The 144,179-nt window shown below is 41.4% G+C and overlaps 2 protein-coding genes and 1 long non-coding RNA gene across 4 annotated transcripts; 2 read left to right on the top strand and 1 right to left on the bottom strand.

Moving 5' to 3' along the window:
- Nucleotides 1-23,200: 23,200 nt before the first annotated feature.
- On the bottom strand, nt 23,201-28,842 carry LOC128256344 (uncharacterized). Its single transcript, XR_008267748.1, has 4 exons — nt 28,754-28,842; nt 24,003-24,236; nt 23,714-23,930; nt 23,201-23,659 (listed from the first exon to the last, which is right to left on the bottom strand). It is a non-coding gene; the product is annotated as an uncharacterized LOC128256344 (long non-coding RNA).
- Nucleotides 28,843-31,348: 2,506 nt separating this feature from the next.
- On the top strand, nt 31,349-56,001 carry LOC128256360 (uncharacterized). Its single transcript, XM_052986659.1, has 3 exons — nt 31,349-31,524; nt 54,806-55,924; nt 55,985-56,001. Exons 1-3 carry the CDS (start codon nt 31,500-31,502, stop codon nt 55,999-56,001), a joined length of 1,161 nt encoding a protein of 386 aa, XP_052842619.1. The 5' UTR covers nt 31,349-31,499.
- Nucleotides 56,002-57,247: 1,246 nt separating this feature from the next.
- On the top strand, nt 57,248-97,267 carry LOC128256359 (uncharacterized). Of its 2 annotated transcripts, XM_052986657.1 has the most exons (3): nt 67,989-68,159; nt 68,215-68,265; nt 95,439-97,267. In XM_052986657.1, exons 1-3 carry the CDS (start codon nt 68,067-68,069, stop codon nt 96,762-96,764), a joined length of 1,470 nt encoding a protein of 489 aa, XP_052842617.1. In that variant the 5' UTR covers nt 67,989-68,066; the 3' UTR covers nt 96,765-97,267. The 2 variants fall into 2 exon arrangements, with proteins under 2 accessions (XP_052842618.1, XP_052842617.1); XM_052986658.1 differs by lacking the exons at nt 67,989-68,159; nt 68,215-68,265 and adding an exon at nt 57,248-57,474.
- The last annotated feature ends 46,912 nt before the right edge of the window (nt 97,268-144,179 follow it).

Genomic DNA, 144,179 nt, shown 5'->3' with positions numbered 1-144,179 from the left:
AACTCCTGGCAGTTTGTACACTGTACCGGGCCGTTTCGTTTACGCGGCTCCTCTACGGTTATTCTTTAATGGAGTAGGTATTGCAGTTTGTTTATGGGGTGCACTGAGTTTTTCTTCAGAGTAGTCGCGTCTGGTTTGAGTTCAATTTTGAAGATTGGCTGATTAATTTTTGCCCTGTTGGTTATGTTTATTACGTTTTTAACGTCAAAACCATTTTCTTTAAGTCCTTAAGCTATATCTGCTGCCGGGACGGTTGACTCGATACCCTTTATTACAACTTGAAGTCTTTTGCTACATTTGAGTTGGTAGGTGTAATAATTAACACGCTCACTGTCCAGGAAGTTTGTTACAGAGCGGTAATTGGCTCCATTGGTGATCTGGAGCTTGGTTTCAGATACAATATATTACCTCTTTTTAAAATAGTAATATAAAAGTGGTTTTGCCCAATTTTTTGCTTGAGTTTATTGATTAGATCTGAACAATTTTGATCTCTAATGTAGATAGGTTATGGCTTTACAATTTTATTGGCTTGGGGTGGTTGACCGTCATCTTTTTCGAGCTCGCCAAGTATGGTGTTGTTTGAAGTTTTCGTAAGTTTAGGCAAATTTGTGTAGTAGGCTCATACACACACTAAAACACATATATTATTATACCGATACTTTCACAATACAAATAATTATACAACACCAATATACGATACTTATGTTAAAATGTTATGTTAAACCTATATTAAGTAACATGAACGGTAAGAGGATCTCTCCGAGAGGTCATTCTAAAACTTGGAATGTGAGCGAGTGGTAGCATTAAGACGTGTGAGAATAAAGAGTTGATAAACGCCTACCACATTTGTTTCTCTAGTTTTTTGCGGATTTAGTTTTCTTTTTATACCCTTGCAGAGGGTTTTATAATTTCAGTCAGAAGTTTGCAACGCAGTGAAGGAGACATTTCCAACCCTATAAAGTATATATATTCTTGATCAGCATCACTAGGCGAGTCGATCTAGCCATGTCCGTCTGTCCGTCCGTCTGTCCGTCCGTCTGTCCGTCCGTCTGTCCGTCCGTCTGTCCGTCCGTCTGTCCGTCCGTCTGTCCGTCCGTCTGTTCGTCTGTCCGTCCGTCTGTCCGTCCGTCTGTCCGTCCGTCTGTCCGTCCGTCTGTCCGTCCGTTTCTACGCAAACTAGTCTCTCAGTTTTAAAGCTATCTGCACGAAACTTTCCCAAAAGTTGTCTTTCTATTGCCGGTAGTATATAAGTCGGAACGAGCCGGATCGGATGACTATAGCTCCCATAGGAACAAGCGAAAAAAAAAATAAAAGAAAATTATAATGTTGCTGTTTTTTAATTTTTTTTTTAGTTTTTCGACATGTAGTAATGGTTAAATACTTCAGTATAACGGTTTGAATTTTATCAAAATCGGACTACTATATCATATAGCTCCCATAAGAACAATCGGAAAAAAAATACAAAAAAAAATTAACTTTGCTGTTTTTAAATTCTTTTTTTAGTTCTTCGATATATAGTAACGGTTTAATATTTTAGAATTTCGGTTTACATTTCATTAAAATCGGACGATTATATCATATAGCTCCCATAGAAATAATAAAAATATATAAAATAACTATCTAATAATTGAGCTGCAAATCACCATATCACCATAGTGGTCAACGGATGTTGAGGGTGCTCCTGGGTCCGGGCCACCACGATTATCAGTGGGTTTGCCAAGGACTTCACTAAACCTGCGCGGTGAGTTGCGTCGAGAATACCACGCAGAAGCCGATCTTGGAGGAAATTGGTGCAGCAGCGAACCAATTGTTGCAGCTGGACGACAGGAATGCAAGGCTCGAGGATCCGTTTCTGAATTTCGCTGCGCGGTCTGCCGTTATCCGGGGTGGTTTCTTGAAAATGATGAAGCTGATGAACTAAAATTTAACCTCTCGACTTGACCGTTGGCGGGAAAGGAAATTCATAAGAAATGTGCGCGCTCATTTTCATTTCCTTTGTCAGAAATGATCTGACTAGGATTGCCAAAGATTTTGCTTTGCTCTAGAAGGCTTGATACTGCATCTTTTGTAGACGTAGTTTTTGTCGAATAGAGCCAACCAAATTTTGTGAAACTGTCGATTACTGCAAATATGTGCTTGTACTGTTTGTACGTAGACTCTAAAGGCCCTTGATAATCGGTGTGATTACATTTGTAGCGGTCTTTCGTCTTTGCTGAGTGGATTAAGTTCGCATTCCTGTTTTCCTCGCATTCTGTTGCTCACAAGACAAAATATGCAGCAGCTTATACATTTCTGAACTTCACCTCCAATTTCGGAACATAGAACCCCTTGCCAATGAGTTCTTAATACTTTTTTACCGAAAAGTGACCGTGCTCACGGGCTTGCTTAATAATTCTTTTGCATACCCACAGGCGCAACTATGAGTTCGCAGTCGTGGACTAATTTTTGCAAAACTACCGATTTCCAGAAGAAATTATTATGTGTCCATTTCCCTTCAAGAATGTCTATGATTGCTTTGAGCTGGTCGTCCTGAGCCTGGATGTACTTGAGTCTGCTTTGAATGCTATTCTCAGTGATCATCATCATGTGTGCACGGCTTAGAGCGTGACGAATACGGGTACCAGCTTGGTGTTCGACGATATATTCGAATTCTTTCAGCTATTCATGTGCATAAATCCCTTTTCTCCAAAGTTTTTGCAAGGGCATTTCAGTCTGTAATGAGTTTAAATCGCATACCCAGTAAGTAGACCCTAAATTTTTTTAAGGCTTCCACAACGGCTAAAATTTCAAGCTTGTAGCTCGTGAACTTTCTTTCTGCATCAGTCTTTTTCTTGCTCATGTAATAGACAGGATGCCATTGGTTGTCGTCTGGACTCTTTTGTAACAAAACTGAGCCGAAATCGTCTATGGAGGCGTCCGTAAGCAGATTTGTACCGTGTCGCTGATAAAAAATGTTGTTGAATGCCGCTAGCTGTTGGACTCCGAAATAAATTTTCGCATCTTGTCTGGTTATGTCAAACAAAGGTTTGGCTATTTGCGAGCAACTGGCGATAAACTTACGACAATATCCCACTAAGCAAAGGAAACTCTGTACCGTTTTCAGGTTGGTCGGAACTGGAAATGATATTACAGAATGGGTTTTATTTATTGATTTTCGACAATGTGTCACAAATACTCGATTTTAGTTTTCAGAAAATGGCATTTTTTAAATTTAATAGCAAGTCCATACTCTGCGAATCTTTTCAGAACTTCGATGATGTTGTCTAAGGCTTCTTGTTCGGTTTCTGCCGGTATTATTATGTCGTCAACGTATGGTATGACTACTTCTTTGCATGTCAGATCCCTGAAGATAGCATTCATGTGTCGTTGGAATACACTCGGCGAGTTAGAGAGCCCGAACGGAACTCGAAGGAACTGAAATTGCCGTTGTGTGTCACGAAAGAAGTGTACTTACGACTCTCTTCTTCAATGCGTACGTGAACGAATCCGTTTTTTAAAACAATCAAGCTGATCTTCTATTAGAGGGAGTGGAATTTGATCCCTAATAATGACTTTATTGATTCGCCTGTAATCGATGCATAGGCGATAAGATCCGTCACGCTTCTTAACTAGAACAACAAGCTACTATATTCTGACTGTGATGTTTCAATTCTGCCTCGGCATAGAGTGGCTTTGTTTTAAACAAGTTCTGCGAAGCACCGTTAGCGTTCCAAAGGCGTATTATTAAGGGATCCATTTAAGTTGACTTTTGTTTGATTAGAAGTTCCATAAGGTTGTTCTGGTTTAGCACTAGTTCATGGAGGGTACCTTGCATTGAAAGCATGCTGTTCGTGAGTGTAGCTAAAGTAGCTTCGATGCTGTATCGAAGTGCAGCCGTAAACGTAACTCCAGGAGTGGTTTGCGAAGGAATGTATTGTTGGCGCCTCTGGTTGAGCCGACTCTTGATCTCTTTATAGACGGGGCATCCCCTGTAATTAGCAGTGTGGTTTCCACCACAGTTGCTACATTTTCTCAGTGCTGGGTCTTCTTTGTTACCCGTGCAAGCTTCTATACAGTGCAGGTCGCCACAGGCGACACAGACTGGTCGCAAGGTGCAATAACTTTTTGTGTGCCCAAACTCCTGGCAGTTTGTACACTGTACCGGGCCGTTTCGTTTACGCGGCTCCTCTACGGTTATTCTTTAATGGAGAAGGTATTGCAGTTTGTTTATGGGGTGCACTGAGTTTTTCTTCAGAGTAGTCGCGTCTGGTTTGAGTTCAATTTTGAAGATTGGCTGATTAATTTTTGCCCTGTTGGTTATGTTTATTACGTTTTTAACGTCAAAACCATTTTCTTTAAGTCCTTAAGCTATATCTGCTGCCGGGACGGTTGACTCGATACCCTTTATTACAACTTGAAGTCTTTTGCTACATTTGAGTTGGTAGGTGTAATAATTAACACGCTCACTGTCCAGGAAGTTTGTTACAGAGCGGTAATTGGCTCCATTGGTGATCTGGAGCTTGGTTTCAGATACAATATATTACCTCTTTTTAAAATAGTAATATAAAAGTGGTTTTGCCCAATTTTTTGCTTGAGTTTATTGATTAGATCTGAACGATTTTGATCTCTAATGTAGATAGGTTATGGCTTTACAATTTTATTGGCTTGGGGTGGTTGACCGTCATCTTTTTCGAGCTCGCCAAGTATGGTGTTGTTTGAAGTTTTCGTAAGTTTAGGCAAATTTGTGTAGTAGGCTCATACACACACTAAAACACATATATTATTATACCGATACTTTCACAATACAAATAATTATACAACACCAATATACGATACTTATGTTAAAATGTTATGCTAAACCTATATTAAGTAACATGAACGGTAAGAGGATCTCTCCGAGAGGTCATTCTAAAACTTGGAATGTGAGCGAGTGGTAGCATTAAGACGTGTGAGAATAAAGAGTTGATAAACGCCTACCACATTTGTTTCTCTAGTTTTTTGCGGATTTAGTTTTCTTTTTATAGTTTTCGTTTTATAATTTCAGTCAGAAGTTTGCAACGCAGTGAAGGAGACATTTCCAACCCTATAAAGTATATATATTCTTGATCAGCATCACTAGGCGAGTCGATCTAGCCATGTCCGTCTGTCCGTCCGTCTGTCCGTCCGTCTGTCCGTCCGTCTGTCCGTCCGTCTGTCCGTCCGTCTGTCCGTCCGTCTGTCCGTCCGTCTGTCCGTCCGTCTGTTCGTCTGTCCGTCCGTCTGTCCGTCCGTCTGTCCGTCCGTCTGTCCGTCCGTCTGTCCGTCCGTTTCTACGCAAACTAGTCTCTCAGTTTTAAAGCTATCTGCACGAAACTTTCCCAAAAGTTGTCTTTCTATTGCCGGTAGTATATAAGTCGGAACGAGCCGGATCGGATGACTATAGCTCCCATAGGAACAATCGAAAAAAAAAATAAAAGAAAATTATAATGTTGCTGTTTTTTAATTTTTTTTTTAGTTTTTCGACATGTAGTAATGGTTAAATACTTCAGTATAACGGTTTGAATTTTATCAAAATCGGACTACTATATCATATAGCTCCCATAAGAACAATCGGAAAAAAAATACAAAAAAAAATTAACTTTGCTGTTTTTAAATTCTTTTTTTAGTTCTTCGATATATAGTAACGGTTTAATATTTTAGAATTTCGGTTTACATTTCATTAAAATCGGACGATTATATCATATAGCTCCCATAGAAATAATAAAAATATATAAAATAACTATCTAATAATTGAGCTGCAAATCACCATATCACCATAGTGGTCAACGGATGTTGAGGGTGCTCCTGGGTCCGGGCCACCACGAATATCAGTGGGTTTGCCAAGGACTTCACTAAACCTGCGCGGTGAGTTGCGTCGAGAATACCACGCAGAAGCCGATCTTGGAGGAAATTGGTGCAGCAGCGAACCAATTGTTGCAGCTGGACGACAGGAATGCAAGGCTCGAGGATCCGTTTCTGGATTTCGCTGCGCGGTCTGCCGTTATCCGGGGTGGTTTCTTGAAAATGATGAAGCTGATGAACTAAAATTTAACCTCTCGACTTGATTGTTGGCGGGAAAGGAAATTCATAAGAAATGTGCGCGCTCATTTTCATTTCCTTTGTCAGAAATGATCTGACTAGGATTGCCAAAGATTTTGCTTTGCTCTAGAAGGCTTGATACTGCATCTTTTGTAGACGTAGTTTTTGTCGAATAGAGCCAACCAAATTTTGTGAAACTGTCGATTACTGCAAATATGTGCTTGTACTGTTTGTACGTAGACTCTAAAGGCCCTTGATAATCGGTGTGATTACATTTGTAGCGGTCTTTCGTCTTTGCTGAGTGGATTAAGTTCGCATTCCTGTTTTCCTCGCATTCTGTTGCTCACAAGACAAAATATGCAGCAGCTTATACATTTCTGAACTTCACCTCCAATTTCGGAACATAGAACCCCTTGCCAATGAGTTCTTAATACTTTTTTACCGAAAAGTGACCGTGCTCACGGGCTTGCTTAATAATTCTTTTGCATACCCACAGGCGCAACTATGAGTTCGCAGTCGTCGACTAATTTTTGCAAAACTACCGATTTCCAGAAGAAATTATTATGTGTCCATTTCCCTTCAAGAATGTCTATGATTGCTTTGAGCTGGTCGTCCTGAGCCTGGATGTACTTGAGTCTGCTTTGAATGCTATTCTCAGTGATCATCATCATGTGTGCACGGCTTAGAGCGTGACGAATACGGGTACCAGCTTGGTGTTCGACGATATATTCGAATTCTTGCAGCTATTCATGTGCATAAATCCCTTTTCTCCAAAGTTTTTGCAAGGGCATTTCAGTCTGTAATGAGTTTAAATCGCATACCCAGTAAGTAGACCCTAAATTTTTTTAAGGCTTCCACAACGGCTAAAATTTCAAGCTTGTAGCTCGTGAACTTTCTTTCTGCATCAGTCTTTTTCTTGCTCATGTAATAGACAGGATGCCATTGGTTGTCGTCTGGACTCTTTTGTAACAAAACTGAGTCGAAATCGTCTATGGAGGCGTCCGTAAGCAGATTTGTACCGTGTCGCTGATAAAAAATGTTGTTGAATGCCGCTAGCTGTTGGACTCCGAAATAAATTTTCGCATCTTGTGTGGTTATGTCAAACAAAGGTTTGGCTATTTGCGAGCAACTGGCGATAAACTTACGACAATATCCCACTAAGCAAAGGAAACTCTGTACCGTTTTCAGGTTGGTCGGAACTGGAAATGATATTACAGAATGGGTTTTATTTATTGATTTTCGACAATGTGTCACAAATACTCGATTTTAGTTTTCAGAAAATGGCATTTTTTAAATTTAATAGCAAGTCCATACTCTGCGAATCTTTTCAGAACTTCGATGATGTTGTCTAAGGCTTCTTGTTCGGTTTCTGCCGGTATTATTATGTCGTCAACGTATGGTATGACTACTTCTTTGCATGTCAGATCCCTGAAGATAGCATTCATGTGTCGTTGGAATACACTCGGCGAGTTAGAGAGCCCGAACGGAACTCGAAGGAACTGAAATTGCCGTTGTGTGTCACGAAAGAAGTGTACTTACGACTCTCTTCTTCAATGCGTACGTGAACGAATCCGTTTTTTAAAACAATCAAGCTGATCTTCTATTAGAGGGAGTGGAATTTGATCCCTAATAATGACTTTATTGATTCGCCTGTAATCGATGCATAGGCGATAAGATCCGTCACGCTTCTTAACTAGAACAACAAGCTACTATATTCTGACTGTGATGTTTCAATTCTGCCTCGGCATAGAGTGGCTTTGTTACTTTAACACCTTCACTGCTAATTGTTACTTGAGCTTGTTTGCAAAACTCTTCACCAAGAACCATTTCTTTGTCCAGTCACTGCGACTCGGCCACAATAAATTTGGTTGCGACTTCTTCACCGTCAATTGTAATTTTATGTTCAAACGAACCTGATGGTTTAATTTTATTCTTGTCTGCATTACCGAATCCGACGAGATAAATGTTACACTCACTTAGCATAGGCTTGTTTAAACTTCTATACGTGGTTTCTGTAAATAAATTGTACTTGCTTCCGGTATCGATTAGCGCAGTGAATTTTGTGTTATTTGCTTCTACTGTAATGCACATTAAATCGTGAGCAGATGACATTTTACACATGTTAGTTGCTTTTTATTTTTTCGCACAAAACTTTTGCTGGGCATTCTTGGGTTTTACTCTCACTTTTGATTTTTTCGCGGATTACTTCATAGCACTTCAATTTGTCTTTAAAGTCGATCAAATTTTTAGCATTATAGAGCACAAGCTTATTTGTACACGAATCATCAATTCCGTTGATTATGTTTTGAATTAAGTCACTGTTTTCAATATTACCTCTTTCCAATATTAGCTCTTTCATTTGCAACAAGTATTCCTGTAAACTTTCACCTTTCACCAATTTTCCTCTTAGACTTTAGCGTGTGTAACTGAGCACTGTTTTTCGTGGGTTTAAACTTGGCTAATAGGGCGTTTTTCAATTTTACCCAACTCGACAACTCGTGCTCACTGTTGACAAACATATTCGCAAGGCCTTGTAGCGATCACTTCGCAAAAATTAATTTTTGCAGCTCGTTCCAATACATAATGGTTCCCATGTCTTCGAACTCTTTCACCCATACTTCGATGGACTAAATGTCTTCGCCACTGAATGGCCGAACTGAGTCCTCGATGTCACGAAATTATAAAGCAAACTTTGTAATATCAGATGCACTGCTTGCATTTTCGCACTCGGTCTTTGCACTGTTTCTGCTTTGAACACTTATGGCATCTTGTTGGTTCCCTTCTATTTCGCCTTCGGCTTCAGAATCATCATCTTCGCTTTCGTCTTCTTCGTTTCCCTCATTAAAACCTGTTTCGGCTAATAAGGAACCTCGTTTAAAGTTGTAAAAAATATATTTAGTCAGGTCGTCTCTAATGTGGAGAAGTCCTAGCGAAATCCAGATAAGAAACATTTTCAGCAATGTAATTGATTTATCGGAACTCTCGTAAGCAGTCTTTATTGTTTCTATCAACATCTCTTTGGAACACGAACTTATGTAGAAGTAAAATATTCCGCCGATTTCCTTCTCGAAGCATCGAACTTATCCATTCAAAGTCATTTATTTATTAGATTTATTTTGCTTTCACTTTCTCCGTGGATCACTTTTATTCTTAGATTTTTTTTTTTGGTTGCGCCCTTAAATTATGTGGGACTGGGTTGTGATTACGTCTAAGAGATTTACACAATCCCACTAGATGTATTTTATTATATTATAAGTATAGTTTTTAAATGAATTACAATGAATATTAATAGATTACAAATGGATGATATAAGTCGGGTTCGTTTAAGGGATATAGGTTGATTTTTGTTAAGATCTGGGGATCTTCTTCCAGCCGAGGAAGAGGAGAAGTTGTGGTCAACGGATGTTGAGGGTGCTCCTGGGTTCGGGCCACCACGAATATCAGTGGGTTTGCGAAGGACTCCACTAAACCAGAGCGATGAGTCGCGTCGAGAATACCACGCAGTAGCCGGAGCAGCAGCCGATCTTGGAGGAAATTGGTGCAGCAGCGAACCAATTGTTGCAGCTGGACGACAGGGATGCAAGGCTCGAGGATCCGTTTCTGGATTTCGCTGCGCGGTCTGCCGTTATCCGGGGTGGTTTCCTGAAAATGATGAAGCTGATGAACTAAAATTTAACCTCTCGACTTGACCGTTGGCGGGAAAGGAAATTCATAAGAAATGTGCGCGCTCATTTTCATTTCCTTTGTCAGAAATGATCTGACTAGGATTGCTACGTTTGTAGCGATCTTTCGTCTTTGCTGAGTGGATTAAGTTCGCATTCCTGTTTTCCTCGCATTCTGTTGCTCACAAGACAAAATATGCAGCAGCTTATACATTTCTGAACTTCTCCTCCAATTTCGAAACATAGAACCCCTTGCCAATGAGTTCTTAATACTTTTTTACCGAAAAGTGACCGTGCTCACGGGCTTGCTTAATAATTCCTTTTGCATACCCACAGGCGCAACTATGAGTTCGCAGTCGTCGACTAATTTTTGCAAAACTACCGATTTCCAGAAGAAATTATTATGTGTCCATTTCCCTGCAAGAATGTCTATGATTGCTTTGAGCTGGTCGTCCTGAGCCTGGATGTACTTGAGTCTGCTTTGAATGCTATTCTCAGTGATCATCATCATGTGTGCACGGCTTAGAGCGTGACGAATACGGGTACCAGCTTGGTGTTCGACGATATATTCGAATTCTTGCAGCTATTCATGTGCATAAATCCCTTTTCTCCAAAGTTTTTGCAAGGGCATTTCAGCCGCTAGCTGTTGGACTCCGAAATAAATTTTCGCATCTTGTGTGGTTATGTCAAACAAAGGTTTGGCTATTTGCGAGCAACTGGCGATAAACTTACGACAATATCCCACTAAGCAAAGGAAACTCTGTACCGTTTTCAGGTTGGTCGGAACTGGAAATGATGTTACAGAATGGGTTTTATTTATTGATTTTCGACAATGTGTCACAAATACTCGATTTTAGTTTTCAGAAAATGGCATTTTTTAAATTTAATAGCAAGTCCATACTCTGCGAATCTTTTCAGAACTTCGATGATGTTGTCTAAGGCTTCTTGTTCGGTTTCTGCCGGTATTATTATGTCGTCAACGTATGGTATGACTACTTCTTTGCATGTCAGATCCCTGAAGATAGCATTCATGTGTCGTTGGAATACACTCGGCAAGTTAGAGAGCCCGAACGGAACTCGTAGGAACTGAAATTGCCGTTGTGTGTCACGAAAGAAGTGTACTTACGACTCTCTTCTTCAATGCGTACGTGAACGAATCCGTTTTTTAAAACAATCGAGCTTAAGATACGCGCGTTCTGCAATCTGTCAAGCTGATCTTCTATTAGAGGGAGTGGAATTTGATCCCTAATAATGACTTTATTGATTCGCCTGTAATCGATGCATAGGCGATAAGATCCGTCACGCTTCTTAACTAGAACAACAAGCTACTATATTCTGACTGTGATGTTTCAATTCTGCCTCGGCATAGAGTGGCTTTGTTACTTTAACACCTTCACTGCTAATTGTTACTTGAGCTTGTTTGAAAAACTCTTCACCAAGAACCATTTCTTTGTCCAGTCACTGCGACTCGGCCACAATAAATTTGGTTGCGACTTCTTCACCGTCAATTGTAATTTTATGTTCAAACGAACCTGATGGTTTAATTTTGTTCTTGTCTGCTTTACCGAATCCGACGAGATAAATGTTACACTCACTTAGCATAGGCTTGTTTAAACTTCTATACGTGGTTTCTGTAAATAAATTGTACTTGCTTCCGGTATTGATTAGCGCAGTGAATTTTGAGTTATTTGCTTCTACTGTAATGCACATTAAATCGTGAGCAGATGACATTTTACACATGTTAGTTGCTTTTATTTTTTCGCACAAAACTTTTGCTGGGCATTCTTGGGTTTTACTCTCACTTTTGAATTTTCCGCGGATTACTTCATAGCACTTCAATTTGTCTTTAAAGTCGATCAAATTTTTAGCATTATAGAGCACAAGCTTATTTGTACACGAATCATCAATTCCGTTGATTATGTTTTGAATTAAGTCACTGTTTTCAATATTACCTCTTTCCAATATTAGCTCTTTCATTTGCAACAAGTATTCCTGTAAACTTTCACCTTTCACCAATTTTCCTCTTAGACTTTAGCGTGTGTAACTGAGCACTGTTTTTCGTGGGTTTAAACTCGGCTAATAGGGCGTTTTTCAATTTTACCCAACTCGACAACTCGTGCTCACTGTTGACAAACATATTCGCAAGGCCTTGTAGCGATCACTTCGCAAAAATTAATTTTTGCAGCTCGTTCCAATACATAATGGTTCCCATGTCTTCGAACTCTTTCACCCATACTTCGATGGACTAAATGTCTTCGCCACTGAATGGCCGAACTGAGTCCTCGATGTCACGAAATTATAAAGCAAACTTTGTAATATCAGATGCACTGCTTGCATTTTCGCACTCGGTCTTTGCACTGTTTCTGCTTTGAACACTTATGGCATCTTGTTGGTTCCCTTCTATTTCGCCTTCGGCTTCAGAATCATCATCTTCGCTTTCGTCTTCTTCGTTTCCCTCATTAAAACCTGTTTCGGCTAATAAGGAACCTCGTTTAAAGTTGTAAAAAATATATTTAGTCAGGTCGTCTCTAATGTGGAGAAGTCCTAGCGAAATCCAGATAAGAAACATTTTCAGCAATGTAATTGATTTATCGGAACTCTCGTAAGCAGTCTTTATTGTTTCTATCAACAGCTCTTTGGAACACGAACTTATGTTGAAGTAAAATATTCCGCCGATTTCCTTCTCGAAGCATCGAACTTATCCATTCAAAGTCATTTATTTATTAGATTTATTTTGCTTTCACTTTCTCCGTGGATCACTTTTATTCTTAGATTTTTTTTTTTGGTTGCGCCCTTAAATTATGTGGGACTGGGTTGTGATTACGTCTAAGAGATTTACACAATCCCACTAGATGTATTTTATTATATTATAAGTATAGTTTTTAAATGAATTACAATGAATATTAATGGATTACAAATGGATGATATAAGTCGGGTTCGTTTAAGGGATATAGGTTGATTTTTGTTAAGATCTGGGGATATTTGTGGTTATTTTGGAAGGTTTCTCCAGCCGAGGAAGAGGAGAAGTTGTGGTCAACGGATGTTGAGGGTGCTCCTGGGTTCGGGCCACCACGAATATCAGTGGGTTTGCGAAGGACTCCACTAAACCAGAGCGATGAGTCGCGTCGAGAATACCACGCAGTAGCCGGAGCAGCAGCCGATCTTGGAGGAAATTGGTGCAGCAGCGAACCAATTGTTGCAGCTGGACGACAGGGATGCAAGGCTCGAGGATCCGTTTCTGGATTTCGCTGCGCGGTCTGCCGTTATCCGGGGTGGTTTCCTGAAAATGATGAAGCTGATGAACTAAAATTTAACCTCTCGACTTGACCGTTGGCGGGAAAGGAAATTCATAAGAAATGTGCGCGCTCATTTTCATTTCCTTTGTCAGAAATGATCTGACTAGGATTGCCAAAGATTTTGCTTTGCTCTAGAAGGCTTGATACTGCATCTTTTGTAGACGTAGTTTTTGTCGAATAGAGCCAACAAAATTTTGTGAAACTGTCGATTACTGCAAATATGTGCTTGTACTGTTGGTACGTAGACTCTAAAGGCCCTTGATAATCGGTGTGATACGTTTGTAGCGATCTTTCGTCTTTGCTGAGTGGATTAAGTTCGCATTCCTGTTTTCCTCGCATTCTGTTGCTCACAAGACAAAATATGCAGCAGCTTATACATTTCTGAACTTCTCCTCCAATTTCGAAACATAGAACCCCTTGCCAATGAGTTCTTAATACTTTTTTACCGAAAAGTGACCGTGCTCACGGGCTTGCTTAATAATTCCTTTTGCATACCCACAGGCGCAACTATGAGTTCGCAGTCGTCGACTAATTTTTGCAAAACTACCGATTTCCAGAAGAAATTATTATGTGTCCATTTCCCTGCAAGAATGTCTATGATTGCTTTGAGCTGGTCGTCCTGAGCCTGGATGTACTTGAGTCTGCTTTGAATGCTATTCTCAGTGATCATCATCATGTGTGCACGGCTTAGAGCGTGACGAATACGGGTACCAGCTTGGTGTTCGACGATATATTCGAATTCTTGCAGCTATTCATGTGCATAAATCCCTTTTCTCCAAAGTTTTTGCAAGGGCATTTCAGTCTGTAATGAGTTTAAATCGCATACCCAGTAAGTAGACCCTACATTTTTTTAAGGCTTCCACAACGGGTAAGATTTCAAGCTTGTAGCTCGTGAACTTTCTTTCTGCATCAGTCTTTTTCTTGCTCATGTAATAACAAAACTGAGCCGAAATCGTCTATGGAGGCGTCCGTAAGCAGATTTGTACCGTGTCGCTGATAAAAAATATTGTTGAATGCCGCTAGCTGTTGCACTCCGAAATAAATTTTCGCATCTTGTGTGGTTATGTCAAACAAAGGTTTGGCTATTTGCGAGCAACTGGCGATAAACTTACGACAATATCCCACTAAGCAAAGGAAACTCTGTACCGTTTTCAGGTTGGTCGGAACTGGAAATGATGTTACAGAATGGGTTTTATTTATTGATTTTCGACAATGTGTCACAAATACTCGATTTTAGTTTTCAGAAAATGGCATTTTTTAAATTTAATAGCAAGTCCATACTCTGCGAATCTTTTCAGAACTTCGATGATGTTGTCTAAGGCTTCTTGTTCGGTTTCTGCCGGTATTATTATGTCGTCAACGTATGGTATGACTACTTCTTTGCATGTCAGATCCCTGAAGATAGCATTCATGTGTCGTTGGAATACACTCGGCAAGTTAGAGAGCCCGAACGGAACTCGTAGGAACTGAAATTGCCGTTGTGTGTCACGAAAGAAGTGTACTTACGACTCTCTTCTTCAATGCGTACGTGAACGAATCCGTTTTTTAAAACAATCGAGCTTAAGATACGCGCGTTCTGCAATCTGTCAAGCTGATCTTCTATTAGAGGGAGTGGAATTTGATCCCTAATAATGACTTTATTGATTCGCCTGTAATCGATGCATAGGCGATAAGATCCGTCACGCTTCTTAACTAGAACAACAAGCTACTATATTCTGACTGTGATGTTTCAATTCTGCCTCGGCATAGAGTGGCTTTGTTACTTTAACACCTTCACTGCTAATTGTTACTTGAGCTTGTTTGCAAAACTCTTCACCAAGAACCATTTCTTTGTCCAGTCACTGCGACTCGGCCACAATAAATTTGGTTGCGACTTCTTCACCGTCAATTGTAATTTTATGTTCAAACGAACCTGATGGTTTAATTTTGTTCTTGTCTGCTTTACCGAATCCGACGAGATAAATGTTACACTCACTTAGCATAGGCTTGTTTAAACTTCTATACGTGGTTTCTGTAAATAAATTGTACTTGCTTCCGGTATTGATTAGCGCAGTGAATTTTGAGTTATTTGCTTCTACTGTAATGCACATTAAATCGTGAGCAGATGACATTTTACACATGTTTGTTGCTTTTTATTTTTTCGCACAAAACTTTTGCTGGGCATTCTTGGGTTTTACTCTCACTTTTGAATTTTCCGCGGATTACTTCATAGCACTTCAATTTGTCTTTAAAGTCGATCAAATTTTTAGCATTATAGAGCACAAGCTTATTTGTACACGAATCATCAATTCCGTTGATTATGTTTTGAATTAAGTCACTGTTTTCAATATTACCTCTTTCCAATATTAGCTCTTTCATTTGCAACAAGTATTCCTGTAAACTTTCACCTTTCACCAATTTTCCTCTTAGACTTTAGCGTGTGTAACTGAGCACTGTTTTTCGTGGGTTTAAACTCGGCTAATAGGGCGTTTTTCAATTTTACCCAACTCGACAACTCGTGCTCACTGTTGACAAACATATTCGCAAGGCCTTGTAGCGATCACTTCGCAAAAATTAATTTTTGCAGCTCGTTCCAATACATAATGGTTCCCATGTCTTCGAACTCTTTCACCCATACTTCGATGGACTAAATGTCTTCGCCACTGAATGGCCGAACTGAGTCCTCGATGTCACGAAATTATAAAGCAAACTTTGTAATATCAGATGCACTGCTTGCATTTTCGCACTCGGTCTTTACACTGTTTCTGCTTTGAACACTTATGGCATCTTGTTGGTTCCCTTCTATTTCGCCTTCGGCTTCAGAATCATCATCTTCGCTTTCGTCTTCTTCGTTTCCCTCATTAAAACCTGTTTCGGCTAATAAGGAACCTCGTTTAAAGTTGTAAAAAATATATTTAGTCAGGTCGTCTCTAATGTGGAGAAGTCCTAGCGAAATCCAGATAAGAAACATTTTCAGCAATGTAATTGATTTATCGGAACTCTCGTAAGCAGTCTTTATTGTTTCTATCAACAGCTCTTTGGAACACGAACTTATGTTGAAGTAAAATATTCCGCCGATTTCCTTCTCGAAGCATCGAACTTATCCATTCAAAGTCATTTATTTATTAGATTTATTTTGCTTTCACTTTCTCCGTGGATCACTTTTATTCTTAGATTTTTTTTTTTGGTTGCGCCCTTAAATTATGTGGGACTGGGTTGTGATTACGTCTAAGAGATTTACACAATCCCACTAGATGTATTTTATTATATTATAAGTATAGTTTTTAAATGAATTACAATGAATATTAATGGATTACAAATGGATGATATAAGTCGGGTTCGTTTAAGGGATATAGGTTGATTTTTGTTAAGATCTGGGGATATTTGTGGTTATTTTGGAAGGTTTCTCCAGCCGAGGAAGAGGAGAAGTTGTGGTCAACGGATGTTGAGGGTGCTCCTGGGTTCGGGCCACCACGAATATCAGTGGGTTTGCGAAGGACTCCACTAAACCAGAGCGATGAGTCGCGTCGAGAATACCACGCAGTAGCCGGAGCAGCAGCCGATCTTGGAGGAAATTGGTGCAGCAGCGAACCAATTGTTGCAGCTGGACGACAGGGATGCAAGGCTCGAGGATCCGTTTCTGGATTTCGCTGCGCGGTCTGCCGTTATCCGGGGTGGTTTCCTGAAAATGATGAAGCTGATGAACTAAAATTTAACCTCTCGACTTGACCGTTGGCGGGAAAGGAAATTCATAAGAAATGTGCGCGCTCATTTTCATTTCCTTTGTCAGAAATGATCTGACTAGGATTGCCAAAGATTTTGCTTTGCTCTAGAAGGCTTGATACTGCATCTTTTGTAGACGTAGTTTTTGTCGAATAGAGCCAACAAAATTTTGTGAAACTGTCGATTACTGCAAATATGTGCTTGTACTGTTGGTACGTAGACTCTAAAGGCCCTTGATAATCGGTGTGATACGTTTGTAGCGATCTTTCGTCTTTGCTGAGTGGATTAAGTTCGCATTCCTGTTTTCCTCGCATTCTGTTGCTCACAAGACAAAATATGCAGCAGCTTATACATTTCTGAACTTCTCCTCCAATTTCGAAACATAGAACCCCTTGCCAATGAGTTCTTAATACTTTTTTACCGAAAAGTGACCGTGCTCACGGGCTTGCTTAATAATTCCTTTTGCATACCCACAGGCGCAACTATGAGTTCGCAGTCGTCGACTAATTTTTGCAAAACTACCGATATCCAGAAGAAATTTTTATGTGTCCATTTCCCTGCAAGAATGTCTATGATTGCTTTGAGCTGGTCGTCCTGAGCCTGGATATACTTGAGTCTGCTTTGAATGCTATTCTCAGTGATCATCATCATGTGTGCACGGCTTAGAGCGTGACGAATACGGGTACCAGCTTGGTGTTCGACGATATATTCGAATTCTTGCAGATATTCATGTGCATAAATCCCTTTTCTCCAAAGTTTTTGCAAGGGCATTTCAGTCTGTAATGAGTTTAAATCGCATACCCAGTAAGTAGACCCTAAATTTTTTTAAGGCTTCCACAACGGCTAAGATTTCAAGCTTGTAGCTCGTGAACTTTCTTTCTGCATCAGTCTTTTTCTTGCTCATGTAATAGACAGGATGCCATTGGTTGTCGTCTGGACTCTTTTGTAACAAAACTGAGCCGAAATCGTCTATGGAGGCGTCCGTAAGCAGATTTGTACCGTGTCGCTGATAAAAAATGTTTTTGAATGCCGCTAGCTGTTGGACTCCGAAATATATTTTCGCATCTTGTGTGGTTATGTCAAACAAAGGTTTGGCTATTTGCGAGCAACTGGCGATAAACTTACGACAATATCCCACTAAGCAAAGGAAACTCTGTACCGTTTTCAGGTTGGTCGGAACTGGAAATGATGTCACAGAATGGGTTTTATTTATTGATTTTCGACAATGTGTCACAAGTACTCGATTTTAGTTTTCAGAAAATGGCATTTTTTAAATTTAATAGCAAGTCCATACTCTGCGAATCTTTTCAGAACTTTGATGATGTTGTCTAAGGCTTCTTGTTCGGTTTCTGCCGGTATTATTATGTCGTCAACGTATGGTATGACTACTTTTTTGCATGTCAGAACCCTGAAGATAGCATTCATGTGTCGTTGGAATACACTCGGCAAGTTAGAGAGCCCGAACGGAACTCGTAGGAACTGAAATTGCCGTTGTGTGTCACGAAAGAAGTGTGACCCTCTTCTTCAATGCGTACGTAAACGAATCCGTTTTTTAAAACAATCGAGCTTAAGATACGCGCGTTCTGCAATCTGCCAAGCTGATCTTCTATTAGAGGGAGTGGAATTTGATCCCAATAATGACTTTATTGATTCGCCTATAATCGCAAGCTTCAAGCTACTATATTCTGACTGTGATGTTTCAATTCTGCCTCGGCACAGAGTGGCTTTGTTACTTTTACACTTTCACTGCTAATTGTTACTTGAGCTTGTTTGCAAAACTCTTCACCAAGAACCATTTCTTTGTCCAGTCACTGCGACTCGGCCACATTAAATTTGGTTGCGATTTCTTTACCGTCAATTGTAATTTTATGTTCAAACGAACCTGATGGTTTAATTTTGTTCTTGTCTGCTTTACCGAATCCGACGAGATAAATGTTACACTCACTTATCATAGGCTTGTTTAAACTTCTATACGTGGTTCCTGTAACTAAATTGTACTTGCTTCCGGTATTGATTAGCGCAGTGAATTTTGTGTTTTTTGCTTCTACTGTTATGCATTTTACACATGTTAGTTGCTTTTTATTTTTTCGCACAAAACTTTTGCTGGGCATTCTTGGGTTTTACCCTCACTTTTGAATTTTCCGCGGATTACTTCATAGCACTTCAATTTTTCTTTAAAGTCGATCAAATTTTTAGCATTATAGAGCAGAAGCTTATTTGTACACGAATCATCAATTCCGTTGATTATTTTTTGAATTAAGTCACTGTTTTCAATATTACCTCTTTCCAATATTAGCTCTTATATATGCAAAAAGTATTCCTGTAAACTTTCACCTTTTACCAATTTTCCTCTTAGACTTTAGCTTGTGAGCACTGAGCACTGTTTTTCGGCTAATAGGGCGTTTTTCAATTTTACCCAACTCGACTACTCGTGCTCACTGTTGACAAACATATTCGCAAGGCCTTGTAGCGATCACTTCGCAAAAATTAATTTTTGCAGCTCGTTCCAATACATAATGGTTCCCATGTCTTCGAACTCTTTCACCCATACTTCGATGGACAAAATGTCTTCGCCACTGAATGGCCGAACTGAGTCCTCGATGTCACGAAATTATAAAGCAAACTTTGTAATATCAGATGCACTGCTTGCATTTTCGCACTCGGACTTTGCACTGTTTCTGCTTTGAACACTTATGGCATCTTGTTGGTTCCCTTCTATTTCGCCTTCGGCTTCAGAATCATCATCTTCGCTTTCGTCTTCTTCGTTTTCCTCATTAAAACCTGTTTAATAAGGATCCTCGTTTAAAGTTGCAAAAAATATATTTAGTCAGGTCGTCTCTAATGTGGAGAAGTCCTAGCGAAATCCAGATAAGAAACATTTTCAGCAGTGTAATTGATTTATCGGAACTCTCGTAAGCAGTCTTTATTGTTTCTATCAACATCTCTTTGGAACACGAACTTATGTAGAAGTAAAATATTCCGCCGATTTCCTTCTCGAAGCATCGAACTTATCCATTCAAAGTCATTTATTTATTAGATTTATTTTGGGTTGTGATTACGTCTAAGAGATTTACACAATCCCACTAGATGTATTTTATTATATTAAAAGTATAGTTTTTAAATGAATTACAATAAATATTAATGGATTACAAATGGATGATATAAGTCGGGTTCGTTTAAAGGATATAGGTTGATTTTTGTTAAGATCTGGGGATATTTGTGGTTATTTTGGAAGCATGCCGAACGAATACGAGCTTCGTTCGAAGGTTTCTCCAGCCGAGGAAGAGGAGAAGTTGTGGTCAACGGATGTTGAGGGTGCTCCTGGGTTCGGGCTACCACGAATATCAGTGGGTTTGCCAAGGACTTCACTAAACCTGCGCGATGAGTCGCGACGAGAATACCACGCAGTAGCCGGAGCAGCAGCCGATCTTGGAGGAAATTGGTGCAGCAGCGAACCAATGGTTGCAGCTGGACGACAGGGATGCAAGGCTCGAGGATCCGTTTCTGGATTTCGCTGCACGGTCTGCCGTTATCCGGGGTAGTTTCCTGGAAATGATGAAGCTGATGAAATAGGGTTTAATGACTGCTGCTCAGCGGCCTCAGATTCCTCAGGGATACCACACGGAACAGTAGCAGCGCCCAGATCGGAGAACACTGCAGCAGCATCAATCCCCGGCCAAGCCCATCAAGGTGCGGTGCCAAAGGATACACAGTGGGCAGGCACAAACGCTTCCAGGCAACCTCGGCCAAGAATACCACCAAAACCGCCTAGAAGGCCGTTGGAGTTCCAGGATGTGGAGAGCAGCAGTCCCGGTTATCCGCCGGATTGTGGACGGTAGCGTCGGAATGATGGCAGTTCCCGGAGCTGGCACATCGAGGATCGCAGGGCGCCTGACTTTCGCGAAGAGCCGCGCCTTTATGCCAACGTTGGGCCGGCAGCTGGCAACCAGCGAATTCGCATTGAGCGGTGGAGCGTATCCTTCGACGGCGAGGATGTACGGAACTCGGTGGAGGACTTCCTGTTCCGGCAATACTAGTACTTCGCAACATTCACGTGTTGGGAGCGGTATTGGGTTCAAGTGCGTCACTGCAGGGTAGATAGGTGGTCCTAGCTACGAGCCTCACGAAAGGACTTGTTCCGAGGTTACCAAACGGAGCACGACCGCATGCACCTTTTGCAGAAGGAGCAGCAGCTGGGAGAAGACGTTGAGGATTACGTCCGTAACCCGAGCAACATACACACAGCCGATGCGTTTTCCTCCAGCAAGTAAGGCGAGCTGCGGACGAAATCCAGGAATCCGTTCCGAGCTGGCTGTTGGAACTGCGGAGCCGGAGACCACGGGTTCAGTTAGGCGGGCCAGTCGACGCGAAGTAGTGGTCTCCGTGAAACGTTTTTCAACGCGAGACTCCAGGCCATTCGCCGCAGTGCAAATCCTGACCAAAAAGCTCACTGGGCTGTTGGACACTGGAGCAAGTGTCACCCTGCTTGGTAAAGGCGCAGAGAGCTAGTAGAGGCATTGGATGTGCCCGTCCAGAAGTACCTGTCGGCACGGCATCTGGAGAGGATCGGTTGATCATAGGACTAGTCAAGCTACCTGTGGAATACCGGAGACGGACAGACCACATGCTCTTTTACTTAAGTCCTTATATGGAGCAGCCAGCTTTTTTTGGAGTGGACTTTTGGCAAGCATTTGGATTGGCTCCTGCGAGAATAGGCCACATCAATCCCGAAAGCGCGAAGAAGGCCAAAGAAATCCGCGCTAGGGTGGAGCACTACGCTGAGGTCGAGGAAAGCAAAAACACAGGTTCTGCTTAGACGCACGTAAACTTAACGATGTGACCATAAAATATGCTTTTCCTTTGTCCAGTATAGACGTCATCCTGTCCAAAATCGACCAAACGCATTGCATTTATAGATTTAAAGTTCGCATTCTGGCAGATTAAGTTGGACACGAATAGCCAGGAATACCAAGCATTTACGGTTTCTGGCCGGCCTCCTTATCAGTTCCGAGTGATGCCTTTCGGACTCTGCAACGCATCACAGAGGCTGAGAACGCGCCTGAAGTACCTTCGCCGAGTCGCCGAATGCCTTAAAACAACAGGGTTAACCATAGGTCTGTAGTAGAAGACATCGCAGATGCGATGTCTGCAAGAAGACGAAAGCACCGAATTTCCGGATTGGAGAAAAGGTTAAAACTGAGCAGCCATTTCAGAAGCTGTACTTTGATTTTTTAGGGAAATTTCCGAGATCGAAGAAGGGACAGGCCTATATCTTCATAGTTGTAGATAATTTTTCGAAATACACATTTTTGAAAGCCATAAAGGATGCGTCGGCCTCGAACGTAATATATATCTTCGTCCATGAGGTATTTTACAAGTCCGGAAGTAGTGCATTCGGCCGAAATTATACGTCTAAAATCTTCGTGGAGGCGATGGAAAGCTTTGGTATTACGCATAGTCTACTTATGTTTACTTTCCGCAAAACAACCCTACGGAAAAAATCATTTGGCAGCAAATCGAAGATACTTGGAGGAAGACCATCGGGAATGGGACGCATATCTTCCGGAGATTGAGGTGGCCATACGGAATGCAATTTACTCAGCTACAAGGTGCAGAAGAACCTCGAATGCGAGTACGATTTAAGAGCTCGTACGTTCCTTGCGAAGCCGGGTCAGGAAGTGAACTTCGCCTCCAGCGATTTCAAAAAAGCCTTCAATGCTAAGATTACGCCAAAATTCTTTAAAGCTCGAGTTGTCAAAGCAGTCGGCAACAATGCGTACGACCTTGCGGATCTCCAGGAATGTCCAATAGGAGTGTACCACACAAATAATTTCCGGATGTAATCTGAATGGAGCAACAGAGTAGCAGCTTCTAGTTAATAACAACATCAGTACTTCCCGGCAAGGTGTGGGCCCCGCGATTGGAACTGTGCATGATGGTTTCACGACACTCCTTGAAAAATACTTTCAATAATTTCGTCGAGGTTCGTGGTTCTACGGCGTCTCTCCAAATCGTTCGAGAATGTTGCATTTCAAGCTGAAGCCGTCTGGAAAATACCAGAATAAATCGTTATGTCAGCAGATTACATTTTCGATAAGATTCGGTGGCGTCCCCTTCTGTGGAAACACTGAGCGATCTAGCTACTTAAATTTAGCCCGATTCGCTCGGAATTTGGCTTAAATGTCCTTGGATGCGTCCGCAGTCCCAGTTGGGAGAGCGGGGTCGAAATATGGTGACCACTTTGGTGTAGGTCAGGGTTTTACTTCAGTATCTGCAAGAAGTCGTAGGCGAACGGTTGAAAAAACAAAGTCATTCTTTTTTTTGTAATTTTCGTGCTTGGATAAGTTAAAGTGAGTATTATTTATTAGTCTTAAACTTACATAAATTGACAGTGGGTTTCAAAAATTAAAGGCCACCGGGAACCTTGTCTGGAGGTCCCCGAAAGTTTGGAAGACTCGTGTCCAGAAGAAACTTACCCGGCGGACCTAACCTGGTGGAGAAGACCAAGTCGCTTGCAGAGGACCAATTCGTCCAAATCAGCAGCAAGCACCAGTCTCTGCAGCAGCAGCAGCATCGGCATCACCAGCTGTTGCATCAGCAGTCAGTGACGACCACGAACAGCGGCAGCCCAGAAATCAGCAGCCACGACGGTGATCCCCTTGGAGAGTCCGTTTCGAGTCGTTTCTGGGGCCACCGACGCACTGTACCTGGTCTGACTGGCCAAAAGCTGCTCTTTATCCGGACCCATTGGTTTCGTGCGGTCTCCTTTCTGTTGTTATCGCCGTAAGCAGTCGCTTCCATCTTGCTGCTACGCCGACTATAACAAAGCTTTTACACTACAACAAATATTTTGGAAAATTGTGTTCATAAAGCCATCCAGTACTCTTTTTGTGTGAACTGACTGTGAAACTAATCTGAAATTAGAATCCTAAGTCCGGACATTAGTCGCGCGTCCATCTATACCTAAATTGGAACGCGAAATTAAGCAAAGAATGAGATTTCTTTAGTCGTACATACCTTCTCAGCATGTCCTTCTTTTCCCCTGAAGCTCTTCAGGAATAGGAGACCCGGTTGGCCAAAGCCCCCAAATTTGGCTCCGTAGGTTACGATGGCCATTTTGCCAAACTTTTAATTCGTTTTTTATTATTTCCCTTATTTTAATATTTCCCTCGAGTTATTGTGATTTTGGCGACAGTCTTAAGTAGGCATTAAAAGTTTCTAACGATGAGAATAGCTAAAAGTAGGAGTTAAATTACCCAAATTAAATGTTAACAAACCGCTGAAAATGACATAATAAGTCCCTTACCTTGGGAGAGATGAACTGGTCATAAAATAGCCTGGAAGTGGCTCCGGCTATCGACCATGGGTGGTGCCCCCCGAAGTCCACTGGGGCACCATTGGATGGGTAGTTTGTTTACCATCTCGTTAGTGATGTTAAAAATGTTTGAGTGTGAGAGGTCGTCTTCTATCGATAACTGTGTTGGGACACTGCTGGTACATGGGGGTACTCCGCCCTGAGGATGAGCTAGCCGGCAATGTCCTCAAAAGAAGAAAGAAATTTTTAGCAGTTCCATAAGAGAATTGGTAAGCCGCTTAACTTTTAATGTGCCATTTAAACCAACCCGCATCTATCATCTTCTTAACTTGCCCAGATGTACATTAAATTTTGTTCTTCATGAAACCTTTCGAGTTATTTGTAAGAATTTTAATAACCTATATCTTGTCTTTAAAACTAAAATTGTAACATATTTGCACCATACTTAGTATTGGTTTATTTTTCATAAATGTTCCTCGCGTACTCGATAATTACCCACAATGCTAAAAGGGCCCGCGCGTAACAAGCTCGTGCTTGGTTTCGTTGGGCCTTTTTTTTATACTGTTTATAGTGCATATAAAAAGTTCACTTAGGTGCCAATGGAATCAGGCTATAGGGAATTCATAAAATTACCAGAGAAATTTCGGTATAAAAGTACCGTTCAATAATATACCAGCGAATAAGACATTTAAACGACCAAAATGGAATCTAACAGCCTGATTCCATTGCCGCATTAGTGAACTTTATAAATGTGTCTGATTCCATTGGCGCGTTTAGCATTTACCCTATGCTACTCCGACATGTGAATGGTCTAGGTTTGTTTACTTTAACTTTTACTTTTTCTGCTCTGCAGAAATCCATTATGCTAACGAGGCATTTGCCAACTTGGACGTCAAGGAAGGGGAGCTGATGGTGTTGTTTCATTCGTTTGCAAAGGAGACCACCACAGTTTCTAAAGAACACTGCAATACAAAACTATAACAGCGTTACAAAACAAACATATAAACAAATCACAAAACAAACATATAAACAAACACGTTACAAAACAAATGTCCATGAAGCGGAAAAACGCATCCTCTCCAGTATCGAGAAGCGAATGGACATGATCGCCGGAGATCATGGACATGATCGAACCGTAGGCCTAGAACCCGAGGTACTTGATCTAATAAATTTGGTGAGTGGTTGGAGCAGCTGAATCGGGAGATGGCTGACTTGCAAGCATTGGGTGAAAAAATTTGTGGACTTGAAACGAAGCTGTCTGCCCAAAACATTGCTATCAGCTCGCGCGATGTGTGTATGCATGGTGCGCCATATGTGGACGGGGAAAACTTACGAGCTCTGTTCAAGCTTTAATCTCCAGCTGTCTCCGCCGCCACGAGTATGACACATTTTTCGCGCCCGTAAAACACAAAACGCACGTAAGCCCGACGACTATTATCAAATTTGAAAACGTCCGAGAGAAGATATCTCTGTTTACAAAAATTGGTTTGTACCGGCGCGAGAGAAAAAGTCAACATCAATGAACAGCTCTCCAAAGAGAATTGCAAAATTTTTGAAAAGGCAATGCAAATGAAGAAGCGTTGACTGCTCTCTGCTTATATTTTTATTGAGTCTTCTCTAGAAGAGACTTACAATAAGTATTCAAATCTTAACCTATACTGTATTATAATTGTTAATTGGTTAATGGCCCTAAGTTGGGCAGGAGTGGGCGGTATTTGCGCTGTAACCGAGAGTGGTTACTGAGCCGTCTGAGCTGCCTGGCTAGTTGGTTTGGATGTATTGATAGTCTAGCTTCGTACTTCGAGACTTTACTATCAATTTCTTTTTTAACGGGTTTTATGTCCAGGTCCCTGTGGATATTTGCGTTGCGAATATACCAGGGGGCCCCAGTTATTGTTCGCAGTATACGACTTCGACTGTATACGTTGGATGTTTTCTATGTTGCTACTGCTTGCGTTTCCCCAGAGTTTTTGCATTTTTGTTCGTTGACTTGTATGCTCCTTGCTATCCATTTTTCCACGGCCCCAGGTGGTTTTTTAAATACGCTGATGCTGATTTTGGACATTTTGAACGACTGGTTGTAGCTGTGTCATCAGCAAAGGTGGATAGAGTTGTCTAACTGCTTGTGGGAATGTCAGCCGTGTAAAGGACATACAAGATCGGTCCGATCACACTTCCTTGGGGTACTTCAGCTTCGATTTTGTGGTTAGCGGAGAAGAAATGTTTGCATCTGACAGTAAATACCCTGTCTATAAGATAAGATTCAAGTAATTTGTGGGTGTTTTGTGGCAGGACAGTCTTGATTTTATGAACAAGACCGTCAATCCAAACGCGGTCGAAGGCTTGAGATATGTCTAGGAATAAGGCACTGCAGTATTCCCTGCATTCAAACGCTGTGCGTATTTCAGCTGTTATGCGATTTACCTGTTCGGTAGTTCCGTGCTTGTCCCTGAAGCCGAATTGATGTAGGGGGATCGCTCTGTTGTTTTGGAGGTGTGTTCTGAGGTGGCACAAAAGCAGTTTTTTAAATAGCTTTGATAGGCACGGAAGGAGGCTAATAGGCCTGTAGGACAAAAGTTGGGATTTGTCTTTGCCTGGTTTTGGCATCATTGTAATAACAGACTTTTTCCATTTAAGAATTGAGAATTGAGTTGAATATGGTGGTTATGATTTTGATTCAATTACCATTTTAGGCGAAATTAAATCATGGGAAGGCTCCGCTGGTGAGATGTTTGGTAAAGTGAATTGGTTTGTCGGCGGATGAGGTTGGAAGACACTTTTTAAGTAAGAGGCGAATATGTTTTGATCGTCACTACGGGCCCACCCACCTGTTGGTGATCGAATTGGTATATCGGGTTCTATTGGTGGTTGAATGTTTGGGTGCGCTCTCCAGAGTGGAAATTTGTTGCTGGTGGGCGAAAGTTGCGCTATATAAGCACGTTGAGTCTGATTCTTTCAGTTAGTAAAGCTTTAGACAACTTCCGACAAGCTTCTTTAAAACTTTGTTTAGTGGCTGGGGAGCGGTGTGCCTGCCAGTCTCGGCGAAGTCGCCGCTTTTCTTGAAGGAGCGACTGGATCTGTGTAGTTGTACGTGTAGTTTTTGAGGGGGATGAGGCTGAAAGTTCGGGTTTAGAGTGTTTGGCAGCAGAGGACATTACATTCGTTATATGTTTGAGTGAGTCTTCAATATCAGCTTCACAGGAGATTTTAGGTTCGATTTCAAAGTGTGAGCTTACATATTTTTTATAATTTAGCCAGTTTGTTGTATTGGATGTCAGACGTTGTGGTCGTTCTACAAACTGTGGATGTTCAGATAGACAGAGTAAAACAGTCGAGTGGTCAGATGACAGTTCCGCCAGGGTTTCAACATGTATCAGCCTGGACGGCACTCTCCTAGTTACAGCAAAATCGATAATGTCTGGCCAGTATGTGGGAGTACCTGGTGAAACAAAATCTAGCTTATTACCGGATTTGATAATAGCGTTGTATAATTGGCGTCCTATGGGGTTAATAAGACGAGAGCCCCAGTAGTGGTGTTTCGCTTTATAGTCACCGGCAGCTATACAACAGTTACCCAATGAGTTGTAAAAGCCTACAAATTCACTCTCTGAAATATTAAATCGTGGGGGACAATACACAGCCGATACTACACCTTTTGTATATTTTTGTTTTGCTACTTTTGAGTTGGTAGGTGTAATTAATTAACACTGTCCAGGAAGTTTGCTACAGAGCGGTAGTTGGCTTCATTGGTGATCTGGAGCTTGGTTTCAGATATATTACCTCTTTTTAAAATAGCAATATAAAAGTTGTTTTGCCCAATTTTTGCTTGAGTTTATTGATTAGATCTGAACAATTTTGATCTCTAATGTAGATAGGTGGTGGCTTTACAATTTTATTGGCTTGGCTTGACCGTCATCTTTTTCGAGCTCGCCAAGTATGGCAAATTTGTTTGCAGAAGTTGCCGTAGTGGTGTTTGAAGTTTTCGTAAGTTTAGGCAAATTTGTTTCTCTAGCTTTTTGTGGACTAGGTTTTCTTTTTATTTGTTCATACCGATCAATCCCAGTCTGTACAAGCGTAGATTGTGAGATCTCTGCAGCAGAAGCTAGTATTGCTCGCGATGCCAAAATCGGCTACACGTTGGTCGATGTTGAAGTTGTTGTTGTTGTAGTCGATACGACAGTTGTTATTGCACCGTATTAGTGAGCGCCCAAGCAGATGTAGTCGGTGCGTCTATAGGTGGAAGGGACTGCGTTGGAGCAGCGCAGCTTGAGTTGGTAAATAGTGCTGGCGAAAGAGACCGAGCTCTCTCAGTAGCGGACTGCGACATTACACTTGTTGTTTTGTTATTTACTGTCTCCGATGATACAATTGCTAGGTATGTATTATTTTTCGAAGACGAAGACAGTTGAAGCGAAGACAGTCGACGCGCGTCTTGCTGTTGTTGTACACGACTTTGACTCACTGGCTTGCTGTTGGCACTTTTCAATAACGTATCCGCAGGCATTGTTATTTAGTTTAATTTATTTAAATCTTTGTATTTGTTATTAGGTTTGTTAGGGAAGAAAGCCTTTGTTGTTTGGCATTGCTGCCAGATTCTTTTCGCTATTTAATGGTGTATTTTTAAATAACTTAGTTTTCCCGTTCACTCGGCGGAGCGATCGGAAACACGTCTACCTCGGGCAGTTGACTCTGTTGATTTATATCTAGTTAAGATATCTTTATTATTATTTAATATTAATTACCTTTTTCTGTTCTTTGAAAACATATTAAGCCTTAAATATCAAAATGTCTGGTGAAACAGGTGATTCCATAACTGGTATCTTGATAAAAGTAGTTTTAGAATTGCTCATATCAATGTTTATTAAGAAAAATTGATGACTTGAGGTCAATTTTTATTCAGTCAAATATGGATGTCGTAAACGTAACGATAACCACACATTTTAGCAACTCCTGTGATACCATTCTTGACCTTTACCTCATAAATGACCCAAACAAGATTTTACTTTATGACCAGGTCTCAGTACCAGCTTCCTTTCATATAGCATAATTGGAATGAATTGAATAGCTTAGGAATAGGTAAAGCTATACAAAAAACTGATTAAACTGTCTATGTTGAAGAACTAAACCACAAGTTTTAATCCATCGATGTATTTGAGGCCTCTTGTAACATGTACCTGAATTCCACTGCGCTAATAGTTTTAGCTTCATGTGCGTAAGTCAATGTGATGTCCTTGCTTGTATTCTTAAAGTAAAGTCCACTGCTAAAGGTCTAGCAAAATTAGCCCAAAGTTTTTAAAAATATTACTACCGTTTATTTTGACATATGTAACCTTCATCTTTAACTCTTCTTTAACTACTTCTTCTTTTCCGACGGAATGGAAAAGAATAAAGAAAGAAAAAAAAGGCCAACAATGACTATAGACCAATTTCCATCTTACCTTTTCTTTCCAAAGTTATTGAAAACCTTATGTCTGTAAAGATTCAATGTTTTCTAGAAAGCAACAACAGTCAGGGCTTCGTAAAAGAAGAAGTTGTATCACGGCCATAACTGACATTCTAGAAAATATTCGCCAGCAAATCGACCAAAATTACCGTTCTCTCCTGACTCGTCTTGATCATAGCAAGGCCTTCGATTCTGTGAATCACAACATTCTTAGTGCTAAACTAAGAAATCTTTTCAATTTTTCAAGCAATGCAGTCACGGTGATTAGTTCTTATTTGTCCAACAGACTTCTAACCGTATCCGCGGTACATAATATTTCCAATATTAAGCATGTGTCAAGAGGAATTCCACAGGGAGCCGTACTAGGCCCTCTGTTGTTCGCAACCTACATATGTAAACGATTTACCCAGTGCCCTGTCCGAATGTGAAGTGTATTTATACGCTGATGACGTACACATCTGTGTTAGTAGTCCAGTTAAAGAAATAAGTGTGTGTGTCAGTAGAAGCAAAAGAATGTTATCTGTAATTGATAAATAAGCAAAAGAAAATGGCTTGGGGATAAACGCAAAAAAATCTAAATGTGTTGTCATTGGTAAAAGACCTATTGTTATTTGAACTCTACAGAATTTATTTATAAGCAATACTTATTGAATAATTTAAATAGATTTGACCATGTATCACACCTGACTAATAAAATTTTTGACCTTAATTTGAACCCATGGATTATAGATAAAACAATAAAATACTTCTATAAAATTGTGACCAGCCACGAACCAATGTATCTAGGAAGAGGCAGTTTTACGTCAACGCAATTCGATTATGGTACAGTCTACCACTTGAACTTAAAACAATTAGAATTATTAGAAAAATAAACATGTACATTAAAATATTAAAAAATTCTTTAAAATAATATAGTTTATAGGTGTTAGACTTAAGTCAATAATGTTTATATTTAATTTTATATAGTATAGTGACCAGTGCCTTAACAATAAGCATATGCTTGAAGCGCTAGGCTAAAATAATTAATAAAATTAAATTAAATTAATTAAATCCTATAATATTAACTTTATCAACCTATAACCTATAAGCAAAACAAGATCTAATTGAAATACGCGTTGTATGTTTTGCCTGCAGATATATATCGTTTGTCGATGGCATTCATGAAACCGATTATTATATTCAATTATTCAATAGCATTAACGAAAATGATAATGTTTCGATGAACGTTAAGCAAGTTTGCTCATCCCAATCTAGGGGATGTGGCCGTATCGGAACAATTACTTTGGCCCTCGTTTAAAATGCCGGTAAAAAAAAAACTTATTTTGGGCGATATCTCGTTTAAAATGAGCTTTACGCAAAAATGTCACTTAACATAAAATGTTTGCTTCAAATAGATCATAAACTTTTGTCTTAATAAATTAAATAAATTTGTCTTAATAAGGACCCTAATGCACATGGATCCCGAAAATTTGAAAATTACTTATCGACACATTTTTCACACTAATGCCCTCGTTCCACACAGACCATCCGTTGGAAACGGTTGGAATTTTCAACATATGTGAAACTCCGATTTCCACAGAGCACATCAACCTTCCACTTTCCGATTTCAGCTGATCTGAACAGCTGTTGCTCGTCAAAACGTAAACAAAGTCAACAGGTCAACCATCTTTGGTAGGTGGATGTGCTCTGTGGAAAACGGAGTTTCACTTTGTTGAAAGTTCCAACCGTTTTCAACGGATGGACTGTGTGGAATGTGGGCAAAACTGGGAAGTTTTTGGAATGACAAAATCTTATGGACCATCCTTTCAACGGATGGTGGAATGATCTCTGTGGAAATAGGCTATTTAATATGAAAATGCTATCATAGAAATCATCTATCGATAGTTTAGTAGTAAAATGTTGCTCATACCTCTTCCATCGCTATTGTTTTTTGCTTTCGTCGACATCGATGATATAAAATTAATATAACTTGTCCATTGCAGAATTTTATCCTTCGAAGAGTCAACAATAAGTTTGGACTCTTATATTCGCAAAGCTGCAACAATATGGACGTAGATGATTATTTGTACAGTAAGATCCTTCTATTTATTAAATACATACATATATAAATATAATTTAAAATAACTTATTTGTGGCTGCCGGATATCTTCTGCAGCCTTTTTTGCTACAAAGAAAAAACCCAAAATAAAGTTAATAAGTTGACATTATAACTGTAAGTAATTTAGTGTAAAACGTTTGACTAAGCTACATTTTTTAAGAGCCTTCAGGTGCAAGAATAATATGACTAACAGCTGGTTTTTGAACATCCGATACAAAAATGGCGAAAGAGAAAAATCCTAAAAGTCCTTTTTGCTTTTTACTCACTTAGTAATTTAAATCAGTGTTGGAGAGAAGCTAATTACATGTACTTTGTACGTACCTAGTTACAATGGGTACAAAGAGTATATTAAACCCTGTGTAATGAAAAAGAGCAAGAAAATGCCTAAGATTGTTAGGTTATGAGCTAGAACGGCCCGAGTTCGATTTCTGCTTGAATGCTTTATTTAGTTTACTTTTTTATTTGGAGTAGGCATAAAATATAATAGTTGCTCTTGTTTTTTTCGAACTGACTGTATCGTAATTTTATAATATATTAGTAATTTTTACTAAGAAATTTGGTTGGCATACCCGTTTTATTATATTTTTTACATTTTGCTTTTTTAGCTGATCATCAAATACAAATATATAAATCTAACAAAATAATTTATAGTAACAAAAAATTACAAAGGCAAAAAAAAATTAAAAGAAAAAAACTTATAAAAAGTTAATACAACAAAATAGTTTTGAAAAACTTATGTGGAGCTAGATTTGAACCCGCGCCGTCCTGCCTAATAGACGTGTACTTTGACCACTTCACTACGATTCCACTTAGGAGGCAGCCGACAAGACATGATATTAAGACTGATTTGCAGGAGCCTTTTTTAAAAAAAAGACTTACACTTACACTATAAAAATCGTGGGTCCACATCGAAAATCCACTCTGAAAATTTTGGTTACCTTTCGGTTGTATGAGCGCTACGCATCTTAGTCAACCTAATCCGAGGTTCTTTTTTGGACCTCTTTTAACAATATTTATTACCGACTTTTAAGATTGAAAAAAAGATAGTAGAGAAGTAACGAAAAAATAGCTTTTTATGTTATAAGAAATTCCATTAAATATTCTTATGAATACTCATTAAATCGAAATTAAAACATACAGGAAACTAGATTCCAAAAGATATTAAAATTCCTTCAATTAAATATTTTTTATATTCATTAAATATTGGAGAAAAGGAGTAAAATCAACTTTGGCGGCATTTTCCAAAGACTGGTCAATCGTGCACGCAGGGAACTTTTTTTTAATGCGGAGATTTATTAAAAGTGCAAAAAAATGTTATAATTTCAATTACATGGGGTTACACAATAAAAAATGTCGCGAAACATTGGACAGCGTTCTAAAGGTAGACAGCTCGCAGGTATGTACCGCTGCACCTGAAACTTTACCCGCGTCGAACTCAAAACGACATTTTTAAAAACTGCTGACATCATAAGTCGACTAAAATTGACCGAACGGTTTCAATATTGTCCATTTGGAATACTTTTTGTGCAAAAAGTTTCAAAACATTCAATCTAGTACTTTCCTTAGAAAATATCTAAAAATTGTCTATTTTTTTCGGAGGTAAAACAGGTAAGGCCCCTTAATAGCTTGACTGTCATTTCTTAAATTTGCAATTAATTTTTTCATCATATTCCGTGTGTCACATCTATTTCCAAGAAATTTGACGTGGTGAAAAGGCTTTTAATAATACGAAGAAAAATGTTTTCATACAAATTTTTTACATGCGAGTAGAGGCGGTTGTTCGCTACCGTTTAGCTTTTGTAAGTTAAGGGATACTCTAAAAAGTATCAAGTTCGTTGGAGGAACATATTACACAATTAAACTTCAACTCAGTATAGGACAGAATTTTCTTACTTTGACAGTATTTACTGACTCAACGGGGGTATACTGCTCTAGAAGCCTGAATTTGAAGCATTTTTTCAAGTTAGATAAAAGAGAAATAGAAACATTTTTAATATACAGTTTTTTATATGGTTTTATTGACATTTTAGGAATAAAAAAAATAAAAATTTAAAAAAAAACGTTTATTCGCCGAGGTACAGGCCTATGGAGTAGGGTCTTCAAAAAATCGCTATGTCCTGGTTGATATGATTTCAGACCTTGTACAGATCAGAAAAAAGAAACAAACAAATTCTTAATTAGTAAAGATGTCACCATCGGGCTGACCACTTAAAAAAAAAAAATAAAAATAACAAAATGGCGTCGACTTGAAAACAAAAATTTGTTTTTAATACATTTTTTTCGATTTTTCGAATATTTAAAAAATACTTATAATCAACATTTTATGCCCGAGGCAGACTCAATAGAGTAGTATAAATAATATATTGTACGGATAAACCTGCACCTTTCACAAAGCTACTATTTCTTTTCCTGTGCTATTTAATTTCATTAACCCGTCAAGCAACTAACTTTCCCGTGCTTGCATATTCACATCTGTATTGAGGTTGCTTGCCTTTTTTTCTATATATATTTATGATATGCGCAAGCACAGTATAGTTGTTACTATTGTGGGTTAAAAGTAAGGTTGATTTCATTGTAAAATGAAATTTTTTTTATTTATTCTTACTCAATTTCATTCCCTTCAAAAAAAAATCACTCAGTTTTTGGAATAATAATGCATTTGAGCTTGTCAGAATAGTCCAAATAGTCTTTCAATGTGGTTTTTACAGATCCTTCTGATATTCTTATTATATTAGTAAGGTCTCAAAAAGTCAACGGACGATTTTTGTGTACTAATTCCTTTACTTCATTGACGTGTTGGTCATCTGTTGACGTCGATGGTCGTCCGGAGCACTCCAAGTCATCAACACGTTCTCTCTTTTAAGTCTTTGTACGACTTATAAACACTTTTCTGCGACATGGTAGAATCACCAAAATTCACCTTACTTTTTGCTCACAGTAGTATATACATTTTTTATATTCACATCCGTAGCCGGTTGGCTGTCGAATTAATTAATTAGCTCAGCAGGCGTATTTCAAAGTAATAAAAAAGCGATGGCCTGAGTAGTGCTCTTGAGCATAGCTCTTTATTCATATGAATTCGAAGCAAGACTGAAGTTAAGGAATAAACTTCTAGCTAACAAAGCTCACAGCGGCCACGCAAATATGCAGTGTCTGCCGTGTGCGCATGAGCATCCGGCCCATTGCTAGGTCAGCAATTTGGCCGGAGCGTTGTTGTCAATTTGACTATGGTCAACGACTCTGGTCTGGCTGACCATAGTTAACGTACATGTAAATTGATATTTAGGAATGGTTACAAGGTTGAGTAATGTTTAATAATGAGTTTTCAAAAACTTTTGTGCTGACGACGGAAAATTCTTATTTGCGACCATTCGGCCGCTCTCTGCAGCTGCTCAGCCACCGATCGGCCAATCTGCCGCTGCTAGCAGTTGTGAGAGAGAGGGAGAGAATTACAGAACTGCTAGCGTGAAATTTTTAAAATCAAGCTGTTATTTTAGGAATATTGAAGGTTATGAAGTCCTCCGCCGCCGCTCAGCCACGCCTCTGCTGCCCCACTGCCACTGTCGGTGTTCTGCCGGTAATCGCTGCAGTCGAGAGACAGAACGAAACAACTGTGGTGGGGTGGGTGTCTGCACGCTGGGATTTTGTTTTCAACAGCTATCTATACTTGTTAGTTGAAATTTTTCAGAAAATATCGAATATATTTAGTATACTCCGTACGGAGTTGGTTTGTTATTGTTATTGTTATTATTTGCTATTGAAATGGTCAATTAAATAACAATTGTTTTAGCCGGCAGGTATTTAATTTTATCGGAGTAGTTTTTTCAGTAATGGACAGTTTTGGAATACGTATGGAATTATATACATACGCACGCAGCGGGATTTAAGTAAACAACAATTTTGGAGGAAAAATTGAGTTCGTTATTTTTTATTGTGGCTGGGGTATATCTCCGAATGAACGAAAATATGGGACTTGGATTTTGACAAAATCATACAGAAAGCCAAACGAAAAGAACTTCCAAAAATCTGACTGTATTTCTGACTAATATATTGGATATAAATTATCTGAAGCGGTTCAATCCACCAAAACTGCTGCAGTAAATCTGACTCGTTTGGATCAAATATTAGGGTAAGGGTGGCGGGTTCTTTAGGTCTGAATAGAATGATGAAACCGATTCCCACGTAGTAATGCGAAAATAAAAGACTCGAGAACTTTGGGGTTTTTGCGCGACGTGCGGGTGTTTATTAGAACTTGTAAATAGGAACTAACGTAAGCTTAACTTATCTAGAGCGCTCCAGAGCGGACCAGAGACTATGATGGAGAGTTGAAGCGGAAGAGTGTAGGGACAGCGGATGGAGACCTGTAAATCTACCCTGCCAGACAATACAAACGCATACATGGCGTGAACACTCAATAAATTCAATTTCATTATAACTCAAGCATTCAGCCAATAAAATTGTAAAGCCACCACCTATGTACACCTATGTAGCCAAAAATTGGAAACCAAGCTCCAGATCACCAATGAAACCAACTACCGCTCTGCAACAAACTTCATGGACAGTGAGCGTGTTAATTATTACACCTACCAACTCAAAACTAGCAAAGGACTTCAAGTTGTAATAAAGGGTATCGAGTCAACCGTCCCGGCGGCAGATATAGCTGAAGGACTTAAAGAAAATGGTTTTGACGTTAAAAACGTAATGAACATAACCAGCAGGGCAAAAATTAATCAGCCAATCTTCAAGATTGAACTCAAACCAGACGCGACTACTCTGAAGAAAAACGCAGCGCACCCCATATACAAACTGCAATACCTACTCCATCGAAGAATAAACGTAGAGGCGCCGCATAAACGAAACGACCCAGCACTGAGAAAATGTAGCAACTGTGGTGGAAACCACACTGCTAATTAGAGGGGATGCCTCGTCTATAAAGAGATCAAGAGTCGGCTCAACCAGAGGCGCCAACAATACATTCCTTCGCAAACCACTCCTGGGGTTACGTTTGCGGCTGCACTTCGATACAGCATCGAAGCTACTTTAGCTACACTCACGAACAGCATGCTTTCAATGCAAGGTACCCTCCATGAACTAGTGCGAAACCAGAACAACCTTATAGAACTTCTAATCAAACAAAAGTCAACTTAAATGGATCCCTTAATAATACGCTTTTGGAACGCTAACGGTGCTTCGCAGCACAGACTTGAACTTCTACAGTTCTTAAACAGGCAGGACATCGATATCATGCTCCTCTCAGAAACGCACCTAACCAATAACACCATTTATATCTCACTGCCCATATCTTCTATGCGAGCAACCACCCTCACGGCAAAGCTCACGGAGACACCCGAATCCTTATCAAACAGCGCATTAGGTATCACCCTCTGGAGGCGTTTGCCTACAACCACATACAGGCCATTCCCTACGAATCAACATAACCAGCGGTCCAGTCACCCTATCGGCTGTGTATAATCCCCCACGATTTAATATTTCAGAGAATGAATTTTGAGGCTTTTATAGCTGCTGTTGTATAGCTGCCGGTGACTATAATACGAAACATCACTACTGGGGCTCTCGTCTAATTAACACCAAAGGACGCCAATTATACAACGCTATTATCAAACCCGGTAATAAGCTACATTTTGTTTCACCAGGTACTCCCACATACTGGCCAGACATTATCGATTTTGCTGTAACTAGGAGAGTGCCGTCCAGGCTGATACATGTTGAAACCCTGGCGGAACTGTCATCTGACCACTCGCCTGTTTTACTCTGTCTATCTGAACATCCACAGTTTGTAGAACGACCACAATGTCTGACATCCAATACAACAAACTGGCTAAATTATAAAAAATATATAAGCTCACAATTTGAAATCGAACCTAAAATCTTCTGTGAAGCTGATATTGAAGACTCACTCAAACATATAACGAATGTAATGTCCTCTGCTGTCAAACACTCTACACCCGAACTTTCAGCCTCATCCCCCCCAAAAACTACACGTACAACTACACAGATCCAGTCGCTCCTTCAAGAACAGCGGCGACTTCGCCGAGACTGGCAGGCACACCGCTCCCCAGCCACTAAACAAAGGTTTAAAAAAGTTTGTCGGAAGTTGTCTAAAGCTTTACTAACTGAAAAGAATCAGACTCAACGTGCCTATATAGCGCAACTTTCGCCCACCAGCAACAAATTTCCACTCTGGAGAGCGCACCCAAACATTCAACCACCAATAGAACCCGATTTACCAATTCGATCACCAACAGGTGGGTGGGCCCGTAGTGACGAGGATAAGGCCAACCTATTCGCATCTTACTTAAAAATTGTCTTCCAACCTCATCCGTAGACAAACCAATTTCTTCTTGGCCAACCACAAAATCGAAGCTGGAGTACCCCAAGGAAGTGTGCTCGGACCGATCTTGTATGTCATATACACGACTGACATTCCCACAAACAGTCAGACAACTCTATCCATCTTTGCTGATGACACAGCTATAACCAGTCGTTCTAAATGTCCAAAAACAGCAACAGCGTATTTAAAAAACCACATGGGGCCGTAGAAAAAGGGCTAGCAGATTGGCGCATCCGAGTCAACGAACAAAATGCAAACATATTACGTTTACACTCAATCGGGCAACCTGCCCTCCACTGGCCCTAAACAACAAACAAATCCCCCAAGTCGACGAAGTCATATACCTGGGCATCTACTTAGACAGGCGGCTTACCTGGAGAAAGCACATTGAAGCGAAGAAGATTTCCCTAAAACTCAAGGTCAACAGTTTCCACTGGCTCAACAATTCCCGCTCACCACTGAAACTCAAAGTACTTACTTACAACTCTTGTTTAAAGCCAACCTGGATGTACGGGTCTGAATTCTGGGGAAACGCAAGCAGTAGCAACATAGAGATCATCCAACGAAAACAGTCGAAGATACTGCGAACAATAACTGGGTCCCCCCGGTATATTCGCACGCAAATATCCATAGGGACCTGGATATAAAAGCCCACTCCTGCCCAACAGTAAAGGTTAAGATTTGAATACTTATTGTAAGTCTTTCATAGAGAAGATTCAATAAACAAATAAAACGTAAAAAAAAAAAGAAAAACATTATCAAACATACGCCGCATCGCAGCGTATTCATTCTATAAGCTTTAGCTTATTAACGATCAGTTATTAACGGGATAATTTTCTTAACAATATCATTACTCAATAGCGGATTAAAATACAAGGTAAATTATATAAAGGGTTTTGCAATAGGAGCGTTTCAATCTTTTTTTTTTGAATAAAACACAATCGGTTTGACTTTTCAACTAACTTTTTTTTTTATTATCGAATTTGAACATATACATTTAATTATGAAACTCGATTTCTTTCGCATGACCACCGCGTGCACGTTTTACGAAATCCAATCGTTAGACCCAATTTTCAATTACTTTTTCGCATAAATCGGTCGAAATTCCAGCAATTTCGCGTTCATTATGGGCTCTGAGCTCTTGCAACGACTCCGGCTTATTGGCATAGACCAATGACTTCACGTAACCCCAAAGAAAATAAACTAAAAATAAGCCAAGATCCTTACGCAAAATTCGCCACAATGACGTCACAGAAATTGTTGCGAACGTCGTGTGAGCGACACATTCGCGTCTTCTGAACTGAAGCGCTGGCGGCTGCGATGTTTTCATCACTTAGAGCACTTCTTGCTCTCACGGGCACCGGAACATTATGTAGCGAAAACGTACTCAAATTTTGCCACTAGACGGTCGATTGTCGAACGGGCTGGCTTGTTAAATGGATCGTAAAATGACCGTAATGCTCTTAAAGTAGCAGCAACAGAACGATTATTGTGATAAAAAATTTGCACAATTTGCAATCGCTGTTCAAGTGTGTAGCGGTCCATGATGAAATGTATATATATATATTGTTATATATATATATATAAGTTCAAACCTAGCTGATTAAACGACACAATCAAATTCCCAATATATTATAGGCAGAAAATGCAATATAATGTTCTTGTTGAAGATGCTGCAGCAACCTACTTTATGTAAAGTCATTAGAAAAATTGGTTTTCACAGTGGGCTGACATATGTGTGATTTGAACGGCTGGGGCTTATAACATGATTATATCGTATTAAACGAATTCTAAATAAACTTATAAACTAAACTTATAAAACTTAAACTATATTTACTAAAGCAAAAAAAAACTTGACTGCTCGTCACATTTGAAGACATTCGTTTTGAAGACGGCCACACATATGTGCTGATATGATGTTGATAATCACTTCGCCGCACGTGGCTCGCTGCGTTCAGAAGTCGTAACCGATCGACGGGCTAGTTGTAGAAGTTCTTAGGCCATATAGATTTGCTGGATCAGTCTCCTTTTGGCGTCTTTGTTGAACTACACCTACGCACGCTACTGGTATATGAGAAAGAGAGAAATTATGCGATCATGTCAGCGATAAACACTACGTGGGACTTGAGGAATATACGAATTTGTAAGGCAAATCATATTTCGCTAAATTCATTTAAATTTATTTTCCTATAAATTCTGGCCCCCACAACCACAGTTAACTTAGCCAGAGCAACATCTCGCCGAGGAGTAAACGTTAACTGAAAAAGGGCACTGTGAGTTATCTTTGGCTGGCGAGATTGGCCAGTGGCGTTGCTTAACTGGTTTCGCGTCAGCTAAATCGATACAATGCTCCATTAAATGAGTTCGACCAAGACCATCTTTTTCGTTAGATGGTAACTTAGTTATAACTGCATCTAGTTTTTCTTTCTGTCCTGCTGACAGTAAATGCACATTTGGCATTTCCACAATGTCGTCTTCTCGGCCTACGTCTAACTCCAAGACTGCTCGTTTGTCATCGACTATCTTGCTGAGTAAACCAAAGTCACGCCAAAAATCAATTCCAAGATAATCATCTTGTTTGAGGTCTGGGATTATAAAAAACTCTACCGGGTTGGTAAGCTCGCGATAACTGATTTCAACTTTGAGTTTTCCTGTAACATTCGGCGTTGTTTTCTGTTCGAATTCTGCCTGAAAACTTACTCACTTTTGGATGTTGACCTAATTCTTAAGCTGCTGCACCACCGATGCAACTTATGGACGCACCTGAGTCCAATAGAGCTAAATATTGATGACTAGCAATGCTTATATCAGTATAAAGTCGATTGTCAGAGTTCATAAAAATTGCGGAGATTAGCTTCTTTCGGCTTCCTCGAACCTTCCTAATAAAATTACAAGATCTAACGTCTCCAAAGATTCGTTTTCTTGCTGCTGCATATTTCGCTACTCTAACATGATATGGTTGTAGGTATTCGACGATAATTGGTAATGTTCTGTCCGGTTACCACTATCGGATTTTACTGCCTCGGATGCGACGCGTGGTTTTTGACCGGCGCATCCATCAGATGGTTTTCCGAAGGGTTGCACTTTTGCATTTGGGCTTGTATGTGTTCTTTGCCCCACATCCATAGCAGAAGATAGTGCGAACTTCAAGATAATCATCAAAACGATGTGCAAGTTGCTCACAATTCCAACATTTAAATTGCTTGCGTAGCGCTGCTATTTCAGCCGATTCGCTATCGCCAAAATCTTATTCTATCTGAGAGACAAACGAGCGTTGTTGAAGACTACTCTTCGCTGGTTGAGCTCTAACTTGCTTGCAAAACTGCTCGTGAGTCCCGATTTCTTCTCTAAGACTAGCTAAAGTATTTATGCGTAAATGCATAACTTCATACTGAAGAAAAGGCTTAGAATGCCGTATAAGAAGTCTAACCAAGGATTCTTCTGAGATTGGGTTACTTAAACTAGCAACAAGCTTTTCCACTTGAAATTGATATTCCTCAAATGGTTCTTGACATCTGCTATTTATTGATTCGCAAATATCCATATCGTTATAACTCTCTTTAAACTTATTACGGAACTCTCTTCATTCTATTCAATTGAGTTGATGATACGTCCGGTGAAATCTCCAGTACCATTCACTAGCCTTGCCGACGAAAAATAAATGCAAATTATCACACAGTTGACGATCTGCATATCAATTCTGTCTAATGCTTGTACTCGATAAAGAAATTCCTCAGCCTGTACACCTTCGTTGGATCCATTAAACTTAATATTTGGCACCTTATCTGGCTGAATCGAAGAAACTGACCTATCGACACGCTGAGTATTCAGACGAATATCCTGATACACAGTTCCCGCAGAATTAGGTTCCGCTGGTCGTCCTTGATTATCGGTCATCCTCCTATTCGGAGTTTGAACTGAACTATTAATCTGTAGACTCACAATCTGCGATCTAATTAGCTCGCCTTAATTTCGCCTAAAATGGTAATTGAATCAAAAGCATAACCACCATATTCAACTCAATTCTTAAATGGAAAAAGTCTCTTATTACAATGATACCAAAACCAGGCACAGACAAATCCCAACCTTTGTCCTACAGGCCTATTAGCCTCCTTCCGTGCCTATCAAAGCTATTTGAAAAACTGCTTTTGTGCCACCTCAGAACACACCTCCAAAACGACAGAGCGATTCTCCTACATCAGTTCGGCTTCAGGGAAAAGTACGAAACTACCGAACAGGTAAATCGCATAACAGCTGAAATACGCACAGCGTTTGAATGCAGGGAATACTGCAGTGCCTTATTCCTAGACGTATCTCAGGTTTTCGACCGCGTTTGGATTGACGGTCTGGTTCATAAAATCAAGACTGTCCTACCACAAAACATCCACAAATTACTTGAATCTTATCTTATAGACAGGGTATTTACTGTCAGATGCAAACATTTCTTCTCCGCTAACCACAAAATCGAAGCTGAAATACCCCAAGGAAGTGTGATCGGACCGATCTTGTATGTCCTTTACACGGCTGACATTCCCACAAGCAGTTAGACAACTCTATCCACCTTTGCTGATGACACAGCAATAACCAGTCGTTCAAAATGTCCAAAAACAGCATCAGCGTATTTAAAAAACCACCTGGGGCCGTGGAAAAATGGCTAGCAGATTGGAGCATACAAGTCAACGAACAAAAATGCATAAACTCTGGGGAAACGCAAGCAGTAGCAACATTAATCATCCAACGTATACAGTCGAAGATACTGCGAACAATAACTGGGGCCCCCTGGTATATTCGCAACGCAAATATCCACAGGGACCTGGACATAAAACCCGTTAAAAAGAAATTGATAGTAAAGTCTCAAAGTACGAAGCTAGACTATCAATACATCCAAACCAACTAGCCAAGCAGCTCAGGCGGCTCAGTAACCACTCTCGGTTACAGCGCAACGACCGTCCACTCCTGCCCAACTTAGGGCCATTAACCATTTAACAATTATACAACAGTATAGTTTAAGATTTGAATACTTATTGCAAGTCTCTGCTAAATAAAATTCAATAAACAAATGAAACGTAAAAATAAAAAAAAATTTTATTGTCTAAAGCAACTTTTTAATAACTTCCAAAATGTAATTACATTTAATCAATAAAAATGAAGAAAACATTCTTACAAATTCGCCAGCACTTTTAAAAAAGGGAATTCAGTCTATATAATAATTAATTTTATTCGCACTTATATTGTTCTCCCTCTTCCCACCAACAATCTTTAACTCATTTTGGGCCTTAATTTGAACAAAACATCGGCAGTGGCAGAGCGGCAGAATTTGGTTTGCCTTCTTTGTTTCGAACTTCGCTGGACGAAGCCCTTTAAATTTGTTTTGCTTTTGGTTTCGAACAGGCCGCAAGGGAAGGGAATTTCGATACTGAAGGGGGCTGTATGTAATCAGCGTTTTAAAAATAATTAATTACAGTCAAAAAAATTTTCAAAGCCCCATTTGTCTCCGGTATTGAAAACAAAGAGAAGAACAAAAGCTTTCATTTAGCTTTCAAAGAAACAATCGGAAAAATACAAAAATGTAAGTTCATTAAATGTACCATTTTAAAACAATTCATCATATAACCTCCATAGGAACAATCTGAAAATTAAATGAAAAAAAAATATATCAGCCCTGTTCTAGTTTTCACTACCGAAAGATTTGCACGGATTCGAATTTCCCAGAAGTGTTCTAGTTTCGACTTCCGAAAAATCCCCACGGAATCGAATTTTCCTCTGTTAGATTTTGTTAACTTCCGAAAAAACTCACGGAATCTTTCCGCAAAGCAATTGCCTGGCGGATTTAATCCCGCAAGCACATTTTAAGATCATTATTGCTTTACAAATGTGGTTAATAAAAACCAGTTTTCACGAAGTTGTACATTAATTATAATATTGTGTATACGCTCTGGCAATTAAGTCTGATTGTAGAAACAAGTAAAAAGAAACATCTTATATCTTGCATATTTTGAAGTTGCAGTAAAATGCTCCTATTTTTATTAGCGTATTGGCGAAAATAATGCAAAATTACATTATGTGGAATCAAGCTAATTTGAAAACAAAACAAAACAAATTATGTTTCAGTATATTAAAACTTTAAATAGCAAGTTTTTAAGACAAATATAAAATGTACCGAGGTAAGGTAAAAGGTATTCTCACATTCTTTTACCTAGGTAAGGTATCATAAATTTTTACCTAGACCGTACCTAGGCACAAGTAACTAGGTACACCCCAACTCTAATAATGACATATTTGTTTTTTTTTTTTTAATTATTTTGTGATTGCGCCTTGGAATAGTTTCGGTTCTAGCCTACATCAGTGCTAAAAATCCGCCGCCCCAGTTCTAGTTTCCGAACGAATTTGGTAGGTATAATGCAAGGGTCATGATACTTGGGGGTTATTTTACTTTTGTATTCGTTTAAATATGGAAGGAAACGTAACTCTTTGAAGTTAAATCATAAAGTGTTTCTGTTCATATTGCAGCTTAATTACACGTACTAATTGTGCGAAGTATGTTGTGTTTAGGCATTTTTAATCGCCTTTGGCAACTCTGATCCTCAACACTACTTTGAAAATTTCACAATACTGGTACGGTACCTAAACAACTGATCCGCGCAACAAATTTAAAATAAAAAAGTAAGTAAAACAAACGTATATTGCATAAATGCAAAAATAGCCTTTTCGATTCAAATATAACCGGATTTTTTATTTGAAAATGCGTGCCACATACGAACGCGAGTAGGGAAAGTAGGAAATGTTCTCGGAGCATAGGTTTTCCAATGATCCCACCATTTTGTGTAGTATTTTGGTAAATGTGATTCTTCCTATATTCACATCGTGATCCGTTGCCACCGCCAGTTGGTAGGGGTTGCTAGAAAACGAAAGAACTGTTGCAAGCTGGGTGACATGAGCAATCCAAAGATGTCCTGGGTCGGGTCTTACTTTCTCGATTAGAAAATAAATAGCTCTTTGTTAATCAGGTAAGGTTGAACAAATCTGCAAAGTTTTCAGTTATTAAAGTAATTTTAAATCGATTAATCTGGCGAATTACCAATTAAAAATGTTTGCATTGCTTCTTAAATGTTGTGTATTGCGTCTAATGTCTAACAATTGTATTCTCCTCTATTCGTTACTCGAGAAAAATTGGAAATAACATTTTACAAGACGAAACAACAACAAATATGATTTTTTTTTTTGCATAATTTTTGCAAATTGTAAAATAAAAAAAAATGCCTCGGAAGAATTTGTCGACGTAACTACGAGTCTAAATACCAATTTTTTGATTTCATATCAACCCGCTCGCCAAAACTTGACTGAAGCGGGACCACTGCCGATTTTACAAGTATTATGAAAAGGACAATCCAAGGTTCTGGACAAATTTTTTTTCAAGTTCAAAAACAAAATTTACAATTCAAAACATGTGTCTTTAAATAGTAAAAAAAAACTTTTCAAATTTATGAAGTATAACTTTTGTAATTAATTCCCTAAGTAACCACTCAATTTCTCGCCTCGAGAGTAGAAGACCCCCTTAAATAGTTTTACTCGATTTTTACCGATTTTGACCATCGAGGTCTCATTTTACTAAAAAAATAACACTAACAAATTCGAAAAACGACGTTACCTCGTCGCTTATGTAAAGAAAAAGTTTTAAAAATTTCAAAACGATCGGAACAGTAGTTTTTAGTTATGATAAACAGACTTTCAAAACGTGAGTTTTGGGCAAAACCCTTAAATTTTATTAGCACTAGACACTAGTACTAGTGAAAAGATATAAAAATAGCCATAACTTCGTAAATTTATCTCCGATCGACTTTCAAGTTTCTAACAAACACGACTTTTTATCTACGCACAAGAGTCCTCTCTGTCTTACTACAATAACTTGCCGACTAGGTTCAGGGCTAAGGTGGGTCTTCTGACTCACGGTCGAAGTCGGCACGTAACTAATATGTAGATAGAGTAAAAGAGCAAAAAAGGACTTTCTATAAGAAGATATGTAAGAAATGTATCTCAGCAGACTGTGGATAAATTAGATGGTGGTTTCTTCCCAAAAACGAGCAAAAATAACAAAAAAGTGATTAGTAGAACCGGACAACTTAGTCCGGCTTACAATAAGATTATTAGTTCTTTGAGATGCACTAAAGATTAACTCAGAAAACAGGTACTACGGTTTCCTAATTTTGTGGAGCGTTGTCAAAGTTATGCGATTACTTACAGATTTAAAATCCAAATTGTATATTTTTTTGTGTGTCCAGATATATGGTCACGGCGTCTGACCTAAATATATTATATTGTGCGATAAAATTGAATACTACATTCATCTTTTTAAAGCTGGCAGCATCACAACGTCCATAGGTATTGATCTTGCGTTCGATGATCTAGAATTATAGCGAAGGTTACTCCGGGTATTGAATATAGTGCGGAGAATTGCGCCAGAGGCGTTGGTTGCCCTAACGGATTTTAGCCCCAGAACTTCGGTTACGGTATTGTTACAAATTGTGCTAAAATGCCTTTTAAGATGACAGTTATGTATAAGATTTTTAAAAATTGACCTGGGTTTGGTCACTATTTTCAAAAAATTTTGAAGCTTCCTTTTTTTATTTTTTACTTATTTATACACAATATACTTGTTTGCGCACTTGGCGCTGTTATTTGAATTAAATTGAAGTTACTAGTTGTAGGGCGAGAGCTTTGGTTCGTTCGCTCTTGCGAATTCGCCCCGTCTCTCGCCAACTTAGCATAAGATAGGTTCTGAGACAAATTGTTGGAACATTAATTTTAGTGATCATTTAAACTTCATCGAAACCACTCCCTTTCGTCGTCGCAATTACCGCTAAGTTTTACACAAGTTACTTTCGCAATTAAATCCGCCGTTCCTACCGCAATCACACAAGTTTCGCGTTTTGTAAATTAATACAAAAAGTATATAAAGTATATATATTATAACTTTTCTGACGTTCCTTTTAGTGTTGCCCAAGCCATTTCCTCGTCGCCGTTTGCCTGCTCCCGCTGGAATATGGATTTAAAAACGGAAGTTGCAATTGTCGAATCGGCCGACCTGGTATAGAGTGCTAAAAGTGGAAAGTTAATCGTTGGCGTTTTGTTTATTTTGTTTTGGCCCATCTTTCAACTTTTTATTCGTGTAAAAATCGGTAGATAGTGGGAATTCTAATGCCCTCTTTCCACACAGTCCATCCGTTAAAAGCGGTTGGAATTTTCAACAAATGTGAAACTCCGATTTCCACAGAGCACATCCACCTTCCGATTTCAGCTGATCTGAACAGCTGTGGCTCGTCAAAACGTAAGCAAAGTCAACAGGTCAACCATCTTTGTTTACGTTTTTCTGGTTATCATCCGGATCAAACGGTGAACACCAGATCAATTCTTCTTCAAGCCCCAAAAAAGAGATATGCTTATCGGCGTAGATACGTTCTTTGAACTTTAATCGGTTGGCCAGATAAAGCAGGGCCCGGAACTTGCCACCTTACAAAAGACAGTGTCAGGGAAATGTGCCTCTGAACATAAAGTAAAGACTGAAAAAATGGTACATCTCAGCTGCCAGGAGGAAGCGTTGGAGTCAATTGACACAACCCTGCAGAAATTTTGGTCTGTGGAGGACTTGCCGCCCAAGGCTAAAGTCCATACTCCTGAGCAACAATTCTGTCAACAACATTTTTAGAAAAATACTCAAAGATTGTCGTCCGGTAGATTTTTGGTTCGTTTGGTTTGTGTCGCTAGAAAGAAAGTTGTACAAGGACCCTTCGCTGAAGAATATTTATCTTGAATTCATGGAGGCGTCTGTTTCAATGGATAACATATCCTCCACCAATGAAAAAATTCCAAATACTCCGCACTATTTCCTTCCGCACCAATGCGTTCTTCGGCATCGTGCACCGTGATGGAAGGCCCATCTATACAAGAGGAGCTTCGGTTTACAACGCATACGTTTGCCCTTGCGGCTGACGTCAAAAAGACGTATCGCCAAGTGATGGTGGACGAAGCTGACCGAAACTTGCAGCTCATAATATGGGGACGAGAAACACAGTTACATGTGGAACTTCGCGAGCACCCTTTTTGGCGATTCGGTGTTTAATGCGGCTAGGAGAGATTGCACAAGCAACTCATCCAAAAGCCCCAAAGGTTATTCAGAAGGATTTTCATGTTGACGATTTGTTGACTGGCGCCGGATGCGTTGAGGACCTGCAAAGTCTTCGAGACGAAGTTTCTCAGGTCTTGCGAGAAGCAGCTATTGAATTGGCAGAGTGGTTTTCTAATTGCCCAGAGTTATCAGCATCTAACGCTGTAATGCCACTTATGGCAGACTCAGACGTGACTAAAACCTTTGGCGTTGTTTGGTAAGCGGTTAAAGATTACTTACAATTTCGGTTGGATGGCTCTTTGCTGGATCATCGCGCGACAAACCGAAATATTTTGTCTGTGTCCTTTGGTCACAAAGGCAAAGATGTTGTTGCAGGAACTGTGGCTTCGAAAATAAGATTAGGAGGAGTCGCTACCGATGCAGTTGCTTACATCGTGGGAGACGTTTAAAGCAACGTTTATGCAGCTGCCGAAAATTAAGGTATCGCGATTTGTCCACACAGATCCACAAGTCCCGATTCAAATACATGGTTTCGCTGACGCTTTCTTGCGAGCGTCTGGAGCGTGTATCTACGTTCATACACAATCTGCTGAAGGTTTGAAAGTGTCTTTATTGACCGCCAAATCGAAAGTAGCTCCCCTCAAGACGAAAATTTTGCCTCGCCTTGAGCTGTTTGCAGCTCACCTTTTAGCAGATCTCTATAACCGTGTAAGACCATTTCTAAATTGTCCTATCGAGAATGTTTTCCTGGGAACAGACTCCGTTGTTGTCGGGGTTTGTTTCGAACCGGATTTTAAGAAATTCAGGAGTGGTCGGAGAAAGCAATTGGGAGACACGAAAGTCAAACCAGCAGACATAGTATACCCGAGGATATTACGCAGAGGAGCTAACAACGTCCATTTGGTTCGGTGGGCCTTCGTTCTTGCTAGACTCAGAAAATAATTGGGCTGTAATTAGACATTTCGAACTACCGGCTGATGTAATGTCGATGGAGCGCAATTCGGCACTAGTTCTCGTAGTCAGCCCAGAGCCAAATTATATGCTTTAGAAAATAGAGTCCTTTTCGGCGCACCTGAAGCTTCTGAGAGTGCTCGTGTGGGCTTTTCGTTTTATTCAAAGGTGCAGAAAGGTGTCGAAGCCCTTTGAAAAAAGTATTTCGCCAAGAGAACTGGATTTTGCTTCAGGGACGACATAAAATAAACCGGTAGCAACGAATATTCAAAAGCTAAACCCTTTTATTCAGGAAAAAAATTAGATTGGTGCTCCTCGACATTGCTACAATTTGGGGGTCGGTTATTGAATGCTCCTATCCCGTACAAAGCCGAATGCCCGTTGTTGCTGTCTAAAAACTCACAGTTCGTCAGATCCTATGTGTCATACCTGCACGCTACGAACTGTCACACTGGCCCACGAGCTCTCGTAAGTCGTCTGCGCGAGAAAATATGTGTAGTTAATACTCAAGAAGTCTGCCGACGAATAGTTCGGTCGTGCATGCGCTGCTTTCGCTGCAAGCCGCAACTGTTGACGCAAATTATGGGCAACTTGCCTGCAGATAGACTTCGAGCTCTCCGCCCGTTCAATATCAGTGGCGTTGATTTTTGTGGTCCCTTCAGCACAACGTATCATGGTACGTACCATGGTAAGCCACCGTACAAGTCGTACGTGGGCTTGTTCGTCTGTTTTGCGACCGAAGCGGCCCACTTAGAATTAGTGTCTGACCTAACCACTGATGCGTATTTGTTGGCATTTCAAAGGTTCGTGAGTCGTCGCGTGAAGGATGCGAGTTTGCGTTCATATGGACTATGGGAGGCAGGTGTGAAGTCAGCAAACCACCTGTTTCTCTTGACCGCGGAGGAGCTCGGAACTCTCCTCTCCATCGTGGAGACCGTGCTCAACTCCAGGCCCCTCGGAGCTCCAAGCAGCGACCCGAACGACGGCAAAGCCCGGACACCTGATCATCTGCTCATCGGCGGCCCTCATCTAGCCCCACCATCAGCGGCTCTCCCGGACCAAAACAAGCTAAATAATTTATAATTAACACCTTATGTTTTATAAAAATATAAGCGGTCTGGTTCGACTAATTCGGAAAAGTCCACCAATTCCGTGAATATAAAATCATAAACTTTATTTGAACAATTCATAAAGGGTTTTGGTGGGCATATAATTCTGGGAAGAAAAAGGTTTTTTTGGAGTTATCCGGAGATTCGGCTGTCATTTTTATTAATAAAAAAGATTTAAAAAAGTCCTTCAGGGTACAGATCCAATAAAGGCCCACGTTTTGCGGCAATTTATATGTTGCGAACACGACTGATTATCGATGCACGAGAGTCATTTCTTTCTAACTTAATTGCCGAATAGGTTCAGGGCCTGTGTGGAGAAAAGAAGGTACTATGTGAAGATAAGTAAGAAAAATAGCTCAGTAGACTTAACTGAGACTTAACTGAGACTTAACTGAGACTTAACTGAGACTTAACTGAGACTGGAAAACTATTCAAAAATATAGTCCCGAAGTTTCATAAGTTTACTCCAAATATTTTCAAAGAAAAAGGCCCCAGAACCACTGCACTTCATGCCGCGGCTGCGTATGTACCAAAACTTTAAGGGTCGTTTTCTTGAAACCACATTTTTTTATCCGGCCGTCAAAATTGCGAGCGAATTATTTAAGAGATTTTCTCAATTGCGTGAGTTGTCTAACTTTTTTTGATTTCGAAAAACACAGGTAAAAATTACACTTTTTCAAAATCCACTTCTACATCCCCAATTTTTCTAAATTCTCAAAACCCCTCTACTATGCCCATGATAAAAGTTTCCTGATTAATAAAAAATTTACATTTTCCGTTTCGGCTAAGAAGCCTAGCCAGAAAGTTGACAGCCGCAAAAAATGACAATCAACCAGATCGTTGATATGTTATTTTCTGACATAAAAAATTTGTATTTTGTAGTTCAATAATATATATATACAGGAAAGGAAGCAAACTTCGGCAAGCCGAAGTTCACATACCCTTGCAGCTATGGCAAAAATAATTTTTCTTGAAAACATTTAAATTATGATTTCCTTGCGTATATGTTTAAAAACATTGAAGCTATGATGATTTGCAGCTTAATTATTCGATAGTTTCTATGGCAGCTATATAATATCGTTTTCCGATTTTAATAAAATTAAAAGCGTAATTCTGAACTGTCATAATAAATAATAAGTCAAAAATAATAAAAAAAAAAAACAAATATAAAAATAAAAAAAAAGTAATATTTTTTGAAAATATTTTTATTGTTTCAATGGTATCTTTATGTTGTAGGCGTCCGATTTTGATGAAATTTAAACCGTAATTCTGAAATATTTAACCATTACTATATGTCGAAGACATTTTTTCATTTATTTTTCCGATTGTTCTTATGGGAGCTATATGATATAGTCGTCCGATTTTGATGAAATTTAAACCGTAATTCTGAAATAATTAAATAATACTATATGTCGAAGAACTAAGAAAAAAATTAAAAAACAGCTAAGTTATATATTTTTTTTTCATATTTTTTCCGATTGTTCCTATGGGAGCTATATGATATAGTCGTCCGATATTGATTAAATTTAAACCGTAGGAAAAACCGGGAAAAATAGTGAAAAAAATTATAACTTTGACGTTTTATAGTTTATTTTTAAGTTTTTCGATATTTAGTGATGGTTTGTTATTTTGGAATTACGGTTAAAATTTGATCAAAATCGGACATCCATATCATATAGCTCCCATAAAAACAATCGGAATAATAAAAAATAAATTTGTAACTTCACTAATTTTTAATTTTTTGTTTAATGCTTTTAGACATTGTAATGGTATAAAAGTTTGATTTAAGCATTTAATTATAATAAAATCGCAAAACTTTGTCATATAGCAGCCACACGAATGTTTGAATTATTAAGGTGAAAATCATCATAGCTTTAATGTTATGTACGCATATGTTTAAAATGTCTTAGATTTAGATATTTTAAAAATATTTAATTTATGCAATAGCTTTGTCTTGCCGAAGTTGCTTTCATTTTTATTATTATCTAAAAATGGTATGGGAGTTTTTCACCGTTTAAAAATTCAACCCTAAATATATCCAGTATGTTCTTGAAATTAAACAATAATAAATGAATTTCATACCCGTCAAAAATGGAACAGCATTTTACAAAACATATTAAACTACATAGTCTGCGAATCTGGAGGGAGTTTTTGCACATCCTTTTTTCAGTATACTTTGAGGGTGTTAGCATTCATCTTAGCAAGTTTTTATGGAAAATTGTTCAGAAGTTTTTTTAATGAATATATATTTAGGACGCAGCGTATTGCTCCTTAATAAAAAATACAATTTTTCTTTCCGAAATGATGCAGATATATATTTTGTTATACAGAAATTCCTCCTGTAAGGTTTGGCGTCATTTTTCAACAATTATCCACTTTATTTTAAGTTAACAGTCAGATTATATTTGACCTGTTCTACGGCAGCCATATGAGTTCGTGGTTGGATGTTGGTAAAAGTCGTTGAGTAAATGATTAATTGTATTTAAGTATAATGCCTATTATTTTGAACACCTCGCTTCAATAAATAAGTCATTTTTTGTACTCTGTTGCTCAATAAAAATAGTATTAAATTAATTTTTATTGAGAATGCTTTAAGAACTACGTTTATTTCAAATTTGTTGTTACAAGATGTCTAGTGAATTTTTTCGTGTTCCTGAAACCTAGACAATATTTTTCCATTTTTCCTGCAACGGTATTGAAAATATTTCTATTTCATTGTCTTTATATTTTTTGATCAGAGCAGTTAAGTTATTTTTAATTTTTAAAGATATAACACACTTTAAAATAAAAAATAAAAAAGGAAAACCAGTTATACATTTTCTTGTGAAAAAATGTTAAATACCCTTCAACTAAGGCATAAAAGCACAAATGTACTCGGTAACTATTGTGGCAGTAAAACGAAAAAAAAAAATTTTTTTAATTATGTCGGACGCGACGTTTAAAAATGACAAAAGTAAAGCTGAAAATGGGCTTTAAATACATTATTATTTAAGTTATTTACATTTGATCCTTTGGCTAAAAATTAGTTACGTGACATTATGTTTGATCCAAAAGCATCCACAGAAGCACCTTAAACGAAAATGTAACCAAATTATGCTCAGAAAATTGTTGGTGTTACTTCTGTTCCAATGTAGTATATTTTTTAGAGCAACAGTAAGGAATGCCCTCTTAAACGTTTAGTTTTTGGGGCTTGGTTGCCTTTTTCTGGAAATGACCATATTGAAGTCACATGAGTTATACTCCCGGTATTGTTGCATTTTAATAAACAAATTGATTTTAGTTCTCCTGCAAAAACTAATAATTCAAAAAAATTATTATAGGCCTTCAAAAAAACATCCCTTAAAAAGTGAAAAAAACTAACACTCCTTCAAACCGACGACTATACATAACCAATTTGGGAAATAAATTAATAGAGAAAATTATTAAATACAAGTTTATCACATTTTTTTTTAACATTTATGGTTTTTAAAGTATTCCGTACTCAGAAATTAGAAATATATACCTACTTTCAACAGTAAACTGCTTCGTAGATTAATACACCGTCTGTTAATACTGTGTAACATAAAGCAGGTAACACACACTTCAGTATAAACTCAGACACTTTTTGAAACCCCAGGCCATGTTTCTTTATTTGCAGTTAGTTTAGACGATCAATTCTATATGAAAACAAGAAACGCCGTAGTCGAGCTCCCCCACAAAACAATAGTGGTCTAAGTGGCACCTTCTGTCGAACTGCAATCCCAACACTAGAAGATAGGAGAGTGCAGCACCCCCAGTCCCTGCTAACAATTCATTCGTTCTGTCTCTCTACATCAGCGATCACCTCTGGCCTATCTAATGAGCATATGATTTTGTTTTGCCTGCAGAGCAGCGCCAGAGGACTTAATAAGTCAATAACTTGTTAAAAAATAATAGTTCGATTTTAAATGTTTTGTGTCTACCGATAGAGGTTTAACACGCTTTAAATAACATGACAGATTTTCGCGAATTGCAGACGTTAGAGTGGGCGTGGTCCCTTTTTGAGATAAACTTGCGCTGAAGAATTATTAGAATCTGCAAGTTAAATCATACGGACGGACAGAGTGACGGACATGGCTAGATCAACTCGGCTATTGATCCTGATCAAGAATATATATACTTTATAGGGGTAGGAGACCCTTCCTTTTACACGTTAGCTTTGTAATTGATACAATCAGCTAATTCCAAATCGGCGTGACGATTAGTTTCTAAATCGTTAAGAACAAAGTTAATTTTAATAATATATAAATTAGTCTGGAAACCTTTTATAAGCTTTGTAAGGTATGAGCAACATTTATTGTTAATAAATATAAATAAATATACATATTTTATAGTTGTGGATCTGTAAGAAACTTTTCCTATCCTTGAAGAGGGTATTATAATTTTAGTCAAAAGTTTGCAACGCAGTGAAGGAAACATAAATTTCATCAAAATCGGACGACTATATCATATAGCTCCCATAGAAATAATAAAAATATATAAAATAACTACCTAATAATTGAGCTGCAAATCATCATAGCTTTAATGTTTTTAAACATATACGCAAGTAAATCATAACTTTAATGTTTACAAAAATATTTAATTCTTGCAATAACTGCAAGGGTATATGAACTTCGGCTTGCCGAAGTTCTCTTTCTTTCTTGTTATTAATATATAATGTAATTTAAAATTATTCATAATAATTAAATTGTATTTTTCAGGCGAATTATCGTTGTTAAGGGTGACACCTCAAAATGAATACGATAATACTGTTTTGGATGACATTTGTAACGCATCAGTCGATATATCGTTAGACCTAAATGATTTGATACCTGACTTTCAAAAAGAACCAATATTCTCAGGACCGCATTTCTCGTCAAACTTAATAAGAGACGTATCAGATTGTAGCTTAAATATACTACCTTCGATTTCTTCGTTTCCTTGCTCAATACAAAATTATTCTATGTGTTTTGATGAATATCCGGAAAATGTAAACGAATCAAATAAATATTTGGGTTCCGAGGACAAGAAACTTCAATTAGAAAGTGGAAACAATGGACGTCACATGCATGATCGCGATACACCATCTCCTACAGGAAGCTGTAGCAGTTCAAGTGGCAGTTCAACAAGTGGAATACAAAGCGATGTATCGTATGTCTCACTTAAAAGGAAACTCGAGGAAATCTCTGTTAAAGCAGATAAATTTGGATCAATTTTTAAAACTATTGAATATGCGAGAAATAATAAAGACTTAAATGGTATTCATTCAAACATACCTGATATAGAAAAGTCATTTCATAAACCATCGCAAGAGCTGGATTTTAGTACATACAATATTTCAGGGAATTATCCATCTTCCAATTGCAAGCCAATAACTTATAATACATCTTCGGAGCCCCAACAATTTGAAATATCGCCAGCTGTATTGCCAGCAATTGAGCAACCTAAACCGAAAACTATATTTTTACCTCCAAATGACTATAAAGCCCTTATGCAAAAAATACAACACACCGAAATTAAGTCTTCCAAAATTAAAGGTAGTTTAGGAACTAAAACTCCTAATATTGTTATGAAGAAAAGTAATGTAAATGTAATGCAATTGTTGAAGGAAACCCATGCCCACATAGAGGAAAAAGAAAGCACGCATTCACATTTTGGTCCTAATTTTGAATTATTCAATACTCATACAATCAATGAAAAGATATTCAAAAAACAACAACGTATGATAAGAAACCGGGAATCTGCTACTTTATCTCGTAAAAAAAAAAAGGACTATGTTGTTTCGTTGGAAACTCGGATAAACAAACTTGAAGAAGAATATAAGGTTCTAAAAATAGTAAGTATCAACATTTATCTGTTAAAAAAAAATAGTAAAATGTTATGATATATTCCTTTTAAAGGTGGTACACAAAGGTAGACAAAAATATGTAAAAGGATTTTTCAATTTAGGGACACAAATTTAATACATTAATATAGTTAAATTAAACAATAAATTTTAAGAGCTCAATGTTGCGGATATAAGGTACATTAAAAGAGACTATGACTTAAAGAATCTATGCTAATGGGGCACGAATAATCCTTAGGTAGTCCTTAGGAACTGTTAAAAAAAACGAAAAAAAACTGTCGTTTATGCAAGAGTAACAGCTGTTTTTTTTAAGAAAAAAACAGTTTTAGTTAAGTTTAGGTACAACAGAATTTCTAAATCCCTTTTTTAACAAAAAATAAGACTAGTAACAGTTATTTAAAAACCGGCGTACTTCACTTTAAAGTTCAAATGTGTTTCTTAGCTTCGTACTCTTTTAAAAATATACTCTCGGGCCAGAATATGGTAATTAACTATCTTAAGGGATGGTGTTTTTCTAGCTTAAAAGAGATAAAATAGCTCAACCTCGAAAAAATTAACTTGAATTTTGTTCCTAATATAAGCAGTAATATCCAATGATAAAAGATGAGGGGCGACCCACGAAAAAATATATGTTTCAATATCTTCAATATCAACGCGAAAATATGTAACCGATTTTGATACCTCGCATGTGGTACAGTTAATAACAGTAACTTCGGTAAACTCAAACTACAAAGTAAGGGTTTAAGCATTTTAATTGTATAATCTGTTTTTTTGTGTGCGCATTTACAGTCCGTACCGATATGATCAGACAACTCTTCTTGGATTAAACCATTTCTCTTCTTTCTGCACGTAACTTATATAAAAACTAACATACAAGAAATAAAACAAACAAGAAATATAGCACATTTCGGCAAGTTTGTATATCCTAGAAGCTTTTGCAAAAATTAAATATATCTATTTTTATGCGTGTCTGCTTAAAAACATTCACTGCTATAAGGATTTTCGCTGAATTATGCGACAATTTCTATGGCAGTTAACGTCCTACTTAATAATAAATAAATAAATATACTACGACACGATCGCACTTTGTAACTTGTGTTGTGAAACTTGAGAATGTGTATGTGCCGGCAGCGGTTTTGTACTGTTCGTGTAATACTCTTGAGATGTTATCAATGTCGGTGTACTATATTCTATAGGGTATTCTAATTTCAGTCGAAAGTTTGTGTTTGGGCCAATCTAAGAAATTCCTGGCAAACACGTCATGGCCGTTTTTTGTTTTTATATTTGAATTGTTTAACCGAATTTATAACACCAAAATTGTATAACTTAATCTATATCGGTATGCGATGTACACATCGACAAGCATAAGCATGTTCATGCTCACCTCAAGAACGAGGAAAAGAAAGAAGAGAAGAACAAAATTGGAACCGAGTGAGCTAGAACCAGCAGCCAATTGGACTATTTATCTCGAGATATAGCGATTCGGTCTGGAGCAGGCATTGGCGGAACCATTTGCCGCCCGAACAGGGACATTTTTGGGAAATGGTGAGTTGGAAATACACTAAAGGACGGACACATGTGGAGTTCGAGACCGGTAACAGAGACAAGCTGCACCGCTACTTTTGACTTTGTATTTGATTAACTTTCTGTGGTGAATTCTCGTGTTCTTTTGCACTGATTGCGTATTAATAATCTGCGAAAAACGAAAAGAAATTCAAACACGTGTAATCAAGTGTTTCATTGCATTAAAAAAGGTAAGGTCAGTTATACGGCTATATGCATACACTTTCAGCTGATTGCCCACGTACAAGTGCATACAAAAAAGAATCACGGAATTAGAATCGCAGTAGTTCAATGGCTCTTAAACGCAGTAATGAAGATAAGCTTCACTCTTCTTGCAGCAGCTTCTTACACTCGCTCAATCGCTCAATGGAGCTTATGTAGAGGAAGACAGTTTAACAATGAGAGCCGCAGAGTTAGAGGCCGCCTGATCTTTGTTGAGCCAGTTTTTGCAAAGTTTATATACCCTAGGTGCGCCAAAGACATGAGTGAATTAGAAGAACGACACGGTTTCAAGGACGAATAAATCAAAAATTCTAGGTCATTTGGCAGAAATAGGCCGTAGATCTGTAGATTCAACTAACAATTTTAGTAAAAAAAAAAAGGGAATTACTCACTAAATGGTATAGGAAACTTTAAAGCAATAATTTTAGAAAAGGTAAAAGCTATATTTAAATCAAGGCTAACCAATTTTCTGGCTACTGATGATTTTAGAGTACTCTTACGGATCACTCACCACTCTCCGGCCACAACAGCAGCAGCAAAAGGAATGAGAGTGTCAACTCATATCAAATTGGCAGACCCAAGCTTTGACTCTTCAGATGAAATTGAGATGCTTCTAGAAGTAATCTTGTTCTTTAAGCTTATTGTTGCGGGTTAAATTAAGACGCGGATAAATAAGCCTTTTGGGTTGGTTAGTGTATGATAAATGCACATGTTTCGTTCATCCCGGGAAGCGATCAAGGCAATTCGGAAAAGCTGCAAGCCCTAGGGAGAAGATTTTTGGAATGAGCTGTTAAACGATTAACCGTAGCTGAGAAAATTTGTGAAGAACATTTTACAGCTTTTGTAAAAAGAAATAATAAAAATAGGTTTATAGTCTCGCTGCCATTTAGAGATCCCAGTCCATAATTGTGAGAGTTAAACAAAATAACGCTAACTACGTTCTTTAATCTGGAGAGAAAACTCGATAAAAACTTGGAGCTCAGAAAAAGTTATAGCCAATTTAATGAATAGTATTAAAAAGTAGAAAAGTAGATGTTGGTTGTCGCCTTCTGGTAAGTTTCATTTCATATACTCTATGGATCACGCCGCAGCTAGTATAGTTTTATGTGAGCTAGCTTAATCCGTTGAGGTTTTTGAGCCTAATTGTAATTCTAGGAAAGCTGTTTATGCAGGAGCTATGGCAACTTAAAACAGTTTTGGGATGAAGAGATGCACCCAGTCAGGCGCTTTAGTGGCAGATTAACAGAAATGAGTTAAGTCTTGTACATGAATGTCATAGCCACGCGTAGTAGTTCTGTTACAATTTGACTAGACCCAAAGAAAATATAATGATCGCTGGCAGGGAGTAAAGCAGCCGCAAGGCCCGTCAACTAGCTCATTCTGCTCACAATTGATCCTAGCAGCACTTTCGTAAAATGAGACCAAGGTACGGAGATTTCTGTCTGGGACATTAATTCTATAGGAGTGGACTATCAGTTAAACCATTAAATGTTTTTTTTTATGATCTGGGTGACAGAGCGTGCCAATCGGACGTCTATATCTTATAGATCCCTTAGGAACAATAGGGTAAAATCGCTTAAAATTTGTTTTTTTCAGCACATTTCGCGCAGTTTATAAGCTGTTGACCTGAATCTTTTCAAATCGTATTTTTAAATAGCTACCATAGGAACAATAGGGCAAAATCGTATTTCTTAATGAATATGATCAGGGTGAAAGAGCGTGCCAATCGGGCGTCTATATCTTATAGCTCCCATTGGAACAATAGGGAAAAATAGCTTAAAATTAATTTTTTCAGCAAATTTCGCGCAGTTTATAAGCTGTTGACCTGAATCTTTCCTAATCGTTTATTTTAATTGCATATCATGATCGGGGTGACAGAGCGTGCCAATCGGACGTCTATATCTTATAGATCCCATTGGAACAATAGGGAAAAAAAGCTTAAAATTTGATTTTTTCAGCACATTTTGCGCAGTTTTTTAGCTGTTGACCTGAATCTTTCCAAATCTTTTTTTTATGATCGGGGTGACAGAGCGTGCCAATCGGACGTCTATATCTTATAGATCCCATTAGAACAATAGGGTAAAATCGCTTAAAATTTGATTTTTGCAGAACATTTCGCGCAGTCTTTTAGCTGTTGACCTGAATCTTTCCAAACTTTTTTTGTATGATCGGGGTGACAGAGCGTGCCAATCGGACGTCTATTTCTTATAGATCCCATTGGAACAATAGGGCAAAATCGCTTAAAATTTAATTTTTTCTGAACATTTCGCGCAGTTTTTAAGCTGTTGACCTGAATCTTTCCAAATGTTTTTTTTTATGATCGGGGTGACAGAGCGTGCCAATCGGACGTCTATATCTTATAGATCCCATAGGAACAATAGGGTAAAATCGCTTAAAATTTGATTTTTTCAGCACATTTCGCGCAGTTTTTAAGCTGTTGACCTGAATCTTTCCAAATCTTTTTTTTTATGATCGGGGTGACAGAACGTGCCAATCGGACGTCTGTCTATATCTTATAGATCCCTTTGGAACAATAGGGTAAAATCGTTTAAAATTTAATTTTTTCAGCACATTTCGCGCAGTTTGTAAGCTGTTGATCTGAATCATTCCAAATCGTATTTTTTAATAGCTACCATAGGCACAATAGGGCAAAATCGTATTTTTTAATGCCCATATTCTTAGGGTACCAAGTTTGAAAAGTGGCAAAAGACACAATATTCTTAATGCGCCGAAATGAAATAAACGCACACATGCTCCCGTGTATGAGAATGCATGTTCACGCATACATACAAAGACCAATTCAAGCGCAGGGCAGCCTTCTTCAAAAACGACTGACAGTGCGCGAGCATAAAAATGAAAATGAATGAGAGAGAAAAAACCCGAATGCACACGAAGTGCCGGGTCCTGTGGCGGATAGCCCAGAGGGCCTCCCGCTTTCAATTTTTTTGTGTCCAAATTCGTTGTATGAAATAACCAGTCTATATGTTGTATGGTTAGTGGTAATACTTAGAATTAATCGCATGTAAGCGCCGAACTATGTAGTTATGCGCTTCTTATTGTTGCGGTTTTTCTTTTTGGAGGCAACCTGTGCACAGTGGTCGGTCTTGTATGGTAGCCGCGGCCACAAATACTTCTAGAAGGGCTATCCCTTTGAAACTTGTACCAATCTGGAAAATTGTTATAAATATATAGGACAAGAATTGGCCAGATCGTACCACTTTATCCTATAGCTTTCATAGGAACAATCGGGAAAAAAAATGAAAAAAAAATTATAACTTTTTTGATTTTTACATTTTTTATTTAGTTTTTTTTATGATTTAGTAATAGTTTAATATTTCCGAGTTTCGGTTTTAATATTATTGAAATCGGACAACTATATCATATAGCTTTCATTGATACGACACAGATCAGAACGCAATCGTGAAAATTGGCACTCCCAAGGAAATAATAAGGTATTGTTCTAAAGAAAAGAATATAAACACAAAACATAACACAAAAATAACAAAAAACGATAATACGAACCAACAAACGGCAACAAACTACAACGAACAGCAGAAGCACGTCTATTTTTCAAAATTGAGGTTAGGTTACTTTTTCGTATTCGGCAACTTTCGGCACTTGAATTAATCATTCTTATATTCTTAAAATGCTTAAGAATATTATACAAAAAGATTTGTTTGTGCCAAAGAATGACATCACAACTAAAACTCTAACCAAACACAGAAAAGACAAACCAAGAAAACTCACAATTATGTACTATCTACAATATTGATTGACACAAAACACAACACATACTAAAAATATTTTTTTTATGTAAAATGGAAGTTAATACCTTTACTTATAATATTAAGCAATTTCATTGTACTAAAACTTGTTTTTAATAAGCTTAAAACACTTTTTAAGGAGAGCTTCCCTAGCACGTTGCCTACGCTGAAATACCCAAAGAATATCATGCTTTCTGTTTCGATGCTATTCTTGAAGAGGACAGATAGAGCAAAACAGAAAGATAAATAAATTCAAATAGCTAGATTAATTATAAATAAGAATTGGTAAATTTAAAATTAAAATTTTGACTTTGATTTTTTTATTTATGGCCTATGGAAGGAAAGTTGACAAAGCGATCAACTCCGAACCGCCTCAAAACTGCGTGGCTGCACAGGCTCAACGGCGACACTGCACTTAGAGCACGTATATGGAGTCATAACGAAATAGAACACACTTTGGGTCCAATGGCCTTTTGTGGGAATAATTAAAAACTTGGGGATCTGTTTTTAAATTAAAAAAAAATGGTAATATTAAAAATAAATTTTTTTTTTTTTGTTCTAAAGATATTGGTCAAATATTATACTTTAAACAAGAAAGAAAGCAAACTTCGGCAAGCCGAAGTTGATATACCCTTGCAGCTATTGCAAGAATTAAAAATTTTTAAAAACATTAAAATTATGATTTACTTGCGTATATGTTTAAAAACATTGAAGCTATGATGATTTGCAGCTCAATTATTTGATAGTTATTTTATATATTTTTATTATTTCTATGGGAGCTATATGATATAGTCTTCCGATTTTGATAAAATTTTAAACATAATTCTAAAATAATTACCCAATACTCTATGTCGAAGAACTAAGAAAAAAATTAAAAAACAGCAAAGTTATAATTTTTTTTTCAAGTCAAGTCAACTTCGGTCGCGTGTAGACGTGTTTTTTTAACGCTCCGGAAAAACAATAAGCCACTAAGTCGAAAACGTTCGGAAAAAATTATAAACGCGAGGTTTTGCGATTCGCGATGCTAATTCGCATATCGTAAACTAAAGTTTTAGTTAATTAATTAATAAATATTACGCTCTATCAATAAATGAGTAAGAACGTGGATCAGCGCACTCAACGCCAAAAACAACAAGACGAAGCCCGTGAAAAAATTCAGAGAGAGCAAGACAAACGTCGTCTCACTTTGGCCCGAAACAATGCTTATTACTCGTTCACGAGTAATACTCTAGAACCGAAAGTGCAAGAAAGTGCAAGTTTACTGACCGCCGAAAACCAGATAGCTAGTTCTTGCTCTCCCGCCCTGCTTTTCACCGCACAAACACCACAACGGTCTCTGTCGCCAACAATGCAATAACGACTCCACTCTCTTCTTCTGCAGCGGGTAAAGCAACAACACAACCAAGTGCAAAAATCGGGTCAAACGGCAAAAACAAAGCTACGGTAGAAAAAATTACAATTCCGCAAGCGGGTTCGGCCATGCAGACAGGCATGGATCGCTATATTAATATTTCCAAGCGCAAGCTAACTCCCCCAAAAAAATCTGACGGCAATATGCCCAAAATAAACCTTACCAACAAAGGCCCTGAAAATCTCGGGCCATTAAATGAAAATAGATTTTCCATTCTGGCGGAGCCTGAAACAGAGTACGAAGAATTAGCCCCAAAGAAACTTAAGCCTCCACCTATCTTTATTCGGGAGAAGATCTCCAACGTCCTAGTCAATAAAATAGTTGAGCTTGTCGGGAAGGATAACTTTCATGTAATTCCGCTTACGAAAGGGAATATAAGCGAAACCAAACTTCAAACAAAAACCGAAGATGATTTCCGAGCAGTGTCGAAGTACCTAAACAATGCCAAAAAGAATTACTACACGTACCAGCTGAAAAGTTGCAAGGGCTTACAAGTTGTCCTCAAGGGAATAGAACCCGATGTGACCCCCTCTGAAATTATAGAGGCTTTAAAAGAAAACGGTTTTTGCGCCAAAAATGTTATAAACATTATGAACAAAAACAAGAAGCCGCAACCACTTTTCAAGGTCGAGCTGGAGCCAGACAGCAGAACTTTGAAAAAAAAAACGCAGTGCACCCGATCTACAAGTTGCAGTACCTTCTGCACCGTAGGATCACAGTAGAAGAGCCGCACAAACGGAACGGGCCAGTGCAATGTACAAACTGCCAGGAATACGGACACACCAGGGCTTACTGCACCCTCAGGTCAGTTTGTGTAGCTTGTGGAAACTGCCACGGCTCCGAACCCTGCCCTGCCAGCAAGGGAGACTCTCTCACTAAAAAGTGTGTAAATTGCCAAGGAAACCACACAGCAAACTACAGAGGCTGACCAGTCTACAAGGAGATGAAAAGTCGTATGCAAAGAGCGACAACGGCACGCCAGAACATTTACATGAAATCACAAACGACACCCGAAGTTTTCTTCGCAAAAGCAGCCAGGTCATCATTTGGCCCTTCAATTACCACCAACAGCATTTCCTAAGCCAGTGCTCTAAGATCAGGCACAGCTCACATAGAGCCGAAAACTGATAACATACAGCAGGCCATGGGACAGCCACAAAGTAACAATGAAACTATGATGATAACTTTGCAACAAAATATGATGGAATTTATGTCCTTCATGAAAACCACCATGCAAACTCTAATGCAAAACCAAAATATCTTGTTACAAATGCTTGCAGCTCAGCAGTCCAAATAAATTATGCCTAGCCTCCGAATAACTCTGTGGAACGCCAACGGTGTATCACGGCATATACCTGAAATAACTCAATTTCTGAACGAAAATCACATCGACGTTATGTTGCTGGCAGAAACGCATCTCACCAGCAAATATAACTTCAAATACGAGGATACACGTTCTACGGCACCGATCATCCAGATGGTAAAGCACATGGCGGAGCCGGCATCTTAATAAGAGACCGTATCAAACACCACTTTTACCACCGGTTTGCAAAAAATTATCTGCAAGCTACATCGATAAAATTACAGTTGGGCACCAGAAACCTTGCCATTGCCGCTGTCTACTGCCCACCCCGCTTTACAGTCTCAGAAGACTGTAACTTCTACAATTTACTTGGAGAGCGATTCATAGCAGCAGGTGATTACAACGCCAAGCACACACACTGGGGATCCCGCCTTGTTACCCCCAAAGGAAGGCAACTATATAATGCACTCTTCAAAACATGCAACAAACTGGACTACGTTTCACCAGGCAGTCCTACATACTGGCCTACAGATCCTAGAAACTACCTGATTTAATTGATTTTGCTGTGACAAAACATATTTCTCGCAATCTAATATCTGCAAAATCGCTTTTGGATCTATAATCGGACCACTTTCGAGAAAGCCATGGAACAATAGAGCAAGTCAATAGATTAACAACAGAAATACGAACTGCATTCGAGCTTCGGGAATACTGCAGTGCGGTACTCCTTGACGTTGCGCAGGCTTTCGACCGAGTCTGGCTCGATGGCCTTATGCATAAAATCAGAATGTTACTGCCGGAAAACACTCACAGGATACTTGAATCGTACCCTTACAACAGAGCCTTCGCCGTGAGATGCAACACTACAATATCTGACGATTACACGATAGAGGCTGGAGTTCCAAAAGGTAGCGCCCTTAGTCCAACTCTATTTCTCCTTTACACCGCAGATATTCCCACGAACGAGCGGCTAACTTCTTCAACATTCGCAGACGATACCGCGATCCTAAGTCGGTCCAAATGCCCAATTCAGGCAACAGCACTACTAGCTGATCATCTCGTGGTAGTGGAGAGGTGATTATCAGACTGGCGTATAAAAATAAATGCGCAAAAGTGTAAACACATAACGTTTACTCTTAACAGACAAACGTGTCCCCCGCTAACTCTGAATACACGCCACTTCCACAAGCTGACGATGTAACGTACCTTGGCGTCCACCTTGACAGAAGACTTACATGGCGGAGACATATCGAAGCTAAGAAAATTCATCTAAAACTAAAATCCAATAACCTCCATTGGCTCATAAACGCTCGCTCCCCCCTCTGCCTGGACTTCAAGGTTCTGCTCTACAATTCAACGCTTAAGCCAGTCTGGACTTACGGCTCCCAATTGTGGGGAAACGCGAGCAGCAGTAACATCGACATTATCCAGCGAGCCCAATCAAAAATCCTGAGAACTATCACTGGGGCACCTTGGTATGTTCGGAACGACAACCACAGAGATCTTGGCATTCTACCCGTAAAAGATGAAATTTCAAAACAAAAGGCGTCCTACCACACCAAGCTAACATCTCATCCAAACCAGCTCGCCAGGGGCCTAGCCAGGGTTTCCAACCGGACCCGATTGCAACGAAATGACCTTCCAGCTCAGCAATAGTTATTAGAGCCCTTACATCCCGCGTCAGTCAACTTGTCTGTCAGATATAGCTTTTTAATTTAAGATTTTATATACTTATTGTTAGTCTCAATTCAGAGAAGATTCAATAAATAAAATGCATATGTAAAAAAAAAAAAAAAAAAATTTTCCGATTGTTCCTATGGGAGCTATATGATATAGTCGTCCGATTTTGATGAAATTTAAACCGTAATTCTGAAATAGTTAACCATTATTATATGTCGAAGAACTAAAAAAAAAAATGAAAAACAGCAAAGTTATAATTTTTTTGTTATTTATTTTTCCGATTGTTCCTATGGGAGCTATATGCTATAGTCATCCGGTCCGGCTCGTTCCGACTTATATACTACCTGCAATAGAAAGACAACTTTTGGGAAAGTTTCATGCAGATAGCTTTAAAACTGAGAGACTAGTTTGCGTAGAAACGGACGGACAGACGGACAGACAGACGGACGGACAGACGGACATGGCTAGATCGACTCGTTTAGTGATGCTGTTCAAGAATATATATACTTTATAGGGTCGGAGATGTCTCCTTCACTGCGTTGCAAACTTCTGACTGAAATTATAATACCCTCTGCAAGGGTATAAAAAATGGGAGTGGTCGTACCTTTATTATTGAAGATATCACAGTTTGTTTCTTTTGCCTTAGTGATTTTTAATCAAATGCAGGAAGAGGGTTTAAAATATAGAAATTTAGAATATACCTTAAACTTCTGAGAGATTATATTTGACCTAATTTTCTTCCAAAAATCGCCTTTTATATTTAGTTCGCCAAATAGTATTTTTTTTGCGTTCAATACTTTTTTGATGTAAAGTATCGTCCAACCTCTCTCAAAAGCTTAGTTATATAGTAACATTTAAAAGCGACCTTAGCCAAGAACAATAGTTTTAATAGTTTCACGTTTCTTTTGGACTTAAGCTTAATTGTAATGCTAACATTTTTTCAATTAAAATTTCCTTATCTTGGTTAGAACAAGATCCACGAATTGACCCTTTAATATAATTGAAAATGACACTTTCATGTTTGCAATAATAATTAAAACATGTATGCCATGTATGCTGTAACTGTATTCAGCTCCTCAAAAGTCAGAGATGCTGTTGATGTGGTTGTCATAAGCTGCTTCCAACAGCCCTCCAAAGGACGAAGCTCATGGTGGTATGAATTTGAAATCGACTTGCCGTTTTGGTTTATAATGGTTTATAATCTGATCCCTAGCCTTCTCTGTAAAAATGGAAGTTTCTAATTCCTTAAACTGGTTGTTCGCACCAACAATATTTGTTGTGTTGTCGCAATGAATGGTCTGACATCTGCCGTTAGGTCGCTTACCAATTCTAGATGCACTGCCTTTGTGGAGAAGCAGCAAAAAACTTTGATGTATGCCTTATCTGGCTTTTTTTTCGATTTTGTGGCAGGTCTCTGGTGCATCCAACACTGCTGTGATTCCATGAGAGTCCAGTACTGTTGCCGGGCAGTAGCCCGCAAGGCCTGAACACCGCCATGCATGTTGCCTTCATGCATCTCCCGTAGCAACATCCTTACAATGGGATCATTAATATTTGATGCTTTGATTCGTAAGGAAGTACTGAATTTTCTACCCTTTCTCCGACTCTTATTAAACCATCCTCGTCCAGTACGGGAGATAATGATATAATGCGGTTCTTCTTGTCCACCGTCTCATAAAGTTGAAGTTGGTGTAATTATGCAGCAAACCCAATTTGATGGATGGTACGTAGAACTACGGTTTTAGCCCGATGCAGCTCTCCAGTGATTACCGTTGACGTTGTTGATCTGTTTGTTTTAGCAGAAACGCAACATATATGCAATTTATGGAATTAACTTACTGTGCTTGCAGTTATAGAGTTCTTGTCAAATTGTGTATTTCGAAATTGGTAAGCTTATACATTTTGGCCTTCTTTCCAGATCGCTGGGACTGAAGGGCTCAGAGGTGGACCATTGGCTTGTTAAACCGTGCAAAAATAGCGGTCCGCAAAACCACGGATAATGATCGACCAGTTTGCTGGCGAGGATACCTCGCCATTGTGCTGGACTTGTTACGTCTTGTCAAATTGTGTATTTCGAAATTGGTAAGCTTATACATTTTGGCCTTCTTTCCAGATCGCTGGGACTGAAGGGCTCAGAGGTGGACCATTGGCTTGTTAAACCGTGCAAAAATAGCGGTCCGCAAAACCACGGATAATGATCGACCAGTTTGCTGGCGAGGATACCTCGCCATTGTGCTTGACTTGTTACTGCCTGAATTTTGGCAATTCTATTAGCCAAAAACGTGTGGTACGTTGTTTCCACTGCATTAATCCATGATAATACCACCATGAAATCACTTCAGAAGAATCCCGTAACGCTACAACCCAAGGACAGATCCGTTCTGACCTTATCGGTGAGTTCGGCTCCTAACACTACAGCACATAGTTCAAATCGGGCTACTGGGGACTTTGAGCAACATAGTCGAACTGAAATCTGGTTGATTTTGTAAGTTGCACGAATGTAAATTGCCGCCCCATATTCTCGTTCCGATGCATCAACAAAGGTGTGGAGCTCTTTGGTGACTCGAATTTTTCCTTCAAAGACGTGTCGGGGTATCTATACCTTGTCTAGTTGTAGCAGATCCTCTCGATATTTTTTTAGTATTTATTTATTTAATTATTCATTTATTCGCCAATGGATTAAATCCTTATCTGGCTTATGGGCTTACTTAACTCTAAAACTAGATATTGATTTAAAAAAATATTCCCTAAGCAATTGCCTAAGTACATCCTTTTTTGATCCCCAATCCAATACTCGTTGGCAAGGAGTACAAAATTCTCAAAGCTCTCCAAATTGGCTCATTCCGCGCATATTTGGTCCTCGCAGCACTTTCGTTAAATGGGACGACGGTACGGAGGTTCCTGGCTGGGTCGTTGAATTTAATTGAGTTTAATAGGAAGGGACTATCAATATTACCAATTATTATATCATTGAGAAAGAGAAGGCTCGCTATTGAATGCCTATCTACAGGACTGCAGGTATGCAGTAGGCAAAATTGACAAGAGAAAGCTCGCAAAGGTTCCGAAAAGTTCGACTTGCAGATCTTCTTCTCTTCATCCCATTCCAGTTTCATCCCCACAGTTGTTGCAAAAATATGTTTGCATTTATCACAACCGGTGCAAACAGCACTAACGGATAAAAGAACTGTGCCAATTTAGAGCAGACAATTTCTTTTGTGAGCCTTTTAGAGTGGACTTTTGGGGCATCCAAATTAGACCCAGGCTTCGTCAATGCTTACGTCGTTTGCAATGTCTTCCTTCGAAATTCCTTCCAATATTTTTCTTTATTTGCGGAAATTGAAACCAAAACTCGGCAACAAGAACAAGACGAACGTCGGCTCTCGTCCATCAAAAACAACTCTTACTTCTCTATACGAGAGGAAGAGTTAGCAATACCAATAAAAACTGCAACACTAAAAGCCGATACGGAGAGAGCACGATTTCTCTCCCCTGCATTACTATGCCCACGCGGCAAAGAATAAACGATCCGTGGAGTGTCCCCCGACCCGTACAACCTTACCAACGATCTGCTAATTTCAACATAGACCAGCTCAATGTTATTGTTTAAAACTGTGACTTCAACCCTAACAACGACAACAAATACTACAACTACCACATCAACTGCACCTACTCAGCGCCCGATATAGTCAGTTTTTTCTGGCCGGCTACCATTACCGCTACCGAAAAATACGGAAAATGCTAACGGAGCGCTGCTACAAACTGGAAATGATCGCTATGTGCAACTTAGAAGAAAATTAAGCCCACAATCAATGAGGAAAACAAACGCAAAGATGATAATACCGCTCAAACACCTAAGTCCAAGTCACTTTGGCCGCCACCCATTTATATTCGTCAGGAAAAATAAATTACTACACCTACCAACTTAAAGAAAGCAAAGGATTACAAGTGGTTATTAAAGGAATCGAGTCAACAGTCCTTATCGACGAGATAGGACTTAATGACTTAATGGACTTATGAAAGGTCTTTGATGTTAAAATGGCTACGAACATAATAAATAGAAATAAAATTTCTCAACCAATGTTCAAGGTAGAGTTGTCACCTGAAAATAAGCCTTAAAAAAATTTAATTATTTACTGCATCGTAGAATTCCCGTTGTGGAATCCCACAAACGGAATGGACCCGTCTAATGCACAAATTGCCAGTAATATGGACATACGAAAACATATTGGATTCTGCGCGCAGTCTGCGTTGCCTGTGGGGAGCCACATCAAATGGAGGCCTGCCCTGCAAATATAGCAGACCATTCTGCCAAGAAATGAAGCAACTGTGGGGGAAACCACACTGGCAGCTATAGAGGCTGCCCTGTCTATAAAGAAATAAAAACTCGCCCAACCCAACAAATAACTGCAGCTCGTAACCCAGTTTCCCGATAAAACGTTCCGTATATACCATTAACCACGACCCCGGGAGTTTTTTTTGCTCAAGCGTTATGTTACAAAAACGGGTCAAACACCTCAATCTTTAAACCGACGCTTCATCAAATCACTGCAGAAATAATGCAGCAACAGACATCGAAGGAGTATCCAGAAATTACTCCCCATTTGCCTAGTGGCAAATCAATGCTGGTAACTATAACAAACCATTGTGGTTGCAATACAGCAAACGCTGCAGGAGCTTATGCGCACTCAAAATCTGATCCTGGAGTTCTTAATTAAACTAAAATCTTTTTAAATGGTTTCTCCCAGATTATCTTTTTGGAATGCAAATGGCACATAGCACAAAGATGAGCTTTTGAAGTTCCAAAATCAACACGGCAGTGACGCCATGCTTTTATCAGAGACTCGCCTAACGAACAAAAACAAAAAAACATACATTTTTTGCGACAAACCATCATGATGGAAAGGTCCATGGAGGTACTGGTATTCTGACCAAGAATCAAATAAGGCGTTACCAATTGCGGTCGTTTGCTACCGCCTATATTCAAGCAACATCAATAAATATCGACAGATCGTCGGATCTTACACCCACATGCTTAGAGGTTTTGCTCACTGCACAATTATTGACGTAATCTTTAATATTATTAACTAAATTTGGCCAAAAATAGTGTCGTCTAATCCTTTCTAGTGTCTTATTAATCCCACAATGAGAGGAAAACGGACTATAGTGAGCTTTTTGTAAGGCAACCGAAATTAGTTCTTATGGCAGCCATAGTTAATGAACTTCAGGGACACAAAACCAACTATTTTGAACGTTTATGGTCGGACCTTCTTTTTCCAATGCTTCTGCAATTTCGCGCAACACTTATATGTGCCGCTCAATAGTGTAAGAAATTATAAGGAGGTCGTCCAGATAAATGAATATCTCAATTCGAAGGTAGGCTGGACTTATGTGATCAATTAACTTCGACATTGTTGAAGGGCATTCGTAAGGCATGGCTTCAAATTGATATAAAGGTAAAGGCGGTTTTGTCTTTAGAATTAATGTCGAGTGGTATTTGCCAATAAGTCTCTTTAAGGTCCAGGCTAGTGATGAACCAGCCTTTGGTAGACGACTTATGATACCCTCTATTAGTGGCATAGCAACCTTTCGTATTAAATTCTTCAATGACTCCAAGGCCAATCATGCGATCTATTTCCTCATACATAATTTCGATAGCAGGGGCAAACTGGTCGTTACCTAATGGGCTTTGTACTACCTACATCTATTTTGTGATGCAACAAATTTGTTTTACCCAGACCCTTTTCACAAAATGCTGGAAATGATTGAATGACTTTTTCTACACCCGAACTTGCTAAGCTAGCAATACCGTATCGGACTAAATATAACGAATGAAAAAGTGACGGAACGATGTAAAAATTTAGGCGCTGTGTTGTCCCTCGATAAGAGCAAGCGAGATCTTTTGCTTATTTCTGGTGGTGAATGCAATTGTTTTGGTACTAGCAGGTTTGTGGTTTTGTCTGCTAGAATTGATTTTGAAGATTGAGGTGGCTCTACAAATACGTCTGAGTCGTATTTGCTGTTTGTTTTTTCCGTGCACTTTCCACTGGTGCACGATCTCCTACGTTTTTTGTGCCAGTACATTTCGTACAGGACGGATTATAAGTATTGGGCTGACCACAGCCGTAACAAAACACCTGTCGTTCGCAAAGACAATCTTGGTATCGATGGCCTTTCGCTCGACATTTCCAGCAAGGCAATTAGTTGCTGCTACCTCAAGACTCTCGTCTTCATCGCTGAAAACCTCTTCGCAATCTCCATGTGTCTCTACTGCGTGAATTGGACGTCGTACAGGAGGATGTGGCCTTTGCGATATAGGTTTATTCTTTGTTAAGCTCAGCATAAATACTTCACGAGTTCTAACTAAGTAACGTAGGTGTGCTGTGGTAGTCACTTTCTCATACAAAGTTCATGTTGAATTTGAGGCAGCAAATTAGCCGTAAAGTTTGCAGCAATGCTAGGTCCGACAATGGAACCGAAAGTTTATCGGCGAACAATACGATCGACTCATAGAATTCATCAAACGATTCGTTTTCCCTCTGCTTACGTCGATCTATTGCTGAGCGAATGTTGAGATCCGTAAGTTCCTCTTTAAATTGAGACCCACTGCAATGATCCAGTACCCTGACTTTTTTGCACGCTTTTGTGATAACGCTAAAACCAGTCATTAGCACTTCCGTCTTATATATTGCTTATATAGCGAGCTATTTGATCAAAGATACCATTTAGAGATTGAAAGGTAAAGGCTTCAAGTCGATAATAAATTCGACAATCGACATGTTTGACCGGCCTGAGAAACGGAGTTTCCAGTTTATCATTATCTGGCTAATACGATCTAGTTTTAAATTTGTATTCATTTGCGAAAACCTAGATTCGGGCTCATTTCCTGTTTAGAGCAATTTCCTACTGAAGATCAATTGCCTGCTTCAGGAGTACCATTCTGCCAAGAAATGAAGCAACTGTGGGGGAAACCACACTGGCAGCTATAGAGGCTGCCCTGTCTATAAAGAAATAAAAACTCGCCCAACCCAACAAATAACTGCAGCTCGTAACCCAGTTTCCCGATAAAACGTTCCGACAATCGACATGTTTGATCGGCCTGAGAAACGGAGTTTCCAGTTTATCATTATCTGGCTAATACGATCTAGTTTTAAATTTGTATTCATTTGCGAAAACCTAGATTCGGGCTCACTTCCTGTTTAGAGCAATTTCCTACTGAAGATCAATTGCCTGCTTCAGGAGTACTTTCTATTGGAGGAAGATTTCCTGTAGCCAAAGAATATCCTGATGCAGGAAAGTTCCCTCTTTCCTGAAGTTGATCATCACTCTCTGTTAACCTATTACCAACATCTGCGGCTTGCTTTTGGTTCTTCGAAAGAGTTAACATTCGTTGGAACCCAGCGCGAATAGTTTCTGCTAAAGATTCCGTTTTTAATTAGATTTCCTAACGACTTGCTGAAACTCTTCCATGTTATAGTCGTCTTTAATAGGATTTCCTGCTAGTTCCTTGCTCAAATCAATCTGAGACCTACCCAGTGCACTCGATGGCCTACTTGCACTTTCACTACAGGGTTTTAAATCTGATTTACACACAGGAAAATTTTTATGATTTTGAACCTTTGTGTTAAAACAGACTCGATGAAATGTATGACAGTTAGCTGATAACAACTGAGCAGCTCATTTAATTCCTCTTAGACAAATAAAGCAGTCACCGTTAGCCGTGACGGAAATATATTCAGCTGGTTCGTCTTTACCTAAAATCTCTTAATAATTGTTAGAAGCGTATATCGCGTGTCTTGGGGGCAGCTAAAACAGCTCCGTTCAACTAGTCAAATGTCAATTTTTGGGTTATCCCATCCTATTTATGTGAGAAGGGGAACATACTTCTTAGGTCACAAGTAAAATCTGAAGTGGTATTGCACCAGCAACCTAATTATCCATGTTCAAACATTAACATTCTGCGGGGGGCCTTAACGCCTTTATTTATTTGAATTTAATGTATTCATTGGTAGCCCGGATTCTATATTATTTTTTTCCTTATCATTCTTACAAGTACGTCTAACATAAATTAAACTTATTACGATTATTGTTATAATTATAACTATTAGAGCCAAATGCCCACCAGCAGTATGGATATTAATTCCTCTTAACTTAATATTTTCTGCTTTTTGTTCTTCTAGTTGTTTTTAATGTTAATTATAATATTTGTATTATTTTTAAGCCTTGATGCCATTGGTTTTATTTTTTCTGTCTTAATATTAAAAGCTACTGTAACCAGTGGTGCTACCGGCTCCGTTATATTGTCTTCTGTGATTATTTCGTGCGCAGCTGTTAAAAGGTGTTGTCCATTGCGGGCTGAGCATCCGTTGCGCAGTCTCAGTACTCCTTGGGTTTGAATATGCGTGTCTTGACTTCGATGGTTTCCACATGTCCATTCCAACACCGGGTAGTTGAAAACCTTATACAGCCAAGAATTTGAAGTAGACAATTCTACCCATATGCATTCGGCACGACTTTTCTGGAATTCACATATTGGGTTCCGACTTTGCTTTAGGGCCGATAACTCTCAAGAATTGTCAGTGGCTGATTTCCAGACCCAGTTTCCTCGACAAAGAAAATGCTGATTACTTTGACGAGAGCAGGCGTTTAATTGTGAATTTGTTTTCAACGCGTAAGAGTCTTTGTTAAAGTTCTATATTAACAAGTCAGCCTTTTACTGAGGAACGATTGTTTTGCCATAACTTTCGAATGGTATTGGTATCATTCTATACACCGTTGATGCTTTCTTCTGTTCCAGTTGCTGATCCAGGTAGCTGTAGGTTCGGTGCTAGTTTTTCCTTAATTACAGCAATTTCCTTTTATATTTGCGGAGGTTTTAACAATTGAAGGTTAACCCGACCGTGATTGATCCTAGCGTTTTCTCACAACTTTCCAGCAGTAATTTGAAACAGCATCGTTTGATATGATAGTGCCATCCGATTGACATATTGATTTTCGTGTACTTCCTTGTTCAACCTCATTATTTCGTCTTCCATCGCCTTGAACTGTTCATTTCCTCTGATGTTTTTGTTATGATATTTTACTTCGAATCTATTAAGGATGTTTGTTTCATATACATATGTTGCAGATCTTGTTAATTATCGAAAATGTTTTGTATATTTGCTTCAATTATATTTCTGTCTGTAGCATCCATGGTTCCAGCACCATATATTTATGGTGTATAGTTCCAATAAACTCAAAGGGTGCTCTTTTCTGCCTTTTTGCTTTAAATATCAACTCGTTATTTGCTTTTAGTTGATTAATTCTATTATTAAAATTGCGTATCATTATTTTACAAGCTCCATCATATAAAATTAAAGCCTTGCAATTAACTGCTAGCACCCAGATATATTTATCTATCTGTCTTAACTCGGTATTGTATGGCTCCAAGTTATAATATATAATTAAATTCCATTTCGACACTGCGATGTCCATAAGTACAAGATTGTCCAGGTATATCATCGTATTATTTTCCAAAGATTGCATACTTGTTATTCCGCTATCCGATTGTGCTAATGCTTTTATCCCGGTAATAAGAGACAACGCTAAAAGACAATTTATTAAAGCTGATGATTTGTTGTCAGGCCTACTACTATCTACCATTTGATCCGTTTCCAATGGACATAGTTTTACAATGGGTCTTTTAATAACTCCACTTTGAGTTTTAAAAGAAACGACTTTGACCTTTCCATCGGCGCAGGATGAGTTTCTACTATCCTTTCAAGCGGAGATTAGTTGGACTTGTACTTTTATTTTTTATAAGTACCGATTGCCCTTCTTCCAAATTAATTTTTTCTCCTTCCCATTTTGGTCGTTTCTGAAGCGTAACGAGATATTCGTCCTTCCATTTCTGCCAGAAATGAGTCTTCATTTTTGTTAACAGCTTCCATCTATCAAGAGGTGATACATACTTTTCCGTTGTGTCTTCCGGTATATCAAGTATTGGTCTGCCAATTAAAAAATGCGCAGGTGTCAATATCTCTTCAAGATTGTTTCCATCGTCAATCGGATACAATGGTCTGGAATTCAATATAGCTTCAATTTCTGCTAATAATGTGCTCATTTCTTCATAAGTAAGTGTGCTATCTCCTATGACTCGTTTTAAATGATACTTTACTGATTTCACTCCAGCTTCCCAAATTCCTCCAAAGTGAGGGCTTGCCGGGGAATAAAATGCCATTGTATGCGTTCATCCGCTAGAATCGGATTTATACTGTTTCGTTTAATAGCTTCTATGAGGTCCATATTTAATTTTCTTTTTGCACCAACAAAGTTAGTACCATTGTCAGAATATATATGTCTGCATCGTCTTTTTCTTCCTACAAATCTTTTGAGGGCTGCCATAAAAGCTTCGGTAGTAAAATAACTTACTGCTTCTAAGTGAACGGCCTTTGTACTCATACATACATACGACTTTTGTCCTCTTCCTTTGGAAACTCTCATATTAATAGGTCCGGCGTAGTCTACTCCTTAATGCGTAAACGGTTTTGATGTAGTTATTCTTTGTTCCGCAATCTGCCCCATTAATTGCTGTCCACATTGCTGTCGAAATCTGGTGTTCCGTACACAATGATGTACGACGGTTTTAATTATATTTTTTTAACCCATTATCCAGAATTTTCTTCGGATCCGTGCTTCTATTATGCGATTTCCTCCGTGCATCGAGCTTGAATGAGTTTTTTCAATTAACAGCTTAGCCAAATGTGACTTGTTTATTATAATTGGATGTTTTTAATTAAAATTTAGCTCCGAAAATTGTAGTCTGCCTCCCAGTCTTAAAATTCCATTGCTATCCAAAAATGGGTGTTAGGGTGCTAATTTACACTTGGAGTCTATCCCTTTCAATTTTTCGAGTTCTTCTGGAAATTTGATGTTGCTTAAAAATTTTTATTTCTGCTCGTTCCAATTCTTCTACTTATAAATTATTCGATCCTGACACGATTTCTTTTTTACATCGATTTATGAATCTCAGTACATAAGCCATTACTTTAATCAATTTTCCCATATTGCTGAATTTATTTTCCATATTTTACCGTGCTCAAATTTTGTAGTACTGTATCCTCTTTTTCCAAGGGCCAGTCTTTCTTTTCTTTACCTAGCCACTTCGGTGCTTTCCACCAAAGTTCAGAGTTTCCAAGCTTGTCCAATTGTATGACTCTTGTTCCTAAATCAGCAGGATTTTCCTTTGACTCTATGTGTCTCCATGCAGTCATTGGTGCAGTCACCGTTTGCCGTGACGGAAATATATTCAGCAGGTTCTATTCGGGGACAAGTGTGTGTCATAAATGTCAAATGTAAATTCTTTGGGTTATCCCATCCTATTTATGTGGGAAGGGGAACATCCTTCTTAGGTCACAAGTGTAATCTGAAGTGGTGTTGCACCAGCAACCTAATTATCCATGTTCAAACGTGAACAATAATCATTAATTTATTTTTATAATTAATCAAAAAGAAACTCAATATGGAAAAAGTTTTTTTTTCTTTTAAATTAAAAATTATTTCCGGGATTCAGAACAATCTTCGTGTCTAGTAAGTAAAGAACAAAAAATTAGTCTTAACTCTTGCAGACATTCCAACTTTTGTACAAACGCAAGATCCAAAACTTTTAAAGCTACTAAATAAAGCTTCTACTCTGGCACACCTATGTTGCGACTTTAAATTGTTTGCACCCTGCAATAACTAAATTAAGAGATACACTTTATTGTTGTGTGTTACAAAAAAATAATTTGAAAACTAATGCTTCACAAAAATTCAGTTTTATTTACATACATACAAAAAAAACTGTCTAACTAATTAATTTCATTTTTTTTCTTGTCGAAAATGGCAAAGAGTTTAATGTTGCTGAAAGAGAACGGGATTAATATATACAAATAATGATTACTATATATATAAATTTATAAAAAATGCCAGTAAATAGCATATGATCATTGAGGAAACTATTGTACCGGCCCTCGTTTATCAAAACAGGGCTTTAGAACTTGCAAGCAACGGTTCAGCAATACAGCGTAAACTCTTAAATATGTATATTCAAAACAAAACATCGTAAATTTTTTTCGGTTTGACCAGTGCCCAAATAACTAAATAAAGGAAATAATGAAACAAGGTATGATAAAAGTAACTTACAGTCGCAGCGGCGATCGTCTAACAAATAGACTTCTTATACATGTTTAATTAGTTATATGGTCGTCGGTTTTATTTGAAGCATCTAGTTTTTTTAAAAGTAAATATTCGTTTATTTTTTGTTGATATTTTTTTGAACTGCGGGATTACACATTTACTGAGCACATTCACATATTATTTATTTCGCCAATTTTTTTTTTATGTTCACTGTAAGTTTTCACAGGCTCTCAACAGCCTATAATTTTTCTCTTTAATATCTGATAACCACAGCAAAATAATATAATTATTAAATTTTTGTTTAAGGAAAATCTATATTCGTACTATGTAGACTTTTTTTTCTAATAAAATTACTTAGAAAAATATAGTAGCAACGTGCATTAGTTTTATGTTTTGGTAGGGTTAGGATAAGTAGCAACAATGGACAGCTTGTTGGGCCTGCTTAGGCATCTGTATAGCTGCTGAGGTAAGCCCTGCTGTTGCTGCACCTGCTTTGCTCTATTTCAACTGGTTTTTGGTCTTATTTGGGATGCTGTGTAGCTGCTGATCGTGCTACGGCTGTTAGGCAACGCTACTAGGTATGGCCACTAGGCAGTGTAGTTAGCCACTGCGGTTAGGGCTAGGTGCGGTCTCAGGAGGAATATGGTTGTGCTAAGCCAGCATCCGACAAGGCCTCAGGTAGTTCACTGTATTTAGCCACCGTTGAACGCGTGTTGCGTTATAGGAATAGATTTATTTAAAAACAAGAAAGAAAGCAAACTTCGGCAAGCCGAAGTGATATACCCTTGCAGCTATTGCAAGAATTAAAAATTTTTGAAAACATTAAAATTATGATTTACTTGCGTATATGTTTAAAAACATTGAAGCTATGATGATTTGCAGCTCAATTATTTGATAGTTATTTTATATATTTTTATTATTTCTATGGGAGCTATATGATATAGTCTTCCGATTTTGATAAAATTTTAAACATAATTCTAAAATAGTTAACCAATACTATATGTCGAAGAACTAAAAAAAAAATTAAAAAACAGCTAAGTGATATTTTTTTTTCATTTTTTTTCCGATTGTTCCTATGGGAGCTATATTATATAGTCGTCCGATTTTGATTAAATTTAAACCGTAATTCTGAAATAATTAACCATTATTATATGTCGAAGAACTAAACAAAAAAAATGAAAAACAGCAAAGTTATAATTTTTTTTTATTTATTTTTCCGATTGTTCCTATGGGAGCTATATGCTATAGTCGTCCGGTCCGGCTCGTTCCGACTTATATACTACCTGCAATAGAAAGACAACTTTTGGGAAAGTTTCATGCAGATAGCTTTAAAACTGAGAGACTAGTTTGGGTAGAAACGGACGGACAGACGGACATGGCTAGATCGACTCGTCTAGTGATGCTGATCAAGAATATATATACTTTATAGGGTCGGAGATGTCTCCTTCACTGCGTTGCAAACTTCTGACTGAAATTATAATACCCTCTGCAAGGGTATAAAAACTAATTAGAAGCACTAATAAGCTTTCGTTGCTTTTTTTTTTTTTTGGATGGTTGTTACTCACAGTTTATTTCTTAACCAAGTAACAAAGAAACCCCGAGGGCTGCCTGCTGGTCGGGGAAAGTTTATTCCAGACAACTGGTATCGTTGGCGGTGGAAATATGAAAGAATAAGCTAAAGCCGTGAGCTTCGGGTCCCGCGTTAGAGGGCTCCAACTGATCATGATGGGCTGCATTTAGTACAGGCTAGCATTCTGAATCTAACCCTTAACTACACTGCCTACTTTTTTATAAGAGAGCTCGACAAACCCCTTCTACAGTAGTTTGTTTTAATAAAATTAGTACTGAAGTATAGCTAAAGTATTTTTTTTTTAGTCTGACTATATTAAAAAAAAAAAACCGTGAGGATCGAACCTTCAACATATAAAATATCTGATATCAAATTTAATAAATAAATTAATAAAATACCTGGATGAAGAGGTCCGAATGGGAACATTTAAAAAGTATATTTATTTAGTTAAATGCTTATTTAGTTTTTGTCATAAAGTTTGATATCAGATATTTAGTACGTTGACGGTGCGATCGTCTCGAATTTTTTACCTCGTTAAACGGTGTTTTTGTTTGATATAAACCTAGCCACTGAATACAGTCCACCTCGATTCTCCATTTCCGAAGCAGAATTTGTAAAATTCTTTGACCTATTAGGTGACCGCTTTATAGCAGTTGGTAACTAACACGCAAAACACTCCCACTGGGGATCTCAACTCACAAACCCCAAGGGAAGACAACTTTACTACGCTATAATAACACCACGAAACAAGCTTGACTTCATCTCTCCGGGCAAGCCTAAATACTACAGATCCTAAAAATAACCTGACTTTATTGATTAAGCTGTTGCAAGAAAATTGCTCATATTAGCGCGGAATACTTGTTAGATCTATCGTCTGATCACTCGCGGATCCTTCTTCACCTCTATGACCATCCACAGCTGTCAGAACGCTAACTCTTTTTAATTTCTAGTAAATCATATTGGCTCAAATACAGAACGTATGTTAGGACCCATATTAATTACTGCCCAATCGCTTCTTGTGAAGAAGACATTGACAGCTCAGTAGATGCGTTAGTTTCTGTTAGTCATTGAATGCACAACACTTCATTCCAATTATAACTGCTAATAAGCCTTCCAGCTGTTTTGATTCTAATTATATTGCTACGCAATAAAAGAAGGCTTCACCGAGGGTGGCAAGCCCATAAGTCACCTGCTTCGAAGGTGAGCTTAAATATAGCCAATAACATACTACGAAATGCCCTAGAAGATGATATAAATCGAGCTCAATATGAAGGTACTCTATCCAAATAGAAAACGATAATCACTGTAGAAAGCTAAATCAGACATATGTCCACCAATCGTAAGTGAATCACCATTACACACTCAAACAGGAAATTGGGCTCGACAACAACGAAGAGAGGACAAAAACGTATGCCGTCCATTTAGAAAACGACTTTAAACCACTTCCAGCAACAAATAGCTTTGAGCTTCCAATTATCAACAATCATGAAGCTACTTCATAATCATAATCAAAATTATATTGTATTCAGATGAAGTAACAAGAGTCATAAAGTCTCAATAAATCAAGAGAACACCGGGTCTCCCCTAAAATGATCATAGAATTGCCGAGCTGTGCAGTATATTTTCTCACAATAATATTTAAAAGCGTGACGAAATGGGGCTATTACCCTCAGCAATGGAGGAAGTCTGTCATCACAATGATCCATAAAGCCGGAAAGGACAAGTCCCAACCATCGCCAAACAGGCCAATTAGCCTCCTGCCGTTTCTATTGATATATTATTATTTGAAAAGCTGCTCCAGAGTCGCATCAAGCAACACCTTCAGGTCTACAAAGCCATTCCAATGTTTTAATTTGGTTTTCGCGGAAAACACGGAACCATTGAACAAATAAAGCGGATAACCTTTGAGATCCGAAATAAATTTGAACGACGAGAGTATTGCCCCGCAATTTTTCTAGATGTTGCCGAAGCATTCGACCGTGTTAATTTAGACGACATAATTTATAAAATTAAAATTATACTTCCACAAAACACCCATATAATATTGGCGTCATACCTGCAGGAAAAAAGTTTTGCAGTACGATGCAAAGATTTTTCTCTAAATATCATCCAATTGAAAATGGAGTACCCCAACTCGCTTGGACCGACACTTTATATCATTTACACAGCAGATCTACAGACAACCAGTCTTACAACAACATCAACATTTGCTGATAATACTGCCATTCTAAGTCAATCTAAATGCTCTGCAACGGCAACGCAAAACTCATCAGCTCATCTCGTGCTTTTGCAAAAATGGTTAGCCGATTGGCGCATACGTGTAAACTAGCAAAAGTGCAAACATGTATCTTTAACCCTAATCAGACAAACTTGCCCTTTACTATCATTAAAACACATCATTATTCCACAAGCTACTGAAGTTACATTTTGTTACATCAGTCAATAAAGGTTCCGTGTGTTTTTAATAGTTCACAAACGCACTGGTCAGTTTTTTGGAATAATCATTTTTTTTCAAACTTTATTCACTTGTGGTCATCTCTACGGCCTTTATATTCTTAGCTATAGCTTAGCCCAATTCTCAGCAGTCGGCGCTGTCGGTCAAGCCGGCAGCGACTCAACCGCCTTATGTTTTAGCTTATGTTAATCTATGTTATGTTATGTGCACCGCTCTCGCACAGGGAGAGAGAAAAGGAATGTTATGTGCATATATAAAATTGTTGCAGACGCCAAGCTGTGGGAATAAGCTGGCGCAACTTATCACTCGCTGAGGGCTGTGTGGTCAAATTACATTTGCACTTGAAGAGTGCTGAGTGCTATAAAAAAAAAAAAAACGGAGCAGATTCCCATACTTTACCGTGCTAGGGCGATAATATTTAAGCATTCTGCTCCAGACTATTAGCTTATGAAACTGGGCGTTCGTACCAATCCACACTTGACGGTTTATTTTTTCTATGTCTGTCATCAAAACGTACTTGTGAGTTCTGATTCTAATAGTGTCGCGAATAGGTCGCTCCGGACGGTTGGGCCGGCATGCAATACTTCGTTTGAAGACTTGCGCTTGATGTCTTGCACGTTGCGTCGAAAAGTAGTCTTATTTTAGTGGTGGTGTTGTCAGGTTTTAGAACGCCGTGATGTGGAATGAAATAATGCTCTTTGAGAAGCATGAACTCGACGTAGCCTTTCCAAACTTCCTTTTTAGTTGTATCCAAATTTTACAATGTCCAAAAACTTTCACCCTTGCTTCACAAACTTTTGATAGTTTTGGTTCTCGCCTGGTTTCTCGAGAAAAGTCCGTAAAATTTTTTTGAAGACGTTATTAGATTAAATGAATTGAATATAGTTATTTTCCCCAAAATCTCTAGCCTTCTTCATTTATGGTGTTCTTGAAAGTCTATCTGCTACGTTGTTAGAACCCCTTACATACTCAACAGAATATTCAAAGCCTTATAAAATGACCGTCCTCTGTATCCGAGCGGTTGCCCTTTTAATTCTCCAAAAATGCCCAAAAGCGGTTTATGGTCCGTCCTTAGTGTAAACCTATTTTCCAAAAGATACTGTTTTAATAAAAAATAAATAATCTGGATTAAAATGGACTAATACCTGATCTGAAGTTACATCTCTTTTAGTCGCATCACGTGCCTTTTGCCATTCCAGAGACTAAACGAAGTTTACAATTTCACAAAGTAATGAATACAGTGCGCTAATTTTCTGTGCTAAATTATTTATGAATTCAGAATTGTAATTTACCATTCCAATAAAGGCACGAAGTTCCGACAGTTCCAAACCTTGGTCCAGTTCCAGGCGCTTGGTAAACACTTGAAATTCTATCATTATTTTTGATAAGGCCATTTTTGTCTATAGAAAACCATAAGAAGTCAATTTTGGACTTGAAAAATTAACATATTTGTGTTTTTAGTCGCAGTCCGAAAAATTTCAATTTTTCTACGACGTTTTTTAAATTTTGAACGTGATCCTGAAGGTCTTTGCCAGTTACAGTTATATAATCTTGGTAAGCAACAACTCCCTTTAAGCCCTGAATCAAACTTTTCATTACCTTCTGAAAAATAGCTCCAGCTGTTTTAATACCAAAAGGTAACCGTTTGATCTTGAGCAATCCTATATGAGTGCTGCCAGTACATAAGTGCTGGTAGTTTGGTATGACATCTGCCTTCCTCAAAAATCTCGACTTTTCTTTAATTCGTAACAGGGTTCGTAAATGCAAAACATAAGTTTAATACTCGAAAATTTCGATACACACGGTATACTATTTCACCTGTGCTAAACGTGTCTAATTCGAAGTGTGGAGTATTTTATAATTAAATAAAACACACGTTAAGTACTTCATGTTTTACACATTCAAAGTTTAAAACACCGTGTACTTTATATGTTCGAAAAAAAATTTAAATAAAACAAGAACTTGTTGGAGAGTATGTAGTGCATGGTATGACCATGGGTTGTGCTGGTATACTAGATATTAGTTTTGGTAGAATGGAGACTCAGTTTGCGAGCTGAGGCCGAGTGTGGCTTCGTATGCGTTGCTAGGTCTGTTCTCTCTTTTTCTTCTTCTTCTGGTTTGTAGCGTGGCGTGAGATAGACAAGTGATTGATCCTTAAGAGAGAATTATGAGCAACAAAGGCATCGAAGACTCGCTGCATTTGCCAGAATTAAGTTCAGGCAATCAGGAACCAAACGATCAAGTAACCAGCAATGACGACTTCCAAAGGGATGACTTTAGTTCTCGGACATCAGAAGTGGGATTCTGCCCTAACCAAACTTTGTCAAGGGATGTCTTCGCGTTGTTGGAGCAACAAAACCGGAATTTTCTGGAACTGGTTAAGAAGCTACAGATGCCAGCACAGTACAACAGACTGGCGAGATTTCCTTGCCGAAATATAATCCGGACATTGCCACGCAGTGGTGGTGGTTATTACAAATATGCTACCTAGGAATAACTTGGCAACAGTTCCGGCAATTGTTTATGCAGCGTTTCGAGACTTCAGAGACGCCAGCCGCTGTTATTTTTAATCTTCTGAATAGTCGCCCAAGGAACGGTGGGAGCTTGCCTGTTTTTGCGAGTCGCAGCGTGACGTCACTGTGCACAAAATTGCGTAATTTAAATTGTGAACAAATTTCCATCGCTTTGATTCTTGGACATATGGCTAATTTCGACCGGCGTTTACAACGAATGATACACACAACGCATGTCAGCAATCGACGTGAGCTGCAAGCGGAGCTGCAAGTATTCTCTGCGCTGAAGGAGCGTCCTATTGCACCAAACTGGGAACCGAAGATCAATCGGGCTAAAACTGCCGAACTAAAATGTTATCAGTGTGGAAAACCAGGACATAAAAAGCAAGACTGTAGATCTGGACTAGGATTTCAGTTTTCATCAACTGAAAAGGAGCGGCGTTCTGGGAAGTCTCATCATGAAAGGACATCTGTAACTTGTTACAGCCGGGACACATTGCCACTTATTGTCAAAAAAAAAGTCCAGAATAACAGATTGAGAGTAAGATCGGAAAAAAGAGAGGAGCTGTGCACTGTGGTGGCACCTAAATCGAGTATGCTGGTTAATGGTGAGAGATTTCCAATAACATTTGATTCGGGAGCTGAGTGTTCATTAATTAAAGAAAGTGTTTCTAATAAGTTAGTTGGTAAGAGGATTCATAGCGTTATCTCTCTAAAGAGAATAGGCAATGCCAATACTTATGCACTGTACAAGTTGAGTCAAACATCATGATTGATGGTAATTCTTAAGGAGTTTTGATTCACATAGTACCAGACCAATGTATGACGAATAATATTGTAATTGGCAGAGAAACATTGGCTCACGGGTTTTCAGTTGAAGTGTCTTATGATAACTTTAAGATTATTCAAACTAAAGTTGTGAATGTTTGTGAAACAGTTGAACCAATTGATTTTGATAGCATTGAAACTAAAGTGGTCGGAAATGAAAAAGAAATGTTAATATCATTACTAAAGCAACATTCAAAATCGTTTACAGAAGGCACTCCGCAAACGCGTGTGAGTACTGGGGGAATTCGTATTCGGTTGATTGAACCGACTAAGACTGTGCAAAGGCGGCCATACAGATTTAGTCCATGCGAAAGGGAACTAGTACGAGTTAAAATCAATGAATTAATCGAGTATAAAGTCATCAGACCTAGTAATTCACCTTTTGCTAGTCCTGCATGGGCAGTACGAATTTCTTTCGATGCGTTTTGGTTTAAGGAACGCACCCTCAGTGTTTCAAAGAGCTGTATTGAAAGCACTTGCCAGTTTGGCTCATTCGTTTGTAATTGTTTATATGGACGATATATTGTTTCGGAAACAAAAGAAGAAGCGTATGAGCGATTGCAACTGGTATTAGATGTTCTAGTGAAGGCAGGATTCTTATTTTACATTTCAAAGTGCTTCTTCTTGAGAACTTCAGTTCAGTACCTTGGCTACGAGATAAAAGCGGGGGAGATACGTCCAAATTTAAACAAAATAGAATCGCTAGTGGCGTTGCCTCCATTGAAATCAGTTGCTACACTGAGACAGTTTATTGGGTTAGCGTCATATTTTCGTCAATTCATTCCGAGGTTTTCACAATTAATGAAGCCATTATATTTTCTCACATCTGAAAAGAATTGTTTTGATTGGCAAGCACATCATGAAGAAATTCGCAGCAAAATCATCAGTGTATTAACAAACAAGCCTGTTTTGATTATTTTCGATCCACAGTTTCCGATAGAGTTGCATACCGATGCCAGTTCTATAGGGTATGGGGCAATCCTTTTGCACCGCATAAACTCTAAGCCTCATGTAGTTGAATTAGTATTCAAGCAACTAGCTCCTGTGAGTCCAGGTACATATCCTATGAATTGGAAACGCTGGCGGTCGTGAATGCTGTAAAACATTTTCGTCATTATCTGCATGGGAGAAAATTCGTTGTTTTTACTGACTGTAAATCAATCAAATCTTCTCGAAATAAAGTCGAATTGTCACCTAGGGTTTATCGTTGGTGGGAGTTTCTACAAGCATTTGATTTCGAAATTGAATGCAGAGAATGTGCATGGCACACGTGGACTTTTTATCTAGGAATTCAGTGCGCCAAAAGATTAAGTCTGCACCAAATAAAATAGAAAAGAAGAGAAGCGAATTGACTTAACAGATATATGAGAAAACTGGATACTGGTGGAACAACAAAGGGATCCAGAAATATTAGAAATCATAACTAAGTTGAAGAATGACGATTTACCATTAGCACTAGTTGCCACTTACGAAATGAGATCAAATGTTTTGTATAGAAAGATTCAGTGGAATTCCAGAACTCGTTGTTTACCTGTAGTTCCTTGTACGTTCCGCTGGTCAGTTATAAATCAGGTACATGAGTCTATCATGCATTTAGGTTGGGGACAAAACGCTAGACAAGGTGTACGATCATTACAGGTTTACTGGTATGGCAAAATATGTCCGAAGATTTGAGGAGAACTGCATTACTTGCAGAGTGTCTAAGAGTACGTCTGGAAAAACTCAAATTGAATTACATCCAATTCCAAAAATGAGCATTCCTTGGCACACAGTACACATAGATATTTCGGGAAACTAAGCGGAAAAAGTGATCGTAAAGAATTTATCATAGTACAAATCGACGTTTTTACTAAATATGTTTATCTATTTCACACATTTTCTTTGGATGCTAATACTTGTATAAGCGCAATGAAATCTTCGATTGCCATTTTTGGTGTGCCAACACGTTTAATTGCCGATCAGGGGCGCAGCTTCACGGGTACAAAGTTTGTGCAATTTTGTTCTAACCAAAAGATACAATTACATCTAATTGGAACAGGTGCAAATCCAGCCAACGGTCAAGTTGAAAGGGTTATGAGCACACTTATTAATCTGTTGACGGCTGTTGAGACAAGTCCTAGATCGTGGCAAGATGCACTAGGGGACGTTCAGTTAGCCCTTAACTGTACAGTTAATCGTATCACTAAGTGTAGTCCTTTAGAACTTTTAATGTTAAAGTTGCGCGTCCACTGGGGTAGATTCCTATTAGCGATACTGAAACCGAATTTGACAAGATCGAATAATGGGAGCTAGCCGCTAAGAACATGGAAGAGGTCGCTAGATATGAGAAAACAAAATTTAATAAGAATATGGCTAAAGTAATTAAGTTCTGTGTGGGTGACTTTGTGTTGCTTAAAAACAGTGAGAGACAACAAACGAAATTAGATCCGAAGTTCAGAGGACCCTTTTTGGTGGTCTACACAGAACAATAGACGTTACAAGTATCCACACGAAAGTTTGAGAAAGTTACCGAATGTGCAAATTCCAGAAGAGCTTGATGTAAATTATAAAGCACAAAGTCTGTTGGAAAAGTCTGTTGAAACAGAAGAGTGTCGTGAAACCATGTGATTGGCGATGAACGAAGCCAAGTGTGGGGCGATGGACGAGCGATGTGGTTGATTAATTCGTGAAGCCATGTGTTGGGCGATGGACAAGAAGAAAGCGTACAACAGAAAAAAAAAAATGCGTGAAGCCAATGTGTTTGGCGATGGACGACTAGTATAAGACAAGTTATGTTTCATGGATTATGACTTAATGATTTTGTAATGATTAATTTATAATTTGATAATGTTTAAATGATCTGTTGACTGGAAATGTAAATGAAAGAAATGGTTTTTAAGAGAACAATATGATTTGTAATATTCTATGAATTGGAGATTACTTGGTTAAGTTTTTCTGAAGTATTCAATAAAATTATAATGTTGGAATGAAACTGAGAGGTTTATTGTAGACACGATGACGTGTCTATGTCAGAATGGCCGTATCGGAGAGTATGTAGTGCAGCATTTCGACACGTATGACTATGGGTTGTGCTGGTATACTAGATATACTATATATTAGTTTTGGTAGAATGTGGACTCAGTTTGCGAGCTGAGGCCGAGTGTGGCTTCGTATGCGTTGCTAGGTCTGGTCTCTCTTTTTCTTCTTCTTCTGGTTTGTAGCGTGGCGTGAGATAGACACGTGATTGATCCTTAAGAGAGATTTCCTCTTCTGAAGAAGTCATTGACAGCTCAGTAGATGCGTTAGTTTCTGTTAGTCATTGAATGCACAACACTTCACTCCAATTATAACTGCTAATAAAGCCTTCCAGCTGTCTTGATTCTAATTATATTGCTACGCAATAAAAGAAGGCTTCACCGAGGGTGGCAAGCCCATAAGTCACCTGCGTCGAAGGTGAGCTTAAATATAGCCAATAACATACTACGAAATGCCCTAGAAGATGATATAAATCGAGCTCAATATGAAGGTACTCTATCCAAATAGAAAACGATAATCACTGTAGAAAGCTAAATCAGACATATGTCCACCAATCGTAAGTGAATCACCATTACACACTCAAACAGGAAATTGGGCTCGACACAACGAAGAGAGGACAAAAACGTTTGCCGTCCATTTAGAAAACGACTTTAAACCACTTCCAGCAACAAATAGCTTTGAGCTTCCAATTATCAACAATCATGAAGCTACTTCATAATCATAATCAAAATTATATTGTATTCAGATGAAGTAACAAGAGTCATAAAGTCTCAATAAATCAAGAGAACACCGGGTCTCCCCTAAAATGATCATAGAATTGCCGAGCTGTGCAGTATATTTTCTCACAATAATATTTAAAAGCGTGACGAAATGGGGCTATTACCCTCAGCAATGGAGGAAGTCTGTCATCACAATGATCCATAAAGCCGGAAAGGACAAGTCCCAACCATCGCCAAACAGGCCAATTAGCCTCCTGCCGTTTCTATTGATATATTATTATTTTAAAAACTGCTCCAGAGTCGCATCAAGCAACACCTTCAGGTCTACAAAGCCATTCCAATGTTTTAATTTGGTTTTCGCGGAAAACACGGAACCATTGAACAAATAAAGCGGATAACCTTTGAGATCCGAAATAAATTTGAACGACGAGAGTATTGCCCCGCAATTTTTCTAGATGTTGCCGAAGCATTCGACCGTGTTAATTTAGACGACATAATTTATAAAATTAAAATTATACTTCCACAAAACACCCATATAATATTGGCGTCATACCTGCAGGAAAAAAGTTTTGCAGTACGATGCAAAGATTTTTCTCTAAATATCATCCAATTGAAAATGGAGTACCACAACTCGCTTGGACCGACACTTTATATCATTTACGCAGCAGATCTACAGACAACCAGTCTTACAACAACATCAACATTTGCTGATAATACTGCCATTCTAAGTCATTCTAAATGCTCTGCAACGGCAACGCAAAACTCATCAGCTCATCTCGTGCTTTTGCAAAAATGGTTAGCCGATTGGCGCATACGTGTAAACTAGCAAAAGTGCAAACATGTATCTTTAACCCTAATCAGACAAACTTGCCCTTTACTATCATTAAAACACATCATTATTCCACAAGCTACTGAAGTTACATATTGTTACATCAGTCAATAAAGGTTCCGTGTGTTTTTAATAGTTCACAAACGCACTGGTCAGTTTTTTGGAATAATCATTTTTTTTCAAACTTTATTCACTTGTGGTCATCTCTACGGCCTTTATATTCTTAGCTATAGCTTAGCCCTATTCTCAGCAGTCGGCGCTGTCGGTCAAGCCGGCAGCGACTCAACCGCCTTATGTGTTAGCTTATGTTAATCTTTGAGAGCGGTGCACGGGGAGAGAGAAAAGGAATGTTATGTGCATATATAAAATTGTTGCAGACGCCAAGCTGTGGGAATAAGCTGGCGCAACTTATCACTCGCTGAGGGCGTGTGTGGTCAAATTACATTTGCACTTGAAGAGTGCTGAGTGCTATCCAAAAAAAAAAAAAAAACGGAGCAGATTCCCATACTTTACCGTGCTAGGGCGATAATATTTAAGCATTCTGCCCCAGACTATAAGCTTATGAAACTGGGCGTTCGTACCAATCCACACTTGACGGTATATTTTTTCTATGTCTGTCATCAAAACGTACTTGTGAGTTCTGATTCTAATAGTGTCGCGAATAGGTCGCTCTGGACGGTTGGGCCGGCATGCAATACTTCGTTTGAAGACTTACCGCTTGATGTCTTGCACGTTGCGTCGAAAAGTAGTCTTATTTTAGTGATGGTGTTGTCAGGATTTAGAACGCCGTGATGTGGAATGAAATAATGCTCTTTGAGGAGCATGAACTCGACGTAGCCCTTCCAAACTTCCTTTTTAGTTGTATCCAAATTTTCCAATGTCCAAAAACTTTCAATTAGGGAATTTGTTGCTCAAACGGTAGAAGAATTTCTGCTAGATTTTACCGTTATGGCTACGATCCAGCAGTACGCGTTGCTGATTTGGTAATTGTAATGAATAATAGTGCTCTGCGCTAATGAGCAAGTCTATTTTCCAAGGTTTGTCAAAGTTGGGATCAGCCAATGCGTATTCCTTGAATAACCTAGTAGTTGGGCTGGTTGATCGACTTTAACATGGGGTAAAACCACCATACCGTGACTTCACTAGTATATTGACTCGTAACTTACTAGTTTTTGGATTTCCGCCAGTATTTTCGATTCGTAATGTGGCATCGTGGAGCTTCAACGACAACATTGAAATCATTCTGTAATCCAAAGTCAAGCAGAGCTCTGAAATGATCGTTTTGCCCATTATTAGGATGGAACACATTCTTACAGAATTTACATGAATGTACTTTGCCGCTTGTTCATGATGCCTACGCACGCTGTCGCAGCATGCGTTCTGGTGCAGCAATCGAGTAATTACTGTGGCCGCAAATTGTCTTGGCTTGTCATATGAGTAAACTTTTATTTGCCATGCCTGCATATAGTTCTTTTTGGCATATTATTCTTTCAGAATTCCCGGTCAATGAGGTTTTACGGGATCACATATTTTGTTCGCGGGCATAAATGTTTCATGAACCATGCATCAAAACAGACAGAAAAACTGTTTCCATTTTAACAATTCTCCGTTGAATTTTGGGATGCTGATTCGAGGAAGCTGCACATTGGTGCTGCTACACTCTGTAATTTACCGTAGGCTTCTTTGTTATACCCTTTTTCGATTGGGTCTTCGAATTCCTCGTAAATTCTTAGGTGGACTTTTTGTACTTGTGTCCACAACGATTTAAAGAGGCTTGCCCTTTTAAAGTCGTGTACTCTTGTCGACAACGCAGTGCGGCTAGCCTTCTGACACTATTTTCGGTGCTATAAGGCTGCCAATCCGATCGAATTTTGTGATCTGATGCTTTGGCTCGTGCTTTGCATCAATATTTCTTTAAATATAAAAGTATATTTTTTTAGTTCCGTCGAAGGTCCTCTGCAAACTTAAAATATGCCCCTCGTTTTTTTTGAGTGACAGGTATAATCGCATTATAGTTTATAAATTTACTTCAAAAATTATTTTTAAAATTGATTTACTTGATTTACTGAGCAATGTCATTTGCTATTTCCTGTTGTGTGTCTAAGTATTCTTGGACCTCTAAAGAAGATCCTTTGCCGTCCGCCATTTTCGTTCCTTGTTCTGTGTTTCTAACCCGGTGGGACTGTTTTATTCGCTTATGCTGATTACGCTCCTAGTTACAATTAAAGTTGGTCAAGAGAAACTGAACTGTCTAAGGTCGGGACAATGTTTTAATATCTTCAGCTCTGACTGGTTGTCAGAATAGTTGAGGACGTTAGTGGGGTTTAAAAAGTCGCCTAGTTGACGACTTTAATGGTGTGTAAGGCGTGAGATTCATGAATCCTTCTTTCCCGAATGTTTTAGCAAATCGTTTAGGCGGAGATGGTCGCCTTGTTGACCACACCTCAAATTTCCGTGTCTATTCCGCTCAGGTGTCCTTTTTCTGTCGTATTTTGAAAACTTCGGTAAAAGGACTTGCTAGGACATCTCGACTTTCATACCGACAGACTGACAGAAGGACATAACTATTTCGATTTGGCTATTGATCCTGATCAAGAATATATAATTTTATAGGGGCAAAACCATAGCACCAGATAGTTGGCTAAGCTTAGCGTCGAATTTCTTGTCATTTTGGTTGGATAACGCTTTCAGTAACCTTTCTTCGGCCTCTCGCGAAGTGGTGATGATAAGCTCAGTCAGCTCGGCGAAGCGGGCGTTGGTAAGCGCTGATAATCGGGGGTTTATTTGCTCTATCAGTTGTGGGAATAGTGCATCTGAAGTGCGACCAGTTTTCACGGATCTCAATTCCAGGGGCGAGTCAGTTCTTACTCGTTTCGACTTGGGTTTTGACATGTCTGTGTCTGTGTCTAGTGCGCCTGTGCAACAGTAATTTGGAAAAACCTGTTGTGTTGTTGTTAATACGGTTATCTCAAAACTTTAGATAAGCTGAGTGCGGAGATGAACCGGCGAGTACACAGGGGCAGCCAAATAGCTTGGATAGTTGAAAAAAAAAATAAATTACAAAGTGTACTGCTCCTGTTGAGTGTTTTTTAAACACGTCTGCTTACCAGAGAAACTCAATAGTTAATGATTCCCATCTTTATTATTCAGTGCATTTGTGAAAGGTTAAAGGTAAATAAATTGAGTTTAACTTAACATTATTCAAGAAATCTTAATTAAATTCCACGAGATTACTAAGATCCAGTATATTCAGAAGGATACAAAGTATATTACTTTGGATATGTGTGTGGCTTGATTTTTCCATTCACACTCTCTCTTAACTTTCTTCTGGTTGGAATTATTTCAACACGCTCAGTGGTATCATTACCTACTATTGGAGATTCATAAGAAAAGTTGCTTATAATAGGAGTTTCAGCTTCTTTATGTTCTCTAAAATTTTCAAACAATTTTCATTATTTATGATTTTATCAATGTGATGTTTTATTTTCCGTTCACTGTTGGATAAGACACAACTATAGGATCGGGTGCCTAACTGCTGTCCACTAAAGAATGTCTAAGACTATATGAGATTAATAAGTTCCAGTATATTAAAAAAGTGTATATTACTTTAGATATGTGTGTTGCTTGATCTTTTCCTCCACACGAGGTTTAAACTCTCTTCTGGTTGGAATTATTTCAACATGCTTAGTGAATTATTACTTTCTATTGGAGATTTATTAGAACGGTTGCCTATAATAGGAGTGTCAGCTTCATAATGTTCCCTAAAATTTTCTTGAGAATTTTCTGAACAATTTTCATTATTTATAATTTGATCATCGTTGAATAAGACATAACTGTAGGATCGGGAGCCTTGTTAGGATTTGTATAATCTCTGACTAACACTTCTTGTTCTTTTCTAAAACTTAAGTTTCGCTTGCCCTTATAGTTGACAATAGATTAATGCTGTCTACTAATATGCGCTCTGTGAGTTAGGGTGGTTTTAGAAATAAGAATCTTGATTTTAAAGTTCGGCCCAAAAAAAACTTAGCTGTTGATTCCACTGTTGTGCAATGAATTGTGCTTGTCTTTTCAAATCGGTTCAAAACGGTGTTAAATTCTTCATGGTTATCACCATTCATGATTGAGTAAAGGGATTCTTACAGTTTTTTCGAACTTATGAGCTTGTCCGTGTGTTGAAGGGTGTCCAGGGGCTATCAAATTGTGCCGAACGCCATTATTTAAGGTTTGAGTTCATCTGTCGTAATCTGGTGACCTTTGTCGCTCAACACAACATCTGCCAAACCATATCTGCATAACAAGTCTCTCATTATTTTTATGGTAAACGATGATGTCCTTTGTTTTAAAAACTTCGAACCACTTTAAATAAGAGTCATTGACTATCAGAAAATAGAAATTTTTGATTAGCCCTGCAAAGTCTATGTATATTCAGCTCCAAACTTGACCATTTGTTTTCTAAGGGATCAATAAACCCTTTTCTGGACAAGACTGCAATTGTTGACATGGCTCACACTGCTGGTTAGTTCTTCTTTTTGTGTGACCATTCCAGGCCACCAAATATATAAACATTTCCGAGATGAGATCTGTGCATCTCAAGTAACACTTGTTTTCTTAGTTTGGTGGGAACTACTACTCGATATCCCCATAAAATGCAATGAAATTCACTTGCCCTGCTTCTGGTTGTTTTATATGGACACCCTTGCTTCACAAACTTTTGATAGTTTTGGTTCTCGCCTGGTTTCTCGAGAAAAGTCCGTAAAATTTTTTTGAAGACGTTATTAGATTAAATGAATTGAATATAGTTATTTTCCCCAAAATCTCTAGCCTTCTTCATTTATGGTGTTCTTGAAAGTCTATCTGCTACGTTGTTAGAACCCCTTATATACTCAACAGAATATTCAAAGCCTTATAAAATGACCGTCCTCTGCATCCGAGCGGTTGCCCTTTTAATTCTCCAAAAATGCCCAAATGCGGTTTATGGTCCGTCCTTAGTGTAAACCTATTTTCCAAAAGATACTGTTTTAATAAAAAATAAATAATCTGGATTAAAATGGAGACCAAACGAAGTTTACATTTTTACAAAGTAATGAATACAGTGCGCTAATTTTCTGTGCTAAATTATTTATGAATTTAGAATTGTAATTTACCATTCCAATAAAGGCACGAAGTTCCGACAGTTCCGGCCCTTGGTCCAGTTCCAGGCGCTTGGTAAACACTTGAAATTCTATCATTATTTTTGATAAGGCCATTTTTGTCTATAGAAAACCATAAGAAGTCAATTTTGGACTTGAAAAATTAACATTGTGTTAAGTGCATTGTGTGGATCTGCAAAAAGGCCCACTCTGCCCTTATTCTTAGTATGTTAGTTATTTTTACGCACACTCTTTTCACATTAAATTAAATAACAGTTATAAAAAGATTTTTATTTTTCATATCTTAACAAGCCGTCTTTCAGTAAATTTTAATATAATTTTTTCTTTTACGCAGGAAAACATAACATTACGCGAACAGTTACTTAAATTTGGCAATACTTGCAAATGTGATACTGGAAATGAAAATGAAAACAAAAAAAAACATGTTGAAATCACATCGAAGGTAAAATATTCTAACAGAAGAATCACTACTTCCACCTTGAAGAAAAATGTCGCTGTACTGTTTGCCATGGCTTTTATGGTAACTTTGAATGCCGGCCATTTTCATTCATATCTTAACAAGCCGTCTTTAATGGAAAGCAGTAATGTATTGGAAAGTTCAGAAAAACATTTAAATCTTTCTGGTCGCCGATTACTCTGGGTTGAAACACAGGAAAAACATAATGAAAATCGTGTCTCAAGTACGCGTGTATCGGACCAGACAATGGTTCCGCCTCTTTATTTTTTAAGTCGGGACAGGCGCAACCAGAATGTTAATTCAAAAAGTAATACCAGTAAGTCATCTAAAACTTACTCATCTAATAAACCTCCACCTTCAGCCTATTCAACAATACCACAATGTACTGGCATTTGCAACCCGTCTCACTCTTTTATCAATCAATCTAAATACCTTAGGCTCGCCGAAACTTTACATAAATGGACTAGCGGGAATTTGAACGAGTCATCAAGTTTTACCATTGGCAGAGAAATGTCACCCGGATTTAAATTATCAGATGACTACTTTGACTTAAATAGTGCAATACATACTAAACGAGGAAAGCGTAAAATACACTTCAATGATTTAACTTCTCATTTACAGCACAAACAAAGAAAATTGGATGAAAACAAAAATAATAAGTTGCACAATCAACGCGAACAAATTAATTTAATTAGTGTCATTAAACGAAGAGATGATACTTTTTATGTGCTTTCCTTTAATATGGATCACGTACTTCTGCCAGCATTGAAATACAATAGTAGTGAACGACCAAAAATGTCTTTGGTACTTCCGTTAGAAAATCCCGGTCTAAATGGGGGTATTAAGTTGATGCAGGTGGACTGTGAAGTATTTAATACTAAGGAATTCGAGGTAAAGCCACATATGATTCCAGTTAGTCTTCGACCAAACTTTATTAAACGGAATTTAAATGCACAAAGATTTAAAAGAGGGGATATTCAGACGGATGTCAAACCTCTACACGAGAAACCACGAGTGCGAAATTTTTATATGGTTGGACCAAAAAACCAAGCAGCCGCAACTGCAACCAATGAAAACACACAATTTATTCAGATTAATCATTCTACAAATAAAAATAATAGTCAAATGACCCTGCCCAGCCTGAATGATCGAACTCGTGACTTGGTGTCGCCTTCCTTCATAAAACCTAAATATAAAAATTAATAATAAATACGTTATAACTTTCGATAATTAAGATGTTGAATTAAGATGTGAAATTAATTTCACATAATCTAGATTTTTAGTTAAGTATTCTAATTACCTTTTTTATATTTTGGACATAATCTATTGTATCAAAACTAAAATTAGAGTTAAATGAGTTTTATATAATATGCCTATTAATAAAGTTTAAATGTTAAGAAAATTTTAAAAGACTTAACTAATTATAAATCCTGACTTAATGAGCAGATTGAAATAAACCAATAACATGCGGTAACTTTCAACGATCGACATCGATTTGCTAATGCCAGTAACAAAAAATCTGCCCATGTCTTTTGAACCATGGTATACGCTCACTTAACACTCACTAGGAATATGTGGTCGATAAACTATAGAATTTTAAAGTGTAGTCAATCTGTGCAACTAGCCCCTAAGGAAAGTACCCACGTCCTCAATATAGGCCCGTGGTGATCACTGGCTTCCACTGAATTCTGGCGAAGAAGTGCTATGTTGTGTTTTCCGTCAGGATGTATCAAGAATTTATATTTTGCTAAAGACTCAAAATGCAAGAACTTCGTGTGCTTCAATGTGGAATTATAATTGCCGTGACTTTAAAAATAAAAATGCAGGTCAAAGATAACCATGAAGAAGATCAATGAGACTTTTTAATTACCAAAAATTGGTTGACCCTTCTTTAACACATATTCAAACAAAAAATAAAAAACGAGTTTTACTTAAATATCTTAGAGCTAATGGAAAGTATGTGTAGTGGGAATCTATGCTATTAATGTGAACAAAATAAAAGGTCAGGGCAGTTGTACATTCACATTTATATCCAATATTGTCGCCTATGTTATGAAATTAGTGGAGGCCTTGGGATGCTTTTCTTATATTTTGTATTCTCTGCAGATTTCTGAGCCAAGCTTAATGGTTTTCGGGCTAGAGCCTTGCTGAATCGAGTCGAGCTATATGTGTTAAGCAGTGGAAATGCTCGAAGCGAGCAAAGCGTAATTGTACGTCTGGTAGTAAGGATGAAATAAAATGCTAGGTGGTTCCAAATTAACCAAAATTAAGTAATATTAAGGAGTATAAGTTATGGTTGGTGATCAGATAATGATGATGATGCTCACAGTTGGTGATCGGATAATGATGATGATGCTCACACTTGCTAAAGCAACCAGGTTGATCAAAGTTGATCAGCCCCCACAGCTCCCCATCATATGCTTCACAAATGCAACTAATAATAAAGGCCTTCTATCGACTATATCATCCATGTGCTAATTGCATATCCTTAAACTAAATGTACACGTAAGAAGGTCACAATCTTTCTGTTATCGCTCCAACATACCATTTCACAACTAGAGGACATCGTAGTAACCGAATGCAATAATGATGTCCTAGCAGCCACTGAATGCCTATAAGTAACTTACGCATCGTTCTGCAAGCTGGCAAGCCAATATGTTGTAGCTTTGTTACTTTCTGGCCGCTACGAATATCGTGCGGCTAGCTCTGAAGATTTATGTGTTCGTCCTACAAAATTTATATAAACGTGACCGCCCCATAAAATAGTAAGAACACACACAAAGTTCGGGTATAAACAAAGAACTTTATTTGCCGACTTCCCAGAAACGGGAAAAGGATGAATTTAACTCCACGTTTCCCGAACGTGGCTTCCAAGCTGGGCATCACCCTGGAAAACAAGTCGGAAGACATACAGAAAGCTCTCTCCGAATACGTCACAGAAACCCAGGATGACCCAAAATGGCCAAAATCTGGGCTGAGCTGGAGGAGACCCACGGCAAAGCAGGCAGAACCGTCACATTGCCGAACAGCTTTTAGCAAGTTTGGGCGTGGAAAGCATGAATGAGGCGGGAAGAACCAGAGGCACAAGTTAAGACAGAAGACCAGAAAAACAAAGGCCCAGTGCACCAGACTACGCCAATTTCGCAGAGAACGTCAGTTTTCAAACATATTTTCTACCAATGGAAGAACAATGGAAGAACACTCGAGAGGTCCATACAGCTCCCCGAGTGCCATAGTGAAAAAGAAGACAGGTTAGTGGAGACTGTGTCGACTTAAAACAGATCAACGCCAAATCAATCAAAGATGGTAATGCGATGCCAAGGATAAACTATATCTTAGACCAACTGAGAGAGGCAAGATATAATCAGTCTAGACTTGAAAGACGGCTACTGGCAGATTCCCCTAGAAGAAAGAAGCAGGCAATTCACGGCACTCACGGTGCCCGGAAAAGGGCAATTCCAACGGAAAGTGATGTCGTTCGGCTTACGTTCCGCGTCGGCATCCTTTCAGAGAGCACTGGATCAGGTAATTGGGCCAGAAATGTCTTCTCGCGCATTTGCATACCAGGATGATATTATCCAGTGTACACTGGAGGAACACAGGCAGAACCTGAAAGAAGTCTTCCGACACCTAAAAATGGCAAACCTAAGGATAAATCCAGAGAAATGTCAATTCTTCAGAAGCGAACTGCTTTACCTGTGACACCGCGTTACAAATCAAGGGATATACTAAGGCGTTGCTCCATGGTACAGACGGTACGTGCCAGATTTTGCCCATATAGTAAAACCCCTCTATTATCTACTGCGTAAAGGCATGCCCACTTTGCATGGACTCCAGAGCACCAGCACGCCTTTGAAGAAGTAAGGGCAAGACTAGTGGCCAACCCCGTACTGGCATGTCCGGTGTGAGGAGTTGAATAACTCCCCACAAGTTGAGAAGCAAGCAGAGTGAGCGCATGCAAGCAGTGGCCTACCAGTAACCAGTTACGCGGCGAATTCGCCCGTAGTAACGGTAGTGCGGAGAGAGAGAGTGGTGAACTAAGCACCAGACAAGGCCAAGGAGAGTCCGAGAGGGACAGCAATACAAGAGAGCGGCGAAGGGCCGTGGGCAGAAGGAAGTAACGGGACGGCACCGGACTTTGGACCCTGATATTAGTGCCGGGCACAGAGGACAAAAGGAGGCAAGGAGACGCCGATAACTAGCGGTAAATGGAGGCCTATATAAACCGGCCGAGCGCAGGAAGCTGGAGCAGTCGATTCTACAAAGTCAACAATTAACAGTCATCAAGTGAACAAGTAACCAGTGAACCATCGTGAAGGAGCAAGTAAAGCCGTGCGGAGTCATCAAGGAAACAAGATCGCTACGTCGAGACGTTCGGGACTTAGAGCTAAAGTCTCCGAATTGAGACACAGGTAGCTGAGGTCCTTACGGCATCAAACGGCTAAGTCCAGGCGTTTTGTTACAACTTCTGTCGCGATTTGAGCTGGGCATCCCACCCGGCGTGTCCGACAAAGTGAACAAATAGAGTCCTTCGACGAAGAACCGTGGGCTCAGAAGCAAAGTGTCTAGAACTAGCTACCTGCCTACAAGGACTGCATTGGCGAACTCCGGCGTATGCCTGATCGTCCTGCAGGAGCTGTACAAGGTCCTGGTGCGACTAGCTCGGAAGGACGCGCGTTTGTTCAGCTGGTGTCTCGAAAGGCGTATGCGTTGAGAGCACAGCGGTCCACCGCTAGAGTCCCAGAACGGCAGCTTACCGAGTCGCCAACAAGGAGCGGAGCTGGTCGAGATAGCTGGAGGCGGACAAGGACAACGAGGAGCCCAGGACGACGAAAACGAGCATCGAGCGAGCAGCCCACACTTCGAATTCGTAAGCCTGCGGCAGAGAGGGCAGGGTGGAAGCGTTCGTCTAGAACCTGGCGTTTGACCCAGGGACTGCGTTGGCGGCTTCCGGCGTACGCCTGAACCGTCAGGTAGAAACTGAGCCGACGTCCGGTGCGACCGGCCGGGACAGAGCAAGGGACAGGAGGCTGCGGCTGCGAAAGGCGTACGCCTTGAGAGCACAGTGCCTGTTCACCCTAGTCTGGGAACGGTGACGCATCCCTAGTCCCTGTAAACCCACCGAGCCAAGGTGGCAGAAGACATCGCGAGCAAAGCCGGCGAGGAAGACACCACTTCGCAGCCGGCACGATCCAGAGAGGCGTTCAACGTGGGAAGGAGACGACGGCAGGACGTAATTCTACATAACCATTACACCATCCCGGCCGAGGGTCAAGTCGGCGAATAAAAGATCACTGCATACTCCCAATCTTTCTGTGTGTTTTCATTGGTCAAAAGGGCGGTCACGTATATAAAATTTGGTGGGACGAACAATTACATCTTCTGAGCTAGCCGCACGACATTCGTAGCGAGCAGATAAATAAAGAAAATCGGTTCGTTACATCTGGCGCCCAACGTGATTGTCCTGACAGTGAAAATACAGCAATAAACAGAAATGGGGAAAAACTGGATCTATCTCCTCAAGAAAGAGGATTTCCCAAAGGTGGCAGCCAAGCTTGGCATTATCCTGGAGGGCAAGTCGGACGACATGCGAAAGGCCCTTTCAGAGTATGTTACGAAGACACAAAACGACCCAGGAATGGCGGAAATGTGGGCTGAGCTGGAGGAATTGTACGACAAACCAAGCTCGAGCGGCAAGTTACAAGTCCCAGACGCCGAACAGCTCATAGCCAGCCTGGGCGTTGATAGCATGAAGGAGTCAGGAAGATCCAGGGGCCCAAGCCAAGAAAGAAGAACAGAACAGCAAAGGCCCAGCGCACCAGACTATGCAAAAGTCGCGAAGCAAGTCAGGGAATGGTCGTTCAAGTTTGACGGCACAGAGAAACCACTGGAGTTTCTGGAACAAGTGGAATGGTCAGCAAACACATACGGTTTGAACCTGAACCTCATTCCCCGAGCCATGCCTGAATTGCTGCAAGGCAAGGCCCTAAAATGGTTCATATCAAACAACAAACACTGGAGGACATGGGGAGAGTTCAGCGACAGTTTTCAAACGTATTTCCTGCCAAGGGGTTTCTTCACAAAGCTCGCAGATCAGGTCAAACAAAGGAAACAGGGCTTTAGAGAGTCGTTCAAGGACTATATGGTTGACATGCAGACCATGATGAGACCACTTGGCTACTCCCCAAAGGAAACACTCGAGCAGATAAAGGAAAACTGCACGCCTGACCTGAGGATTTCCCTGAGGACATATAGATAGACGATCTAGAGTCTCTAATGGTGCTGGCTGACGAGTATGAAGAACTCGAGAAAGAGCGAGAAGCATTAATTCAAGAAAACAAATTCTCGCGAAGCAAAACAACAGCACCACAAGTCACGTGTAGAAGGTGCGAAGAAGAAGGCGGACACCAAGCACCTATTGACGGTCCAAGACAATGGACTCCAAACACCTACAACCACCAGAGCACGTTATGGAGGCCACCCAATACCAATCAGAGACCACCCAGCGCAGCTCCAAGAGCCCACAGGTCACAGACACACATCGTGAACCCACACGAAGCCTGTAGACGGTGTGGCGGTCACGGACATTGGGCAAGAGGATGCCAAAACCAAAGGCTGCTTTTCTGCTGGACTTGCGGCAAGGTGGGGGTGAGGAGTGTAGAGTGCTGCCAAAGATCGGGAAATGGCCTGCGATTCCAGCCACAGAGAGGCGAGCAGGGGTCGCAAGGTGTGGTCTCTCCAAACTAACTGGCGATTTAATCGAAGAAGAGCAGCAGTTATCCGCAGCGGTACAGATTGGCAGAACCTCACACAAAGCCACAATCGACACCGGAGCAACAGCGAGCTTTATAAGCGAGGAGCTGGCGGATACACTGGCTGCTTATGGAAAGATTACAAGGACGAGAAGGCAAGTTAGGTTGGCAGATGGCAGGTGCAGCGGGATAAACACGCAGCTCGAGGTGGAAATCGAATTCGGCAATAAGCGATTGCCCATGAGCCTGTTGATCTTACCAGGAGTGGTAGACTCGCTGGTGCTGGGATGGAATTTCCTCACAGTAGTCGGTGCCGAAATAAGGTGTGCCGGACATACAGTGGTGATCCCAGAAAGAAGAAGGCACAACGGGTGGTTAGAGGAAAAATTGTCCGTGGCAGTGGTGCAAACCAACTCTGAGGAATGCGACATTGAAAAATTTCTAGAGCAGGAGCTCGCGGAGTTTCGAACAATGAGCGGAACATCCAACATAGCCGAGCACCGAATCACCATGAAGGACGACAAACCAATCAAACAGAGATACTACCCGAAAAATCCAAAGGTTCAAGGGGAAATCAATGCGAAAGTCGACGAGTTGCTGGAGAAGGGGTGCATAGAACACTCCAGAAGCCCGTACAGCTCCCCGATAGTCATGGTGAAGAAAAAGACAGGTCAGTGGAGGCTTTGTGTCGACTTTAGACAGATCAATGCCAAATCCATCAAAGATGCTTATCCGATGCCAAGGATAAATTACATATTGGACCAGTTGAGGGAGGCGAGATACATAAGCAGTCTGGATTTGAAAGACGGATACTGGCAAATTCCTCTGGAAGAAAATAGCAGGAATTCACGGCGTTCACAGTGCCAGGAAAGGGGCTTTTCCAGTGGAAAGTAATGCCATTTGGTTTACACTCCGCCTCGGCGACTTTCCAGAGAGCACTGGACCAGGTTATTGGACCGGAGATGTCACCACACGCATTTGCATACCAAGACGACATCATCGTGATCGGACGGACACTGGAAGAACACAGAAGAAACCTGAGGGAAGTGTTCCGACGCCTTAAACAGGCTAACCTTAGGATAAATCCCGAAAAATGTCATTTCTTCAAAAGCGAACTGCTTTACCTGGGACACCGCGTTACGGACCAAGGAATCGGCACCGATCCCGAAAAAGTAGCAGCCATAGCCGAGCTGGAACCACCCACAACCATCCGGGAGTTGCGCCAATACTTGGGCGTAGCTTCGTGGTACAGGCGGTTCGTGCCCGACTTTGCGCGAATAGTAAAACCACTAAACGATCTATTGCGGAAAGGCACGACATGGACATGGACTCCAGAGCACCAGCAGGCATTCGAGGAGGTGAAGGCAAGGCTAGTGGCCGATCCTGTGCTGGCATGCCCGGATTTCGATAAACCATTCGTACTGCAGACGGACGCAAGCGATTATGGTATAGGGGCAGTCCTGAGTCAGGAAACTGAAAGCGGCGAAAAGGTCATTTCATATTCAAGCAGGACCCTGAATGGCGCGGAAAAGAACTACTCAACCAGCGAAAAGGAATGCCTGGCAATCGTGTGGGCAATCCGGAAGCTCAAACCATACTTGGAAGGATACCACTTTAAGGTGGTGACGGACCATATGGCGCTTAAATGGTTGAACAGCATCGAAAGTCCCTCAGGAAGAATAGCGAGGTGGGCCCTGGAGCTGCAGCAGTATGATTTTGAAATATCATACAGGAAGGGGCAGCTTAACGTGGTCGCTGATGCACTGTCAAGACAGCCTCTACCAGAAGCCTTTAGGCTAGCTAAAGAAACTCCGGAGGACACGCAGGGAACATGCAGTTGGATCAAGGATATGTGTGAGAAGATTAACAAACAGCCACAGAAGTTTCCGGATTTCATCATGGAGGGAGGCGCATTGTACAGGCATATCCCGCACAGAGCAGGCAGCGAAGACGTGGCAGCATGGAAGCTCTGTGTCCCACGGGGGCTGAGGGAAACAGTCCTGAAGGAGAATCACGACTCACCAGCTGCTGGACACGTGGGAAGTCGGAAAACGATCGCAAGGCTGGCGGCTCGATATTACTGGCCAGGAATGCATAGGGACGCCCGAGCACACGTACGGAAATGCGAGACCTGCCTCAGGTACAAGCCCAACCAGATGCAGGCAGCCGGGAAAATGCTGACGCAAATACCCGAAGAACCATGGGCAACGGTATGTGCAGACTTTGTCGGACCATTGCCCAGGTCGAAGCATGGCAACCAGATGCTGCTAGGCTCGAGAGGGGGAAATAACTTCCTTAATTGATTGTGAAACCGTACTCAGCAAGAAATCTTCAATTGAAATTGCCACCAGCAGCAACTCTCATTTACTCAATCGTAGCAATTGATTGGGGAAAAGGAGAGAGAATTTAACGTTGCTGTGGAAAACTTTTTCCAGCATTTCCCTAGGTGTTTTGCCTGCATCTCCTTAGCTATGCCGTTGCGGAGCATGGGCGCCTCATGCTGAGTGAGAATTTATAGCTAATGGCTGTTGTCGTGGTCGAGCTAGCTGACCTAGTTTCTGGCACGCACTATCAGACGCACCGCCTCCAGCCGCCGCCACAATTCGAGGCTCGAGAGCCTCGACTGCCCAGCGCCCTGTACGACAGGGAAACCATCGGCACAGGAAAGCAGACGGAAACGCCTGAAGATAAGGCCAATAAGATGAAGGAGATCTTCGAAATTGTGCGCCGGAACATGGAGAAGGCTGCTCAGGACCAAGCCAGGCATTACAATCTACGAAGGAGGCAATGGAATCCAACGATAGGGGACACAGTCTGGGCGAAGGAGCACCATCTGTCAAAGGCAGCCGAGGGTTTCGCGGCAAAGCTAGCGCCGAGATACGACGGACCGTACACGGTAATAGACTTCGTCTCACCAGTCATTTGTAAAATCCGCCACAAGGATACGCAAAAAGAACGAACAGTCCACGTCAGTGAGCTTAAACATCAAACACAAGGGCTCGGTACAGACAAGCAAGGACAACACAAGCAGGCAACAACATCAGGTGGTGCGGACTATGGCGTCGGGCATAAGCCAGAGTCTATATAGACCGCAGGATAACACGAGCATGCAACGACAAAAAGTGCAGACTATATCGTCGGGCATAAGCCAGAGTCTATATAGGCCGCAGGATAACACGAGCATTCAACGACAAAAAGTACAGACTATATCGTCGGGCATAAGCCAGAGTCTATATAGACCGCAGGATAACACGAGCATGAAACGACAAAAAGTACAGACTATATCGTCGGGCATAAGCCAGAGTCTATATAGACCGCAGGATAACACGAGCATGCAACGACAAAACGTGCGGACTATAGCGTCGGGCATAAGCCAGAGTCTATATAGACCGCAGGATAACACGAGCAGGCAACGACAAAAAGTACAGACTATATCGTCGGGCATAAGCTAGAGTCTATATAGACCGCAGGATAACACGAGCATGCAACGACAAAACGTACGGACTATATCGTCGGGCATAAGCCAGAGTCTATATAGAACGCATGACAACACAAGCAGCCAACAACAACAAAAAGTGCGGACTATAGCGTCGGGCATGGGCCAGAGTCTATATAGAACGCATGACAACACAAGCATCAAACAACAACAAGTAGTGCGGACTATAGCGTCGGGCATGGGCCAGAGTCTATATAGAACGCAGGAAACAAGGAGGTACAGTGACCCAGACCACGAGGCAAACTGATTCTGCGTCGGGCATGAAGCCAGAGTCATCAGTAGGACGCCGCATGGAATAAGGTGATGCACATGTTGATTACCGTAGCGTCGTTAGAGTCTATACGGCACACAAACTGAAACTACTAGTGATCGAGGGAAGGAAACGGCACGATTAGTACGTGTGCACAGGAGCTCGTACCAAAGCGTCGTTAGACTCTATACGGCAGAAACAAGACTAAAGGCAGCGTCGACCGAAGTAGAGGGAGAGACGGCACAGCAAAGCTGAACCGTAAAACCCAAGCGGCGACGAGCTCACACGGGGAAGGGCGACATGAGAGAAGCAACGGGATCGCAAGCAAGAGCAAGAGAACAGCCGAAGAAGGGATGCCCGAGGGAAATAACGGGAGGGTCATAAGGAATGACCAAGAACCGAGTCATCGTCAGGAGAGCCGCCAGCAAGAGGGGCCAATTCGAAAAGGAGAGTCAATATGAGCGCACGCGTGACAAGAGCTGAGGCCCGCAGGAGGATGGCTGCCGAGGACTTGGGGCAAGGACGGTCGGAGGACAGGCCTGTCGTCCGGCCCCCCCGAACCCCGCGACGGATCCCAAGGACGATCCGACGATGGAGGCCAGGAGGTGGCGGCTGCGGAATGCCGCGGGGCCCGAGGGGAGTATTCCCCATGGCTCGGAGGGCAGGGTCCACCAGGACTCTGCCGACGATGACCATGCAGCCGAGGCCCGCAGAACCGAGGCCATAATAGCGGAGTACCGCCGCCAGCATGAGCGGAGGCAGCGAGAGGCTGCGCGCAAGGAGGCCACCCAGCGTAAGGAGCAGGACGCTCGGGCAGAGTGGGAAGCGGCGCTGAGAGCCGGGGGGGGGGGGGGGGTGGGGGGGGGGGGGGGCGACCCAATCCTCCTCAAGGAAGTGCCACCCCAGGCGGAGGGGACGCCCGAGGTTCCCCTGACCCCGAGGTTCGTCGCGGAGCCAAGGGAACGGGCAGCGGACCCAGCGGAGGAGGAGAACCAACCCCCGTCCCCACCCCCATGGACACCGGCACGCCCACCTACCCCGAGGTATTGCCCCGAGTGGGATGAGGCAGCATCGGAGGAGGAGCGGCGGCAGCAGGAGGAGCAGCGGCAGCAGGAGGAGCAGCGGCAGCAGGAGGAGCGGCGGCAGCAGGAGGGACCTCCGGGTTACGCCCGGATGGACATCCCGGTGGCCCACGTCAGCCATGCGATCGGCTCCTTTGAGGCGGAAGGACGCGTGTGGAGGCAGCACACCGTCACCTGGACGTGGCCGGACGGGGCCACTGTAGCGACGGAGGAGGAAGGAGCCCAAGTGTGGGAGGAAACCCGGGGAAACTGTCGCGATCCACGGTTGTGGAGGACCGCAGTCCCAGGGGGCACCGCCGGAGTCGTGATGCCGACGCCGACCCCAACCCCATCTCCGCTGGCCTCGCCAGAGGTAGTCGCCGCTCAGCAAGGAAGGGTTGAGCAGGTAGGCCTTCCCGCCGAGGACGTGGTGGAGAAGGGCCGTGGGTGTGGCCGGACCCGGTGGCACCCCCGAGGCCGAACCTGAAGCGGCAGTATTCCGCGCCGGTGGTGGAGACGAGGCCCGCGTTCATGCGGCAGTCCTCAGCGCCGGACCCGAGGCGCTGGAGGGAAGTCGTCGAGGTGGACTGGCCGGAGGGAATCACCGAAGCCCCAGCGGTCGTAGCAGCACGAAGGCGAGGAGGAAAGAGGTGCGTCCTGGTGCAGCAGGGCGGCCGCATGTTCCGGGTGCGGGTCGGACCGTTGGGGATCAGGGTATTTACCCAGTAACCAATAAAAGAAAAAAGGAGACATAAATCTCACATTTGCACTGGTACAGGGGGAAAAAAAAAAAAACACACACACGCAGCCACACAAATGAAAACACAAAAAAAAAAAAGGTGGATGTATATTGTCCATAAAAAAAAAAAAGGGAAAAATGTGTGATGAATCTGAAAAAAAAAGGGTGAAGTCAGTAGGAGTTAAAGCAAAATATGCGGTGTACTTACACAATAAAAATATGAAACAGGGATGAGGGGTCCAACCGAAAAGGGGGGGGTGAGGCGAAGCACGTGTCGTCCAAATGTTGGGCAGTTTTTGCCTTCAGGCAAAGGGAATGCTGAAAAGAAGAAAAGAAGGTCAGATCGGGTTATTGAAACAAACGGCTCACTTACGAGAAGTTGCGAGGGCCAACCGGGAGGGGGAGGGGGTGCAGGAGAAGGCGCATCACCCTCTTCGTCAGAGAGAAAGGAGAAAAGGAGAAATTAGAAAACTTACCCGGAGAAAATGTCCTCATCTGCCCAAAGAGATGGGGGCGCTTCGATTTATGACCGATTGGCGCTGCGCGATAGTGTCGATCGGTGGGCACAAATACTGGAAATATCGACACAGGGAGTCACACCATGGAACATCGATATATTAAGTGGTAACACCACGTTGGGTCACGGAACCGATAGCAACTGGAGACCGATCGATTTGGCGGAGAGTGACCATACAACAGAGAGTCATACGAGAGACTATCGATAACACCGATAACGACTGGAGACCGATCGGCACGATGTAGAGTGGCCATCCGACGGAGAAGACATATCGGGAATTCAAAAATCATCGGGGAAACGTCTGGGCGGGAATTCAAAAGTCTACGGGGGAAACGTCTGGGCGGGATTTCAAAAGTCTACGGGGGAAACGTATAAGCGGGAATTTAAAGTCTACGGGGGAAACGTCTGGGGCGGGAAAATCAAAATCTGGGAGGAAGATCGGCGCTGTGGAACTCAAGAAGGAGCTGTGAGCGTCGTGGGAACCGTCGGGAGGAGCAAGTCGACTAGAAGACTACAGGCGAACGAGGACAAGTACGAGAAGACACGTCGAGGGAAGAATGTCAGAATGTGGAGTGTACCAAGGCAGAGAGAACAGCGAGTCTCTTTTTCATTCCCGAAGTAAGGGGAGAATGTGAGGAGTTGAATAACTCCCCACAAGTTGAGAAGCAAGCAGAGTGAGCGCATGCAAGCAGTGGCCTACCAGTTACCAGTTACGCGGCGAATTCGCCCGTAGTAACGGTAGTGCGGAGAGAGAGAGTGGTGAACTAAGCACCAGACAAGGCCAAGGAGAGTCCGAGAGGGACAGCAATACAAGAGAGCGGCGAAGGGCCGTGGGCAGAAGGAAGTAACGGGACGGCACCGGACTTTGGACCCTGATATTAGTGCCGGGCACAGAGGACGAAAGGTCGAACGGTAAAACCGTGGACTTTGGACCAGGAGGCAAGGAGACGCCGATAACTAGCGATAAATGGAGGCCTATATAAACCGGCCAAGCGCAGGAAGCTGGAGCAGTCGATTCTACAAATTCAACAAGTAACAGTCATCAAGTGAACAAGTAACCAGTGAACCATCGTGAAGGTGCAAGTTAAGCCGTGCGGAGTCATCAAGGAAACAAGATCGCTACGTCGAGACGTTCGGGACTTAGAGCTAAAGTCTCCGAATTGAGACACAGGTAGCTGAGGTCCTTACGGCATCAAACGGCTAAGTCCAGGCGTTTTGTTACAACTTCTGTCGCGATTTGAGCTGGGCATCCCACCCGGCGTGTCCGACAAAGTGAACAAATAGAAGATCCGTGGGCTCGGAAGCAAAGTGTCTAGAACTAGCTACCTGCCTACAAGGACTGCATTGGCGAACTCCGGCGTATGCCTGATCGTCCTGCAGGAGCTGTACAAGGTCCTGGTGCGACTAGCCCGGAAGGACGCGCGTTTGTTCAGCTGGTGTCTCGAAAGGCGTATGCGTTGAGAGCACAGCGGTCCACCGCTAGAGTCCCAGAACGGCAGCTTACCGAGTCGCCAACAAGGAGGGGAGCCGGCCTGCAAGGACTGCATTGGCGAACTCCGGCGTATGCCTGATCGTCCTGCAGGAATTGTACAAGGTCCTGCTGCGAATAGCCCGGAAGGACGCGCGTTTGTTCAGCTGGTGTCTCGAAAGGCGTATGCGTTGAGAGCACAGCGGTCCACCGCTAGAGTCCCAGAACGGCAGCTTACCGAGTCGCCAACAAGGAGCGGAGCTGGTCGAGATAGCTGGAGGCGGACAAGGACAACGAGGACCCCAAGACGACGAAAACGAGCATCGAGCGAGCAGCCCACATTTCGAATTCGTAAGCCTGCGGCAGAGAGGGCAGGGTGGAAGCGTTCGTCTAGAACCTGGCGTTTGACCCAGGGACTGCGTTGGCGGCTTCCGGCGTACGCCTGAACCGTCAGGTAGAAACTGAGCCGACGTCCGGTGCGACCGGCCGGGACAGAGCAAGGGACAGGAGGCTGCGGCTGCGAAAGGCGTACGCCTTGAGAGCGCAGTGCCTGTTCATCCTAGTCTGGGAACGGTGACGCATCCCTAGTCCCTGTAAACCCACCGAGCCAAGGGTGGCAGAAGACATCGCGAGCAAAGCCGGCGAGGAAGACACCACTTCGCAGCCGGCACGATCCAGAGAGGCGTTCAACGTGGGAAGGAGACGACGGCAGGACGTAATTCTACATAACCATTACACCATCCCGGCCGAGGGTCAAGTCGGCGAATAAAAGATCACTGCATACTCCCAATCTTTCTGTGTGTTTTCATTGGTCAAAAGGGCGGTCACGTATATAAAATTTGGTGGGACGAACAATTACATCTTCTGAGCTAGCCGCACGACATTCGTAGCGAGCAGATAAATAAAGAAAATCGGTTCGTTACACCGGATTTCGAGAAACCATTCGTGTTGCAGACAGACGCCAGCGATTATGGTATAGATTCAATCCTGACGCATGAAACAGAGAACGGCGAAAAGGTCATATCATATTCAAGCCGCACCCTGAATGGCGCGGAAAATAACTTCTCCACCACAGAAATCGAGTGCTTGCGTGCGAGACATGCCTTAAACACAAGCCTAACCAGATGGAGGCAGCTTGGAAAATGCTGACGCAGATACCCGAAGAACCATGGGCAACAGCCCATTGCAACGGACCATTGCCAAGATCGAATCATGGTAACCAGATGCTACTAGTGCTGATAGATAGATTTTCAAAGAGGACAGAATTGGTGCCACTGCGAACAGCAACGGCAGAAACACTTCAAAGGCGTTCCGAGAAAGAATCATCTCTTGGTTCGGAGACCCTAAGGTGGTAATAACGCACAATGGAGTACAGTTTGCCAGCCGAGCATTCAAGGAATTCAGCGAAATGGGCATTAAGCAACAATTCACAGCGCCATATACACCGCAGGAAAATCCGACAGAAAAAGCAAACCGAGCCGTTAAAACCATGATAGCTCAGTTTGCATGACAGAACCAGAGGAATTGGGACGAGAAGTGGCCGGAGATTATGCTAGCGGTAAACTGACGATAAGGCCAATAAGATGAAGGAGATCTTCGAAATTGTGGGCCGGAACATGGAGAAAGCTGCTCAGGACCAAGCCAGGCATTACAATTTACAAAGGAGGCAGTGGAATTCAACAATAGGGGACACGGTTTGGGCGAAGGAGCACCATTTGTCGAAGGCAGCCGAGGGTTTCGCGGCAAAGCTAGCGCCAAGATATGACGGACCGTATACAGTGATGGACTTCGTCTCACCAGTCATTTGTAGAGTCCGCCACAAGGAAACACAAAAGGTACGAACTGTCCACGTCAGTGAGCTTAAACAAAAACACAAGAACTCGGTACAGACAAGCAAGGACAACACGGGCAGGCAGCAACAAGCGGTGCGGACTATAGCGTCGGGCAAATGCCAGAGTCTTTATAGAACGCATGATAACACGAGAATGCAACGACAAAAAGAGCGGACTATATCGTCGGGCATAAGCCAGAGTCTATATAGACCGCAGGAACACACGAGCATTCAACGACAAAAAATTCGGACTATATCGTCGGGCATAAGCCAGAGTCTATATAGACCGCAGGATAACACGAGCATGCAACGACAAAAAGTACAGACTATATCGTCGGGCATAAGCCAGAGTCTATATAGGCCGCAGGATAACACGAGAATGCAACGACAAAAAGAGCGGACTATATCGTCGGGCATATACCAGAGTCTTTATAGTACGCAGGACACAAGGATGCACAGTGGCCCAGACAAGGAGGCAAACAGATTCTGCGTCGGGCATGAAGCCAGAGTCATCCGTTGATACGCCGCGTAGAATAAGGTGATGCACAGGACAAGAAACCGAAATGACCGCAGGGCATCAACAATCCGTAGCGTCGGCAGACTCTGTACTAATCGCGGAAGACCACGACCAGATCTTTGTTTTCCCGAGGAAAGAGGGGAGACGGTACAGCTCGAAAGCGTGCCAAGCCGGAGAAACACGAAAACGACGCGCACACACATAAACAGCCACAATTAAAAAAAAAAAAAAACATTAAAAAACAACCACATAAAATGCACTACAGCTGAGCCGGCAAACCGAGTTTGCAGGACAGAACCAGTGCAATTGGGACGAGAAGTGGCTGGAGATTATGCTAGCGGTAAACTCAAGTACGTGGGAATCAACAGGGTACTCCCCGTGTTTCCTCACGCAGGCTCGAGAGCCTCGGCTGCCCAGCGCCCTGTTCGACAGGGAAACCATCGGCACAGGAAAACAGACGAAAACGCCTGAAGATAAGGCCAATAAGATGAAGGAGGTCTTCGAAATTGTGGGCCGGAACATGGAGAAAGCTGCTCAGGACCAAGCCAGGCATTACAATTTACAAAGGAGGCAGTGGAATCCAACAATAGGGGACACGGTTTGGGCGAAGGAGCACCATTTGTCGAAGGCAGCCAAGGGTTTCGCGGCAAAGCTAGCGCCGAGATATGACGGACCGTATACAGTGATGGACTTCGTCTCACCAGTCATTTGTAGAATCCGCCACAAGGAAACACAAAAGGTACGAACTGTCCACGTCAGTGAGCTTAAACAAAAAACACAAGAACTCGGTACAGACAAGCAAGGACAACACGGGCAGGGAGCAACAAGCGGTGCGGACTATAGCGTCTGGCAAATGCAACGACAAAAAGAGCGGACTATATCGTCGGACATATATCAGAGTCTTTATAGAACGCAGGAAACAAGGAGATACAGTGACCCAGACCACGAGGCAAACTGATTCAGCGTCGGGCATAGAGCCAGAGTCATCAGTTGATGCACCGCGTGGAATAAGGTGATGCACATGACTGAGAACGGCCAGACGACAGCTTTAGGCCAGGTTGTGTACCGTTGCGTCGTTAGAGTCTATACGGCACACAAACTGAAGTTGCCGATGACTAAAGAATGGAAACGGCACAATTACTATTGGTGAACAGGAGCTTATACCGTAGCGTCGTAAGAGTCTATACGGCAGAAACAATACTGAAGCAAACGTCGACCGAAGTAAAGGGAGAGCCCGAGTGTGGGAAAAGCCAAGGGAACAGACGCGATCCTCGGTTGCGGAGAGGAGATATCTCTCCGGAGATAGTGGCCGTAGCACAGGTGCACGGCCAGCGAGAAAGGGTGGAGGAGGTGAGCCCTCCCGCCGAAGACATGTTGGAGACGGGGCCGTGGGTGTGCCCAGAACCCGCCTCACACACGATGCCGATCCTGCGGAGGCAGCACTCCGCGCCGGTCGCGGAGGCAAGGTTATCATTCATGCGCCAGGCATCACTGCCGGACGCTGGAGGGAGGTCGTCCAGGAGGAGTGGCCAGAGGCAGGCGGTGCGTCCTGATACAGTTCTAGTTTACGGGGTACAAAACGAACGAAAAAAAAACCAAATTTAAATAAGACCAGATTCGAGCTTAAAATCTTACATACACATTGCTAAAAGAGCGTGGGCGAGGGGTCCAGCCGAGCGGTGGTATGCAAAACACTCGGTGTCCCGGCCGGTCGCACCGGACGTCGGCTCAGTTTCTACCTGACGGTTCAAGCGTACGCCGAAAGCCGCCAACGCAGTCCCTGGGTCAAACGCCAGGTTCTAGACGAACTTTTCCACCCTACCCTCTCTGCCGCAGAGTTTAGAATTCGACGTAGCTGCTGCTCGCCCGGCGCTTGTCGTTCGTCGTTCTTAATGTCCTCGTTGGCTCTGCCTCCGTGTTGACTGGCTCCGCTCCTTGTTGGAGTAGCGCTCGCGATTCGGTAAGGTGCCGTTCTTGGGCTCTAGCGGTGAACTGCTGTGATTTCAACGCATTCGCCTTTCAAGACACTAGCTGAACAAACGCGCGTTCTTCCGGGCTAGTTGCACCGAACCTTGTACAATTTTCGCAGGACGATCAGGCATACGCCGGAGTTCGCCAATGCAGTCCTTTTAGACAGGCAGCTAGTTCTAGACAAATGTTCTTCTGAGCCCTTGGTTCCTTGTCGAAGGACTCTATTTGTTCAACTCTGCGGGACACGCCGGGTGGGATGCCAAGCTCAAATCGCGACAGAAGTTGTGACAAAGCACCTGGGCTTAGCCGTGCGATGCCGTAAAGACCTCAGCTACCTGTGTCGCAATTCGGAGACTTTACCTTAAGTCCCGAACGTATCGACGTAGCGATCTTGGTTCCCTGATGACTCCGTACGGCTCTACATGATTCTTCACTGTTTCACTGATTACTGGTATACTCCAACTTTCCTCGACATGTCTTCTCTTCGTACTTGTCCTCGTTAACTTGTAGCCTTCTAGTCGACTCCTTCTTCCAGATGGTTCCCACGACGCTCCCAGCTCGTTCTTGAGTTCTTCAGCGCCGATCCTCCATCCAGATTTTGAATCTCCCGCCCCAGATGTTTTCCCATAGACTTTTGAATTCCCGCCCCAGATGTTTTCCCATAGACTTTTGAATTCCCGCCCCAGACGTTTCCCCCGTTGACTTTCTCGATTTCCTTGTTTTGTCCTCTCCGTTGTATGGTCACTCTACGCCGTGCCGATCGGTCTTCAGCTGCAATCGGTTCCGTGACCTAGTGTGTAGATGTATACCGCGAAGAGTTGGAAGAGACGGCCGTAATGACAAAGTCTGTGACGCTCAGGAGCGCACAAAGTAAATATAATATAATAACATAAGCAGTAGCTATAGATAGTCGTTAAGTAGGCAAGAAGCCGAAATAGTTATAAGTTCAATACCGTACAAAGGCAAGAAGCCGAAATAATTATAAGTTCAATACCGTACAAAGGCAAGAAGCCGAAATAAATTTAAGTTAAACGGAAATATTCAAATTTAAATATCCGGGCGGGCGCGCCAAACAAAGGAAACGGTCACACTGACCAATAGCCACCACAAGCCACACGCGGTATGGCCATGGCTATAGGATTATGAAACTACAGTCACACTGGCGAGGGCCGGGAGGATATAAAAAGGGCGCCGGGGCCCATACAGATCACTCTGCGGCCGACGGCGATCGGAGAAGGTAAGGCTTACACTTTGGAGTGAGCAAACTTCTCTGGGAGTTAACTGCGGAGTCTTTTTCGGGATAGGGTCTAGTACCCCGTCCACCCAATACATTGTAGTTAGTTGTTTCTGGTAGACCCAGGCGGCCTCCACCCTCTTTTCGGAACTGGCAGACCCAAGCGGCTCCACCCTCTTCTCGAAACTGGTAGACCCAAGCGGCCTCCAAACTGTCTCATCCTCCTAGACATAAGCATAGCCAAGAGGGACGTGGCTTTTTCTTTCTCATCCACAGGGTACCCGCCGCCGCCGCCACCGCCGCGACGACGACGCCCAACGACGACGCCGAACGACGACACGGAAGACCCCGGCAACCTACGGGCGGACGAGCCCCTGCAGCACGAACTCTATATATACTATGTACCAAATAATTCTTAATAAACGCATACCGATTCGATTTTACTGAACCCGCTTACGTGTCATACTCTGGGAACCGGGTCAACCTCTTACAGCAACCACTCCTGACATAAATAAATGTTGGAACGAACACCTGGGCACCGTTGAGCTACCTCAGCAAAGCAGGATCGTTACAAGTCATTGCTGATTTCGATTTTAAATAAGTGCAAACAAAATAATATCGAGAAATCCGCTCCGCCTGCAAATCGCCCGCCTCAATAAGCCTTTTCGAAACTTTCGTTGACAAAGATGACACTTAACATGATATTGAAAAATTCAATCATTTACTTTCGTGTTTAGCTGGAGACGCTTTAGGAACAGTTAGGGCTTTTCAAGTCACTGCGGAAAATTATCCCAAAGCCCTTGCTAGCCTGAAGCGGGTGTAGGATAATGATTGTCTTATTTTTTTTGACAACATATCGACACTTTTTAATTTTCAAAAAATTTCCCAGCTTTCAGCTACAGCCTTGAGAACCCTCATCGACACGGTCACAGCCTTGTATGACTCCTTGCTGTCTATTGGGAATGATAGACGCATTACTAATGCTATTTTAATACATCTGGTAATGAGCAAGGTCGATACAGGAACTAAAAGAAAATGGGAAGAACAGTTAGATTATACTTCGCTTCCACTTTGGAGCGAATGTGAGGCGGCCCTCAACAGGCGATACCAACACATGGTAGCAGAAGAGGCTTCCAAGCCCAAAACTGTTCAGCAGACCCAATCTAACCCTAAGAAGAATGGAAATAGGAGTTTTTCGTTTGTCGCTGCCAGGCATGTTCTGTTCTGTTCAATGCATGTTTTGCAACTCAGCTGAACATCAGATTGGAAACAGCGCTTCCTTCGCAGCCCTAACAGTTCAGCAAAGATTCGATTTCGCTAAAAGAGCACCCTTATGCATTAACTGCTTAAGAAAGGGTCACACTGTCAAAAAATGCAAATCGAACAGATGTAGAGTGTGCAATTCCTCACATCACACTTTGCTACACATATATTTCCCAAACACAAATCTCGCGTTGCCACCCCCTCCTCAGCCGACGCTCATGCAGGAGTCTCCATCCACGTCGCATGTTTTGCATGCGAATGCATCGGATCGAGTCATTCTTGCAACTGCTGTTGTGAGCGTCCAAACCAAAAGTGGCGAGTTTGTATTAGCTCGAGCGTTGCTCGACTCTGGTTCACAAATAAATTTTGTGTCCGATGAGCTCGCTCAGAGGCTCAAAATTACAGGAGAGGACGCGTGCATGAGCTTGCGAGGCATTGGTGGAACTAATGCCCAAGGCACAAAAAAAATACACACGATTGTGAAGTCGCGAGTAGGGAACAGCCAGTTGTCGTCCGATTTTTGGATTATGAAAAATATTTCTGGTTATCATCCGGATCAAGCGGTGAACACCAGCGGGTGGAGGGTGCCTCAAAATATTAATTTGGCAGATCCATTCTTCTTCAAGCCCCAAAAAAAAAATATGCTTATCGGCGTTCTTTGAACTGTTATCTATTGGCCAGATAAAGCAGGGGCCTGAATTCCCCATCTTACATAAGACAGTTCTCGGCTGGATAGTGCCAGGGAGATGTGCCTCTGAAAATAATGTATGGGCTAAAAAAAATGGTACATCTCAGCTGTCAGGAGGAAGCGTTGGAGTCAATTGACACAACCCTGCAGAAATTTTGGTCTGTGGAGGACTTGCCGCCCAAGGCTAAAGTCCATACTCCTGAGCAACAACGCTGCCAACAACACTTTGAGAAAAATACTCAAAGATTGTCGTCCGGTAGATTTTCGGTTCGTTTGCCGTTTAAATCTGACCCAAATACTCTTGGTTCGTCATACGAAGTTGCGAAACGTAGATTTTTGTCGCTAAAAAGGAAATTGTCAAAGGACCCTTCGCTGAAGAAGATGTATCTTAAATTCATGGAGGAATTTGTTTCAATGGGCCACATGTCCTCCACCAATGAAAAAATTCCGAATGCTCCGCACTATTTTATTCCGCACCAATGCGTTCTACGGCCACAAAGTACTTCAACAAAGTTGAGTGTAGGTAGCGTTGAATGAGACGGCCGACGTCAAAAAGATGTATCGCCTAGTGATGGTGGACGAAGCTGATCGAAATTTCCAGCTCATAGTATGGAGACGAGATTCTTCTGAGTCCCTGAAAATCTTTAAGTTAAACACCGTTACATATGGAACTTCGCCAGCACCCATTTTGGCGATTCGGTGTTTAATGCGGCTAGGAGAGATGGCGCAAGCAACTCATCCAAAAGCCTCAAAGGTTATTCAGAATGATTTTTATGTTGACGATTTGTTGACTGGCGCCGGATGCGTTGAGGACCTGCAAAGCCTTCGAGACGAAGTTTCTCACTTGGCCTCTTGTTTCCTTTGGTGACATATGTAAAGATGTTGTTGCAGGAACTGTGGCTGCGAAAATTAGATTGGGACGAGTCGCTACCGATGCAGTTGCTCACGTCGTGAGAGACGTTTAAAGCGACGCTTCTGCAGCTGCCTAAAATTAAGGTATCGCGATTCGTCAACACAGATCCACAAGTCCCGATTTAAATACATGGTTTCGCTGACGCTTCCATGGGAGCGTATGGAGCGTGCATCTACGTTCGGACTTAAACTGCTGAAGGTTTGAAAGTGTCTTTATTGACCGCCAAATCGAAAGTAGCTCCCCTCAAGACGAAAACTTTGCCTCGCCTTGAGCTGTGTGCAGCTCACCTTTTAGCAGATCTCTAAAATCGTGTCAGGCCATTGCTAAATTCTCCCATTGAAAATGTTTTCCTGTTTACAGACTCCGAGATCACTTTACACTGGATTAAAACCCATCCCTCGTCGTTGTCGGTTTTTGTTTCGAACCGGGTTGCAGAAATTCAGGAGTGGTCGGAGAAAGCAATTTGGAGACACGTTCCCACGAAAGTCAACCCAGCAGAAATAGTGTCCCGAGGATGTGACGTAGGAGGAGGAGCTTACAACGTCCATTTGGTTCGGTGGGCCTTCGTTCTTGCTAGACTCAGAAAATAATTGGCCTGTAAATAAACATTTCGAACTGCCGGCTGATGTAATGTCGCTGGAGCTATGCAAATCGGTAATAGCTCTCTTAGTCAGCCCAGAGCTAAATTATGTGCTTCAGAAAATAGAGTCCTTTTCGTCGCACCTGAAGCTTCTGAGAGTTTTCGCTTGGGTTTTTCGTTTTATTCAAAGGTGCAGAAAGGTGTCGAAGCCCTTTGAAAAAAGTATTTCGCCAAGATAACTGGATTTCGCTTTTGATAAAATTGTCGAAGCTATCCAATTTCACGAATTCAGGGACGACATAAGTAAAATTCGGAAAATTAAACCAGTAGCAACGAATATTCAAAAGTTAAACCCTTTTCTTTAGGAAAATAAATTAGATTGGTGTTCCTCGACATTGCTACGAGTTGGGGTTCGGTTATTGAATGCTCCTATCCCGTACGAACCCAAATTCCCGTTGTTGCTATCTAAAAGCTCACAGTTCGTCAGATCCTATGTGGCATACCTGCACGTTACAAACTGTCACGCTGGCCCACTAGCTAATGCTCAGGAAGTCTGGCGACGAACAGTTCGGTCGGGCATGCGCTGCTTTCGCTGCAAGCCGAAACTCTTGACGCAAATTATGGGGAACTTGCCAGCAGATAGACTTCGAGCTCTCCGCCCGTTCAATATTTGTTGGCGTTGATTTTTGTGGTCCCTTCAGCACAACGTATCGTATCCGTGGTAAGCCACCGTACAAGTCGTACATGGCCTTGTACGTCTGTTTTGCGTCCAAAGCGGTACACCTAGAATTAGTGTCTGACCTAACCACTGATGCGTTTTTGTTGGCTTTTCAAAGGTTCGTGCGTCGTCGCGGGAGACAACCCGCCCCAGCAGTGGAGGATAGGACGAGTGGTAGCGGTGCACGGCGGCGCCGATAGCAAGGTTCGCGTGGCGAACGTCAGGACGCAGGAGGGGGAGTTTCGGCGAGCAGTCCACCGAGTGGCCCTGTTGCCCGTTCTGGGCTGAAGGACGTCGTCCCTTTAGAGGGGGCGGAGTTTGCGCACTTGGCGCTTGTATTTGAAGTTACTAGTTGTAGGGCGAGAGCGGGAGCCAATAAAGCTTTCGTCCGTTCGCTCTTGCGAATTCGCCTCGTCTCTCGCCACCGTAGCATAAGTTAGGTTCTAAGAGAAATTATTGAAATATTAAAGTTAATGATCAATCGAACGTCATTGTAACCACTCCTTTTTGTCGTCGTGCTTTCGAAATAGTTTCTTCACAAGTTTCGCAAAATAAATCGTCTCGAACTACTGCAGTCACAAGGTTCACGTTGTTAATGCAAAACAGTATTTGTTTGCGCACTTGGCGCTTGGATTTAAATCACTAGTTGTAGGGCGAGAGCGGGAGCCAATAAAGCTTTCGTGCGTTTTAATTTTTTTTTCTGTGAAAACTATAAACATTACCAACAAAAACCAATTTATTCGTGTCGGTTCGGCCAATAAATTAAATTCAATAATATTTCGTCGCTGGAAATTTTCTGCCGTTCTTGAAGTCGCGCCTGACGTTTCGGCAAATTTAATTGCTCAATTCGCTGCTGCCGCCAAATGGAAGTCAAAAAGGAAGTTGCAATTATCAAGTCGGCCATCCAGGTATAGAGTGCCAAAAGTTGAAAGTTAATCTGTGGCGTTTTGTCAATTGTGTTTTGGCCCATCTTTCAACTTTTTGAATTCGGCTAAAAATCGGTAGATAGTGAGCATTCTAACCAAGAAATAAAAATTTGCATGTACTAACAACCAAAATTCTACAATAAACATAATATATTTCGAATTATATTTGAATCGCTTTGGCCAAAAAACAAGCAAATAAAATACTCGTCGTCGACCCAATTAGTGCGAACTTAATTCCCCCAACTTTCGTCGTAGTGAGCACCAATTTAGGGTATAAATAAAACAGCTGGAAAAAAGTGCAAATTGTGAAAAGTGTAGCTCTCAAAAAATTAGCGGCAGGAACTAAAAGAAAATGGGAAGAACAGTTAGATTATACTTCGCTTCCACTTTGGAGCGAATGTGAGGCGGCCCTCAACAGGCGATACCAACACATGGTAGCAGAAGAGGCTTCCAAGCCCAAAACTGTTCAGCAGACCCAATCTAACCCTAAGAAGAATGGAAATAGGAGGTTTTCGTTTGTCGCTGCCAGGAATGTTCTGTTCTGTTCAATGCATGTTTTGCAACTCAGCTGAACATCAGATTGGAAACTGCGCTTCCTTCGCAGCCCTAACAGTTCAGCAAAGATTCGATTGCGCTAAAAGAGCACCCTTATGCATTAACTGCTTAAGAAAGGGTCACACTGTCAAAAAATGCAAATCGAACAGATGTAGAGTGTGCAATTCCTCACATCACACTTTGCTACACATATATGCCCCAAACACAAATTTCGCGTTGCAACCCTCTTCTCAGCCCACGCTCATGCAGGAGTCTCCATCCACGTCGCATGTTTTGCATGCTGTAACGAACTGATTTTCTTTATTATCTGCTCGCTACGAATGTCGTGCGGCTAGCTCAGAAGATGTAAGTGTTCGTCCCACCAAATTTATATGTACGTGACCGCCCTTTTGACCAGTGAAAACACACAGAAAGATTGGGAGTATGCAGTGATCTTTTATTCGCCGACTTGACCCTCGGCCGGGGTGGTGTACTGGTTATGTAGAATTACGTCCTGCCGTCGTCTCCTTCCTACGTTGAACGCCTCTCTGGATCGAGCCGGCTGCGAAGTGGTGTCTTCCTCGCCGGCTTTGCTTGCGATGTCTTCTGCCACCTTTGGCTCGGCGGGTTTACAGGGACTAGGGATGCGTCACCGTTCCCAGACTAGGGTGAACAGGCACTGTGCTCTCAAGGCGTACGCCTTTCGCAGCCTTTCGCAGTACGCCGGAAGCCGCCAACGCAGTCCCTGGGTCAAACGCCAGGTTCTAGACGAACGCTTCCACCCTAACCTCTCTGCCGCAGGCTTAAGAATTCGAAGTGTGGGCTGCTCGCTCGACGCTCGTCTTCGTCGTCCTGGGGTCCTCGTTGTCCTTGTCCGCCACCAGCTATCTCGACCAGCTCCGCTCCTTGTTGGCGACTCGGTAAGCTGCCGTTCTGGGACTCTAGCGGTGGACCGCTGTGCTCTCAACGCATACGCCTTTCGAGACACCAGCTGAACAAACGCGCGTCCTTCCGGGCTAGTCGCACCAGGACCTTGTACAGTTCCTGCAGGACGATCAGGCATACGCCGGAGTTCGCCAATGCAGTCCTTGTAGGCAGGTAGCTAGTTCTGGACACTTTGCTTCTGAGCCCACGGTTTTTCGTCGAAGGACTCTATTTGTTCACTTTGTCGGACACGCCGGGTGGGATGCCAAGCTCAAATCGCGACAGAAGTTGTAACAAAGCGCCTGGACTTAGCCGTGTGATGCCGTAACGACCTCAGCTACCTGTGTCTCAATTCGGAGACTTTAGCTCTAAGTCCCGAACGTCTCGACGTAGCGATCTTGTTTCCTTGATGACTCCGCACGGCTTTACTTGCTCCTTCACGATGTTTCACTGGTTACTTGTTCACTTGATGACTGTTACTTGTTGACTTGATAGAAATCGACTGATCCAGCTTCCTGCGCTCGACCGGTTTATATAGGCCTCCATCTACCGCTAGTTATCGGCGTCTCCTTGCCTCCTGGTCCAAAGTCCACGGTTTTACCGTTCGACCTTTCGCCCTCTGCGCCCGGCACCAATATCAGGGTCCAAAGTCCGGTGCCGTCCCGTTACTTCCTTCTGCCCACGGCCCTTCGCCGCTCTCTTGTATTGCTGTCCCTCTCGGACTCTCCTTGGCTTTGTCTGGTGCTCAGTTCACCACTCTCTCTCTCCGCACTACCGTTACTACGGGCGAATTCGCCGCGTAACTGGTAACTGGTAGGCCACTGCTTGCATGCGCTCACTCTGCTTGCTTCTTAACTTGTGGGGAGTTATTCAACTCCTCACAATGCGAATGCATCGGATCGAGTCATTCTTGCAACTGCTGTTGTGAGCGTCCAAACCAAAAGCGGCGAGTTCGTATTAGCTCGAGCGTTGCTCGACTCTGGTTCACAAATAAACTTTGTAACCGATGAGCTCGCTCAGAGGATCAAAATTACAGGAGAGGACGTGTGCATGAGCTTGCGAGGTATTGGTGGAACTAATGCCCAAGCCACAAAAAAAATACACACGATTGTGAAGTCGCGAGTAGGGAACAGCCAATTGTCGTCCGATTTTTGGATTATGAAAAATATTTCTGGTTATCATCCGGATCAAGCGGTGAACACCAGCGGGTGGAGGGTGCCTGAAAATATTCAGTTGGCAGATCCATTCTTCTTCAAGCCCCAAAAAAAAGATATGCTTATCGGCGCTGAAACATTCTTTGAACTTTTATCTATTGGGCAGATAAAGCAGGGGCCTGAATTCCCCATCTTACAAAAGACAGTTCTCGGCTGGATAGTGTCAGGGAGATGTGCCTCTGAAAATAATAAAAACGCTGAAAAAATGGTGCATCTCAGCTGCCAGGAGGAAGCGTTGGAGTCAATTGACACAACCCTGCAGAAATTTTGGTCTGTGGAGGACTTGCCGCCCAAGGCTAAAGTCCATACTCCTGAGCAACAACTCTGTCAACAACACTTTGAGAAAAATACTCAAAGATTGTCGTCCGGTAGATTTTCGGCTCGTTTGCCGTTTAAATCTGACCCAAATACTCTTGGTTCGTCATACGAAGTTGCGAAACGTAGATTTTTGTCGCTAAAAAGGAAATTGTCAAAGGACCCTTCGCTGAAAAAGATGTTTATTGAATTCATGGAGGAATATGTTTCACTGGGCCACATGTCCTCCACCAATGACAAAATTCCGAATACTCTGCACTATTTCATTCCGCACCAATGCGTTTTACGGCCACAATGTACTTCAACTAAGTTAAGAGTAGTTTTCGTTGCATCGAGCCGTACTTCTACGCAGGTAGCGTTGAATGACATTTTGATGGTAGGCCCAACTATTCAAAAGGAGCTGTACTCGACTCTGCTTCGGTTTAGATTGCATAAGTTTGCCCTTGCGGCCGACGTCAAAAAGATGTGTCGCCAAGTGATGGTGGACGAAGCTGATCGTAACTTCCAGCTCATAGTATGGAGACGAGATCCTTCTGAGTCCCTGAAAATCTTTAAGTTAAACGCCGTTACATATGGAACTTCGCCAGCACCCATTTTGGCGATTCGGTGTTTAATGCGGCTAGGAGAGATGGCGCAAGCAACTCATCCAAAAGCCTCAAAGGTTATTCAGAATGATTTTTATGTTGACGATTTGTTGACTGGCGCCGGATGCGTTGAGGACCTGCAAAGCCTTCGAGACGAAGTTTCTCACTTGGCCTCTTGTTTCCTTTGGTCACAAATGTAAAGATGTTGTTGCAGGAACTGTGGCTGCGAAAATTAGATTGGGACGAGTCGCTACCGATGCAGTTGCTCACGTCGTGGGAGACGTTTAAAGCGACGCTTCTGCAGCTGCCTAAAATTAAGGTATCGCGATTCGTCAACACAGATCCACAAGTCCCGATTCAAATACATGGTTTCGCTGACGCTTCCATGCGAGCGTATGGAGCGTGCATCTACGTTCGGACTCAAACTGCTGAAGGTTTGAAAGTGTCTTTTTTGACCGCTAAATCGAAAGTAGATGCCCTCAAGACGAAAACTTTGCCTCGCCTTGAGCTGTGTGCAGCTCACCTTTTAGCAGATCTCTAAAATCGTGTCAGGCCATTGCTAAATTCTCCCATTGAGAATGTTTTCCTGTTTACAGACTCCGAGATCACTTTACACTGGATTAAAACCCATCCCTCGTCCTTGTCGGTTTTTGTTTCGAACCGGGTTGCAGAAATTCAGGAGTAGTCGGAGAAAGCAATTTGGAGACACGTTCCCACGAAAGTCAACCCAGCAGAATTAGTGTCCCGAGGATGTGACGTAGGAGGAGGAGCTTACAACGTCCATTTGGTTCGGTGGGCCTTCGTTCTTGCTAGACTCAGAAAATAATTGGCCTGTAAATAAACATTTCGAACTGCCGGCTGATGTAATGTCGCTGGAGCTATGCAAATCGGCAATAGCTCTCTTAGTCAGCCCAGCGCTAAATTATGTGCTTCAGAAAATAGAGTCCTTTTCGTCGCACCTGAAGCTTCTGAGAGTTTACGCGTGGGTTTTTCGTTTTATTCAAAGGTGCAGAAAGGTGTCGAAGCCCTTTGAAAAAAGTATTTCGCCAAGAGAACTGGATTTCGCTTTTGATAAAATTGTCGAAGCTATCCAATTTCACGAATTCAGGGACGACATAAGTAAAATTCGGAAAAATAAACCAGTAGCAACGAATATTCAAAAGTTAAACCCTTTTCTTCAGGAAAATAAATTAGATTGGTGTTCCTCGACATTGCTACGAGTTGGGGTTCGGTTATTGAATGCTCCTATCCCGTACGAACCCAAATTCCCGTTGTTGCTGTCTAAAAGCTCACAGTTCGTCAAATCCTATATGGCATACCTGCACGTTACAAACTGTCACGCTGGCCCACTAGCGAACAGTTCGGTCGGGCATGCGCTGCTTTCGCTGCAAGCCGAAACTCTTGACGCAAATTATGGGGAACTTGCCAGCAGATAGACTACGAGCTCTCCGCCCGTTCAATATTTGTGGCGTTGATTTTTGTGGTCCCTTCAGCACAACGTATCGTGTCCGTGGTAAGCCACCGTACAAGTCGTACATGGCCATGTACGTCACCTAACCACTGATGCGGTTTTGTTGGCTTTTCAAAGGTTCGTGCGTCGTCGCCGGAGACAACCCGCCCCAGCAGTGGAGGATAGGACGAGTGGTAGCGGCGGCGCCGATAGCAAGGTTCGCGTGGCGAACGTCAGGACGCAGGAGGGGGAGTATCGGCGAGCAGTCCACCGAGTGGCCCTGTTGCCCGTTCTGGGCTGAAGGACGTCGTCCCTTTAGAGGGGGCGGAGTTTGCGCACTTGGCGCTTGTATTTGAAGTTACTAGTTGTAGGGCGAGAGCGGGAGCCAATAAAGCTTTCGTCCGTTCGCTCTTGCGAATTCGCCTCGTCTCTCGCCACCGTAGCATAAGTTAGGTTCTAAGAGAAATGATTGAAATATTAAAGTTAATAATCAATCGAACGTCATTGTAACCACTCCTTTTCGTCGTCGTGCTTTCGAAATAGTTTCTTCACAAGTTTCGCAAAATAAATCGTCTCGAACTACTGCAGTCACAAGGTTCACGTTGTTAATGCAAAACAGTATTTGTTTGCGCACTTGGCGCTTGGATTTAAATCACTAGTTATAGGGCGAGAGCGGGAGCCAATAAAGCTTTCGTCCGTTCGCTCTTGCGAATTCGCCCCGTCTCTCGCCACCGTAGCATAAGTTAGGTTCTAAGAGAAATTCTTGAAATATAATAGTGAGTGATCAATCGAACATCATCGTAGCCACTCCTTTTCGTTGCGCTTTCGAAATAGTTTCACAATTCGCAATTTAACATCGTCGAACTACTGCAGTCACAAGTTTTGGCGTCGTTAATACAAAATAGTATTAAATTTTCATGGTGACCCCGACGTGATTAGCAGTAGAGTTCGCGAGTTTTAATTTTTTTTCGGTGAAAACTATAAACATTACCAACAAAAACCAATTTATTCGTGTCGGTTCGGCCAATAAATTAAATTCAATAATATTTCGTCGCTGGAAATTTTCTGCCGTTCTTGAAGTCGCACCTGACGTTTCGGCAAATTTAATTTCTAAATTTGCTGCTGCCGCCAAATGGAAGTCAAAAAGGAAGTTGCAATTATCAAGTCGGCCATCCAGGTATAGAGTGCCAAAAGTTGAAAGTTAATCTGTGGCGTTTTGTCAATTGTGTTTTGGCCCATCTTTCAACTTTTTGCATTCGGTTAAGAATCGGTAGATAGTAAGCATTCTAACCAAGAAATAAAAATTTGCATGTACTAACAACCAAAATTCTACAATAAACATAATATATTTCGAATTATATGTGAATCGCTTTGGCCAAAAAACAAGCAAATAAAATACTCGTCGTCGACCCAATTAGTGCGAACTTAATTCCCCCAACTTTCGTCGTAGTGAGCACCAATTTAGGGTATAAATAAAACAGCTGGAAAAAAGTGCAAATTGTGAAAAGTGTAGCTCTCAAAAAATTAGCGGTAAAAACTTTCGCCGCAGTTTGTCCGAACATTTCCCGCGCTTTTCAGAATTTTCCCGCGCTTTTCCAATTTTTCCGCGCTTTTCATAATTTTGCGCGCATTTTGGCGTCAGGCTTATATATTCGTTGCCCTTAGTTATCGGTCAGTGTATCATTCTCCGTTAGCATTTGCATAGGAAGAGCCGCTAGCCGCGTACACATACACACGCACACCGACACCGCTGCCGCTATTTCGAGTTATCTTTTGTCGTTTTTCGTTCTCGATCGCTGCAGCAGTGCAATTTTCGGTCTGCCTAAACGTTTGTTCGTTTTTTTCGGTACGCTTGAGCTTGAGCGGTAGCTCCCCTACAGTGCGTGCGTGCGGCATATACTGTCGCAAGGTTTATATAAAAAATATAAAAACCCTATTTAGATATTTTTCGCTGTAATTCTCTCGGCAGTTAGCTCCCTTACACCGTGTGCGATCGGTATATTACTCGTTGATTTTATTATATTATTTAACAAATAAATAATTTAATAAAAATAAATATTTAACACCTCTTCGATACCAACCAAACAAATAAACGCAATGGCAACTAAGGATATCGAAGATCTTAAACACCAACGAGATGTTTGCATGAAAAGTATTAACCGAACTTATCGCCACTTAAAAGAAGCTAAATTATCTATAAATCCGGTCGAGCTTGAGTGTCGATTAGAGATTCTAAATACGCACATTGGAAATGCTTCCCTTTTGCAAAACCAAATAGAAGTGAAAGATACAAAAGACGTATACCGCGAAGAGTTGGAAGAGAGGGCCGTAATGACATAGTCATTGCTGATTTCAATTTTAAATAAGTGCAAACAAAATAATATCGAGAAATCCGCTCCGCCAGCAAATCGCCCGCCTCAATGCCGTCTGCCGAGCGTTGCTCTCCCAACTTTTAGCGGAAAACACTCCGAATTTAAAAATTTTATAAGCCTTTTCGAAACTTTCGTTGACAAAGATGACACATTACACGATATTGAAAAATTCAATCATTTAATTTCGTGTTTAGCTGGAGACGCTTTAGGAACAGTTAGGGCCTTTCAAGTCACTGCGGAAAATTATCCCAAAGCCCTTGCTAGCCTGAAGCGGGTGTACGATAATGATTGTCTTATTTTTTTTGACAACATATCGACACTTTTTAATTTGCAAAAAATTTCCCAGCCTTCAGCTACAGCCTTGAGAACCCTCATCGACACGGTCACAGCCTTGTATGACTCCTTGCTGTCTATTGGGAATGATAGACGCATTACTAATGCTATTTTAATACATCTGGTAATGAGCAAGGTCGATGCAGGAACTAAAAGAAAAAGGGAAGAACAGTTAGATTATACTTCGCTTCCACTTTGGAGCGAATGTGAGGCGGCCCTCAACAGGCGATACCAAAACATGGTAGCAGAAGAGGCTTCCAAGCCCAAAACTGTTCAGCAGACCCAATCTAACCCTAAGAAGAATGGAAATAGGAGTTTTTCGTTTGTCGCTGCCAGGAATGTTCTGTTCTGTTCAATGCATGTTTTGCAACTCAGCTGAACATCAGATTGGAAACTGCGCTTCCTTCGCAGCCCTAACAGTTCAGCAAAGATTCGATTTCGCTAAAAGAGCACCCTTATGCATTAACTGCTTAAGAAAGGGTCACACTGTCAAAAAATGCAAATCGAACAGATGTAGAGTGTGCAATTCCTCACATCACACTTTGCTACACATATATGCCCCAAACACAAATTTCGCGTTGCAACCCTCTTCTCAGCCCACGCTCATGCAGGAGTCTCCATCCACGTCGCATGTTTTGCATGCGAATGCATCGGATCGAGTCATTCTTGCAACTGCTGTTGTGAGCGTCCAAACCAAAAGCGGCGAGTTCGTATTAGCTCGAGCGTTGCTCGACTCTGGTTCACAAATAAACTTTGTAACCGATGAGCTCGCTCAGAGGCTAAAAATTACAGGAGAGGACGTGTGCATGAGCTTGCGAGGCATTGGTGGAACTAATGCCCAAGCCACAAAAAAAATACACACGATTGTGAAGTCGCGAGTAGGGAACAGCCAATTGTCGTCCGATTTTTGGATTATGAAAAATATTTCTGGTTATCATCCGGATCAAGCAGTGAACACCAGCGGGTGGAGGGTGCTTGAAAATATTCAGTTGGCAGATCCATTCTTGTTCAAGCCCCAAAAAAAAGATATGCTTATCGGCGCTGAAACATTCTTTGAACTTTTATCTATTGGGCAGATAAAGCAGGGGCCTGAATTCCCCATCTTACAAAAGACAGTTTTCGGCTGGATAGTGTCAGGGAGATGTGCCTCTGAAAATAATAAAAACGCTGAAAAAATGGTGCATCTCAGATGCCAGGAGGAAGCGTTGGAGTCAATTGACACAACCCTGCAGAAATTTTGGTCTGTTGAGGACTTGCCGCCCAAGGCTAAAGTCCATACTCCTGAGCAACAACTCTGTCAACAACACTTTGAGAAAAATACTCAAAGATTGTCGTCCGGTAGATTTTCGGCTCGTTTGCCGTTTAAATCTGACCCAAATACTCTTGGTTCGTCATACGAAGTTGCGAAACGTAGATTTTTGTCGCTAGAAAGGAAATTGTCAAAGGACCCTTTGCTGAAGAAGATGTTTATTGAATTCATGGAGGAATATGTTTCACTGGGCCACATGTGCTCCACCAATGACAAAATTCCGCATACTCTGCACTATTTCATTCCGCACCAATGCGTTTTACGGCCACAATGTACTTCAACTAAGTTAAGAGTAGTTTTCGTTGCATCGAGCCGTACTTCTACGCAGGTAGCGTTGAATGACATTTTGATGGTAGGCCCAACTATTCAAGAGGAGCTGTACTCGACTCTGCTTCGGTTTAGATTGCATAAGTTTGCCCTTGCGGCCGACGTCAAAAAGATGTGTCGCCAAGTGATGGTGGACGAAGCTGATCGTAACTTCCAGCTCATAGTATGGGGACGAGATCCTTCTGAGTCCCTGAAAATCTTTAAGTTAAACACCGTTACATATGGAACTTCGCCAGCACCCATTTTGGCGATTCGGTGTTTAATGCGGCTAGGAGAGATGGCGCAAGCAACTCATCCAAAAGCCTCAAAGGTTATTCAGAATGATTTTTATGTTGACGATTTGTTGACTGGCGCCGGATGCGTTGAGGACCTGCAAAGCCTTCGAGACGAAGTTTCTCACTTGGCCTCTTGTTTCCTTTGGTCACAAATGTAAAGATGTTGTTGCAGGAACTGTGGCTGCGAAAATTAGATTGGGACGAGTCGCTACCGATGCAGTTGCTCACGTCGTGGGAGACGTTTAAAGCGACGCTTCTGCAGCTGCCTAAAATTAAGGTATCGCGATTCGTCAACACAGATCCACAAGTCCCGATTCAAATACATGGTTTCGCTGACGCTTCCATGCGAGCGTATGGAGCGTGCATCTACGTTCGGACTCAAACTGCTGAAGGTTTGAAAGTGTCTTTATTGACCGCCAAATCGAAAGTAGATGCCCTCAAGACGAAAACTTTGCCTCGCCTTGAGCTGTGTGCAGCTCACCTTTTAGCAAATCTCTAAAATCGTGTCAGGCCATTGCTAAATTCTCCCATTGAGAATGTTTTCCTGTGGACAGACTCCGAGATCACTTTACACTGGATTAAAACCCATCCCTCGTCCTTGTCGGTTTTTGTTTCGAACCGGGTTGCAGAAATTCAGGAGTGGTCGGAGAAAGCAATTTGGAGACACGTTCCCACGAAAGTCAACCCAGCAGAAATAGTGTCCCGAGGATGTGACGTACGAGGAGGAGCTTACAACGTCCATTTGGTTCGGTGGGCCTTCGTTCTTGCTAGACTCAGAAAATAATTGGCCTGTAAATAAACATTTCGAACTGCCGGCTGATGTAATGTCGCTGGAGCTATGCAAATCGGCAATAGCTCTCTTAGTCAGCCCAGCGCTAAATTATGTGCTTCAGAAAATAGAGTCCTTTTCGTCGCACCTGAAGCTTCTGAGAGTTTACGCGTGGGTTTTTCGTTTTATTCAAAGGTGCAGAAAGGTGTCGAAGCCCTTTGAAAAAAGTATTTCGCCAAGAGAACTGGATTTCGCTTTTGATAAAATTGTCGAAATTATCCAATTTCATGAATTCAGGGACGACATAAGTAAAATTCGGAAAAATAAACCAGTAGCAACGAATATTCAAAAGTTAAACCCTTTTCTTCAGGAAAATAAATTAGATTGGTGTTCCTCGACATTGCTACGAGTTGGGGTTCGGTTATTGAATGCTCCTATCCCGTACGAACCCAAATTCCCGTTGTTGCTGTCTAAAAGCTCACAGTTCGTCAAATCCTATATGGCATACCTGCACGTTACAAACTGTCACGCTGGCCCACTAGCGAACAGTTCGGTCGGGCATGCGCTGCTTTCGCTGCAAGCCGAAACTCTTGACGCAAATTATGGGGAACTTGCCAGCAGATAGACTTCGAGCTCTCCGCCCGTTCAATATTTGTGGCGTTGATTTTTGTGGTCCCTTCAGCACAACGTATCGTGTCCGTGGTAAGCCACCGTACAAGTCGTACATGGCCTTGTACGTCACCTAACCACTGATGCGGTTTTGTTGGCTTTTCAAAGGTTCGTGCGTCGTCGCCGGAGACAACCCGCCCCAGCAGTGGAGGATAGGACGAGTGGTAGCGGCGGCGCCGATAGCAAGGTTCGCATGGCGAACGTCAGGACGCAGGAGGGGGAGTATCGGCGAGCAGTCCACCGAGTGGCCCTGTTGCCCGTTCTGGGCTGAAGGACGTCGTCCCTTTAGAGGGGGCGGAGTTTGCGCACTTGGCGCTTGTATTTGAAGTTACTAGTTGTAGGGCGAGAGCGGGAGCCAATAAAGCTTTCGTCCGTTCGCTCTTGCGAATTCGCCTCGTCTCTCGCCACCGTAGCATAAGTTAGGTTCTAAGAGAAATTATTGAAATATTAAAGTTAATGATCAATCGAACGTCATTGTAACCACTCCTTTTCGTCGTCGTGCTTTCGAAATAGTTTCTTCACAAGTTTCGCAAAATAAATCGTCTCGAACTACTGCAGTCACAAGGTTCACGTTGTTAATGCAAAACAGTATTTGTTTGCGCACTTGGCGCTTGGATTTAAATCACTAGTTGTAGGGCGAGAGCGGGAGCCAATAAAGCTTTCGTCCGTTCGCTCTTGCGAATTCGCCTCGTCTCTCGCCACCGTAGCATAAGTTAGGTTCTAAGAGAAATTCTTGAAATATAATAGTGAGTGATCAATCGAACATCATCGTAGCCACTCCTTTTTGTTGCGCTTTCGAAATAGTTTCACAATTCGCAATTTAACATCGTCGAACTACTGCAGTCACAAGTTTTGGCGTCGTTAATACAAAATAGTATTAAATTTTCATGGTGACCCCGACGTGATTAGCAGTAGAGTTCGCGAGTTTTAATTTTTTTTCGGTGAAAACTATAAACATTACCAACAAAAACCAATTTATTCGTGTCGGTTCGGCCAATAAATTAAATTCAATAATATTTCGTCGCTGGAAATTTTCTGCCGTTCTTGAAGTCGCACCTGACGTTTCGGCAAATTTAATTGCTCAATTTGCTGCTGCCGCCAAATGGAAGTCAAAAAGGAAGTTGCAATTATCAAGTCGGCCATCCAGGTATAGAGTGCCAAAAGTTGAAAGTTAATCTGTGGCGTTTTGTCAATTGTGTTTTGGCCCATCTTTCAACTTTTTGCATTCGGTTAAAAATCGGTAGATAGTAAGCATTCTAACCAAGAAATAAAAATTTGCATGTACTAACAACCAAAATTCTACAATAAACATAATATATTTCGAATTATATGTGAATCGCTTTGGCCAAAAAACAAGCAAATAAAATACTCGTCGTCGACCCAATTAGTGCGAACTTAATTCCCCCAACTTTCGTCGTAGTGAGCACCAATTTAGGGTATAAATAAAACAGTTGGAAAAAAGTGCAAATTGTGAAAAGTGTAGCTCTCAAAAAATTAGCGGCAATAACTTTCGCCGCAGTTTGTCCGAACATTTCCCGCGCTTTTCAGAATTTTCCCGCGCTTTTCCAATTTTTCCGCGCTTTTCATAATTTTGCGCGCATTTTGGCGTCAGGCTTATATATTCGTTGCCCTTAGTTATCGGTCAGTGTATCATTCTCCGTTAGCATTTGCATAGGAAGAGCCGCTAGCCGCGTACACATACACACGCACACCGACACCGCTGCCGCTATTTCGAGTTATCTTTTGTCGTTTTTTCGTTCTCGATCGCTGCAGCAGTGCAATTTTCGGTCTGCCTAAACGTTTGTTCGTTTTTTCGGTACGCTTGAGCTTGAGCGGTAGCTCCCCTACAGTGCGTGCGTGCGGCATATACTGTCGCAGGGTTTATATAAAAAATATAAAAACCCTATTTAGATATTTTTCGCTGTAATTCTCTCGGCAGTTAGCTCCCTTACACCGTGTGCGATCGGTATATTACTCGTTGATTTTATTATATTATTTAACAAATAAATAATTTAATAAAAATAAATATTTAACACCTCTTCGATACCAACCAAACAAATAAACGCAATGGCAACTAAGGATATCGAAGATCTTAAACACCAACGAGATGTTTGCATGAAAAGTATTAACCGAACTTATCGCCACTTAAAAGAAGCTAAATTATCTATAAATCCGGTCGAGCTTGAGTGTCGATTAGAGATTCTAAATACGCACATTGGAAATGCTTCCCTTTTGCAAAACCAAATAGAAGTGAAAGATACAAAAGACGTATACCGCGAAGAGTTGGAAGAGAGGGCCGTAATGACATAGTCATTGCTGATTTCAATTTTAAATAAGTGCAAACAAAATAATATCGAGAAATCCGCTCCGCCAGCAAATCGCCCGCCTCAATGCCGTCTGCCGAGCGTTGCTCTCCCAACTTTTAGCGGAAAACACTCCGAATTTAAAAATTTTATAAGCCTTTTCACTTTACACGATATTGAAAAATTCAATCATTTAATTTCGTGTTTAGCTGGAGACGCTTTAGGAACAGTTAGGGCCTTTCAAGTCACTGCGGAAAATTATCCCAAAGCCCTTGCTAGCCTGAAGCGGGTGTACGATAATGATTGTCTTATTTTTTTTGACAACATATCGACACTTTTTAATTTGCAAAAAATTTCCCAGCCTTCAGCTACAGCCTTGAGAACCCTCATCGACACGGTCACAGCCTTGTATGACTCCTTGCTGTCTATTGGGAATGATAGACGCATTACTAATGCTATTTTAATACATCTGGTAATGAGCAAGGTCGATGCAGGAACTAAAAGAAAAAGGGAAGAACAGTTAGATTATACTTCGCTTCCACTTTGGAGCGAATGTGAGGCGGCCCTCAACAGGCGATACCAACACATGGTAGCAGAAGAGGCTTCCAAGCCCAAAACTGTTCAGCAGACCCAATCTAACCCTTAGAAGAATGGAAATAGGAGTTTTTCGATTGTCGCTGCCAGGAATGTTCTGTTCTGTTCAATGCATGTTTTGCAACTCAGCTGAACATCAGATTGGAAACTGCGCTTCCTTCGCAGCCCTAACAGTTCAGCAAAGATTCGATTTCGCTAAAAGAGCACCCTTATGCATTAACTGCTTAAGAAAGGGTCACACTGTCAAAAAATGCAAATCGAACAGATGTAGAGTGTGCAATTCCTCACATCACACTTTGCTACACATATATGCCCCAAACACAAATTTCGCGTTGCAACCCTCTTCTCAGCCCACGCTCATGCAGGAGTCTCCATCCACGTCGCATGTTTTGCATGCGAATGCATCGGATCGAGTCATTCTTGCAACTGCTGTTGTGAGCGTCCAAACCAAAAGCGGCGAGTTCGTATTAGCTCGAGCGTTGCTCGACTCTGGTTCACAAATAAACTTTGTAACCGATGAGCTCGCTCAGAGGCTAAAAATTACAGGAGAGGACGTGTGCATGAGCTTGCGAGGCATTGGTGGAACTAATGCCCAAGCCACAAAAAAAATACACACGATTGTGAAGTCGCGAGTAGGGAACAGCCAATTGTCGTCCGATTTTTGGATTATGAAAAATATTTCTGGTTATCATCCGGATCAAGCGGTGAACACCAGCGGGTGGAGGGTGCTTGAAAATATTCAGTTGGCAGATCCATTCTTGTTCAAGCCCCAAAAAAAAGATATGCTTATCGGCGCTGAAACATTCTTTGAACTTTTATCTATTGGGCAGATAAAGCAGGGGCCTGAATTCCCCATCTTACATAAGACAGTTTTCGGCTGGATAGTGTCAGGGAGATGTGCCTCTGAAAATAATAAAACGCTGAAAAAATGGTGCATCTCAGATGCCAGGAGGAAGCGTTGGAGTCAATTGACACAACCCTGCAGAAATTTTGGTCTGTTGAGGACTTGCCGCCCAAGGCTAAAGTCCATACTCCTGAGCAACAACTCTGTCAACAACACTTTGAGAAAAATACTCAAAGATTGTCGTCCGGAAGATTTTCGGCTCGTTTGCCGTTTAAATCTGACCCAAATACTCTTGGTTCGTCATACGAAGTTGCGAAACGTAGATTTTTGTCGCTAGAAAGGAAATTGTCAAAGGACCCTTTGCTGAAGAAGATGTTTATTGAATTCATGGAGGAATATGTTTCACTGGGCCACATGTGCTCCACCAATGACAAAATTCCGCATACTCTGCACTATTTCATTCCGCACCAATGCGTTTTACGGCCACAATGTACTTCAACTAAGTTAAGAGTAGTTTTCGTTGCATCGAGCCGTACTTCTACGCAGGTAGCGTTGAATGACATTTTGATGGTAGGCCCAACTATTCAAGAGGAGCTGTACTCGACTCTGCTTCGGTTTAGATTGCATAAGTTTGCCCTTGCGGCCGACGTCAAAAAGATGTGTCGCCAAGTGATGGTGGACGAAGCTGATCGTAACTTCCAGCTCATAGTATGGGGACGAGATCCTTCTGAGTCCCTGAAAATCTTTAAGTTAAACACCGTTACATATGGAACTTCGCCAGCACACATTTTGGCGATTCGGTGTTTAATGCGGCTAGGAGAGATGGCGCAAGCAACTCATCCAAAAGCCTCAAAGGTTATTCAGAATGATTTTTATGTTGACGATTTGTTGACTGGCGCCGGATGCGTTGAGGACCTGCAAAGCCTTCGAGACGAAGTTTCTCACTTGGCCTCTTGTTTCCTTTGGTCACAAATGTAAAGATGTTGTTGCAGGAACTGTGGCTGCGAAAATTAGATTGGGACGAGTCGCTACCGATGCAGTTGCTCACGTCGTGGGAGACGTTTAAAGCGACGCTTCTGCAGCTGCCTAAAATTAAGGTATCGCGATTCGTCAACACAGATCCACAAGTCCCGATTCAAATACATGGTTTCGCTGACGCTTCCATGCGAGCGTATGGAGCGTGCATCTACGTTCGGACTCAAACTGCTGAAGGTTTGAAAGTGTCTTTATTGACCGCCAAATCGAAAGTAGATGCCCTCAAGACGAAAACTTTGCCTCGCCTTGAGCTGTGTGCAGCTCACCTTTTAGCAAATCTCTAAAATCGTGTCAGGCCATTGCTAAATTCTCCCATTGAGAATGTTTTCCTGTGGACAGACTCCGAGATCACTTTACACTGGATTAAAACCCATCCCTCGTCCTTGTCGGTTTTTGTTTCGAACCGGGTTCAAAGGTGCAGAAAGGTGTCGAAGCCCTTTGAAAAAAGTATTTCGCCAAGAGAACTGGATTTCGCTTTTGATAAAATTGTCGAAATTATCCAATTTCATGAATTCAGGGACGACATAAGTAAAATTCGGAAAAATAAACCAGTAGCAACGAATATTCAAAAGTTAAACCCTTTTCTTCAGGAAAATAAATTAGATTGGTGTTCCTCGACATTGCTACGAGTTGGGGTTCGGTTATTGAATGCTCCTATCCCGTACGAACCCAAATTCCCGTTGTTGCTGTCTAAAAGCTCACAGTTCGTCAAATCCTATATGGCATACCTGCACGTTACAAACTGTCACGCTGGCCCACTAGCGAACAGTTCGGTCGGGCATGCGCTGCTTTCGCTGCAAGCCGAAACTCTTGACGCAAATTATGGGGAACTTGCCAGCAGATAGACTTCGAGCTCTCCGCCCGTTCAATATTTGTGGCGTTGATTTTTGTGGTCCCTTCAGCACAACGTATCGTGTCCGTGGTAAGCCACCGTACAAGTCGTACATGGCCTTGTACGTCACCTAACCACTGATGCGGTTTTGTTGGCTTTTCAAAGGTTCGTGCGTCGTCGCCGGAGACAACCCGCCCCAGCAGTGGAGGATAGGACGAGTGGTAGCGGCGGCGCCGATAGCAAGGTTCGCGTGGCGAACGTCAGGACGCAGGAGGGGGAGTATCGGCGAGCAGTCCACCGAGTGGCCCTGTTGCCCGTTCTGGGCTGAAGGACGTCGTCCCTTTAGAGGGGGCGGAGTTTGCGCACTTGGCGCTTGTATTTGAAGTTACTAGTTGTAGGGCGAGAGCGGGAGCCAATAAAGCTTTCGTCCGTTCGCTCTTGCGAATTCGCCTCGTCTCTCGCCACCGTAGCATAAGTTAGGTTCTAAGAGAAATTATTGAAATATTAAAGTTAATGATCAATCGAACGTCATTGTAACCACTCCTTTTCGTCGTCGTGCTTTCGAAATAGTTTCTTCACAAGTTTCGCAAAATAAATCGTCTCGAACTACTGCAGTCACAAGGTTCACGTTGTTAATGCAAAACAGTATTTGTTTGCGCACTTGGCGCTTGGATTTAAATCACTAGTTGTAGGGCGAGAGCGGGAGCCAATAAAGCTTTCGTCCGTTCGCTCTTGCGAATTCGCCCCGTCTCTCGCCACCGTAGCATAAGTTAGGTTCTAAGAGAAATTCTTGAAATATAATAGTGAGTGATCAATCGAACATCATCGTAGCCACTCCTTTTCGTTGCGCTTTCGAAATAGTTTCACAATTCGCAATTTAACATCGTCGAACTACTGCAGTCACAAGTTTTGGCGTCGTTAATACAAAATAGTATTAAATTTTCATGGTGACCCCGACGTGATTAGCAGTAGAGTTCGCGAGTTTTAATTTTTTTTCGGTGAAAACTATAAACATTACCAACAAAAACCAATTTATTCGTGTCGGTTCGGCCAATAAATTAAATTCAATAATATTTCGTCGCTGGAAATTTTCTGCCGTTCTTGAAGTCGCACCTGACGTTTCGGCAAATTTAATTGCTCAATTTGCTGCTGCCGCCAAATGGAAGTCAAAAAGGAAGTTGCAATTATCAAGTCGGCCATCCAGGTATAGAGTGCCAAAAGTTGAAAGTTAATCTGTGGCGTTTTGTCAATTGTGTTTTGGCCCATCTTTCAACTTTTTGCATTCGGTTAAAAATCGGTAGATAGTAAGCATTCTAACCAAGAAATACAAATTTGCATGTACTAACAACCAAAATTCTACAATAAACATAATATATTTCGAATTATATGTGAATCGCTTTGGCCAAAAAACAAGCAAATAAAATACTCGTCGTCGACCCAATTAGTGCGAACTTAATTCCCCCAACTTTCGTCGTAGTGAGCACCAATTTAGGGTATAAATAAAACAGCTGGAAAAAAGTGCAAATTGTGAAAAGTGTAGCTCTCAAAAAATTAGCGGCAATAACTTTCGCCGCAGTTTGTCCGAACATTTCCCGCGCTTTTCAGAATTTTCCCGCGCTTTTCCAATTTTTCCGCGCTTTTCATAATTTTGCGCGCATTTTGGCGTCAGGCTTATATATTCGTTGCCCTTAGTTATCGGTCAGTGTATCATTCTCCGTTAGCATTTGCATAGGAAGAGCCGCTAGCCGCGTACACATACACACGCACACCGACACCGCTGCCGCTATTTCGAGTTATCTTTTGTCGTTTTTCGTTCTCGATCGCTGCAGCAGTGCAATTTTCGGTCTGCCTAAACGTTTGTTCGTTTTTTCGGTACGCTTGAGCTTGAGCGGTAGCTCCCCTACAGTGCGTGCGTGCGGCATATACTGTCGCAGGGTTTATATAAAAAATATAAAAACCCTATTTAGATATTTTTCGCTGTAATTCTCTCGGCAGTTAGCTCCCTTACACCGTGTGCGATCGGTATATTACTCGTTGATTTTATTATATTATTTAACAAATAAATAATTTAATAAAAATAAATATTTAACACCTCTTCGATACCAACCAAACAAATAAACGCAATGGCAACTAAGGATATCGAAGATCTTAAACACCAACGAGATGTTTGCATGAAAAGTATTAACCGAACTTATCGCCACTTAAAAGAAGCTAAATTATCTATAAATCCGGTCGAGCTTGAGTGTCGATTAGAGATTCTAAATACGCACATTGGAAATGCTTCCCTTTTGCAAAACCAAATAGAAGTGAAAGATACAAAAGACGTATACCGCGAAGAGTTGGAAGAGAGGGCCGTAATGACATAGTCATTGCTGATTTCAATTTTAAATAAGTGCAAACAAAATAATATCGAGAAATCCGCTCCGCCAGCAAATCGCCCGCCTCAATGCCGTCTGCCGAGCGTTGCTCTCCCAACTTTTAGCGGAAAACACTCCGAATTTAAAAATTTTATAAGCCTTTTCACTTTACACGATATTGAAAAATTCAATCATTTAATTTCGTGTTTAGCTGGAGACGCTTTTGGAACAGTTAGGGCCTTTCAAGTCACTGCGGAAAATTATCCCAAAGCCCTTGCTAGCCTGAAGCGGGTGTACGATAATGATTGTCTTATTTTTTTTGACAACATATCGACACTTTTTAATTTGCAAAAAATTTCCCAGCCTTCAGCTACAGCCTTGAGAACCCTCATCGACACGGTCACAGCCTTGTATGACTCCTTGCTGTCTATTGGGAATGATAGACGCATTACTAATGCTATTTTAATACATCTGGTAATGAGCAAGGTCGATGCAGGAACTAAAAGAAAAAGGGAAGAACAGTTAGATTATACTTCGCTTCCACTTTGGAGCGAATGTGAGGCGGCCCTCAACAGGCGATACCAACACATGGTAGCAGAAGAGGCTTCCAAGCCCAAAACTGTTCAGCAGACCCAATCTTACCCTAAGAAGAATGGAAATAGGAGTGTTTCGTTTGTCGCTGCCAGGAATGTTCTGTTCTGTTCAATGCATGTTTTGCAACTCAGCTGAACATCAGATTGGAAACTGCGCTTCCTTCGCAGCCCTAACAGTTCAGCAAAGATTCGATTTCGCTAAAAGAGCACCCTTATGCATTAACTGCTTAAGAAAGGGTCACACTGTCAAAAAATGCAAATCGAACAGATGTAGAGTGTGCAATTCCTCACATCACACTTTGCTACACATATATGCCCCAAACACAAATTTCGCGTTGCAACCCTCTTCTCAGCCCACGCTCATGCAGGAGTCTCCATCCACGTCGCATGTTTTGCATGCGAATGCATCGGATCGAGTCATTCTTGCAACTGCTGTTGTGAGCGTCCAAACCAAAAGCGGCGAGTTCGTATTAGCTCGAGCGTTGCTCGACTCTGGTTCACAAATAAACTTTGTAACCGATGAGCTCGCTCAGAGGCTCAAAATTACAGGAGAGGACGTGTGCATGAGCTTGCCAGGCATTGGTGGAACTAATGCCCAAGCCACAAAAAAAATACACACGATTGTGAAGTCGCGAGTAGGGAACAGCCAATTGTCGTCCGATTTTTGGATTATGAAAAATATTTCTGGTTATCATCCGGATCAAGCAGTGAACACCAGCGGGTGGAGGGTGCCTGAAAATATTCAGTTGGCAGATCCATTCTTCTTCAAGCCCCAAAAAAAAGATATGCTTATCGGCGCTGAAACATTCTTTGAACTTTTATCTATTGGGCAGATAAAGCAGGGGCCTGAATTCCCCATCTTACAAAGACAGTTCTCGGCTGGATAGTGTCAGGGAGATGTGCCTCTGAAAATAATAAAAACGCTGAAAAAATGGTGCATCTCAGCTGCCAGGAGGAAGCGTTGGAGTCAATTGACACAACCCTGCAAAAATTTTGGTCTGTGGAGGACTTGCCGCCCAAGGCTAAAGTCCATACTCCTGAGCAACAACTCTGTCAACAACACTTTGAGAAAAATACTCAAAGATTGTCGTCCGGTAGATTTTCGGCTCGTTTGCCGTTTAAATCTGACCCAAATACTCTTGGTTCGTCATACGAAGTTGCGAAACGTAGATTTTTGTCGCTAGAAAGGAAATTGTCAAAGGACCCTTTGCTGAAGCAGATGTTTATTGAATTCATGGAGGAACATGTTTCACTGGGCCACATGTCCTCCACCAATGACAAAATTCCGAATACTCTGCACTATTTCATTCCGCACCAATGCGTTTTACGGCCACAATGTACTTCAACTAAGTTAAGAGTAGTTTTTGTTGCATCGAGCCGTACTTCTACGCAGGTAGCGTTGAATGACATTTTGATGGTAGGCCCAACTATTCAAGAGGAGCTGTACTCGACTCTGCTTCGGTTTAGATTGCATAAGTTTGCCCTTGCGGCCGACGTCAAAAAGATGTGTCGCCAAGTGATGGTGGACGAAGCTGATCGTAACTTCCAGCTCATAGTATGGAGACGAGATCCTTCTGAGTCCCTGAAAATCTTTAAGTTAAACACCGTTACATATGGAACTTCGCCAGCACCCATTTTGGCGATTCGGTGTTTAATGCGGCTAGGAGAGATGGCGCAAGCAACTCATCCAAAAGCCTCAAAGGTTATTCAGAATGATTTTTATGTTGACGATTTGTTGACTGGCGCCGGATGCGTTGAGGACCTGCAAAGCCTTCGAGACGAAGTTTCTCACTTGGCCTCTTGTTTCCTTTGGTCACAAATGTAAAGATGTTGTTGCAGGAACTGTGGCTGCGAAAATTAGATTGGGACGAGTCGCTACCGATGCAGTTGCTCACGTCGTGGGAGACGTTTAAAGCGACGCTTCTGCAGCTGCCTAAAATTAAGGTATCGCGATTCGTCAACACAGATCCACAAGTCCCGATTCAAATACATGGTTTCGCTGACGCTTCCATGCGAGCGTATGGAGCGTGCATCTACGTTCGGACTCAAACTGCTGAAGGTTTGAAAGTGTCTTTATTGACCGCCAAATCGAAAGTAGATGCCCTCAAGACGAAAACTTTGCCTCGCCTTGAGCTGTGTGCAGCTCACCTTTTAGCAAATCTCTAAAATCGTGTCAGGCCATTGCTAAATTCTCCCATTGAGAATGTTTTCCTGTGGACAGACTCCGAGATCACTTTACACTGGATTAAAACCCATCCCTCGTCCTTGTCGGTTTTTGTTTCGAACCGGGTTGCAGAAATTCAGGAGTGGTCGGAGAAAGCAATTTGGAGACACGTTCCCACGAAAGTCAACCCAGCAGAAATAGTGTCCCGAGGATGTGACGTAGGAGGAGGAGCTTACAACGTCCATTTGGTTCGGTGGGCCTTCGTTCTTGCTAGACTCAGAAAATAATTGGCCTGTAAATAAACATTTCGAACTGCCGGCTGATGTAATGTCGCTGGAGCTATGCAAATCGGCAATAGCTCTCTTAGTCAGCCCAGCGCTAAATTATGTGCTTCAGAAAATAGAGTCCTTTTCGTCGCACCTGAAGCTTCTGAGAGTTTACGCGTGGGTTTTTCGTTTTATTCAAAGGTGCAGAAAGGTGTCGAAGCCCTTTGAAAAAAGTATTTCGCCAAGAGAACTGGATTTCGCTTTTGATAAAATTGTCGAAATTATCAAATTTCATGAATTCAGGGACGACATAAGTAAAATTCGGAAAAATAAACCAGTAGCAACGAATATTCAAAAGTTAAACCCTTTTCTTCAGGAAAATAAATTAGATTGGTGTTCCTCGACATTGCTACGAGTTGGGGTTCGGTTATTGAATGCTCCTATCCCGTACGAACCCAAATTCCCGTTGTTGCTGTCTAAAAGCTCACAGTTCGTCAAATCCTATATGGCATACCTGCACGTTACAAACTGTCACGCTGGCCCACTAGCGAACAGTTCGGTCGGGCATGCGCTGCTTTCGCTGCAAGCCGAAACTCTTGACGCAAATTATGGGGAACTTGCCAGCAGATAGACTTCGAGCTCTCCGCCCGTTCAATATTTGTGGCGTTGATTTTTGTGGTCCCTTCAGCACAACGTATCGTGTCCGTGGTAAGCCACCGTACAAGTCGTACATGGCCTTGTACGTCACCTAACCACTGATGCGGTTTTGTTGGCTTTTCAAAGGTTCGTGCGTCGTCGCCGGAGACAACCCGCCCCAGCAGTGGAGGATAGGACGAGTGGTAGCGGCGGCGCCGATAGCAAGGTTCGCGTGGCGAACGTCAGGACGCAGGAGGGGGACTATCGGCGAGCAGTCCACCGAGTGGCCCTGTTGCCCGTTCTGGGCTGAAGGACGTCGTCCCTTTAGAGGGGGCGGAGTTTGCGCACTTGGCGCTTGTATTTGAAGTTACTAGTTGTAGGGCGAGAGCGGGAGCCAATAAAGCTTTCGTCCGTTCGCTCTTGCGAATTCGCCTCGTCTCTCGCCACCGTAGCATAAGTTAGGTTCTAAGAGAAATTATTGAAATATTAAAGTTAATGATCAATCGAACGTCATTGTAACCACTCCTTTTCGTCGTCGTGCTTTCGAAATAGTTTCTTCACAAGTTTCGCAAAATAAATCGTCTCGAACTACTGCAGTCACAAGGTTCACGTTGTTAATGCAAAACAGTATTTGTTTGCGCACTTGGCGCTTGGATTTAAATCACTAGTTGTAGGGCGAGAGCGGGAGCCAATAAAGCTTTCGTCCGTTCGCTCTTGCGAATTCGCCCCGTCTCTCGCCACCGTAGCATAAGTTAGGTTCTAAGAGAAATTCTTGAAATATAATAGTGAGTGATCAATCGAACATCATCGTAGCCACTCCTTTTCGTTGCGCTTTCGAAATAGTTTCACAATTCGCAATTTAACATCGTCGAACTACTGCAGTCACAAGTTTTGGCGTCGTTAATACAAAATAGTATTAAATTTTCATGGTGACCCCGACGTGATTAGCAGTAGAGTTCGCGAGTTTTAATTTTTTTTCGGTGAAAACTATAAAC

The sequence above is a fragment of the Drosophila gunungcola genome (assembly GCF_025200985.1).
Source record: "Drosophila gunungcola strain Sukarami chromosome 2R unlocalized genomic scaffold, Dgunungcola_SK_2 000015F, whole genome shotgun sequence".
Taxonomy (NCBI): Eukaryota; Metazoa; Arthropoda; class Insecta; order Diptera; family Drosophilidae; genus Drosophila; species Drosophila gunungcola.
This window is presented reverse-complemented; position numbering and strand designations above follow the sequence as displayed.

Bases quoted from the DNA above. Each gene is read 5' to 3' on its own strand.
- LOC128256359 (XM_052986657.1), top strand. From the start codon at position 68,067: ATGATCGACCAGTTTGCTGGCGAGGATACCTCGCCATTGTGCTTGACT. The intron at 68,160-68,214 runs GTACGTTGTTTC...AAATCACTTCAG, and splicing joins CTATTAGCCAAAAACGTGTG to AAGAATCCCGTAACGCTACA. The intron at 68,266-95,438 runs GTGAGTTCGGCT...TCTTTTACGCAG, and splicing joins GATCCGTTCTGACCTTATCG to GAAAACATAACATTACGCGA.
- LOC128256360 (XM_052986659.1), top strand. From the start codon at position 31,500: ATGGACGTAGATGATTATTTGTACA. The intron at 31,525-54,805 runs GTAAGATCCTTC...TGTATTTTTCAG, and splicing joins CGTAGATGATTATTTGTACA to GCGAATTATCGTTGTTAAGG.